This window comes from Argopecten irradians, chromosome 6 (genome assembly GCF_041381155.1).
Source record: "Argopecten irradians isolate NY chromosome 6, Ai_NY, whole genome shotgun sequence".
Lineage (NCBI taxonomy): Eukaryota > Metazoa > Mollusca > Bivalvia > Pectinida > Pectinidae > Argopecten > Argopecten irradians.
Window position 1 is genome coordinate 47,836,864 of NC_091139.1, and position 144,179 is coordinate 47,981,042.

Below are 144,179 nucleotides of genomic sequence, written 5' to 3' on the forward strand. Positions count from 1 at the left end.
GCGAGATGACTTCTAAGGAAAAGGCCGATGAAGCTGTAGATGTCAGGTATGGCTTAAGTTTAGATTCTGGGCGTTCCAGAAAATTAAGTGAGAAAGGCATACAGTACAGCATGGAACAGCTAGAGAAGAAATATAAGTCCCTATGTAGATCACAGAGATATTTGTCAGAAATTGCCTCAGAAGATGATGAGCCTTTGGAAACAGTGCGAAAGAAGTATTTTGTGTGGATGGAGGATTATGAGAAATATTTGGAACTTTATGATATTCTGCTACCTCAAATATCTTCAGAAGAGCACGATGAGTTTGTTCGAAGGTTCGATGAGAATTATAGTTCAGCAAATCAGTTCAAATCATATATGGAAAGCTATATCTCGAAACGAAGTATACAAACTTTGACTGAGAACACTGTTAGTATAGCCCAGGAATTGAGGGATGCTCATGAGAATGTTGGTGAAACTAATATTCAGAAAATCAAATTAGAAACCGATGATAATGAATCATTAGTGAGCAGTGCAAGTTCGTATGCATCAGTGAAACGAATTAAAGAACAACAACGTAGAGTTGAGCTTGAAACAAGGAAGTCAGCCTTAGCGAAAAGGCGTGAAATTGAGTTAGCAAAGGTGTCGCTAAAACTAAAGGAAGAAGAGTTTGAATTAGATACAGATATCGCTGTTTCGCAAGCGAGAAGTGAAGTACTGGACAAGTTTGATTCTAACGAAAACCTTGATATTTCAATCAATAAGAATCTAGAGAATGAACAGCCAAGATTTACCTCCCCCAAGCCGAGACCACTTCCTGTACGCTTTGATGATGAAACAGTTTGTGTATCACCACCGCCAATGCCTAGTGATAGAACTAGACCATTTACAACCTACCCTACAGAAACGACATTTAGAAATATATCCCCTGATGAGAATATTAATTCATCAAACTCAAACACTGTAATACAATCCGTTGTTCAACATTTAAGGAAACCTGTAGCTGAGGTAAGGAAATTCGGTGGAAATCCTCTTGAGTACCGTAGATTCCTTCACCAATTTAACGCAAAGGTTGTTGTCAACACCATGGATGATGATGAGAGAATGAATTACTTGGAACAACTCACCACGGATGAAGCACATAGGGTTGTATCTGGATTTGGACACCTTAGAGGCGAGAGAGCGTATAAGGCAGCGATGTGTGAACTAGAGGAGCGGTATGGAGATGAAGAAGTAATAGCTACAGCTTTTATTGGAAAGGCATTGAATTGGCCTCATGTACGCGCGGGAGATGCTAAAGCCCTTGATGAGTTTGCTCTATTCCTGGTCGAGTGTCAGAATGCAGTTGAGTCTATCAACATCCTCGAATATTCCGAGAACATCAAAAGACTGATGTTGAAGCTTCCCTTCCACCTACACGACCTAAGAAGATGAACGATCCAGCATTTGGAAGTTTAGCTGTAGGAACTCAGGCAAAGGGCCAATCCAAACAGTCATCAGAAAAGAAGAAGTCTAGTCAAATAGCTAATGCTACTAGTACTACTGAAGTGTCTACAACGAAGTCAGAGTCAGAATCTCAGAATAAATGCTCATACTGCAATATGAAGTCTCATTCACTTGATAAATGCAGAAAAATCATAGCCAAGGACATGAAGGAACGGTATGATCACATTAAGGAAAATGGTCTGTGCTTCGGCTGCTTGAGGAAAGGTCACATATCAAAGACGTGTAAGAACCGATCAACTTGTAATGTGTGCGGTAAGAGACACCCTTCTATTCTGCATAATGATTCGATGAAAGCCACCAGTGACAACAACAGATCACAGGATTCTGATAAAGCAAATTCTAGAGACATAGAAATCCCAAGTGTTAGTACTGGTTACACTTTTGCAGTGGACGATCAATCAGCTGGTGATGTATCGAGTGCTATGGCGATTATTCCTGTGAGAATTAAACTGAAGAGTAAACCACACAGTGTTGAGACATATGCATTCCTGGACACAGGAAGTAGTGCTTCATTTTGTACTGAGAAAGTTATGAGACAACTTGGAGCCAGTGGAAAAAGGACACAGCTTACACTGAGTACTATGGGAAAGCCATTTCAGATGAAAACATACGCCATCAACGGTATGCAGGTAAGCGATATGAACATGGATAATATCATTGACTTACCAAAGGTTTTCACTAAAGAATCAATGCCTGTAAATAACAGTCATATTCCTACGAAGGAGGAAATATCGAAGTGGGAGCACCTAGCCCAGATTTCGCTTGACCGACCCCATGTGGAGATAGGCCTGATGCTGGGTAGTAATGTTCCGGATGCTTACACCCCTACACAAGTTATTGCTGGACCAAGTGGATCGCCGCATGCTACTAAAACCAAACTTGGATGGGTGATCTGGAATGTTATACGAAACAACGATTCGGTGGAGGTGAACAGATTACACATAGAGAATGAGACAACAGAGAGTTTAGAGGACATCGCGAAGAAATCAATCAACATGGATTTCCCGGAACGTCTCATTGATGACAAGAGAGAACCCTCGAGAGAGGATAAAGACTTCATGAGACAAGCAGAGCAGTCTATTCATCTAGACAATGGACACTACTATTGTGTATCACTACCCTTCCGTGATAAGAACATTGTTTTGCCTGACAACACATCGATGGCCAGGAAGAGGCTACATGGCATCAGAAACAAATTCATGAAGGATCCAAAGTTCAAGGAGGATTATACCAATTTCATGAAGGTTTTTCTTGAAAAAGGATATGCAGAGCCTGCACCCCATGACGGAGAGAAGGGTAAAGTTTGGTTTATACCTCACCATGGTGTCTACCACAAGCAGAAGAACAAGATCAGAGTGGTGTTTGACTGTTCTGCGCAGTATCAAGGCATTTCCTTGAATAACAACTTGCTACAGGGTCCCGACCTGACCAATAATCTTCTTGGTGTATTATTAAGATTTCGAGAAGAACAAGTGGCTGTAGTTGGAGACATTGAGGCGATGTTTCACCAAGTCAAGGTTCCAGAATATGAGAGAGACTTCCTTCGATTTTATTGGTGGCCAGATGGTAACATAGAAGAGGAGCCTAGAAGCTACAGGATGACAGTCCACTTGTTTGGGGCCACATCCTCTCCCAGCATATGTAACTATGCTCTCCAAAGAACAGTAGAGGACAGCAAAGATACCGTTAACCAAGACGTTCAGGATATTGTCAAGAGAAGCATGTATGTTGATGACTGCCTAACGTCAGCCTGTACAGAAAAGAAAGCGGTAAGCTTAGTTGAGGACATTACAAAGATATGCAAAGCAGGAGGTTTTCGGATAACCAAGTGGTTAAGCAACAACTCAGATGTGATTGACTCCATTCCTGAAGAGGAACGCGCGAAAGTTACAAAGCTATGGAGTCTCGACAGCGAACCACCTATCGAAAGAGCTTTAGGTGTATACTGGTTTGTGGAGAAGGATTCACTCGGATTTCAAATTCATTTGAGGAACATACCAGCCAATAGAAGAGGTATGCTGTCAATTACCAGTTCAGTGTATGATCCCCTTGGAATAGCATCACCCTTCGTGTTGAAGGCCAAGTCCATTCTTCAAAGACTTTGCAAGAACGGAGTAGGATGGGATGAGGAGATATCAGGAGAAGATTTGAAAGATTGGAATGACTGGCTGAACCAGCTTCCAGATCTTGAGCATGTAAGCATTGATCGATGTTACAAGACAGGCAGCCTAGGAAAGGTTACTTCTTGCCAACTTCATGGCTTCGCAGACGCAAGCAACGTAGGATTTGGAATGGTATTCTACTTACGGTTTATAGACAGTGTTGGACAGATTCACTGTTCTTTCGTCTTTGGGAAGGCAAGAGTCGCTCCATTAAAGACCATTACGATACCAAGAATGGAACTCACTGCGGCTGCGTCACTGGTTAAGCTATGTAAACTTGTACAAGACCAACTTACGTACAGCATAGACAAAGTCTCGTATTGGACGGATAGTACTTCAGTCCTGAGGTATATCAACAACAGGAACTTACGGTTTCACACTTTTGTCGCGAACCGAGTTGCAGTCATTCATGAAGCAACAGAAGAGGACCAATGGCATTACGTAAACACTAAACAGAATCCAGCCGATTGCGCCTCACGAGGTATGAGTGTTCAGAAGCTTTCTCAGAACGATACTTGGTTCAGAGGACCAGAATTTCTTTGGAAGCCCGAGTCTGAGTGGCCAGTTATTGATATGAATGCAGACGCAGAAGTAGATGACCCAGAGGTGAAGAAAACTGCATGTGTAGTAGCTAGTGTCCACAGAGAAGTGAACAACGGCATGGAGAAGCTACTGAATCATTATTCAGACTGGTCTAAGTTGAAAAGAGCTGTAGGTTGGATTCTTCTTGCTATGGACAATCTGCGTACCTCTGCGGAAAAAACGAAGAAGATAAAGGACAATGCTGAATTATCAGAAAAGGATCCTACAAGGAGAGAGCAAAAGTTACAAGCAGCCATTGCGATTGAAAGACGGAACAGAGTTCGGAGAGGAGCTAAGAACTTGCGTAATGTTCGTCTTAGCACACAGCTACTAGAGAGGGCAGAAACAGCTTTGATCAGTTACGAGCAACGCAAATTCTTTACAGAGGAGTTTGAGGTTCTTCAGACATCTCATGATGGCTCACAATCACCAAAATTGAAAGGATCATCAGTACTGCGAAAACTTGACCCATTTATAGAAGACGGCTTATTGCGCATAGGCGGAAGACTTCAAAGAGCAGATCTACCATACGACGCTAAACACCCTCTAATTCTTCCTAAGGATTCAATAGTTTCAGGACTACTCATTAGAGATGCTCATAAAGCATGTGGACATCTTGGTAAGAATACAGTGCTTGCATTCCTGAGACAACAGTACTGGATCATCGGTGTTCGGACACGCTTGAAGTCTATATTATCAAAGTGCGTCATTTGCAGAAAGTACAGAGCTCCGCGTTGTCAACAGAAAATGGCTGACTTACCAGAAGAACGTCTGGCATCCGATGAACCTCCTTTTAGCAGAGTTGGCATGGACTTTTTCGGTCCTTTTGAACTGAAACGCGGAAGAAGCATTGTTAAGAGGTATGGGGTGATATTCACCTGCCTTGTTACCCGTGCAGTACATCTGGAGGTAGCAGCATCCCTAGATACAGACTCCTGCATAAATGCCATTCGTAGACTTATTGCGCGTCGCGGGAAGCCTACATTTATTAGATCTGACAATGGAACGAATCTTGTCGGTGCCGAAAGAGAGTTAAAAGAGGAGATTCACAAATGGAACCATGGAAAGATACACCATGACGTGTTACAGCATGGTGTTCACTGGGAATTCAATCCACCTTCAGGTTCCCACTTTGGAGGGATATGGGAAAGACTCATAAGATCAACTAGACAAGTGTTGTATGGCCTCATGAAAGAACAGAACATTAAATTGGATGATGAGGGTCTTGCTACGTTTTACTGTGAGGTTGAAGCAATACTTAACGGGCGACCACTAACCACTTCTTCGGACAGCGTGAATGACCCCAATGTTTTGACCCCGAACCATCTTTTGCTACTTCGTCCAGGAGAATGGTTTCCCCCAGGTGTCTTCGAGAAAACGGACAACTACTGCAGAAGAAGATGGCGCCAAGTCCAATACCTGGCACATGTGTTTTGGAGACGATGGACTGGAGAGTACCTACCGATGTTGCAGAAGCGCCAGAAATGGTTAAAAAGGGAACGTAATATTCGGATTGGTGACTTAGTGTTGATCGCGGATAACTTGCCTAGACATGCATGGAACTTGGGAAGGATCCAGGAAGTCGTGAAAGACAAAAACAATTTTGTGCGCATTGTCAAAGTGAAAACCGCCACAAATGTGTTGACGCGGCCCGTCGCGAAACTTGTTCTCATTCTGGAGTCAGACATTTCCGATTAGATATTGGATCAGTAACTTTGAGTGATTTCGGACATGAATGGATCAGTGTAATTTATCAAACATTTTTGTGTAAAGTTAATTTTACTAAGATTGGAATTATATATGTATACGTTTACTTATTCAAAATAGGCCTATGTGTCATTGAGGTAATCTCGGTATGAGCCTCGATTAGGGGCGGGAATGTAAGGGCCTATTTAAGTAATTCCGGATCCAGGTAGGTTCCGGTACCAACTTTAGTAATTCCGGATTTGTTTTTAATACTAGTGTAATAGGGAGGGTTTTCCACACAAGAGACCCGGAGGGGCGATCCGACTGTAGCTCCCGTTATATGTATAAGTCCCAAATCGTGATCGTATAGTATTTTTAGTATACAACAGAGTCCACAGTCGTCACAAATCCTCTCCGGATCCCGTTTCCTCCACAGGTTACAGGCCTGTATCACAACAGGTTCGATCTCTAGGATGTAGCGGAAGCACAGATACTAATCCAATAACTCAACTAGGTAAATACAGGTACAAATAACTATTTATTATATAGAGACAAGTAATATAGAATTGATAAAGAATATATTTACAATAGTGCCTGATGTAGACAACTTACAGTAAGAGAAATAAGCATACAGTCGTCGTATATGTAGTGAAACCCTAATCATATAGATACAGAACAACAAGACCATGTGTTCCCAAACACAGTCCAACAACACCTAACGGGAGACAACCGACCTACCAAATGTTCCCAACTCTAAGAGACATAACTAACTGCGTAAATAGGTTTCCTATGGATGTCTAAGCCCTAAGCCCCTGACGATCCCTTACTACACTGTGCGAAATAGGTTTCATATGGATGTCTAAGCCCTAAGCCCCTGACAATCCCCTAGAACGACACAAACCCTTGTTAGTCATGTAGCTCTAAGTATAATCCCAAATGGTAGTTCAGAGACCCCGCAAGTGTTGCACTGTTAACAGTGCACGGCGTGGTTCTGTCCCTAACCCATTCTCTCTAGTCAAGACCCAAAGCTTCCTTAGAAGCAGCCCCTTTTATAACGACACATCAACCCAGTACCCCAAAGTGACCACTGATTGGTCAAAGTCCGGACAGAGACCATATTTAGGTGAAACCGTTGCTACAACAACCCACATACACACTAAATATAACTTCCGCTTAAATACAGACAAAGCTCAACTTACTGATAAACACCTCCCACGTGTACCACACGTGTAGTCCGGCCAGCGGTCATCATCGGGGTGATCATGAGGACAACTAGGTTGATGAATGTGACTGCTAAACAGCAAACACACCCTAGATAAGACCTGTTCTCACGGTGTTCCCCTGAATTCGGGTCAAAGATACATAAACAGATCACTGAAGTGAAGACTTAGAAGAGTGCAATAACAAATATACATACTGTAGAAATAAATGCAACAATGATAGAAACCCGTTCTATCACACTCCTCCCCCCTAAGATCAAAGTACAATTTGACAACAAATTTGCTTTGTCTAAAATAACCTTAAATGTTACATGACCCCCTATAGGTAATGTGCATCCCTGCATCGTACATCCATTCTGACCTAGGATTCACCAAGATATTTGGTCAACTTTTACATCCCTGTAACCTTAGACCTGATTAACGACCATTCCACAGGAAACATATGCCCGAAGATATAGCACTACCATACCAATTGGTTCGAAATTAGGATGGTGTCAACTACAAACAACCCAAAGTAACAACAACACAACCTAAACAGAATCACTCTATAACCATGATAGACGTAAGCTCAATTAAAGATAACTATCTATATAAGCTTTAGTATTATTATCCAATAATGACTGAGTATACTACATGTGCATAGTCTTCCAACATCAGTATCCACAAATGTATCATAATAGAGCAGGCAGTACTGACCTCCATCATGTAACCAATGTATGTAAGCACCAATGTACATGTATATAATCACTATAAACTGTATAAGAAACATGAACAACCAACTAAGCTCGAAAATATCAACAAAATCCAGAGCTATGTCAAGTTTGGCTCTCTCATGACCCTAAATTTAACCAAAGTTCTTAAAAACCTACCAGTAGTATCAATACTTGGTTTACTAAACAAACACCTGCAAAGTAAGTGATATAAAATGTATAGCTGAAAATTGTGGCACTGTAAGATCCAATAGAAATAGATGTACAAAATCACATTATCACTTTAAGCTTCGCAATGTCTTTTCTGTTTCGAGGTTAATCCATTATCAAAAAAGAATAAATACAGTCAAAGTTCACTTTTAGTACAGTTCAATAACATTGGATATTGTTAATTTCACATGTGGTCCAACATCAACTCGGCTTTTGGTTCCTCTTCTCCTTCACGGAGGTACGTAACGTCTCCGTGTCGTCAGTACAGCTGACATCGTTTGATGATTTCCATAACGTCTGTTGAAATATGTGCGTTTCACAGAATACTCGTGCAGGTCCATTGTGTCTAGACATTGAAGTATGTGGTGAGGTCACTTCAGGACAAACGAGTGTTCATCCTCACAGGAGGGAACTCCAGTACTGGTCAGTTAGATCCGGTCAGGTAATCCGATATCCGTGGTACCCAAACACCAGTTCCTCTAGATCTGACCCTGGCCGATCAGATAAACAGCACTCCCCCTTAGGTGGTCTGACCCCCTTTCTATAGACCCCCTCCCAAGAGATACTATGGGAGTTCAGTTATAATATAATTGATTCACCCCACTAGCCTAACACTAGTTTGGATTATACGCACACAATTAATTAATCTAATTAAGACAAAGTTAAATTCAATACTGGCAACTGTTTGCAGTCGCTCTGATTGTTACACTTGTAGGTACCCCCTTCCCACATGGCATTGTTTACAGCATAACTATTTACAATTTAGTTATCTCGTTCCCTAAACATGTACAGTTTCCGAAACAACCTACAAGTATACACCCTAGTTACGGAGGATACCAAACCTTTGGTTTACTTGCTCTAACTACTTTAGCAGTCTGACAAAAGCCATCCTTTTCTAGTATCATCAATAGTCTTGAACAGACTGGTTTGTGTTTACTAGCAGTATCTTCAGGACAAATGGGGCTTAAGTTAGTTGACCTAATCATTCCAAGTAAAGCTAACAAAATGAACCCTATAGCTACCATGACAACCATAACCTTTACCAAGGTAACACCTTTGTGTGCTAGGCTAGCTTCATTTTCATCCTTGTTTAATACTTGAACATCCCTAGAGTCTTCTACTAACTCATTGTCCCGTTTATCAGTAGCAATGTTCTCAGTATTGCCGACCTGAAGTTCAAACGTTATTTCGTCATCTACCCTTGTAGATTGTTGACCCACTACCCTTGTAATTACAGGCTCTGTTTTATTTTCTCTCTCGTTAGATTCAACCTGCTGTTCTATACTCATAACAGAGAGAATTAGTTTATTACACTCAAAATTTTGTCTGCTTAGCTGTACATCCCCCTTATTTGTCTCTAAAATGGCATTTTCTAATTGAATGGAACTACAATGTGCTGACAAGAAATCCATTCCCAGTATCCCAGACAAATTCTTAACTTTTGAAACTACAAAGTTCTGTATGAACACAGATTGTCCCATTTTAAACACTAAAGGAATACACCCCTTTACCTCGAGTTGGTTCCCGTCGGCTGTGGTGAGATTTGTATCAAATCTCTGTAGCGACTCTACATCTAGCCTCAACTTTATAAACTCGTCAAAGGATAGAACAGAAACCGGGGACCCAGTATCTATCAGCATTCCACATGTTACCTGTTGTACTTGCACCTCTGCATACAGACAACCTATGCCTGAACGTACATTTTGTAACCCTAATGGAACTTGGCCCGATACTTTTCCCTCCCTTTCTAGTTTCCTTTCAGTTTTCTCCCAAATCCCCAACTCTGACTTAGAAATACCTATAGTATTTAATGTATTTGGACAGGCTGACGTCTCGGCCCTGATCCCAGCCCTAGTTAGTTTTTCTAACTGGCTAATTCTATCTTCTAGTTTCTGTAGGTTTTGTAACCTTTTACATTCTCGGACATAATGTCCTTCCTCTTTGCAAAATAAACAAGTACCTTTTTGTACTATATTTTCCCCATAATTCTTAGTGTGGGTTTTAAACTTCTTATCCTTACCCTTCTTACTGGACAATTTCTTATCTAACAAGTTACTTATTTGGTCCATTGTAAGAACTTGTTCTACAGCATTATTGGTTTGTACAGAACATACCGACTCAGACTCTACAGGTTTCTTGGGGGAATTACCTGCTACAGCCTCATATTCTACTGCAGAGGAAATAGCCTCATCCAAAGTGCTAGGATGGCTGAAAGTTACTTTCTTTCGCATTTCAAAATTATGTAGGCCGTTAACAAACTGGTCTACCACCTGACATTCCAGGTAATGGTATGGGATTTCAGGGTAGGCTAGGAGGGCAGTTCTCCTTAAATCATATCCAAAATCAGACGCAGTTTCGTCCTTACCCTGTTTACGCTCCCTAAAAGTAAATCTATGAGCCACACTCCTTTCTTTAGGATTGAACCTTTGGGTGAGGCATTGTTTTATCGACTGATAATCTGACAACTGCACAACAGTAAGGTTACTCAATATTCTCTGGGCTGTTCCCTTTAAACTTATACTTAACTGTTGGGCCTTTTCTATGTCTGTCCACCCGTTCCAGGCAGCTACCTGTTCAAAATGAACGATGTAATCCTGCCAATCACAGCTTTGACCATCGAATGTGTCAGGGTGTCTCTCTTTTCTTCTAACCCTACTAGGAGGTACAAGAGGTACATATGAACTGGTTTCCAGTCCCGATACCTCATTATTACTATCCTGATCATGCAAGAAACCCTTCTCCATGATAACAATAGTTCCTTAAACATATGCCACCCAACAATATCCAGATAAAACTAAAAACAGCGTACATATAACCTTAACACTAGTAGACTGTCTATCACTAGAGGCCTTGAATATTCTAGAGATAAAGCACCTACCACGTCACAAATAAAGTTTAAATCATACTATATTTGTATATAAACGCTTGGTAAATAAATGTTACAAAAACACAAGTTTTGAGAAATTGGATAATGTAATCAGTACTTACACAACTACATCCTGGTCACACGCACCATTCTGTAATAGAATGGTGCTTTCCACATGAGACCCGGAGGGGCGATCCGACTGTAGCTCCCGTTATATGTATAAGTCCCAAATCGTGATCGTATAGTATTTTTAGTATACAACAGAGTCCACAGTCGTCACAAATCCTCTCCGGATCCCGTTTCCTCCACAGGTTACAGGCCTGTATCTCAACAGGTTCGATCTCTAGGATGTAGCGGAAGCACTGACACTAATCCAATAACTCAACTAGGTAAATACAGGTACAAATAACTATTTATTATATAAAGACAAGTAATACAGAATTGATAAAGAATATATTTACAATAGTGTCTGATGTAGACAACTTACAGTAAGAGAAATAAGCATACAGTCGTCGTATATGTAGTGAAACCCTAATCATATAGATACAGAACAACAAGACCATGTGTTCCCAAACACAGTCCAACAACACCTAACGGGAGACAACCGACCTACCAAATGTTCCCAACTCTAAGAGACATAACTAACTGCGTAAATAGGTTTCCTATGGATGTCTAAGCCCTAAGCCCCTGACGATCCCCTACTACACTGTGCGAAATAGGTTTCATATGGATGTCTAAGCCCTAAGCCCCTGACAATCCCCTAGAACGACACAAACCCTTGTTAGTCATGTAGCTCTAAGTATAAACCCAAATGGTAGTTCAGAGACCCCGCAAGTGTTGCACTGTAAACAGTGCACGGCGTGGTTCTGTCCCTAACCCATTCTCTCTAGTCAAGACCCAAAGCTTCCTTAGAAGCAGCCCCTTTTATAACGACACATCAACCCAGTACCCCAAAGTGACCACTGATTGGTCAAAGTCCGGACAGAGACCATATTTAGGTGAAACCGTTGCTACAACAACCCACATACACACTAAATATAACTTCCGCTTAAATACAGACAAAGCTCAACTTACTGATAAACACCTCCCACGTGTACCACACGTGTAGTCCGGCCAGCGGTCATCATCGGGGTGATCATGAGGACAACTAGGTTGATGAATGTGACTGCTAAACAGCAAACACACCCTAGATAAGACCTGTTCTCACGGTGCTCCCCTGAATTCGGGTCAAAGATACATAAACAGATCACTGAAGTGAAGACTTAGAAGAGTGCAATAACAAATATACATACTGTAGAAATAAATGCAACAATGATAGAAACCCGTTCTATCACACTAGTCACGCCACCTATTATGGGATATCGGGAACGCTAGCTAAGCATGGTGCGATTGAGATCAACAGCGGAAACGATACGGTAGGCTAGGAGATCACTGAACATACAATCATAATTTGTCAAGACTTTAATTATATCATATAAGTGCTAATTATTGATTCTGATGTACATTTGGATGTAATTTGCTATTTTTATTGTGATATATTGAGTCATATGTGTGCGCGTTAGTTTGTTTACAATGTGATGCCGCGCTTGTTAGATTCATATGTGTAACTTTGTGTATTACTTGTTAATTACAGTCAATCTGTTCTATTCAACGATGAACTTGAATTGTCGGCGTTATTTGTTGATATCTGAGACGCACAGTGGTTCCCGGAAACAAAACCCCAGTACGTCATTAATTTGTGTATCGTGGTTACCGTAAACAGAACCCTAGTCCGTCATTAATAAGTGTATCGTGGTTCCCGGAAACAAAACCCTAGTACGTCATTAATTAGTGTATCGTGGTTACCTGAAACAGAACCCTAGTACGTCATTAATTAGTGTATCGTGGTTCCTGGAAACAGCACCCTTGTACGTCATTAATTTGTGTATCGTGTTAACCGGAAACAGCACCCTTGTACGTCATTAATTAGTGTATCGTGGTTACCGGAAACAGAACCCTAGTCCGTCATTAATAAGTGTATCGTGGTTCCCGGAAACAAAACCCTAGTACGTCATTAATTTGTGTATCGTGTTAACCGGAAACAGCACCCTAGTCCGTCATTAATTAGTGTATCGTGGTTTCCGGAAACAGAACCCCAGTACGTCATTAATTAAGGCCTCGTGGTTCCCGGAAACAGAACCCTAGTACTGGAATTTTAAACGTTCTAAATGCAGTCACGATTTGATTTAAATTAAAGGCGCAGCTGTCCTGTCCTTAAACATTTTAGTTTTATTTATTTTAATTATTCAGAAGTGTTAATATCAAAAGTCTTGAAAGTGTTAATTATTTGAATATACTAATTAATTAATTTGATTTTATCTTGATCAACATTACGTGGGTGGGTGGGTGTACATTTAGTTGCAAAACATCTCTCATCCTACATTACCATCTTCTGATGGTTTCAATAAATTTAGGCCTCTTAGATCACTTTTGAAACCGCAAAAATACTAGTACGCGCCTTAATATATCAGGGTTCCATCCCTTTCAGACTTCTAATTTTACGCTACACGCGTGCTCACGATATACGATATTGGCCGTTGGCCTTAAGTGATGAAGCTGTCACGACGGTAAGTACGGCGATAGCAAGCTCCATTAAGTGTATGATATCTAACCTCTCTGGCAATCAGTTAAAATATCACTACTCCAAGGAAAGATGGCAGAGTCTGAGGGATCAATACACCAAGGCCATCAAATAACGGTCTTCTACATCCAATAGTCACCACCACAAAGTTTTATTTTTTTAATTTTTGTTAATCATTTCTACCAGTAAAGCTCAAATCCTAATCCATTTGTCACTTTTATAGCATGTTCATAGCATCATAAATCAAAATAAAAGATGTGTACATTTTGTAGCATGGTTAGAAATGAAACAAACATCAGCACTAAATTTTGAGCTAAGATACAAAGTTTATACGGTCGCCTGATAAACAGAATATTTAATCTAAAGGAATAAAACCCCAGAACATATATTAGTACACTGTGTTTTATTGCATAGAAATAAAGTTTCCCCGTGGATAACTGAGGATATATTTCAATCTAAACAGTATTTCTTCCCGTTTACATGAATCAAACTGCAATTCCTACGAGAAGTATGTTGTCGTACTGTAAATACACTTTGTACATATACTCACCTTCGATCTAGAGCATTTTTAATATCTATTTTAACTTATTTATTGCTTTGTCGAAGTTAGGACTTGTTTTATTACATATTGTCATGAAAATGGTAAAAGCTTTGAATGCAATATTTAAAATTGTCTCCAGCAAAAGCAAGTAGTCTACCTCATAACCCGCAATCTTCTGTATATTTACGACTGCTAAACACACGCAAGAATCTCGTTCCATTGAAATACAACAAGATTGCGGAAGAATGCGTTCTGTCGATGTTACTAACCATCCTTTTACTGTATCCCAAAATATAGCCCAGTTTATCTCTCCCTCAAACATTATAGGGTCAACATTTCCTTCTTTTAATTGATCACAGTGTAGGCATTAAACCAAAGTTCATCGTTTATGTACAAATCATTCAGCTTAAACCTTAATGGTGATACACTAAAGAATGATAATCTAAAACAGTAAAACTGACAATGTAAAGACATACACTGTATGTCTCCACCAAAGTAAATTTAAAAAGATGTTCTTCTAACGTGGACAAGGCTTAATCTTAAGAATAAGATAATAAAAACACAGAAAAAGAACATCAGGAAATTTCCTCTGTGGTGGAATAATACACATTAGGCAATTGGCTAGGAGGGTCCAACATCCCCCCCCCAACCTCCGAACCAATATTTTTCATTTAACTCTTATGACCCACTGATCACAAATCAAAATGTAAACATTGTATAACGTAAGTTGGGATGAACTTCCTGTTATGACGTCATCAAGATAACCGCTATCTCGAATTACACTTAAAAAATGAAACCAAAATAGTCATTACATTGACATTTTTCACCCGAAGAAGACAAATGAGGTATCAAAATGACCATAATAGAATAACAAATACATATCAGGACCAAATAATCCAATATATGTAGTGATTTCTACGCAGAAAATGAAAAAAATCGGATTTTAAGCTCAAAAATGGTGAAATTTCAGCAAATTTTTCATATTTGGCTTGACGCAGCAAAAATGTTTCCCAACAGCAAACTATTACTTCTAAACAGTTTTTTAATCACTTATCAATCAGTTTAAATAACAAAAACAAAATATAATGTTTACATTGTATTAGTTCCGGTTACGCCGTCATTAAAATGGTCGCCATCTCGAATTTCACTAAAAGTGAAAACTAGTCACAACATTGACATTTTTTAAATGAAGCAGACAAATGAGGTATAAAAATGACAACAATAGAACAACAAATACACATCAAGACCAAATAATCCAATATATGTAGTGATTTGTACGCAGGAAATGAAAAAATAAGATTTTAAGCTCAAAAATGGTGATTTTTCAGCAAATGTTTCTTCTTTGGCTTGACGCAGCAAAAATGTTTCCTAACAACAACTTATTGTTCGTAATCAGTTATTTGATCTCTTATCAATCAGTAAAAAGAACAACAAAAACAAAAATATATAGAAATGCAAAAGAGAATTATTTTTATACCCTCATTAGGTTTTCAAAACATCAACGGGTGCGTATAATGGGCATATGCTATTTTTCGAACGACACTATGTACAGTTTCCTGGTGTATCATAATTTTCTTAAACAGAACATTGAGTATTTATAAGTAGACAAAATAATGTAATGTTGACAGAATATCTAGGTGGGACAAGTCACATTTCAACATAATCCATTTTCATGTTTTAAATTTTGGTGATTAGCTTCTACTGATAGTGTAACAAATGTAACCTAAGCTAAGCATGTGTTTCTGTTAATATCATTAACAGTTTCCAGAACGTTTGTGTCTTTGAAAATCAGCACATTCATTGTTTATTTCCTATGCATAGCATAAGCAAAATGTCAGATGGTTACTACACTGTCACATGTTTCTTTCATTGGTTCTTAATGATAACACATTATCTTAGACCAGACTTAGACATTATGACAGATAGATGTCTGGTTTAGGCAGACATCTATCTGTCATAATGTCTAAGTCTGGTGTCAGGGCCAGAGTATCTCGGGCTACCCTATAATGAGTCACTTCAATGAAATCCTACTTCCATTATGAGCTAATACAACTGAAGTGTAAAATCTGAGTTTTTACACTTAGAATGCAAAGTTTAAGTAACTGACATTGATAGCTTCATTACAGAATAGCTTAGGTGGACATCGGATTATACTACCAGTCAACAAGAGACATAGGTAGATTGGTAACAGACTATATGATATAATCAAAACCTCTCCACAATTTTACCTCATACAACGATGCTGACCAAAGACATATCTTATCCAATTCAACTAAATACAATGTATAATGTGTATATGCTTGAAAAAGAGTGATTTATGCTATTCATGACCCTATGAAATACCATATTGCTTATAACCAGGGTAAAAATGTATTCTACATGGTTTGTCCAGTTTTGTCGAAATCTTCTTCGATTTTCGTTTTCTTTTTAACAACTTTGATTCACATACCTTTAATTTCACCAAAAACATTTGATGAAGTCTCAAGCTTTGAGTACCTTGAGTACTCTGATTTTACAAGGCTTGTTTCAAGAAAAACATTACTGTAGTAAAGGACTTAGTGAAGTATAATGATACACTTACTTTTTACAGTTTTGATGAATTCATACACATTTATCAGTTTAATACATTTTTTTAGAATATCGTAGTTTATTATCTGCTATCAGAAAATATCTGAATGAAGCGGACTCAGAAAATTGTCAGATAGAATATCCTTTTATTCCTACTAATATCGAATATTTCATGAGGAATGTAAAAGGCTCAAAGGATCTGTACAATATAATGATAAAAAATATTACTCCTACAGGGAGGAGAAAATGGGAAGACTTAGTTCAGTAAAATCGTTTGAAATGGGTTGATATTTATAAAATTTCCTTTGCAGTAACAAGAAATTCTAAGCTCCAGTGGTTCCAATATAGCCAATATAGATTAATACATTATATCTTGACCACAAATTCTTCACTGTTTAAAATAGGATTGTCTGCCTCGCCTCTCTGTCCTCTTTGCAATCTTGGAACAAAGTTTGTAAATACTCTTTGACGCACTGATTATTCCATTTCCACTAGAGAAAAAATCTTTTTTTTTTAGTTTTATTTTACAATATCACAATCAGATTTCATACAAAATAGTAATTCTCATTTTGATTAAGTACTATTTATACAAGTGTAGATGTATCCATAAAAGATTAAATCCATATGTAGCAATCACGGAAATCAAGGAAAACTATAATAACCAAGGTGAACAAGAAGTATTGATGCTTGGGAGGCTGGAAATCATTTTTGTTTATACTCGATAAGGATTATAATTTATATACTAAAGTCTGCTTGAAAAACGTAAAATGTGTTAAAGGGGAAGTAACCCTTTCTAACGCATTTTATGTAGCAGCGTATAAAGTACCCAATCCAAATAGTACAAGCGATGAACTCGGGGTTTCTAGAATGTAAACTCCTATTTATTGGCAAATAAAGTAAGCATGTTGTTTATCGACAAAATAAAGAAAGCATATTGTTTATCGGCAATAATAGTAAGCATGCTGTTAATCGACAATATAAAATCAACCTGCTCCTTATCCGCAGTATAAGGTAAATATTGTTTATCAGCAGTATAAAGTAAGATTGTGTGAAGTTTGGACAAATTTTGTTGGTGTGTTCTCAAGTTATCGACCGGAAACTAATTTTTTTCAAGCAATATATTTTTAGTATCAGTGACAACAGGTAACAATAGTGAATACAGCTAGGGGTTTAAATTGGGGTCAAAAGGTCAACTACAAAGGTCACTGTTAGGTCCTACTAAAAAGAAATGTTTCACAAATTAGGACGATAACTTATGAAAACATCAACAGAATATATTCAACTGAACTTCATACAATGACAGCACAACTAAGCAATAATAACTTGCCATAGATTAGAAAATGTAATTGACGGCAGGGTACGTGTGTTGCTAGCAAAACTTACTGTACGCTTGTTTATATCTAGACTTCTAAAATAGGCTATGGACACTCTGGTGGGTTCAAATTGATATAAACTGTAACGTATTAGCATACCCTCGTGGTCGTTTCTATTGTGTGTTTGAAAGAAAATGTAGACAATATTGAATATATAAATCTTATCAACATTAAGTCGTTAATTGCGACGCCCCTTTTTTACGAAGTCACATTATAGAGGATTTCAGAAAAGATAGCGTGACGTCACAGAAAGTGTACACCGGTTCCTCAAAGATACAGACACAGTATATATATATATATATATATACAGACACAGTATATATATATATATATATATGGCGACTGATAAAAACAATAATAAATATGTACATTCCCGTTACACAATCGATACTTCGACAAAAAAGTGTACACTTCCGTACTTGCAAATTCTAAATTTGAAATAGTTTCTTTTTGTTTCACAGGTTACAGACATTTACCTTAATTTGAATATATATTAGGTACACTACATATAGATTGATAATTACAGATCGTAGTACTGTATATGCCGACCAAGATACATTGCGCACGGCTTCGAGAATCCTAAAATACTTAAAAAGTTTTGTTAAAAATATGATAAAAAGTAACTATAAACTGACTCATTTGTATGTTATAAACTTAATCCCAGAATTTCTGACGATTTTTTTAAGAAAAAGGACAGGTTCGAGGACAGCCCTGTGGAACCCCTGACATTACTGGGACGCTACTAGAGGAGACACCATCGATCACTACTGTTTGAGTGCGGTTGTTCAAGAACGCGGAGATCCAGTTTAAGGTGGAGGACTGGATGCCATAGAAATCCAGGTTGTATAGGAGGCGACGATGTGGCACTTTATCGAACGCCTTTGCAAAACCCAAAATGATGAGATCAGTTTGGATACCTTTGTTGCTGTTGGTAGCAAGATGGTGGATGAAATCAACCAGCTGGGACTCGCATGGTCGCGATTTGCAGAACCCATGCTGTAGATTGTTGAGGATATTGTTCGATTCAAGATGTTTCATGATGTTACTAGTAATGGTATGCTCCATGATCTTACAACATATGCAGGTTAGGGATATAGGTCTATAGTTACCCGGGTTGTACTTTCACCCTTTTTTATAAACTGCTCAATATAGTTCCAGTAGGACTTTCTCAGTTCTCTTTGTATTTTATGTTTTATTTCTTTGTACCTTAATGGACAATGTTGTTTTCTTTTGTATAACTTGTTTTTCTTATTGACGAGTCTTCTTATGGTGTTGGTGACTCAGGGGCGTTTGTGTTTGTATGTATAAGCATCTCGGTTCGGATGTTTTTTTTATCTATGGAAAATGTAAGCTGACTTCATAGTTCCCTCATAGTTTTAAGGATGTTGTTTTGGTCGTTTTTTATTAGCTCGCCTTTTCGAAGAATAGGGGGAGCAAATGTTGTCACCTCCGGCGTCGGCGTCAGCGTTGGCGTCCCATTTCACGTTAAAGTTTTTGAGCAAGTCTCTGTTTCTTCAATAGTTTAAGCTTTAGTCATCATAAATGTTTATGATTTTATTTTCCTAATGTGTATGAATGCTGAAAGTGATAATACAACCAATTTGGGGCCCTTTAGGTTTTTTTTGAGTCTGTTAATTTGTCATATTTCCATGTTAAAGTTTTTGAGCAAGTTTCTATTTTGTCTATTGTTTAAGCTTAAGTCATCATAAATATTTATGATTTTATTTTCCTAATGTGTGTGGATGCTGAACGTGATAATACAACCAATTTGGGGCCCTTAAGGGGGTTTTTGAGTCTGTTAATTTGTCATATTTCCATGTTAAAGTTTTTGAGCAAGTTTCTATTTTGTCTATTGTTTAAGCTTAAATCATCATAAATGTTTATGATTTTATTTTCCTAATGTGTATGGATGCTGAACGTGATAATACAACCAATTTGGGGCCCTTTAGGGGGTTTTTGAGTCTGTTAATTTGTCATATTTCCATGTTAAAGTTTTTGAGCAAGTTTCTATTTTGTCTATTGTTTAAGCTTAAGTCATCATAAATGTTTATGATTTTATTTTCCTAATGTGTGTGGATGCTGAACGTGATAATACAACCAATTTGGGGCCCTTTAGGGGTTTTTTGAGTCTGTTAATTTGTCATATTTCCATGTTAAAGTTTTTGAGCAAGTTTCTATTTTGTCAATTGTTTAAGCATAAGTCGTCATAAATATTTATGATTTTATTTTCCAAATGTGTATGGATGCTGAAGGTGATACATGTAATACAACCAATTTGGGGCCCTTTAGAAGGTTTTAGAGTCTGTTAATTTGTCATATTTCCATGTTTATATAGTAAATACTTGAACATCAACTTTTTCTGAATAGGCGAGCTTTGCTGTTCTCCAACAGCTCTTGTTTGATCCTAACTTGCCTTATTGTATCTAAACATCTTCCTTGGGGCATTTCTAATTCGCCTAAGTCAGATGTCAAGATCTATATATACCATGCCATGGTCTGCATTTCCAATCGGAGGTAAGGTACTGACTTTGTTTACATAAGATGTTGGTGAAGAGCAAGTCGAGGATTTTATCTTGTCTTGTTGTTTTATCTACAACCTGAGTAAGCCCTTGATCTTGTACCAACTAGAGAAGTGTATTATGAAGGCCAGAGTAGGGCTTACCTGGGATAGTGGAGTAGTTTGCCCGTCTATATCACCAAAGTTGAAGTTTCCTCCAGTCATATGATAGAGTTTGAATTTTTTAGTAACATTGATCTTTGTAGTTGACGTTTTGATCCCAAATTAAATTATCTCATATGCTACCATTATTTGACTTTAGATCAAAATCCATCGATTCGTTCTCAAGTTATCATCTGGAAACTAAAGACAGACAGACAGGAACTAACACTATAGTCCCCTCCAGTTTCACCGGCAAGGACTGAAAATTTGTAAAAAGTCATATTCTGCATGGTACATGTATATAATGCGTAAACATGGGTTTTAACGACACTTACAGAAAGCTCAAATGTGCAGCAATATAGCTGATTGCGGCACACTGATCTAAGTGCAGCAAGTTACTGCAGCAATGGAGCAGGTTAGTGTGGCTAGCAGCACCATTCTGGCACTATTGCCGCACTAATACTTTGTTGAAGCTATATTGCTGCAATATTGCGGCTTTTGTGCAAGAAACTTTTCTTTAAAAACCTGTGTGCAGGAATAGTGCCGCAAATTGTACTAGAAGCATCCTACACAGAAAACTTTAGGAAAGTTGCGGCAATATTGCAATATCGGAGGTAATGGAAACTTCTTCCATTGGATTTATGATAAGATACAAGTGGATCATCTAAGATGCAGTCTGATAGTGTCATTGGATTTGATAAGGTTTGTTGGTGAAATTTAAGCAATAAAATTGTTTTTATTGGTCTATAGACATTTTGCAGTCATGTACATGTATATAGCTTTGTTAAATTCATGTTTCCTGGAACAATAAATTTCATTTGATGCTGACAAGGTAATTCTTATCAAGATTAAGACCAATTTCATCACCAAATAAATTAAAATGGTCATTGCATAGTAGGTCCATACATGTACCAAGAATCAAAAGAATGACTCTTATGATTTTTCAAACTTTTCTGTTTATACATTTGTACTTGTTTAAATATAAACCAGGAAGCTAATTTTAACATTTTAACGCTATGGTGCCACAACTATGTGCGGCTTTGTTGCGGCAAATGTGTTTGCTTCTTTGGTGCAGCAAGTGTGTGCGGCAAACTCACTTGCATACATGTACGAAAAGTATGTATTGCCACAATATTGCTGCAACTATGTGCGGCTTTATTGCAGCAAATGTGTGCAGCTTTGGTGCGACAAGTATGTGCAGCAAACTCATTTGCATGCGAAAAGTATGTATTGATGCAATATTGCTGCAACTGTGTGCTAGAGGCCTTATATTTCTGTAAGGGGATATTCTACATATTATACATATAATGGGTATAAATAAACTGTAGAAATTATCTTAACCCTGTGGACGTGACAGAGTGAACAAATAGGTACGTACATTTTCTAGCCTTTACAAACTTGTTACAATAAATATCCACAGATTTCACAAACACAGAACAGAAAATAATCCTCCTTATATTATCAACTCCTTCACCTGCGTTTCACTTTGAAGCCAGTGTGTAATATCGTCTTGACGTATATAGCTAGCAATGCTCCTCCGTGTCTCCACCAACTCAAGCGATTTAAGTGAGTCAGAAGGTAATTTGGGAATACTGGCTTGCTGTTCTATTTCTCATTGTCCTCCGAAAAGTGCCTTCTTACCCTTACAAGGAAGGCGTTTTCATGTTAAGATGTGTCCTAACCTAAATTATAACATGCATCAAAGTAACTGACTACACGTATTCATGTCCTAGTAATCAAAACACAAAAGATATCAAATTGCAACAGAACACGTATGCTTTTATGAAAGCAAAACTAACAAAGCAGGTACAAGTTATAATAACACATTTATTTCCTTCCTTTTTTCTTCCACTTTTTCTTCTTCTCAAGTCTTGGCTTACTTCTGAGAGAAGCTATATGAATCTGATCCATCATTTTCAGTTGACTTTTTCTGTCATCTTTTACGTTTCCGACTGCATCTTTCGTCAAATCTGAAAATAAACAACACAAAAATGCAATTCATACTGTAGATAGAACCTAGGATCAATGATCAGAGTGAAGATTGGATCTTTCCTTCATGCAGTGAGACACTGACTGTAGTTGTCAGAAGACACACTATCCCCTTTTCCCATGCAGACATATTCATTTTTCACTCAAACCATGACATATCTATATGATCGTAAGCACAAAGGCTGATAGTTCTTTGAGATTATACTGTTTTTGTACATACGTGCTGTTTGAGGTATCACCAGTTTTCCAGTCCGTGTTGGGTATTTTCCAGAGAAGTTTTTTGGAATCACAGATGACTTCACCAGAGATTTCAGTTGTGCCTTCAGCTGCTGTAACTGCTGTTTATGTTGTGACTGCTCTCGAGAATCACCAAGATAATTCAGTCTGAAGTCAAAGTTAAGGTTCCATTGTTCTAGAGGAAAACATACCTTCCTAGCTGCTTTAAAAGTATATTGTATTTTTCATATAGTATTTTTTTCACAGTTAATGAAATCTCTTGTATCATACTTTTATTAAGATACAGGGTTTTCATAAATGTATTTTCAGAGTAGGAATAATCTAGATAATATTCATGTGAAATTAAAGGGTAAAAAGTTTTAATACAACATTAAGGTAAAAGGTAAATTAATCAGAAAATTTTAGTTAATGTAAGTCTCAGGTAAAAGATATATAAATCAGAAACCTCTAGTTAATGTAAGATTTAGGTAAAAAGTGAATTAGTCACAGAAATCTAATTATTAAATGTAGATCTGTAGTAAAATATAAATAAGTCACAGAAATATAATTATTAAATGTAAGTCTGTAGTAAAAGGTAAATAAGTCACAGAAATCTAATTATTCTAAAAATGTAAGTCTGTAGAAAAAGGTAGATAAGTCACAGAAATATAATTATTAAATGTAAGTCTGTAGTAAAAGGTAAATAAGTCACAGAAATCTAATTATTTTAAAAATGTAAGTCTGTAGTAAAAGGTAGATAAGTCACAGAAATATAATTATTAAATGTAAGTCTGTAGTAAAAGGTAAATAAGTCACAGAAATATAATTATTTTAAAAATGTAAGTCTGTAGTAAAAGGTAGATAAGTCACAGAAATCTAATTATTAAATGTAAGTCTGTAGAAAAAGGTAGATAAGTCACAGAAATATAATTATTAAATGAAGGTCTGTAGTAAAAGGTAAATAAGTCACAGAAATATAATTATTAAATGTAAGTCTGTAGAAAAAGGTAAATAAGTCACAGAAATATAATTATTAAATGAAGGTCTGTAGTAAAAGGTAAATAAGTCACAGAAATATAATTATTAAATGTAAGTCTGTAGTAAAAGGTAAATAAGTCACAGAAATGTAATTATTAAATGTAGATCTGTAGTAAAAGGTAAATAAGTCACAGAAATATAATTATTAAATGTAAGTCTGTAGTAAAAGGTAAATAAGTCACAGAAATATAATTATTAAATGAAGGTCTGTAGTAAAAGGTAAATAAGTCACAGAAATATAATTATTAAATGAAGGTCTGTAGTAAAAGGTAAATAAGTCACAGAAATATAATTATTAAATGTAAGTCTGTAGTAAAAGGTAAATAAGTCACAGAAATATAATTATTTTAAAAATGTAAGTCTGTAGTAAAGGGTAGATAAGTCACAGAAATATAATTATTAAATGTAAGTCTGTAGTAAAAGGTAAATAAGTCACAGAAATATAATTATTTTAAAAATGTAAGTCTGTAGTAAAAGGTAGATATGTCACAGAAATCTAATTATTAAATGTAAGTCTGTAGAAAAAGGTAGATAAGTCACAGAAATATAATTATTAAATGTAAGTCTGTAGTAAAAGGTAAATAAGTCACAGAAATATAATTATTAAATGTAGATCTGTAGTAAAAGGTAAATAAGTCACAGAAATATAATTATTAAATGTAAGTCTGTAGTAAAAGGTAAATAAGTCACAGAAATATAATTATTTTAAAAATGTAAGTCTGAAGTAAAAGGTAGATAAGTCACAGAAATATAATTATTTTAAAAATGTAAGTCTGAAGTAAAAGGTAGATAAGTCACAGAAATATAATTATTAAATGTAAGTCTGTAGTAAAAGGTAAATAAGTCACAGAAATATAATTATTTTAAAAATGTAAGTCTGTAGTAAAAGGTAGATAAGTCACAGAAATCTAATTATTAAATGTAAGTCTGTAGAAAAAGGTAGATAAGTCACAGAAATATAATTATTAAATGAAGGTCTGTAGTAAAAGGTAGATAAGTCACAGAAATATAATTATTAAATGTAAGTCTGTAGTAAAAGGTAAATAAGTCACAGAAATATAATTATTTTAAAAATGTAAGTCTGTAGTAAAAGGTAAATAAGTCACAGAAATATAATTATTTTAAAAATGTAAGTCTGTAGTAAAAGGTAGATAAGTCACAGAAATCTAATTATTAAATGTAAGTCTGTAGTAAAAGGTAGATAAGTCACAGAAATATAATTATTAAATGTAGATCTGTAGTAAAAGGTAAATAAGTCACAGAAATATAATTATTAAATGAAGGTCTGTAGTAAAAGGTAAATAAGTCACAGAAATCTAATTATTAAATGTAAGTCTGTAGTAAAAGGTAAATAAGTCACAGAAATCTAATTATTAAATGTAGATCTGTAGTAAAAGGTAAATAAGTCACAGAAATCTAATTATTAAATGTAGATCTGTAGTAAAAGGTAAATAAGTCACAGAAATCTAATTATTAAATGTAAGTCTGTAGTAAAAGGTAAATAAGTCACAGACATCTAATTATTTTAAAAATGTAAGTCTGTAGTAAAAGGTAGATAAGTCACAGAAATATAATTATTAAATGAAGGTCTGTAGTAAAAGGTAAATAAGTCACAGAAATATAATTATTAAATGTAAGTCTGTAGTAAAAGGTAGATAAGTCACAGAAATATAATTATTAAATGAAGGTCTGTAGTAAAAGGTAAATAAGTCACAGAAATCTAATTATTTTAAAAATGTAAGTCTGTAGTAAAAGGTAAATAAGTCACAGAAATATAATTATTAAATGTAAGTCTGTAGTAAAAGGTAAATAAGTCACAGAAATCTAATTATTTTAAAAATGTAAGTCTGTAGTAAAAGTTAAAAAGTCACAGACATCTAATTATTAAATGAAGGTATGTAGTAAAAGGTAAATAAGTCACAAAATTCTAAATATTAAATGTAAGTCTGAAGTAAAAGGTGTTTAAATAACAGAAATCTAATTAATTGCATCTCTACTAAATTGCATTTCGATAACAGATCTATTTTATAACTTAAGCAATTTTGTCTACGTGTAATGGGCAGTTATATGTTACTGGTTGTCGTATAGTGTCATATGACATTATGACCTTCAGAATCATTGAATACTAATCATGAGCTAACAACTCTCTTACACTAATACAAGGATACAGGTTTTCATCCAAATCTATGTCCACCTCCTTGGACGCTTTCTCAAACCAGTCGTTTTGTCTTTTCTGTTTGGACACACTGTAACAAATACATATTGAATTAATTTTTTAGACACACTAAAACAAATAAATACATGATGGTTTCATTGGTTTGGACACACTGAAATAAACAAATACGTAGTGAATTCATTTGTTTTGACATACTAAAACAAACAAATACATGGTAGATTCATTTGTTTGGACACACTAAAATACACGGTGGATAAATTTGTTTGGACATACTGAAACAAATATATGGTGGATTCATCTTTTTGGACACACCTAAAAAATTCATGGTAGTTTCATTTGTTTGGACACACTGAAACAAAGAAATACATTGTGGATTCATTTGTTTGGACACACTAAAACAAACAAATACATGGTGGACTCATTTGTTTGGACACACTAAAACAAACAAATACATGGTGGTTTCATTTGTTTGGACACACTAAAACAAACAAATACATGGTGGACTCATTTGTTTGGACACACTAAAACAAACAAATACATGGTGGATTCATTTGTTTGGGTACACTAAAATACACGATGGATTCATTTGTTTTGACATACTGAAACAAACAAAGAAATTCATGGTGGATTCACTTGTTTGGACACACTAAAATACACGATGGATTCATTTGTTTTGACATACTGAAACAAATATTTGGTGGACTCATTTGTTTGGGTACACTAAAACAAATAAATACATGGTGGATTCATTTGTTTGGGTACACTAAAACAAACAAATACATGGTGGATTCATTTGTTTGGACACACTAAAACAAACAAATACATGGTGGATTCATTTGTTTGGACACACTTAAAAAATACATGGTGGATTAATTTGTTTAGACACACTTAAACAAATACATGGTGGACTCATTTGTTTGGACACACTAAAACAAATAAATACATGGTGGATTCATTTGTTTGGACACACTAAAAAAATACATGGTGGATTAATTTGTTTGGACACACTGAAAACAAGAGGCCCAAAGGGCCTTAACGGTCATCTGATTACCTTGGTAATAGTAAAATTAATTATATATGGTGTCACTTTGTCAGGACCATGAAAGGATCATTTTCAATTTCTTTCAACAAATTTTATTTCAAACAAGAGGCCTTAGGGCCTTAACATATAGGAAATTAATTAGATATAGTGTCAAGGTAGCCATCTTCGATTTGGGATCAACCAAAGATGTAACAATACTATGTCGGGACCATGTCAGGATCATTTCATGCAAGTTTCAGCCAAATCGCACCAGTAGAAGAAGTTCAAAATGTGTTTTCAAGATGGTGGCTGTGGCGGCCATCTTGGATTTCAGATCGACCCAAAAAATAAGAACACTTTGTCAGGACCATGTCAGGATCATTTCATGCAAGTTTCAGCCAAATCACACTGGTAGAACTTGAGAAGTTCAAAATGTGTTTTCAAGATGGCCGCTGTGGTGGCCATCTTGGATTACGGATCAACCGAAAAATAACAACACTTTGTCGGGACTATGTCAGGATCATTTCATGCAAGAATCTGCCAAATCGCATTGGTAGAACTTGAGAAGAAGTTCTACATGTGTTTTCAAGATGGCGGCTGTGGCGGCCATCTTGGACTTGGGATTGACCCAAAAAATAGCAACACTTTGTTGGGACCATGTCAGGATTATTTCATGCAGGTTTCAGCCAAATTGCATTGGTAGAACTAGAGAAGAAGTTCAAAATGTATTTTCAAGATGGCAGCTGTGGCGGCCATCTTGGATTTCAGATCGACACAAAAAATAAAAACACTTTGTCAGGACCATGTCAGGATCATTTCATGCAAGTTTCAGCCAAATCACACCGGTAGAACTTGAGAAGAAGTTCAAAATCTGTTTTCAAGATGGCCGCTGTGGTGGCCATCTTGGATTACAGATCAACCGAAAAATAACAACACTTTGTCGGGACTATGTCAGGATCATTTCATGCAAGAATCTGCCAAATCGCATTGGTAGAACTTGAGAAGAAGTTCTACATGTGTTTTCAAGATGGCGGCTGTGGCGGCCATCTTGGACTTGGGATTGACCCAAAAAATAGCAACACTTTGTCGGGACCATGTCAGGATTATTTCATGCAGGTTTCAGCCAAATTGCATTGGTAGAACTAGAGAAGAAGTTCAAAATGTATTTCAAGTGGCAAAATTTCAGATACTTTTTTCAAGATCTTCCAAACCATATGGAAGAAGTTCAAAAGCAGATGTGGCCGCCATCTTGGCAGGACCCATCATGTGGATTTCAGAGTTTCAGCCAACCCTTGAGAAAAATGTGTTTATCAACACTTTGTCAGACAAAAATAACAACATTTGTCGGACTCATGTCAGATCATTTCATGCAAGAATCTGCCAAATCCATTGTTAGAACTTGAGAAGAAGTTCTACATGTGTTTTCAAGATGGCGGCTGTGGCGGCCATCTTGGACTTGGATTGACCCAAAAAATAGCAACACTTTGTCAGACCATGTCAGGATTATTTCATGCAGGTTTCAGCCAAATTGCATTGTAGAACTAGAGAAGAAGTTCAAAATGTATTTTCAAGATGGCAGCTGTGGCGGCCATCTTGGATTTCAGATCAACCCGAAAATTATCAACACTTTCTCAGGACTATGTCAGGATCATTTCATGCAAGAATCTTCCAAATCCTATTAGTAGAACTTGAGAAGAAGTTCAAAACGTATTTTCAAGATGTGGCCGCCATCTTGGATTTTGGATCGACCCGAAAAATAACAACAATTTGTCAGGACCATGTCAGGATCATTTCATGCAAGTTTCAGCCAAATAACACCGGTAGAACTTGAGAAGAAGTTCTACATGTGTTTTTAAAATGGCGGCTGTGGCGGCCATCTTGGACTTCGGATCGACCCGAAAAATAACAACACTTTGTCGGGACCATGTTTCATGCAAGTTTCAGACAAATCGCACCGGTAGAACTTGAGCAGAAGTTCAAAATGTGTTTTCAAGATGGCCGCTGTGGTGGCCATCTTGGAATACGGATCGACCCGAAAAAATAACAACACTTTGTCAGGATCATTTCTTTTAAGTTTTAGCTAAATCGCACTGTTAGAACTTGAGAAGAAGTTCAAAATGTGAAAAGTTAACGCACGGCGGACGAAGACGGACGAAACATGATGACCTAAAAACACAGTAGTGGATTCATTTGTTTGGACATACTAAAATAAACAAATACATTGAGGATTCATTGGTTTGCACAGACCAAATCAAAGATTTCAAGATATCACTCAGACACACAAAATAGTGTGTAACAAGAGGTCAGACATATTTAATAGAATGGATGCATGACAGGCAAAATGTAAATCCTTTGTAAAGGAAATATGGAAAAATACATACATTTTGACATTTCATAATTGTAATTTTAAATATAATAAACTTACCTACTACATAATCACAATGCTGGGTGATAAAAGTGTGTTATAATAACTTGACTATTCTTTGGATGAATAAACTGACATTTATATATAGTTTTTTTTATAAAATATTGAGAACATTCCTTTCATTTTGTTGTAATTAGGATTTCTGTGATAGTAACTTGGGATATATTTACTATGCAACTGGGTTACATTATGGTTGTTACACACAAATAAAAAATGGAACTCGTCTCCAGTACCAGCACTACAGAGTGGACATACTCTATCTTGACGTTGTATCCCAGCCCATCTTCCAGTTTCAACCGGAAATATCATATTTGATGTTCTAAAGTTGCATATTGTTTTCCTGTCTTTTACATTTAGTCACACAAGATAATCTTCAAAGCCAAAATGGTATTTAAATACAGGATATGTCCGTCTTCTTGGTGTGTTATCTAATTGGTTAAACCATGTTTCTATAAATTGGTTGTGCAATTTTTGAGTAATAATTGAATGTAGATATTTAATATTAGGTAAACAGTTTCCCTAATGTATCCAAACAAAACTTAATCCAACACTGTCTAAAATATTTTTAACATATTTCATCAATTTAAACTCAATCATACCAGTTACATGGAGAGTATACATCAATTTGTACATAAAACTAGACAGTTTGCTTTCATTGGATAGAAGAGTACACCAAACAAGAGGCCCATGGGCCTTAACGGTCATCTGAGTACCTTGGCAATAATCATATAGGAAATTAGTTAGATATAGTGTCATGGTTGCCATCTTCGATTGGGGATCAACCAGAGATGTAACAACACTTCGTTGGGACCATGTCAGGAAGTTCAAAATGTGTTTTCAAGATGGCGGCTGTGGCGGCCATCTCGGATTTCGGATCGACCCGAAAAATAAGAACACTTTGTCGGCACCATGTCAGGATCATTTCATGTAAGTTTCAGCTCAATCCCACCGGTCAAACTTGAGAAGAAATTGAAATGTGAAAAGTTCACGGACGGCGCACGGCGCTTGACGATGGACGAAGCATGATGACTATAGATTATCCTGACCCTTTGGGTCAGATGACCTAAAAATTGATCGTGCTTCGTTTGTTTGCACACAATAAAACAAACAAACAAACAAGGTATAGTTATAACTTACTGGCTATATTCATACATTTTAGATACAAGATATATCTCAATGTTATATTCAATGTTCTGTAGGTATTTAAGACACCTCTATAACAGAAAAAGCTAACAAAATTATTTTGGAATATCAATTAAGAGGTATCAATTGTTTCTTATGCTTTTGGACAAAATCAATAAAATTTTACACTTTAAGCAAGTATAGCTTCTTGCTATATGCTATCCTAATGTTTTTAATACTGCCTCATTTTCATTCTAATAAAAATAAACTACCTGTGTTCCAGTTTATCCACTTGTTTCGCGAGATCCACTCGCTGCCTCAGGACTGTGAGAATCTGATGATTTGTTGGAAATACTGGCAATTCTTCACCTGGTATATATAAATAAGTTTAAGGGTTAAACTTCACAATAACTTGTTTACAGGTACAACGTACATCAATACAAAAGATCCCAGAGTGATCTTGGCGCCCATCAAAGAATGTCTGACAATGGAAAGAGGGATCTTTTCTCTGCTTTTCAAACTTTTTCAATCATGCTATTATAAAATTTGAGACAGATCGCTTCAGTACTTTCTGAGAAATAGCAGTAACAAACTTCAACTATCAAGATACAAGATGGCGGCCTGTCGGCCATCTTGGTGTCACCGTTCAGTCCCAAAATGCAATATAACTAAGGCCCTTGGGGAACCTGGATATGAAATTTGAGAAAGATCTCTTTAGTACTTTCTGAAAAATAACAATAATAAACTTCAACTATCAAAATCCAAGATGGCGGCCTGTAGGCCATCTTGTTCACCGATCGGTCCCAAAATGCAATATGCACACAACTGGGGCCCTAGGGTACCTACATATGAAATTTGAGAACGATCCCTTCAGTATTTTCTGAGAGCGATAACAAGAATTGTTAATGGATGGATGGAAGAACAGAATGACGGACAAAGGACCACAGATAAAAAGCGATTTGAATAGCCCACAATCTGATGATTATGGGCTAAATATATCAAATACATGTATATTTATACTACGATCATTGCATAAGAAGGTCTTTCAACCAATAGTTATCATTATTGTTGAATGGAATGGAACAGTAACAAGTCTTTGTAGTAATTAATAAGAAAGTACTAAAGAAAAAAACTTAGGGAGGCAGAATTTTAAAACTGAATGCATATGAGGAAGAAGTGTGTATGCATCAATTATCAATTTCTCTATAACATAAAACTCCATTCTATAGTTCAGTGTTGTCAAACATATATCAAAGATTTAAAATTTCTAAAATGCCTTATATTTACAAATATTTACATAAACATCATATGAAATAACAGTGTATGAGTTGTGTTTGATTAAAAAAATGTCCTGTTTTAAAGCACATGCATTTAACTTTTAATAACAAAGAATTGTTTTGTTATTATATATTTTTTATTTTAACTTCAATAACAAAAAGATAAAATATTGTTTTTAACACAACTTCAATAAGAAATACATACTATACTCTACCAAATCAGCTGCCAGGGTGCTTAAGAAATTGAAGCAAATAAAGAGGCGCTTGATAGAAACAAATTTGGTCTAGCCCTCCATAAAATTATTCTACAAAGTAAGCCATTAATCAATCTGCAAATATATCAGTAAGGAATCCCACACAGTTTTCATATATCAGTCTGCATTTATTTCAGAGTGAGTGAAATTGAAGCTCATAACTTGAGTAACATATAGATTTTTTTTTTTATCAGAAGTTATTATTTCTAGCATAACATCAATAACAATAGATTTTTTGTTTTTACCATAACTTCAATAACAATAGATTTATTATTTTTACCATAACTCCAATAACAATAGATTTATTATTTTTACCATAACTTCAATAACAATAGATTTATTATTTTTACCATAACTCCAATAACAATAGATTTATTATTTTTACCATAACTTCAATAACAATAGATTTATTATTTTTACCATAACTTCAATAACAATAGATTTATTATTTTTACCATAACTCCAATAACAATAGATTTATTATTTTTACCATAACTTCAATAACAATAGATTTATTATTTTTACCATAACTTCAATAACAATAGATTTATTATTTTTACCATAACTTCAATAACAATAGATTATTATTTTTTGACCATAACTCCAATAACAATAGATTTATTATTTTTTGACCGTAACTTCAATAACAATAGATTTATTATTTTTACCATAACTCCAATAACAATAGATTTATTATTTTTACCATAACTCCAATAACAATAGATTTATTATTTTTTGACCATAACTCCAATAACAATAGATTTATTATTTTTTGACCGTAACTTCAATAACAATAGATTTATTATTTTTACCATAACTCCAATAACAATAGATTTCTTGTTTTTACCATAACTCCAATAACAATAGATTTTTTGTTTTTACTATAACTTCAATAACAGTAGATTTATTATTTTTACCATAACTCCAATAACAATAGATTTATTATTTTTTGACCGTAACTTCAATAACAATAGATTTATTATTTTTACCATAACTCCAATAACAATAGATTTATTATTTTTTGACCGTAACTTCAATAACAATAGATTTATTATTTTTACCATAACTCCAATAACAATAGATTTCTTGTTTTTACCATAACTCCAATAACAATAGATTTTTTGTTTTTACTATAACTTCAATAACAGTAGATTTATTATTTTTACCATAACTCCAATAACAATAGATTTATTATTTTTTGACCATAACTTCAATAACAATAGATTATTATTTTTTGACCATATCTCCAATAACAATAGATTTATTATTTTTTGACCATAACTTCAATAACAATAGATTTCTTGTTTTTACCATAACTCCAATAACAATTGAATATTATTTTTACCATAATTTCAACAACAATAAATTTATCATTTTTTGACCATAACTTCAATAACAATAGATTTATTGTTTTTACCACAACTGAAATAACTATAGATCTATTGTTTTTACCACAACTGAAATAAGAATAGATTTATTATTTTACCAGAACTGAAATAACAATAGATTTATTATTTTACCAGAACTGAAATAACAATTAGATTTATTATTTTTACCACGACTAAAATAATTAATAGATTTATGTGTTACCACAATGACAGATTTATTATTGTCTTTGACCTTAACTATTGGTTATCTAATTCTGATTAATGTTGCTCACTACGTCAGGGCAAAATGTTCTACAACAACAACTTTAAAGGTGATAAAAACAGAAGGAATTTTGAAATTTTGTCAAATAAATTCGTAAAACTCATTACAGAACTTTAACAAGAGATCCCAGAGGGATCTTGGCGCCCACCAAAGATTGATCTATATCTGACAAAGGAAAGATGGATCTTTTCTCTACTTTTTAAACTTTTTCAAACATACTACATATAAAATTTGAGACAGATCGCTTCAGTACCTTTTGAGAAATAGCAGTAACAAACTTCAACTATCAAAATCCAAGATGACTCCTTGGCGGCCATCTTGTTGATCAATCGGTCCCAAATCACAATATGCACAACTAGGGCCCTAGGGGAACCTACATGTGAAATTTGAGAAAGATCCATTAAATACTTTCTGAGAAATAGCGATCAAACTTTGAATATAAAAATCTAAGATGGCTGCCTGGCAGCAATTTTGTTGACCAATCAGTCCCAAATCACAATATGCACAACTAGGGCCCTAGGGGAACCTACATATGAATTGCCTGGCGGCCATCTTGTTGACCGATCGGTCCCAAAATGCAATATGCACAACTAGGTCTCTAGGGGAACCTACAAATGAAATTTGAGACAGATCCCTTCAGTACTATCTGAGAAATAGCCATAACAAACTTTAACTATCAAAATCCAAGATGGCGGCCTGGCGGCCATCTTGTTCACCGATTGGTCCAAAAATGCAATATGCACAACTAGGTCCCTAGGGGAACCTACATATGAAATTTGAGACAGATCCCTTCAGTACTATCTGAGAAATAGCCATAACAAACTTTAACTATCAAAATCCAAGATGGCGGCCTGGCGGCCATCTTGTTCACCGATTGGTCCAAAAATGCAATATGCACAACAAGGGCCCTAGGGGAACCTACATATTAAATTTGAGAAAGATCCCTTCAGCACTTTTTGAGAAATAGGGATATCAAACCTTAACTATCAAAATCCAAGATGGCCGCCTGGCGGCCATCTTGTTTTTCCTATCAGCCTCAAAATCTGTATGGCACAAATAGGGACCAAGGGTAACCTCCATGTGAAGTTTGAACAAAATCCCTTCAGTAGTTCTCAAGAAATATGATAACAAACTTCAACTGCCAAAATCAAAGATGGCTGCCTGGCGGCCGTCTTGTTTTTCCGATCAGCCTCAAAATCTGTATGGCAAAACTAGGGACCAAGGGTAACCTTCATGTGAAGTTTGAACAAAATCCCTTCAGTAGTTCTCAAGAAATATCGATAACAAACTTCAACTGCCAAAATCAAAGATGGCTGCCTGGCGGCCATCTTGTTTTTCCGATCAGCCTCAAAATCTGTATGGCACAAATATGGACCAAGGGGACCCTCCATGTGAAGTTTGAACAAAATCCCTGCAGCAGTTTTTAAGAAATAGTGATAACAAGCATTGTTTACCGACAGACGACGGACCACGGGCGCAGGGCAATTTGAATAGCCCACCTCCTGGTGATGGTGGGCTAAAAAATAAATAAACCTAACCCTTTTTGTGCATGGTGTTCTGAAGGATTAAGTTCCAAATAGGAAATAGAGGTGTGTAGTACATACATCATGCGGGATAGGGGCACGTTTGTCGCTGTATGATAGGGTTTTAGAAAGGGTATTCATGAAGGGTGGCGGGGTCTACTTTTATAAATATGCAAATATATGTATGTACATGTAGTATGTAGTGTCATTGTTGTTTGGGTCCATTTTCTTGTAAACTTATATTTCTTCTTGTTGATATAAACTTTAAAGTCTATGTTTAGAATTTCAATTTACAGACAAAAGTCAAGTGCAACCCCCTCGAACCTGAGTTGACACACACGTACATGATGTCAAATGGCTTTAGACTTAAAGAACATAACAATTTTATAGCCCAGAATATGACGATTAGAATGAGTAAACGATCATTTTTATTATATCAGGGTATTTTATAGATTGTATATTATATATACGGATACATTTCCACTTATCAATATAGCAACTACACATAGCGCGACTGTTTTAAATATCTATAATCACCAATACCGCAACATTGCCCCATTTAATTTTCCGGCTCTTGTCACAGCTGTTTGCCAGCTGGTGATATCAGGGGCGATAAGCGATGCGATCGTTCTAGACAAGGGTCATTGTGGACTTCGTTTCAAGCATATTTCATTGAAAATACATAAAATACAACCTGTATTTTTTGTTGGAAACCATAAAGTGCATCACAATAAACAAATATCAACACAAAACAAGAGATCCCAGAGGGATCTTGGCGCCCAACAATGAATGATCTATGTCTGACAATAGAAAGAGGGATCTTTTCTCTGCTTTTAAAACTTTTGCAAACATACTACATATAAAATTTGAGACAGATCGCTTCAGTACTTTCTGAAAAACAGCAGTAACAAACTTCAACTATCAAAATCCATTAGTCAATTCTTGGCGGCCATCTTGTTGATCAATCGGTCCCAAATCGAAATTTATGCACAACTAGGGCCCTAGGGGAACCTATATATGAAATATGAGACAGATTCATTCAATACTTTCTGAGAAATAGCGATAACAATCTTTAACTATCAAAATCCAAGATGGCAGCCTGGCGGCCATTTTGTTGACCGATCGATCCAAAAACGCATTATGCACAACTTGAGCCCTAGGGGAACCTATATATGAAATTTGAGAAAGATCCCTTCAGTACTTTGTGAAAAAATAGCGATAACAAACTTTAACTATCAAAATCCAAGATGGCTGCCTGGCTGCCATCTTGTTGACCGATTGGTCCCAAAATGCAATATGCACAACTAGGGCCCTAGGGGAGCCTACATATGAAATTTGAGACAGATCCCTTCAGCACTTTCTGAGAAATAGCGATAAAAAGAATTGTTAACCGACGGACGGACGGAGGGACGGACGGAAGGACGGACCACGGACCACGGACAAAAAGCGATTTGAATAGCCCACCATCTGATGATGGTGGGCTAAAAAGCATATATAAAATCTGTTTTTATCACCTTTAAAGCTTGACCTTGGCAATTTACCCGGCCATATTTAAAATTGCATGTTGATGATAATGAACCTACTTGCTAATGTAACCTACTTTATATTAATTATCTGACCATGACCTACTTCTATTTAGTGAGCCAATGACCTTGCGGTAGTTCTTGACATCTCCTTGACCTACTAGCATTATACTGAGTCCTTCTTTGGAAGCTCTGGCTGTTCTACCACTGCGATGAATGTAATTCTGAAACAGTTAAAAAAATACAGTTCTTCTACTGGGATGAATGTAATTCTGAAACATATACAAATAAATAGTGGTCTTCTACTGGGATGAATGTAATTCTGAAACAGTTAAAAAATACAGTTCTTCTACTGGGATGAATGTAATTCTGAAACATATACAAATAAATAGTGGTCTTCTACTGGGATGAATGTAATTCTGAAACAGTTAAAAAATACAGTTCTTCTACTGGGATGAATGTAATTCTGAAACAGTTAAAAAATACAGTTCTTCTACTGGGATGAATGTAATTCTGAAACATATACAAATAAATAGTGGTCTTCTACCGAGATGAGTATAGTCCTGCAACATATACAAATAAATAGTGGTCTTCTACTGAGATGAGTATAGTCCTGCAACATATACAAATAAATAGTGGTCTTCTACTGAGATGAGTATAGTCCTGCAACATATACAAATAAATAGTGGTCTTCTACTGAGATGAGTATAGTCCTGAAACATATACAAATAAATCGTGGACCTAGGCTAAACGGTCATCTGACTATTGACACAATACTGCACAGTCACTAAGTATAGGGCAAAACATCTCTGATAAAACAAAACAATCATATAGACTGCAAATGTCAACCTTTTCTTCAACTAACAAATTAGGCATTGTATACTAAAAGTTCTCCAATAGTTGTAAGTTTATGCTATATTTAACAGCTGTGAGCTTGAATGAAGGTCAATGTCATTCATTTGAACACACTGTAGCACTTCATCCAAGCATGATTTGTCAACTTGCATGAAGGTCAAGGTCCATTCATTTGAACACACTGGGCAATCCTTCATCCCAGCATGCTACAGGCCAAATATCAGTATCCCAGTAAACCTATTGATTGATTAATTGAGAAGTTGTTTAAACAAAAAGTTTATACATGGCAGACAGCGTACTACAACAGATGATGCATGAAGACAATAATCACAAGCAAGCAGAAAATCATTACTTGTTGAATAAATAGTAAATGACTAACACTATATGCTGATTTAAAGTGGTCAGATGCTATAGGACATTTGAGACTCTCAGATAAAGATATTTTACCTCAACTGTATGCTGATTAAAGTGGTCAGATGCCATAGGACATTTGAGACTCTCAGATAAAGATATTTTACCTCAACTGTATGCTGATTAAAGTGGTCAGATGCCATAGGACATTTGAGACTCTCAGATAAAGATATTTTACCTCAACTGTATGCTGATTAAAGTGGTCAGATGCTATAGGACATTTGAGACTCTCAGATAAAGATATTTTACCTCAACTGTATGCTGATTAAAGTGGTCAGATGCCATAGGACATTTGAGACTCTCAGATAAAGATATTTTACCTCAACTGTATGCTGATTAAAGTGGTCAGATGCTATAGGACATTTGAGCCTCTCAGATAAAGATATTTTACCTCAACTGTATGCTGATTAAAGTGGTCAGATGCTATAGGACATTTGAGCCTCTCAGATAAAGATATTTTACCTCAACTGTATGCTGATTAAAGTGGTCAGATGCTATAGGACATTTGAGCCTCTCAGATAAAGATATTTTACCTCAACTGTATGCTGATTAAAGTGGTCAGATGCTATAGGACATTTGAGCCTCTCAGATAAAGATATTTTACCTCAACTGTATGCTGATTAAAGTGGTCAGATGCTATAGGACATTTGAGCCTCTCAGATAAAGATATTTTACCTCAACTGTATGCTGATTAAAGTGGTCAGATGCTATAGGACATTTGAGACTCTCAGATAAAGATATTTTACCTCAACTGTATGCTGATTAAAGTGGTCAGATGCTATAGGACATTTGAGACTCTCAGATAAAGATATTTTACCTCAACTGTATGCTGATTAAAGTGGTCAGATGCCATAGGACATTTGAGACTCTCAGATAAAGATATTTTACCTCAACTGTATGCTGATTAAAGTGGTCAGATGCTATAGGACATTTGAGACTCTCAGATAAAGATATTTTACCTCAACTGTATGCTGATTAAAGTGGTCAGATGCCATAGGACATTTGAGACTCTCAGATAAAGATATTTTACCTCAACTGTATGTGGAACCTGGTAATGAACAACATGCTGGACGTTTGGGATGTCTAAACCACGTGCTGCTACATCTGATGCCAATAAAACTCCCCTTGGGTTGGCTGAAAAATTAAACATATTAGTCAAAACACACCATTAAAAACATTTTTCTTACATGACATTGATAACAAGACAAAAACAAAACAATTATTTCTTATCACAATATCATTGCAGTTTGAACAGTAACATCTGATGCAACCAATCATCAACAAAGTGTTGTATTGGTCAAAAAAAGCTTGTTTATTTACCATATATACCCCCGGTATTTAGGCCTTAACTGTCATCAGACTATCGACACAAAAGTAAGGCAATACAATGAACATATTAGCTGTAGCTGTACATTTTTGAAACATTTGATGACTTTAAACTTAAAAGTAGGTAAAGGTCATTTGTTTGAACATACTTGGTAGCCCTTCATCCCAGCATGTCACAGGCCCAATATCAGGTCTCTTTGCCTTTTAGTTTTTTCCAAGAAGTTATTGAAAGATTTTAGCCATTTTGACATGTGCGACCTCCAAACTAAGTAGCCCTTTATCCCAGCATGCTACATGTCTAATAAGAGTACCTATGGACTGTCGGTTCTAGAGAACAAGAGGCCCAGAGGGCCCGTATCGCTCACCTGGTTTGTAATGCCAAGTAATGTTCTGAATACATGATCATAATTTATTTTCTGATTTACATCTAAATTCCCTGTTGTGCCCTACATTTTCTGCTCCAGGGGTCCAGGGGGTTGGAGCCAAAATGTATACAAACTCTGTTCCCATTGCCCTGAGGATGTTTTGGACCAAATTTGGTTACAATCCATGCTGAACTCTATGACTAGTAGCGATTTAAAGGATTTACCACTATTTACTCTACTGGGCCCCGCCCCTCTTGCCCTCATAGGTACCACAGCCAAAATTTATACAAACTCTGTTCCCCTTCCCCAAGGATGTTTCTGGTCAAATTTGGTTACAATCCATGCAGAACTCTATGACTAGAAGCGATTTAAAGGATTTACCTTTATTTCCCTATTGAGCCCCTCCCCCTCCTGCTCCCGGGGGTTCAGAACAGAAATTTATAACAAGAGGCCCATGGGCATTAACGGTCATCTGACTCATGGCACAAAACAACAAAGCCACAGTATAAAGTAGTGGTTAACAATTAAAGTCCCATTATGCTTTCACCAAACTTTGCTAAAATATACATTAACATCCCTTATGAAAGGTTCTTCATTTGGTTTCTTTACAATGAAGATAATTACGCAATAATCAATTAGTAAAGAATTCTTAAAATAGAACGGGTTGATTTGCATAGTTAAAAATACCTCGTGTATACGTATGTGTTCGATACCCGGATATAGTAAACAAAACACGCATGGCCGAGACAGAGGGCAGTTTTGAGGAAACGGTGAGCAATACAATGTTCTATAATTGTTTTAGTATATGATACATATTAGATTCCACAGATTATAAATGTGTCCTGTCAAAGGTTACATATAGTTTATATAAAGCTTAATACAAAATACGTATTAATCGAAAAATAGTGAATGTAAATAGTGAAATGCATACATGGGGCACTATATGGGGTATTTTATCGTACAAATATACAAAACACGTGGCCGTGTCATTTAATTTTGGTGATGATTGGTTGATTTTCTTTCCTCTCGTGTAATAATTTGAGATAAATACAGTATTAATCCAAAACTATATATAGATAAATAAATACCATGATGCTACTAATCTATTCATAATTTGAGAGTAAGGAGAGCACAGTATATCTAAATACTTAGAACATACGTAAAGAGGTGGACTAATAGCTTACTATATACATGTATTATAACTGCTTTCTATTTATTCTTTGGGTATTTTATAACGATATTCGTCTATGAAATATGTGATAGTACATGCATGTACATATAAATGAAAGATCACTGGAATCGACGCTAGTCGAGATACATCAATCTGTATGTTGTATCTATATCTCGATTACGTTTCTTTCGTGTATTTAGAAAAGGATCATTTATATACATCAAGTAGTGATTACCAGGTGCATGAGTCCTAATTATCGTATGGGCATTTTTAAATATAGGCCTACAATTTTATGTACACGGAGCGAATTAAACTAATCAAAGACTCGCATTTATATTAGTACAAACGTCAGTATATATTAGAGTGAACTAAGGGGATATAAATATTGTCAGACTATTGGAGTTTCGTCATTAAAAAGACACAACGTATATTATCTTGACCCTTGATACTACATGGTGGACTATTATTTGCCGTCGGTACGTAATTCTTACATGTACGTAGTAAAAAGGAAAAGGAAATCGAAACTGAAATTTCTCTAATTTCCTGAGTGTGCATTCCATTTTACGCTGAACGTGAATTATGTTTATTAGCATTCAGCCCATTTGTTTTCATAGGAAAAGTTCGATTTGTATAAAATATGTGAGAAAAAATAAGTTCGTGATGCCTGCTAGGACTTTACCAGTCTTATTTAAACGGATATTTTCCCCATTTTCTCTGCTTTTAATCAAGGACTGATCCAGGTTTTCTTTAGCTGTTTTGGTATACTTTTCCACCAGATCTTCTTCACTTGATGAACTGTATAGAAATCATTAACGGACTGTTTTTATACTCCATTTTTTAATTAGTACTATTCAATCAAACCAAACTATTCTACATTTTGTACATGCATTTCTTTTCCTGTCCCGTGCATGCAATGAATTATGAGATAAAATGAATCACATTGGCCTACATATGTGGTTCATGCACTGGTGTTTGGCTCTATAGACATTTTTTTCTCTCTTTATATATTGACACAGTATTACATATACATTTGTACATGTATATATCATATATATAAAGAAAAAAAAAGTCTATAGAGCCAAACACCTGTGATTCATATACATGTATCTTTTATATGTAGCATAAACATATATTATGTATATATGTTTTTGCATGTAGTAATTACAAAGTTCATAACAATGATCTTATGCTACAATGTGGATTGTACTCAGTTAGTAATTCATGATCATGATCATTTGTCATGGATATATCCGATAATGCCGATATCGTCGTTGACCCTACATGTTGTCTCAAACACTGGTCGAAGTTTCATGTACATGCTCGCGATCGGTCTGCGATGGAGTAGAACATGTAGGTTTTCCAGACTTCGTATGTATGTATGTATATCTATATAGCAGGTAACGACATGGCGTGTTTGTGTTTACTTTCATTTGTTTACGAGTTTGGCGAGTCATCCCGTGGGAGGCCTCATCAGGTAACACAAACGTACGTGTGTTCGGTTTCGATGTACACAAACGTGTGTTCGGTTTCCATGTACATTTCAACAAAGCTAGATTAGACCCTATAGGCATCTATAAATCTTTATTACAAAATACATAAGATCAGCAAATACCATTGCAATTATAATTTTGTTAATTGCTTGCTTTCCATTCAAGAACAAACACTTTTTGAATAGTTTTAGCCTAGTTTTATATAGAAACTACATGTAAATACATGCATGTACAACATGTATTTGTAGGTCTACGCGTGGAATGCGTGGGATCGTAACGTGCAGTCGATCGCGATCGAGCAATGCAACTTGACCGCTAAATTGTCGTTGTTTGAAGGAACGTGCACGTGGTGAAGAACGGACCCATGTGTGTTCGCTGACACGTATTTGGCGAGTCTTCAGTGCGTTCGCCATGCACGATGTTGAAGTTTGTTAGGGAAATTCCACTTTTTTTGTGCCTACGCATGCGTACTAGATTGTTTTGGCTCTGGGGCGGAACTACGGATTTCCCCCTCTCCGAAGAGGGGTTTTCTATTGTTTTTAAAAAATATGGAAATGTTGGGCATTTTTTATTAGCAGATATTTTCATAAGGATATATGCTCTACTATTCAGCAAAGTTTGGTACTTTATGACGATATTTTTTCACCCCAAAACATAATGGGGCTTTAATATAAGCAATACAAGGAACTCCTGTGTCGAATATGTAAGTTTCTGATATAGGTAAAGGTCATTTGTTGAGCAAACTTGGTAGCCCTTGATGAAGAAGGAGTCAGATTTTAAACCTGAAAACAGGAAGCTGGCCAGCAGCCATCTTGAATACCAAAGTCTTTACAAAAATGTTTGTATGTTGTTCGCCATCCCTTAAAACTCCTATAGACCAATTTTCATTCAGATCGGAGACCGAAACCTGAAAACAGCGAGTGGGCCAGCGACCATCTTGGAATACAAAAATCTTAACGAAAATGCTTTCATGTTGTTCGTCATCCCTTAAAACCCCTATAGAACAATTTTCATTGCGATCAGAGACCGAAACCTGAAAACAGGAAGTGGACAAGAGGCTATCTTGGAATACCAAAATCTTTATATAAAATATGATTGTCCCAAATAAGGAAGAAGCCACTCAAAGTTAAGGAGGAGAAGGATTTTAAAGCCAAATTTCATCAAATTTCTCCCTTCTGGGCCCCATCCCTCTGTCCCCAGGGGTCAGACCTAACTCGTTTATATAATATATGATTGTCTTTCCCCAATGATGTTTCACATCAAATATGAATGAAATCCACTAAAGAGTTAAGGAGGAGAAGGTTTTTAAAGCTAAAATTAAGAAAATTTGCCCTTTTGGGGCCCTGCCCCTCTACCCCTAGGGGTCGGAGCAGGCTCATCTATATAAAATATGATTGGCCTTTCCCAACAATGTTTCAAAACAAATTTGGTTGCCATCCATCCAAGGATAAAGGAGGAGTAGGATTTTAATGCTTAAATTAAGAAAATTATCCCTTTTGGGTCCCGCTCCTCTGCCCCTAGGGGTCGGACCTATGTCATTTATATAAAATATGATTGTTCTTCCCCAATGATGTTTCACACCAAATATGGATGTAATCCACTCAAGGGTTAAGGAGGAGTAGGCTTTTGTATAATAGTCTTACGCACGACGCACGGCGGATGGCGCACGACGACGGACGTAACACGATGACAATAGGTCATCCAGACCTAAAAACACTGTTCCCCTTCTCATAAGGATGTTTCTGGCCAAATTTGCACAGGGACAGGACCAAAAGAAGTCTATTTCAATAATTCATCACCGAGGCAACACAAACTACAGTTCCTGCTCAATTAAGCAGGGGTCTGGTTCCTGAAAATGCTGAAAAGTTGGTTTCTACACATAATCAAACCTTTTATAACTCAATTGCAATTATTATGGAATGTAACTGAATGTTGTATTTCGGTCTGATAATTATTTGTAGCTGATATTTAAATGTTTATCAACTAAACATGTTGTGAAATCCAACCTCTGTGTCTATGGTATGTGATGCAGGCCAATAACCATGCTTTCGGGGCTCAATAAAACGTGTTAGACTTCTGTTTTATTCTTGAAATGTGATAACTTGGCTGTCAACTGGAGTTTTGGTTTCTGTATAAAGTAGGTAGAACAACATTGATTTGTAATGTTGGCGGTTTCCAACGCACCTCCAATGTTGTAGGTTTTGACACTAATGATTTGTAATGTTGGCGGTTTCCAATGCACCTCCAATGTTGTAGGTTTTGACACTAATGATTTGTAATGTTGGCGGTTTCCAATGCACATCCAATGTTGTAGTTTTGATTGTAAGTTGGTTTTGACACTAATGATTTGTAATGTTGGCGGTTTCCAATGCACCTCCAATGTTGTAGGTTTTGACACTAATGATTTGTAATGTTGGCGGTTTCCAATGCACCTCCAATGTTGTAGGTTTTGACACTAATGATTTGTAATGTTGGCGGTTTCCAATGCACCTGTTTGGCTAATGATTTGTAATGTTGGCGTTTCCAATGCACCTCCAATGTTGTAGGTTTTGACACTAATGATTTGTAATGTTGGCGGTTTCCAACGCACATCCAATGTTGTAGGTTTTGACACTAATGATTTGTAATGTTGGCGGTTTCCAATGCACCTCCAATGTTGTAGGTTTTGACACTAATGATTTGTAATGTTGGCGTTTCCAATGCACCTCCAATGTTGTAGGTTTTGACACTAATGGAATTGTTTTGTTGATAATGGACATTAGGCCTTATGTCACTGAAATCAGCTTGTTTGCTATTTGAGCATATTTTCATTTTCTATCGTTTCTAAGCTTAACATATATATTGTACACATTTGCGTTTGATTATGCCTGCTTGCAATGAGTGATGAACCTTAATTACTGCGTATTCTCACGCCAGTCAGAGGTCAGCGCGTGACCAAGCATCTTCATTGGAAAATGAAATGTTTACTAAGTTTCATTGAGGTGGAGCGAAGTGAAAATGTAAATATATAGGACATAATTGCCTTCTCTCAATGATTTTTCAAACCAAATCTGATAGTTATCCATGAAAGTGTTAATAAGAGTAGGAATTTCAAAACAAAACTTCAGCAACAGTCACCCATTGGGGTCTCGCCACTCTCCTGTGCAGTCCAGAATCATTTAAGTCCGGTCTAGCCCCCAGGGGCAGAGAGACCTCTTTCTGAAATTTTGTTACATAAGATATTATTATCCTTTCCAAATGATACTTCACAATTAATGTGATAGTGATCCGCATTGGGTTTATTGATGGCTTTTAAATGAAATAGTCTTATGCACGGCAGATGGATCAGCGGGGACTGTAACATACATGTATGAAACACGATGGCAATAAGTCATCCTGAGTTTTGATAATGGTGCAAGACCAATACATCCCTCACTATATTTTGCAGACATAATTACTGAAACATGTGCTATACAAACAAGGAGCCGCAAAGTGTGGCATTAACCCATGTGCCCCGCAGTTTGTATAAAAACGCAAATACATCAAGATCAAAGTAACAATTATCCAAGTATAACTTTAATGTATGCGAGTTTTGTAAAACTGTAAAACAGCAGATAACAAAAAGAAACTGTAATTTGGTATTTTTGACTAAGTCTCCATGGTTATGGAAAAAAATTCAAAATGGAAGGTCCGCAATAGCATAAGGTACAACTAGGGCACTTGTCTGATATATACAGAAATTTTCATTGAGCTGTGTTAAATGGTTTTGGAGTTATAGTCAGGAAACCAAAGGAAACAGTAATTTGGTAATTTTGACTAAGTTTCCATGGTAACGGAAAAAAATCCCAAAATGGAAGGTCCGCTATAGCAAAAGGTACAGCTAGGGCACTTGTCTGATGTATACAGAAAGTTTCAAGGAGCTGCGTTGAATAGTTTTTTAGTTATAGCAGGGAAATAAACCTCGGACGGATGGATGGACGGACGGAGCCCAAACCAATATCTCCCACATACGTTTTGCAGGGGACAAAAAAGTATCAGGAAGCTTCTTTATGCAAGACTTACATGTAAATCTTTCAAGGTTTTTGAGTCTCTGTTTCTGATGCATGTCTGCATGAAGTGGGAGAGGGTTGATATTCAGGAGTGTAAATACAGACACAAGGCGCCTGATACAATCTTTACTGTTGGCAAATACAAGTGTACGTCCAGGGTACTCCTTCAGGAAATAGTAGAGGTGTAGGTCCTAAAGACAAAACAATATATAACCAGACATTTATGTTATGTTATACAGATATAAATTATATACAATCAGACCTGTAAGTTAAAACATACACATACAAAATATATATAACCTGATATGTAGGTTATAACATACAGATACAATATATGTATAATCTGACATGTAGGTTATAACATACAGATACAAAATATGTATAACCTGACATGTAGGTTATAACATACAGATACAAAATATGTATAACCTGACATGTAGGTTATAACATATAGATACAAAATATGTTTAACCTGACATGCAGGTTATAACATACAGCTACAAAATATGTTTAACCTGACATGCAGGTTATAACATACAGCTACAAAATATGTTTAACCTGATATGTAGGTTATAACATACAGATACAAAATATGTTTAACCTGACATGTAGGTTATAACATACAGATACAAAATATGTATAACCTGACATGTAGGTTATAACATACAGATACAAAATATGTATAACCTGACATGTAGGTTATAACATACAGATACAATATATATATATAACCTGACATGTAGGTTATAACATACAGATACAATATATGTATAACCTGACATGTAGGTTATAACATACAGATACAATATATGTATAACCTGACATGTAGGTTATAACATACAGATACAAAATATGTATAACCTGACATGTAGGTTATAACATACAGATACAAATATATGTATAACCTGACATGTAGATTATAACATACAGATACAAAATATGTATAACCTGACATGTAGGTTATAACATACAGATACAATATATGTATAACCTGACATGTAGGTTATAACATACAGATACAAAATATGTATAACCTGACATGTAGGTTATAACATACAGATACAAAATATGTATAACCTGACATGTAGGTTATAACATACAGATACAAAATATGTATAACTTGATATGTAGGTTATAACATACAGATACAAAATATGTATAACCTGACATGAAGGTTATAACATACAGATACAAAATATGTATAACCTGATATGTAGGTTATAACATACAGATACAAAATATGTATAACCTGACATGTAGGTTATAACATACAGATACAAAATATGTATAACCTGATATGTAGGTTATAACATACAGATACAAAATATGTATAACCTGACATGAAGGTTATAACATACAGATACAAAATATGTATAACTTGGTATGAAGGTTATAACATACAGATACCATATATGTATAACCTGACATGTAGGTTATAACATACAGATACAAAATATGTATAACCTGACATGTAGGTTATAACATACAGATACAAAATATGTATAACCTGACATGTAGGTTAGAACATACAGATACATAACCTGACATGTAAGTTATAACATACAGAAACAAAATATGTATAACCTGACATGTAAGTTATAACATACAGAAACAAAATATGTATAACCTGATATGTAGGTTATAACATACAGATACAAAATATGTATAACCTGACATGTAGGTTATAACATACAGATACATAACCTGACATGTAGGTTATAACATACAGATACAAAATATGTATAACCTGACATGTAGGTTATAACATACAGATACAAAATATGTATAACCTGACATGTAGGTTATAACATACAGATACAAAATATGTATAACTTGATATGTAGGTTATAACATACAGATACAAAATATGTATAACTTGATATGTAGGTTATAACATACAGATACAAAATATATATAACCTGATATGTAGGTTATAACATACAGATACAATATATGTATAACCTGACATGTAGGTTATAACATACAGATACAAAATATGTATAACCTGACATGTAGGTTATAACATACAGATACAAAATATGTATAACCTGACATGTAGGTTATAACATACAGATACATAACCTGACATGTAGGTTTATAACATACAGATACAAAATATGTATAACCTGACATGTAGGTTATAACATACAGATACAAAATATGTATAACCTGACATGAAGGTTATAACATACAGATACAATATATGTATAACCTGACATGTAGGTTATAAAATACAGATACAATATATATATATAACCTGACATGTAGGTTATAACATACAGATACAATATATGTATAACCTGACATGTAGGTTATAACATACAGATACAAAATATGTATAACCTGACATGTAGGTTATAACATACAGATACAATATATGTATAACCTGACATGTAGGTTATAACATACAGATACAAAATATGTATAACCTGACATGTAGGTTATAACATACAGATACAATATATGTATAACCTGACATGTAGGTTATAACATACAGATACAATATATGTATAACCTGACATGTAGGTTATAAAATACAGATACAATATATATATATAACCTGACATGTAGGTTATAACATACAGATACAATATATGTATAACCTGACATGTAGGTTATAACATACAGATACAATATATATACATAACCTGACATGTAGGTTATAACATACAGATACAATATATATGTATAACCTGACATGTAGGTTATAACATACAGATACAAAATATGTATAACCTGACATGTAGGTTATAACATACAGATACAAAATATGTATAACCTGACATGTAGGTTATAACATACAGATACAATATATATATATAACCTGACATGTAGGTTATAACATACAGATACAATATATGTATAACCTGACATGTAGGTTATAACATACAGATACAAAATATGTATAACTTGATATGTAGGTTATAACATACAGATACAAAAATATGTATAACTTGATATGTAGGTTATAACATACAGATACAAAATATATATAACCTGATATGTAGGTTATAACATACAGATACAAATATATATAACCTGACATGTAGGTTATAACATACAGATACAAAATATGTATAACCTGACATGTAGGTTATAACATACAGATACAAAATATGTATAACTTGATATGTAGGTTATAACATACAGATACAAAATATATATAACCTGATATGTAGGTTATAACATACAGATACAATATATGTATAACCTGACATGTAGGTTATAACATACAGATACAAATATATATAACCTGATATGTAGGTTATAACATACAGATACAATATATGTTTAACCTGACATGAAGGTTATAACATACAGATACAAAATATGTATAACCTGACATGTAGATTATAACATACAGATACAAAATATATATAACCTGATATGTAGGTTATAACATACAGATACAAAATATATATAACCTGATATGTAGGTTATAACATACAGATACAATATATGTTTAACCTCACATGAAGGTTATAACATACAGATACAAAATATGTATAACCTGACATGTAGATTATAACATACAGATACAAAATATATATAACCTGATATGTAGGTTATAACATACAGATACAATATATGTTTAACCTGACATGAAGGTTATAACATACAGATACAATATATGTTTAAACTGACATGTAGGTTATAACATACAGATACAAAATATGTATAATCTGACATGTAGGTTATAACATACAGATACAAAATATGTATAACCTGACATGTAGGTTATAACATACAGATACAAAATATGTTTAAACTGACATGAAGGTTATAACATACAGATACAAAATATGTATAACCTGACATGTAGGTTATAACATACATATACAATATATGTATAACCTGACATGAAGGTTATAACATACACATACAAAATATGTATAACCTGACATGTAGGTTATAACATACAGATACAAAATATATATAACCTGACATGTAGGTTATAACATACAGATACAAAATATGTATAACCTGACATGTAGGTTATAACATACAGATACAAAATATGTATAACCTGACATGTAGGTTATAACATACAGATACAATATATATATATAACCTGACATGTAGGTTATAACATACAGATACAAAATATGTATAACCTGACATGTAGGTTATAACATACAGATACAATATATGTTTAACCTGACATGTAGGTTATAACATACAGATACAAAATATGTATAACCTGACATGTAGGTTATAACATACAGATACAAAATATGTATAACCTGACATGTAGGTTATAACATACAGATACAATATATGTATAACCTGACATGTAGGTTATAACATACAGATACAAAATATGTATAACCTGACATGTAGGTTATAACATACAGATACAACAATATGTATAACCTGACATGTAGGTTATAACATACAGATACAAAATATGTATAACCTGACATGTAGGTTATAATACACAAATAAAATATATAATATATAACCAGACATGAAAGTTATAACATACAGACACAATAAAAAGAGAATACATGGTTAGTATCTTAAATTACAAGGTTTAATTTGGTGCGAGACTTAGGAAAGTCGAGATGACGAGGCTTTGCAAAGTCATCTAGGCTTTTTTTGTCGAGCGTCCGTGTCATTGTACAGTTGATACGAGCCTCTATCAAACTTACCTTTTCGTCCATTGTACAGTTGATACGAGCCTCCATCAAACTTACCTTTCCGTCCATTGTATAGTTTATTCGAGCCTCCATCAAACTTACCTTTTCATCCATTGTACAGTTGATATGGGCCTCTATCAAACTTACCTTTTCGTCCATTGTACAGTTGATACGAGCCTCTATCAAACTTACCTTTTCGTCCATTGTACAGTTGATACGAGCCTCTATCAAACTTACCTTTTCGTCCATTGTTCAGTTTATTCGAGCCTCCATCAAACTTACCTTTTCATCCATTGTACAGTTGATACAAGCCTCCATCAAACTTACCTTTTCGTCCATTGTACAGTTGATACGAGCCTCCATCAAACTTACCTTTTCGTCCATTGTACAGTTGATACGAGCCTCTATCAAACTTACCTGTACGTCCATTGTACAGTTGATACAAGCCTCTATCAAACTTACCTTTTCGTCCATTGTACAGTTCGTCCAAGCCTCCATCAAACTTACCTTTTTGTCCATTGTACAGTTTACACAAGCCTCCATCAAACTTACCTTTTCATCCATTGTACAGTTGATTTCGTCCATTGTACAGTTGATACGATCCTCTATCAAACTTACCTTTTCGTCCATTGTACAGTTTATTCGAGCCTCCATCATACTTACCTTTTCATCCATTGTACAGTTGACACGAGCCTCCATCAAACTTACCTTTTCGTCCATTGTACAGTTTATTCGAGCCTCTTTCAAACTAAATTTTCGTCCATTGGACAGTTTATGCAAGCCTCCATCAAACTTACCTTTTCGTCCATTGTACAGTTGATACGAGCCTCTATCAAACTTACCTTTCCGTCCATTGTTCAATTTATTTGAGCCTCCATCAAACTGACCTTTTCATCCATTGTACAGTTGATATGGGCCTCTATCAAACTTACCTTTTCGTCCATTGTACAGTTGATACGATCCTCCATCAAACTTACCTTTTTGTCCATTGTACAGTTTATTTGAGCCTCCATCAAACTTACCTTTTTGTCCATTGTACAGTTGATACAAGCCTCCATCAAACTTACCTTTTTGTCCATTGTACAGTTGATACAAGCCTCCATCAAACTTACCTTTTTGTCCATTGTACAGTTGATAAGAGCCTCTATCAAACTTAAATTTCCGTCCATTGTTCAATTTATTTGAGCCTAAATCAAACTGAGGTTTTCATCCATTGTACAGTTGATATGGGTCTCTATCAAACTTAAATTTCCGTCCATTGTTCAATTTATTTGAGCCTAAATCAAACTGAGGTTTTCATCCATTGTACAGTTGATATGGGTCTCTATCAAACTTACCTGTACGTCCATTGTACAGTTGATACAAGCCTCCATCAAACTTACCTTTTTGTCCATTGTACAGTTGATACAAGCCTCCATCAAACTTACCTTTTCGTCCATTGTACAGTTGATACAAGCCTCCATCAAACTTACCTTTTTGTCCATTGTACAGTTGATACGAGCCTCTATCAAACTTACCTTTTCGTCCATTGTACAGTTGATACGAGCCTCTATCAAACTTACCTTTTCGTCCATTGTACAGTTGATATGAGCCTCTATCAAACTTACCTTTTCGTCCATTGTTCAGTTTATTCCAGCCTCCATCAAACTTACCTTTTCGTCCATTGTACAGTTGATATGGGCCTCTATCAAACTTACCTTTTCGTCCATTGTACAGTTGATACAAGCCTCCATCAAACTTACCTTTTCGTCCATTGTACAGTTGATACGAGCCTCTATCAAACTTACCTTTTCGTCAATTGTTCAGTTTATTCCAGCCTCTATCAAACTTACTTTTCTTCCATTGTACAGTTGATACAAGCCTCCATCAAACTTACCTTTTCGTCCATTGTACAGTTTATACAAGCCTCCATCAAACTTACCTTTTTGTCCATTGTACAGTTTATACAAGCCTCCATCAAACTTACCTTTTTGTCCATTGTACAGTTTACACAAGCCTCCATCAAACTTACCTTTTTATCCATTGTACAGTTGATACGAGCCTCTATCAAACTTACCTTTTTGTCCATTGTACAGTTGATACAAGCCTCTATCAAACTTACCTTTTCGTCCATTGTATAGTTTATTCGAGCCTCCATCAAACTTATCTTTTTGTCCATTTTACAGTTGATGTGGGTCTCTATCAAACTTACCTGTACGTCCATTGTACAGTTGACAAGAGCCTCTATCAAACTTACCTTTTCGTCCATTGTATAGTTTATTCGAGCCTCCATCAAACTTACCTTTTCGTCCATTGTACAGTTTATACGAGCTTCTGTCAGGGTTTCCACCGTACCAACCTTCCTCGTTAGGTCAATCACTTTTGGACGATCTTTTAGACCAATTTTTTTCATCAATTTTTCTGAAAAGTAAAGTTAAATACCTATAAATCTATTACAAATCATCTGCTAATAAACGTAGCTTACAAATTTTATTTTATTTAAACATTATTGTTCAAAGCATAAAGCATGGACAATTTTTTTTTTGTATTCTCTTTAGGATCCATTATTAGTTAATACTGTCTAGGACTCATAACAGTCATCTGACCACCTTGCAACACCAACTATTCATACTAAGTATACTGACACTGACAATAATCTTTACTCCATGAAAAACCTTTTGGGAATATATCAATTGGATTAAGTCTGAATCATTTCATGCAAATCTCAGCTGAATTTCTATAGTAAAACTGAACAAGATATTTCATTTTCCAGATGGGAGCTGTAGCGATCTGAGCTGGATCTAAAATGGACCAAGAGGGTCAATATTGCTGACATATTTAAACTCAGCTGGAAATACCAATAAATTGTTTTTAAATTACTAAAGCAAGATAGAGCCAACATTGTACTTCTTGTTTAGGTTTTGTAGGTTCCCTGGCTTGAATACCTCTGAGTATGCAGGGTGATTAAGATTGAAAGTTAGCATTCAATTGCAACAATCTCAGGAGAGGTAGTTATCTTTATTTTTTGTTTGCCGGAACATACAGCAACAATCTCTATTGACTTCTTCACGACAAAAACATTAACTGTCACCAATGATAGGTAGGTGTAACAATACAGACAGTTAAACATACAACACAATCTCTGTCACCAATGATAGGTAGGTGTAACAATAGACAGTTAAACATACAACACAATCTCTGTCACCAATGATAGGTAGGTGTAACAATAGACAGTTAAACATACAACACAATCTCTGTCACCAATGATAGGTAGGTGTAACAATAGAGACAGTTAAACATACAACACAATCTCTGTCACCAATGATAGGTAGGTGTAACAATAGAGACAGTTAAACATACAACACAATCTCTGTCACCAATGATAGGTAGGTGTAACATACAGACAGTTAAACAATACAACACAATCTCTGTCACCAATGATAGGTAGGTGTAACAATAGAGACAGTTAAACATACAACACAATCTCTGTCACCAATGATAGGTAGGTGTAACAATAGAGACAGTTAAACATACAACACAATCTCTGTCACCAATGATAGGTAGGTGTAACAATACAGACAGTTAAAACATACAACACAATCTCTGTCACCAATGATAGGTAGGTGTAACAATATAGACAGTTAAACATACAACACAATCTCTGTCATGATAATGATAGAGACAGGTAGGTGTGTAGAGACAGTTAAACATACAACATCTCTGTCACCAATGATAGGTAGGTGTAACAATAGAGACAGTTAAACATACAACACAATCTCTGTCACCAATGATAGGTAGGTGTTAACATACAGACAGTTAAACATACAACACAATCTCTGTCACCAATGATAGGTAGGTGTAACAATAGAGACAGTTAAACATACAACACAATCTCTGTCACCAATGATAGGTAGGTGTAACAATAGAGACAGTGAAACATACAACACAATCTCTGTCACCAATGATAGGTAGGTGTAACAATAGAGACAGTTAAACATACAACACAATCTCTGTCACCAATGATAGGTAGGTGTAACAATAGAGACAGTTAAACATACAACACAATCTCTGTCACATCAATGATAGGTAGGTGTAACAATAGAGACAGTTAAACATACAACACAATCTCTGTCACCAATGATAGGTAGGTGTAACATAGAGACAGTTAAACATACAACACAATCTCTGTCACCAATGATAGGTAGGGTGTAACATAGAGACAGTTAAACATACAACACAATCTCTGTCACCAATGATAGGTAGGTGTAACAATAGACAGTTAAACATACAACACAATCTCTGTCACCAATGATAGGTAGGTGTAACAATAGAGACAGTTAAACATACAACACAATCTCTGTCACCAATGATAGGTAGGTGTAACAATAGAGACAGTTAAAACATACAACACAATCTCTGTCACCAATGATAGGTAGGTGTAACAATAGAGACAGTTAAACATACAACACAATCTCTGTCACCAATGATAGGTAGGTGTAACAATAGAGACAGTTAAACATACAACACAATCTCTGTCACCAATGATAGGTAGGTGTAACAATAGAGACAGTTAAACATACAACACAATCTCTGTCACCAATGATAGGTAGGTGTAACAATAGAGACAGTTAAACATACAACACAATCTCTGTCACCAATGATAGGTAGGTGTAACAATAGACAGTTAAACATACAACACAATCTCTGTCACCAATGATAGGTAGGTGTAACAATAGAGACAGTTAAACATACAACACAATCTCTGTCACCAATGATAGGTAGGTGTAACAATAGAGACAGTTAAACATACAACACAATCTCTGTCACCAATGATAGGTAGGTGTAACAATAGAGACAGTTAAACATACAACACAATCTCTGTCACCAATGATAGGTAGGTGTAACAATAGACAGTTAAACATACAACACAATCTCTGTCACAATGATAGGGTAGGTGTAACAATAGAGACAGTTAAACATACAACACAATCTCTGTCACCAATGATAGGTAGGTGTAACAATAGAGACAGTTAAACATACAACACAATCTCTGTCACCAATGATAGGTAGGTGTAACAATAGAGACAGTTAAACATACAACACAATCTCTGTCACCAATGATAGGTAGGTGTAACAATAGAGACAGTTAAACATACAACACAATCTCTGTCACCAATGATAGGTAGGTGTAACAATAAGACAGTTAACATACAACACAATCTCTGTCACCAATGATAGGTAGGTGTAACAATAGAGACAGTTAAACATACAACACAATCTCTGTCACCAATGATAGGTAGGTGTAACATATAGACAGTTAAACATACAACACAATCTCTGTCACCAATGATAGGTAGGTGTAACAATAGAGACAGTTAAACATACAACACAATCTCTGTCACCAATGATAGGTAGGTGTAACAATACAGACAGTTAAACATACAACACAATCTCTGTCACCAATGATAGGTAGGTGTAACAATAGAGACAGTTAAACATACAACACAATCTCTGTCACCAATGATAGGTAGGTGTAACAATAGAGACAGTTAAACATACAACACAATCTCTGTCACCAATGATAGGTAGGTGTAACAATATAGACAGTTAAACATACAACACAATCTCTGTCCAATGATAGGTAGGTGTAACAATAGAGACAGTTAAACATACAACACAATCTCTGTCACCAATGATAGGTAGGTGTAACAATAGAGACAGTTAAACATACAACACAATCTCTGTCACCAATGATAGGTAGGTGTAACAATAGAGACAGTTAAACATACAACACAATCTCTGTCACCAATGATAGGTAGGTGTAACAATAGAGACAGTTAAACATACAACACAATCTCTGTCACCAATGATAGGTAGGTGTAACAATAGAGACAGTTAAACATACAACACAATCTCTGTCACCAATGATAGGTAGGTGTAACAATAGAGACAGTTAAACATACAACACAATCTCTGTCACCAATGATAGGTAGGTGTAACAATAGAGACAGTTAAACATACAACACAATCTCTGTCACCAATGATAGGTAGGTGTAACAATAGAGACAGTTAAACATACAACACAATCTCTGTCACCAATGATAGGTAGGTGTAACAATAGACAGTTAAACATACAACACAATCTCTGTCACCAATGATAGGTAGGTGTAACAATAGAGACAGTTAAACATACAACACAATCTCTGTCACCAATGATAGGTAGGTGTAACAATAGACAGTTAAACATACAACACAATCTCTGTCACCAATGATAGGTAGGTGTAACAATAGAGACAGTTAAACATACAACACAATCTCTGTCACCAATGATAGGTAGGTGTAACAATAGACAGACAGTTAAACATACAACACAATCTCTGTCACCAATGATAGGTAGGTGTAACAATAGAGACAGTTAAACATACAACACAATCTCTGTCACCAATGATAGGTAGGTGTAACAATAGAGACAGTTAAACATACAACACAATCTCTGTCACCAATGATGGGTAGGTGTAACAATAGAGACAGTTAAACATACAACACAATCTCTGTCACCAATGATAGGTAGGTGTAACAATAGAGACAGTTAAACATACAACACAATCTCTGTCACCAATGATAGGTAGGTGTAACAATAGAGACAGTTAAACATACAACACAATCTCTGTCACCAATGATAGGTAGGTGTAACAATAGAGACAGTTAAACATACAACACAATCTCTGTCACCAATGATAGGTAGGTGTAACAATAGAGACAGTTAAACATACAACACAATCTCTGTCACCAATGATAGGTAGGTGTAACAATAGAGACAGTTAAACATACAACACAATCTCTGTCACCAATGATAGGTAGGTGTAACAATAGAGACAGTTAAACATACAACACAATCTCTGTCACCAATGATAGGTAGGTGTAACAATAGAGACAGTTAAACATACAACACAATCTCTGTCACCAATGATAGGTAGGTGTAAACAATAGACAGTTAAACATACAACACACAATCTCTGTCACCAATGATAGGTAGGTGTAACAATAGAGACAGTTAAACATACAACACAATCTCTGTCACCAATGATAGGTAGGTGTAACAATAGACAGTTAAACATACAACACAATCTCTGTCACCAATGATAGGTAGGTGTAACATACAGACAGTTAAACATACAACACAATCTCTGTCACCAATGATAGGTAGGTGTAACAATAAGACAGTTAAACATACAACACAATCTCTGTCACCAATGATAGGTAGGTGTAACAATAGAGACAGTTAAACATACAACACAATCTCTGTCACCAATGATAGGTAGGTGTAACAATAGAGACAGTTAAACATACAACACAATCTCTGTCACCAATGATAGGTAGGTGTAACAATAGAGACAGTTAAACATACAACACAATCTCTGTCACCAATGATAGGTAGGTGTAACAATAGAGACAGTTAAACATACAACACAATCTCTGTCACCAATGATAGGTAGGTGTAACAATAGAGACAGTTAAACATACAACACAATCTCTGTCACCAATGATAGGTAGGTGTAACAATAGAGACAGTTAAACATACAACACAATCTCTGTCACCAATGATAGGTAGGTGTAACAATATAGACAGTTAAACATACAACACAATCTCTGTCACCAATGATAGGTAGGTGTAACAATAGACAGTTAAACATACAACACAATCTCTGTCACCAATGATAGGTAGGTGTAACATAGACAGTTAAACATACAACACAATCTCTGTCACCAATGATAGGTAGGTGTAACAATAGAGACAGTTAAACATACAACACAATCTCTGTCACCAATGATAGGTAGGTGTAACAATAGACAGTTAAACATACAACACAATCTCTGTCACCAATGATAGGTAGGTGTAACAATAGACAGTTAAACATACAACACAATCTCTGTCACCAATGATAGGTAGGTGTAACAATAGAGACAGTTAAACATACAACACAATCTCTGTCACCAATGATAGGTAGGTGTAACAATAGAGACAGTTAAACATACAACACAATCTCTGTCACCAATGATAGGTAGGTGTAACAATAGAGACAGTTAAACATACAACACAATCTCTGTCACCAATGATAGGTAGTGTTAACAAGAGACAGTTAAACATACAACACAATCTCTGTCACCAATGATAGGTAGGTGTAACAATAGAGACAGTTAAACATACAACACAATCTCTGTCACCAATGATAGGTAGGTGTAACAATAGAGACAGTTAAACATACAACACAATCTCTGTCACCAATGATAGGTAGGTGTAACAATAGAGACAGTTAAACATACAACACAATCTCTGTCACCAATGATAGGTAGGTGTAACAATAGACAGTTAAACATACAACACAATCTCTGTCACCAATGATAGGTAGGTGTAACAATAGAGACAGTTAAACATACAACACAATCTCTGTCACCAATGATAGGTAGGTGTAACAATAGACAGTTAAACATACAACACAATCTCTGTCACCAATGATAGGTAGGTGTAACAATAGAGACAGTTAAACATACAACACAATCTCTGTCACCAATGATAGGTAGGTGTAACAATAGAGACAGTTAAACATACAACACAATCTCTGTCACCAATGATAGGTAGGTGTAACATAAGACAGTTAAACATACAACACAATCTCTGTCACCAGATAGGTAGTGTAACAATAGACAGTTAAACATACAACACAATCTCTGTCACCAATGATAGGTAGGTGTAACAATAGAGACAGTTAAACATACAACACAATCTCTGTCACCAATGATAGGTAGGTGTAACAATAGAGACAGTTAAACATACAACACAATCTCTGTCACCAATGATAGGTAGGTGTAACAATAGAGACAGTTAAACATACAACACAATCTCTGTCACCAATGATAGGTAGGTGTAACAATAGAGACAGTTAAACATACAACACAATCTCTGTCACCAATGATAGGTAGGTGTAACAATAGAGACAGTTAAACATACAACACAATCTCTGTCACCAATGATAGGTAGGTGTAACAATAGAGACAGTTAAACATACAACACAATCTCTGTCACCAATGATAGGTAGGTGTAACATACAGACAGTTAAACATACAACACAATCTCTGTCACCAATGATAGGTAGGTGTAACAATAGACAGTTAAACATACAACACAATCTCTGTCACCAATGATAGGTAGGTGTAACAATAGAGACAGTTAAACATACAACACAATCTCTGTCACCAATGATAGGTAGGTGTAACAATAGAGACAGTTAAACATACAACACAATCTCTGTCACCAATGATAGGTAGGTGTAACAATAGAGACAGTTAAACATACAACACAATCTCTGTCACCAATGATAGGTAGGTGTAACATATAGACAGTTAAACATACAACACAATCTCTGTCACCAATGATAGGTAGGTGTAACAATAGAGACAGTTAAACATACAACACAATCTCTGTCACCAATGATAGGTAGGTGTAACAATAGAGACAGTTAAACATACAACACAATCTCTGTCACCAATGATAGGTAGTGTAGGTGTACAACACAAACAATAGTGAGACAGTTAAACATACAACACAATCTCTGTCACCAATGATAGGTAGGTGTAACAATAGAGACAGTTAAACATACAACACAATCTCTGTCACCAATGATAGGTAGGTGTAACAATAGAGACAGTTAAACATACAACACAATCTCTGTCACCAATGATAGGTAGGTGTAACAATAGAGACAGTTAAACATACAACACAATCTCTGTCACCAATGATAGGTAGGTGTAACAATAGAGACAGTTAAACATACAACACAATCTCTGTCACCAATGATAGGTAGGTGTAACAATAGAGACAGTTAAACATACAACACAATCTCTGTCACCAATGATAGGTAGGTGTAACAATAGAGACAGTTAAACATACAACACAATCTCTGTCACCAATGATAGGTAGGTGTAACAATAGAGACAGTTAAACATACAACACAATCTCTGTCACCAATGATAGGTAGGTGTAACAATAGAGACAGTTAAACATACAACACAATCTCTGTCACCAATGATAGGTAGGTGTAACAATAGAGACAGTTAAACATACAACACAATCTCTGTCACCAATGATAGGTAGGTGTAACAATAGAGACAGTTAAACATACAACACAATCTCTGTCACCAATGATAGGTAGGTGTAACAATAGAGACAGTTAAACATACAACACAATCTCTGTCACCAATGATAGGTAGGGTGTAACAATAGAGACAGTTAAACATACAACACAATCTCTGTCACCAATGATAGGTAGGTGTAACAATAGAGACAGTTAAACATACAACACAATCTCTGTCACCAATGATAGGTAGGTGTAACAATAGAGACAGTTAAACATACAACACAATCTCTGTCACCAATGATAGGTAGGTGTAACAAAGACAGTTAAACATACAACACAATCTCTGTCACCAATGATAGGTAGGTGTAACAATAGAGACAGTTAAACATACAACACAATCTCTGTCACCAATGATAGGTAGGTGTAACAATAGACAGTTAAACATACAACACAATCTCTGTCACCAATGATAGGTAGGTGTAACAATAGAGACAGTTAAACATACAACACAATCTCTGTCACCAATGATAGGTAGGTGTAACAATAGAGACAGTTAAACATACAACACAATCTCTGTCACCAATGATAGGTAGGTGTAACAATAGAGACAGTTAAACATACAACACAATCTCTGTCACCAATGATAGGTAGGTGTAACAATAGACAGTTAAACATACAACACAATCTCTGTCACCAATGATAGGTAGGTGTAACAATACAGACAGTTAAACATACAACACAATCTCTGTCACCAATGATAGGTAGGTGTAACAATAGACAGTTAAACATACAACACAATCTCTGTCACCAATGATAGGTAGGTGTAACAATAGACAGTTAAACATACAACACAATCTCTGTCACCAATGATAGGTAGGTGTAACAATAGAGACAGTTAAACATACAACACAATCTCTGTCACCAATGATAGGTAGGTGTAACAATAGAGACAGTTAAACATACAACACAATCTCTGTCACCAATGATAGGTAGGTGTAACAATAGAGACAGTTAAACATACAACACAATCTCTGTCACCAATGATAGGTAGGTGTAACAATAGAGACAGTTAAACATACAACACAATCTCTGTCACCAATGATAGGTAGGTGTAACAATAGTAGACAGTTAAACATACAACACAATCTCTGTCACCAATGATAGGTAGGTGTAACAATAGAGACAGTTAAACATACAACACAATCTCTGTCACCAATGATAGGTAGGTGTAACAATAGAGACAGTTAAACATACAACACAATCTCTGTCACCAATGATAGGTAGGTGTAACAATAGAGACAGTTAAACATACAACACAATCTCTGTCACCAATGATAGGTAGGTGTAACAATAGAGACAGTTAAACATACAACACAATCTCTGTCACCAATGATAGGTAGGTGTAACAATAGAGACAGTTAAACATACAACACAATCTCTGTCACCAATGATAGGTAGGTGTAACAATAGAGACAGTTAAACATACAACAACACAATCTCTGTCACCAATGATAGGTAGGTGTAACAATAGAGACAGTTAAACATACAACACAATCTCTGTCACCAATGATAGGTAGGTGTAACAATAGGACAGTTAAACATACAACACAATCTCTGTCACCAATGATAGGTAGGTGTAACAATAGAGACAGTTAAACATACAACACAATCTCTGTCACCAATGATAGGTAGGTGTAACATAGAGACAGTTAAACATACAACACAATCTCTGTCACCAATGATAGGTAGGTGTAACAATAGAGACAGTTAAACATACAACACAATCTCTGTCACCAATGATAGGTAGGTGTAACAAGAGACAGTTAAACATACAACACAATCTCTGTCACCAATGATAGGTAGGTGTAACAATAGAGACAGTTAAACATACAACACAATCTCTGTCACCAATGATAGGTAGGTGTAACAATAGAGACAGTTAAACATACAACACAATCTCTGTCACCAATGATAGGTAGGTGTAACATACAGACAGTTAAACATACAACACAATCTCTGTCACCAATGATAGGTAGGTGTAACATACAGACAGTTAAACATACAACACAATCTCTGTCACCAATGATAGGTAGGTGTAACATAGAGACAGTAAACAACAACACAATCTCTGTCACCAATGATAGGTAGGTTAACAATAGACAGTAAACATACAACACAATCTCTGTCACCAATGATAGGTAGGTGTAACAATAGAGACAGTAAACATACAACACAATCTCTGTCACCAATGATAGGTAGGTGTAACAAGAGACAGTTAAACATACAACACAATCTCTGTCACCAATGATAGGTAGGTGTAACAATAGAGACAGTTAAACATACAACACAATCTCTGTCACCAATGATAGGTAGGTGTAACATAGAGACAGTTAAACATACAACACAATCTCTGTCACCAATGATAGGTAGTTGTAACAATAGACAGTTAAACAAACAACACAATCTCTGTCAACAGTGATAGGTAGGTTTTAATTACCTGTTGTACTGACAATAAGCTGAATGTCTTAATTACCTGTTGTACTGACAGTAAACTGAATGTTTTAATTACCTGTTGTACCGACAGTAAGCTGAATGTTTTAATTACCTGTTGTAATTACAGTAAACTGAATGTTTTAATTACCTGTTGTACCGACAGTAAGCTGAATGTTTTAATTACCTGTTGTAATTACAGTAAGCTGAATGTTTTGATTACCTGTGGTACTGACAGTAAGCTGAATATTTTAATTACCTGTTGTACCAACAGTAAGCTGAATGTTTTGATTACCTGTTGTACTGGCAGTAAGCTGAATATTTTAATTGCCTGTTGTACTGACAGTAAGCTGAATATTTTAATTACCTGTTGTACAAGTTCCCAGAGACGGCCAGGTGTAGCCACTACAATTTCTGGACATTTCTTTAGCACTCTCAGTTGTTTGTCCATAGATAGTCCCCCGACAACTGTAACCACCTACAACCAACCACATCACAACTGTAACCACCTACAACCAACCACATCACTACATGTTACAATTAAAACTTAATGGTCTACCAGAACTCTATCTATTGAATTAAGAAAGCTGAAGGAGTCCAAACGTGTCAGAGATTGTAAAGATACTGTCAATTGGCCTTTTGCTTGAAGGACCTTTTTAACAGGTCTTTTGGTCAGATTTCTGATCAGATAAATTGTAAAAACCTCAAACCTGTTTACAAAGACCACCGAAGGGACCTAATGTATTTTACAGCCAAGTGATCTTCAAACACAGTGGTGCAAACTGTGTTGAAATTGACCATTTGGAAGCCTGAAAAGTAGTCTTATTTAGCAGGTAGTTTTCAATGATAGTCTGATGTAGTGGCTTCAGCAGGTTTGGCTGTATCTTTATTTGATCCCACAGGAACCTTGGCATCCACAAAAGTATGATCTTAGGTGTCTGACAATGTTAAGAGGGATATTTTTTTTTTTTTGCTTTTCTCCTTTTCTTCCCTCTCCCTTTCAAAAAGTGAATACACGTACATAAAATATGCTCACATTAATGTCAAATTTAATAAGGTCACCCTCTGCCATATTGTGCTTGGACTTGTTCCAAAATGAATAAGTATGAGGAAGCTAATCCTCTTTAGTACTTTTTGAAACAAGAGGCCCATGGGCCTTAACAGTCACCTGATATTTGATAAAAATTAATTATGTAATTTACTAGCCAACTGATGTCTTCTTCACGAAATAGGAACATACATGTACGTACATCTGCTAAGTCTACATTCAAGGTTTCATTAAGCTTGGTGTATACTTACTCACATTACCGTGTTCATAAGGTTCAATCATTATTGTTGCAAAGGGCAATAACTCCATTAATAAGTTAGAGTCAAATCAAGTTAACTTTCAAAGTTGTTCGAGATATTTCCAATGTTAGTCTATCTGCAAAGTTTTCATTAAGCGTGGATCATATTTACTCAAGTTAACCTGTTCACAAGATTCAATAATTATAATCACAAAGGGCAATAACTCTAAATAATTGTAAGTTACAATTGAATCAAGCTGATTTTCAAACTCGTCCGAGATCTTTCCAATGTTATTCTACATAAAAAGTTTCATTAAGCTCCAGATATTGGAATACAATCTGGCTCTCTTTAAATGATAAAATAATCGATAGAAAAATTAAGGATTTCCAATGGAGAAGTTATCATTTCAGAATTTTAACAACTGAATATAAACTTAAATTAAGCAAAAATCAAATGGTCTATGTAATCTATGTAAGAATGAAGAAGAAACACAATATTACCTTTTTTGTAATTGTTTTTTCAATGAATCAATTTGGAACAAAGAATAATGCTTAATGAAACCTTATTATGTTAGAAATTCTACAATAAATCTGATTGTGTTCAAAATCGTAGCATGTGTAAATTAATCCAGTTGCTCTTAGTGGAAAATATGAAAAAGGTTATAATTATGTAGACATACACTGTGTGTGCCTAAAGTTGCTTTTAATACACAATAATGTATTTATTGTGACATTGATCACAGTATATTTTGTATAAGATTGTCAGGTAATAAGAGAATGTACTGACTTTTTGTATTCAGGCCAAAACTTGCACTGACCTGCATATAAGTTCTTTATTACAAAATATAAGTTGTGAACAGTTTACTGCTTACATGACTCTGCCTAGTTTTATGTACTGTATAATCAGTATTGGTCAGTGTTCAATGATTTTTATTTCATTCCAAGAGCTGCACTGACCTTGATATCTGTGTGTTTAACAACACGAAGAAGGTGGTTCTTCACTTGTACTGCCAGTTCACGTGTAGGCTCCAAGACCAGAGCTAGTGGTGGCTTCTGAGGAACTTTAGGGGCCTTCACTTGCTCAAACTCTGCTAGGATATCGGAGAAATCAGCATTGTCTATGACCTTGACACATCCAATTCCATCATCCTGGAAATAAGGTATGAAGAACAAGTATGTTCAGAACAGTAAACACTATTTTTTATCTCTAATAAACAAAATGTTATATAATAACCATTACTCTATTGACATTGTTTACCAAGATTTAATATCATATTACCTGTTGAATATTTATTGTAAGGCCACACCAAATTAATTTGTAGTTCGTCGTGAGCAGCGCACGTAATTTATCGGGTTCGAGAAAAAAATATAAAAAAATGTGACCGCATGCCAAAAAATATCCGGATTTATTTTCCGTCAGCTGACTTATTTAGTGCTTTACCGGCACTTGTAGACGCTTTAATTACATTGCGGAAAGGGAGACAGTAAAGGTTTTTTCTGATATAGATGAATGAACTGCGAAAAATGGCGGGTAAGGAGAAAAAACTGAGGGAACAATCGTATTTACCAACATTTTTTTTAACTTTTAACGTTTAATTTTTGAATGATGAATGATGAGTGATGAACGTCCATAGTGACCCAGCATCCTTGATGTTATTTGATCGCGATTGCGGCCGAAAATGAAACGTTTGTGGACCTTTTCGTATTGTTGACATTCATCTGTTCACTCTCATAATCTTCACTCTCAGCACTTTTTTTCGATTATGGGTGTCTTGATTGTTAGTGTCGGGAAGGCTAAACAAGTTTGATGTTGAACACGGCTATCGAGGCCGAAAATGATGAAACTTTTGTTGATCTTTTTAGTCGTCTTGTTGACATCAATTTGAGTAAAATCACTAATGCTGCATCGGACATGAGATTAGATGACATTCAAGCGATCAAGATATCCACAAACCAGTCAAGACATGACTCGATTGAAATTTTACAAAATAGAAACAACACAGATATTCATTATTTAACTGTCGGTGATGATATTGAGACTGTTTTGTTTGAAATTTACATGTAACGGTTGCTTCTGAATGTACATACTAGTCTGCATTAAGATTTTTTTATCACTTAATATTGTACCAATCATTTCTTTTGAACATTGTTTTTAATACAGAATCATGAATCGGTAAACATTTTTCATTTCATCCATATCATTTGCTTAAAGCAAGTCGATAATGAAGCTATAGTCAAAACCTGACAACTGAATTTTTCACAATAAGCCATTCTTCTATCATTTGAATCTCATGAATCATAATTTTTATTTATTGCGCAAAAGTAAATGATTTTCCTGGTAAATTGCATTAATTAGATTTTCAATTGAAAGTTTGTGTTCATTCTGACATTTTTGACAATAATACATATATTGAACCTATGTCTTTGATATTCATGGATGAGTGCATGCATTAAATTACTGGATAGTTTGGAAAATCATTGGTATCTTTGATGTAGAAAATGCCTTTATATACATGTAGTTATGTTACACTTTAAAAAATTATGGTAGGTGATGTTACATGTATCTGATGGTGGAAAAGAAATTTACAAAATCTAGTCAACTTTGGTGTAACTTAAATGTACATGTGTGATTGTTCTAATGATATGTTTAACAAAATATGCTTTTTTGTTTTAACTGCATGGTCAGATAGATCTTTTTTGTTTTAATGCTCTTTTTAACTGGTCAGATAAATCATTGTGGTTTTTTTTGGTTTTTTTTTAATCAAAATTTACATTGTTGTTTTAAATATACAGAAGTATCCAGGATGATTGAAAAACACAGTAAACAGGTTTATCAGTGGTTTTTCTTTTTTATAAATATTTGCTTCCATGGTTTGAAAAAAAAAATATCGCTCACTCGACTTTGACCTAAAAATCCTTGATTTCAAATTTTTTTAAAAACAAAAAAAAAATTTGCTCGCTCGCTCCATTTTTTCCTTTCAATTTCCCAAAGAACTACAAATTAATTTGGTGTGGCCTAATGTTTTATTTGACATGTCTGTTAAGATCTTACCTCAGCATATTCTTTTTCTTCACTCCCTAATTCTTCTTCCTCCATTTCGTCACTTTCTTCTGTTTCCTCCTCTTTCACTTCATCATCACTTTCCTCTTCATCATCAGTATAAGATTTATCAAATTCTATTTTCTCACTTTCTTCATCAAAGTCTATTGTTTCATCACCAAGTTCAATATCATTGTCTGTTTCTTTCCTCATTTCTATGTGGAGATTATCCTCTAATTCTCTGTCTGAACCACTATCCTCCTCCTCCTCCTCCTCCTCCTCCTCCTCATCATCATCATCATCATCATCATCATCATCATCATCATCATCATCATCATCATCATCATCATCCTCATCATCATCATCATCATCATCATCAGTATGCTTTTTCTTCCTATTTCTTTCTCCCTGTTTAACTTTCAATATCTTGTCTATCATTGGGATTCCAAATGCAAGTGTCTTGCCACTCCCCTAGACAAGCAACAATAAATCAATATATTGTAGTAATTTATCTTATATGAAACCTTCTCATTACACTTAGCCATGACATTTGTTTGTCTTGCATTTTCTCTTTGAAATTCAATTGCTTGATTTCTTATTAACATATGTTTGAATACTAGCTTAACATAAGTCAATATGTATACATACATGAGCACATTTTACATATTTCATAATATTTACACTTGCTAGGCTTGGTCACTATACGCTAATACTAGCCGATTTTGTTTACCATAACTGCATGGTAACATTGAACTTTGAACTTGCGTAAGGAAATGTTCTGTGCAACGTAAAAGGACTACTTTTTTTAAAAAGTAACACATGGCTTTGTTTACATTTTGACGCAACATTACGTATGTATTGTTGTTTTTCATAGAATTTTGGAAAAATGTAAACAATATATACATGTTTTATATTTATATATGATTCAAACAATTTTTAAATTAACAATTGTATAAAGAAACGGAAAAATATCCCGACCGGGGCGACGTGCTTTCATTTTTGTTAAAAATGATGGATGTCAAATGTAAACATTACCTCTGTGCCTATGTTCGTCCTACGATCGAGTCTTTGGAGTAGACTGGTGTGAGACCCTCTGATAGAGGTCAGCTATAAACATATCCTCTTGTCTTTGTTCTTTGAGTATTTAATCATGTGTATTATAAAACATGCACCGCTAATAATCCAAGTGTTGACAGTTCCGCGTCACCACAAATACATTATATCCATCGAACACAAGTGAATTTGTTTCATCTATCGATGGCGATATGGATCTAAGCGTAGATTATATAATCACATGGCTCCCAAGGATGTAAAACCGTCAAGTCAGACGACAATTCAAACACATTGAGTTACTTGAAAATCGGTGTCCGACAACTTCGGCAAACTCCAGTGTGTAAGCGTGCGTCAGCTTCGCCTCGCTGCACAATACAGTAACGGTCACCGAGTCCACACATATGGCCGTGTACAAATTCTTTATGTTATTACGCTATATATTAACTTTTAGCAAAATTGAATATATATTTAAAGTTCTGATCTGATTAAATAAAATTATCTATGAAATTTACTTTGTTTGTCATGTTTATTTTACACTAAAATATTGAACTTTTTTGTCGTCGCGGATGAATAATTCTACCTTACGTGAAGCGTCATCATTCGCTGTTCAATTGAGTAAGCTCCTCCCACTTTTGACCGACTTTTATTGAATAATTACATCAATTTCAAATGACGATTTTATTGCATAAAATATAAATAAAAAGTCGTGTCAGTGTAAATATAGGGATTGGATTTCGTTTTTATGTTAACCATGCTTTTATGGAGCAATTCCATACAAGCATGGTTAACATAAAAACGAAATCCAATCCCTATATGATGCATCATTAAAGAAAATGTGCTGTAATCATATAATAAAAGCATCATTTTGAATGTCGGCCTGTTACGAGTACTCAAATAAACCTTTAACGAGTTAAGAGTACTATAAAATCTCAAATCTCACTCATTTGTTCTGTTTTACTCACAAAGGATGACACTTCATCTTCTTACGATATGTTCACATCAGCAACATGTTTACAAGCAACATTATGGCAATTTTTATTCCCCTTTACTGTATTTCAAGAACTGATTATATATGGTGTATATTTTCACTAATGATAAGTTGTATACAATGGTTTGGTTTGGTTTTATTAGTTTAACGTCCTATTAACAGCCAGGGTCATGTAATGACGTGCCAGGTTTATTGGTGGAGGAAAGCTGGAGTACCCGGAGAAAAACCACTGACCAGCGGTCAGTACCTGGCAACTGCCCCACGTGGGATTCGAACTCGCGACCCAGAGGTGGAGGGCTTGTGGTGATATGTCGAGACATCTTAACCACTCGGCCACCGCGGCCCCTGTATACAATGACATAAGACGCTGTCCGAATGAAGACTACGCCACTCTTTTGTATTTCCTATTGCGAATGTGCAGAAAAACAACATGTGTGATGGATATGCTCAGTTAAGTCAGCTTGTCCAATGTTAACTACTAAATTACAGATGAATTAATGTTTAAATTGCTTAAAATAACGAAGAATACATCTTTCACAAATATAATGATAACATCAAATTTCCCTTGATCTGCAGATCTCCCAATATGTACAACAACGGTAAATGTATAACTCATGAAGTTGATGTACATTCATATCGTTATGAATAAAAATGTATATAATTATACCGATATTATATGTTGATTACCAGGGTACAGATTGGTTAGTAAGATTTAGGTACTCCGAAACCAAAATTTAAGAGTACCCAATTGATGTGACACCCTATATGTACATCAAACTTAGAGTCTAAGTGGCTCCCACTATATCCAGTCGTCACCCTATATATACATCAAACTTACAGTCTCAGTGGCTCCTACTATATCCAGTCGTCACCCTATATGTACATCAAACTTACAGTCTCAGTGGCTCCCACTATATCCAGTCGTCACCCTATATGTACATCAAACTTAGAGTCTAAGTGGCTCCCACTATATCCAGTCGTCATCCTATATATACATCAAACTTACAGTCTCAGTGGCTCCCACTATATCCAGTCGTCACCCTATATGTACATCAAACTTAGAGTCTAAGTGGCTCCCACTATATCCAGTCGTCACCCTATATGTACATCAAACTTACAGTCTCAGTGGCTCCCACTATATCCAGTCGTCATCCTATATATACATCAAACTTACAGTCTCAGTGGCTCCCACTATATCCAGTCGTCACCCTATATATACATCAAACTTACAGTCTCAGTGGCTCCCACTATATCCAGTCGTCACCCTATATATACATCAAACTTACAGTCTCAGTGGCTCCCACTATATCCAGTCGTCACCCTATATATACATCAAACTTACAGTCTCAGTGGCTCCTACTATATCCAGTCGTCACCCTATATATACATCAAACTTACAGTCTCAGTGGCTCCCACTATATCCAGTCGTCACCCTATATATACATCAAACTTACAGTCTCAGTGGCTCCCACTATATCCAGTCGTCACCCTATATATACATCAAACTTACAGTCTCAGTGGCTCCTACTATATCCAGTCGTCATCCTATATATACATCAAACTTACAGTCTCAGTGGCTCCCACTATATCCAGTCGTCACCCTATATGTACATCAAACTTAGAGTCTAAGTGGCTCCCACTATATCCAGTCGTCATCCTATATATACATCAAACTTACAGTCTCAGTGGCTCCCACTATATCCAGTCGTCACCCTATATGTACATCAAACTTACAGTCTTAGTGGCTCCCACTATATCCAGTCGTCTCCCTATATATACATCAAACTTAGTCTTGGTGGCTCCTACTATATCCAGTCGTCACCCTATATATACATCAAACTTACAGTCTCAGCGGTGCCCACTATATCCAGTCGTCACCCTATATATACATCAAACTTACAGTCTCAGTGGCTCCCACTGTATCCAGTCGTCACCCTATATACCGTATTTTCCCTATTAAGAGCGCCTCCTCTAATAAGGGCGCCCCCACGTATTTTGCTGAAAAAAATCAACTAATTTCATACAATTTTTGTGCCAAATTGTGACGATTTTTCTCTGCAGACGCTAATGAAATACAGTTTTACATCAATCTGATGCCTAACACAGATATCTAATTAGCTTGTATAAACACTAAATTTATTGCACTGAATAACTTGCCAAGTATTTACACATAGAAATAGCAAGAACGCCATGTTCAAAACAAAACGTGTCACTTGAATGTCCCACACACGTGTATGGATGAAGACTAACTGGCAACAACATTTTAGCGATGTCTGTACAGGTTTTATGAATACTTACTGTATATCTATGATAAAGGTTCCTAACTAACAGTAATATTATCATTTCTAAGCATTTTATTGTGTGCTCTTGTCGGTATTCCCCATCTGCCACAAAACGAAAGTAGCGATCGAAAGCACCGTCCGCCATTTTGTGTACGCAAGGTAAACAAACAGGCTAGCATGAAATGCAAAAATTCCGTGAAACAGACATATTTAACCAATGTTTAATACTTCTGGTGCATACATTTCTTCATTGTAATGTAATTTCAATACTTACTTGACTTCAAAACGAAAGTTGGTTATGATAAGTTTCAGAAAAATACGAAACTAAAAGCAAGATGACTATAGTCTGTTTCAGAAAAAAAAAACATCTAAAAATGGTCTCAAATAACCGCGTCCCCCTCAGTCATTTACCCGCGCCCGGCGCCCTCATTAGGGAAAATACGGTATATATCAAACTTAGTCTCAGCGGCACCCACTATATCCAGTCATCACCCTATATATACATCAAACTTACAGTCTCTGTGGTTCCACTATATCCAGTCGTCACCCTATATATACATCAAACTTACAGTCTCAGCGGCACCCACTATATCCAGTCATCACCCTATATATACATCAAACTTACAGTCTCAGCGGCACCCACTATATCCAGTCATCACCCTATATATATACACATCAAACTTACAGTCTCAGTGGCACCCACTATATCCAGTCGTCACCCTATATATACATCAAACTTACAGTCTTAGTGGCTCCCACTATATCCAGTCGTCACCCTATATATACATCAAACTTACAGTCTCAGTGGCTCCCACTATATCCAGTCGTCACCCTATATATATATACACATCAAACTAACAGTCTCAGTGGCACCCACTATATCCAGTCATCACCCTATATATACATCAAACTTACAGTCTTAGTGGCACCCACTATATCCAGTCGTCACCCTATATATACATCAAATTTACAGTCTCAGTGGCTCCCACTATATTCAGTCGTCACCCTATATAAACATCAAACTTACAGTCTCAGCGGCGCCCACTATATCCAGTCGTCACCCTATATGTACATCAAACTTACAGTCTCAGTGGCTCCCACTATATCCAGTCATCACCCTATATATACATCAAACTTACAGTCTCAGTGGCTCCCACTATATCCAGTCATCACCCTATATATATAAATATCAAACTTACAGTCTCAGCAGCTCCCACTATATCCAGTCGGTCCCTTATAGCATGAGGCAGGGCCAGAGTCTGAATAGGGGTCGGAACACTAAAACCATCCTCTTGTAGTGCCAGCAATACAGGGGCTGGTACATACATATCCTTCCAAGCTGTCATATCTGGTAAAAACATAAGATATAAATATAAATCTTTTTCATACAAGATAAAGTGACAAATATATTAAAATAATTATTGTTCTCATTTCCATAAAAAAACAAATATCAGTTGAAATTTGAGACAGATCGCTTTAGTACTTTCTGAGAAATAGCGATAATAATCTTCAATTATCAAAACCCAAGATGGCGGCCTGTTGGCCATCTTGTTGACCGATCAGTTCCCAAATGCAATATGCACTACTAGGGACCTACGGGAACCTGCACATGCAATTTCAGACAGATCCCTCATTTCTTTCTGAGAAATAGCGGTAACAATTAAACTTCAATTATCAAAATCCAAGATGGTGTCCTGTCGACCATCTTGTTCATCGATCAGTCCGAAAATACAATATGCACATCTAGTTAGGGGAACCTGCTCATGAAATTTGAGGTAGATCCCTTCATTACGTTCTGAGATATCGCGGTAACAAACTCCAATTATCAAAATCCAAGATGGCGGCCTGTTGGCCATCTTGTTCACTGATCGGTCCCAAAATACAATATGCACAACTAGAACCCTAGGGGAACCTACATATGAAATTTGAGAATGATTCCTTGAGGACTTTCTGAGAAATAGCAATAAAAAACTTTAACTACCAAAATACAAGATGGCTGCCTGGCGGCCATCTAGTTGACCGATTGGCCCCAAAATCCAATATTTGTAACTAAGACCTCAAATTTGAATAGATGATGGTGGGTTAAAAACAAAATGAAAAATAAATCTGACATTCGCTTTAACTCAAAACTATGGATCTCCAATGACATCATTACATAATCCCTAACCTGCAGCAGCAACATCTTTTATTTCTGTAGTTCTATTTTCGTCACTTTCTTCTGCAGCTGGTATCACAGATTTATTTGACTTCTTTTTCTTCTTTGAACTTAGTCCTTCCTCTAAAACTGTAATATACAGAGACATGTATACAGTTACAACTATGTATTAACTGAGACATGTATCAGTTATAACTATGTATTCACAGAGACATGCATCAGTTATAACTATTTATCCACAAAGAAATAAATTCAGTTATAACTATTTATCCACAGAGAAAGAAATTCAGTTATAGCTATTGATCCACAGGGAAATGAATTCAGTTATAACTATTTATCAACAGAGAAATAAATTCAGTTATAACTATTTATCCACTAACTATTTATCCACAGAGAAATCAATTCAGTTATAACGATTTATCCACAGAGACATAAATTCAGTTATAACTATTTATCAACAGAGAAATAAATTCAGTTATAACTATTTATCCACAGAGAAAGAAATTCAGTTATAGCTATTGATCCACAGGGAAATGAATTCAGTTATAACTATTTATCAACAGAGAAATAAATTCAGTTATAACTATTTATCCACAGAGAAAGAAATTCAGTTATAGCTATTGATCCACAGGGAAATGAATTCAGTTATAACTATTTATCAACAGAGAAATAAATTCAGTTATAACTATTTATCCACTAACTATTTATCCACAGAGAAATCAATTCAGTTATAACGATTTATCCACAGAGACATAAATTCAGTTATAACTATTTATCCACAGACACATAAATTCAGTTATAACTATTTATCCACAGAGACATAAATTCAGTTATAACTATTTATCCACAGAGAAATAAATTCAGTTAGAACTGTCTATTCACAAAGACATGTATACAGTTATAACTGTCTATCCACAGAGACATGAATTACAGTTATAACCGTATGTGTTCACAGAGACATGAATACAGTTATAACTATATATGTATTCACAGAGACATGAATACAGTTATAACTATATGTGTTCACAGAGACGTGAATACAGTTATAACTATATGTGTTCAAAGAGACATGAATACAGTTATAACTAGAGCTGTTATCGTAGAGAAAATGTGCATCGCGATATCGTAAAAAATTGATGATATCGTCACGATAATATCGCGATTTTTGCCGTGTAAAATATAAAAGGAATTTATGGAAATATAAGTCATTGAAATATGTCATGTTTGGGGGACCAATCATGAAAGTACAATATAGAGTGTAATTTGTAAATAAATAAAGTGAAACATTCATCAAAATGAACGTTTATTTGTGATACTTTTAATTAGATGTTTGTTTACAAGTAAATCAGATTCTGTCCGTGTCCGACAGTGCAATGTTTTTGTTTAAGAAAATCAATTTGTCAACATTGTCTTCGGACAAACTAGCCCGTTTGTTTGTTAAGGTGTTCCCTGCGCAGCTAAAGATCCTCTCTGACGGCACGCTTGTTGCTGGAACACACAGATATTGTTTAACATACACAGAAAGATTCGGGTAGATGATTGCCCGATCTTTCCACCATTGTAACGGATCGGAGTTTGTGTCAGGTGGTGATCTAGTGCACTCTGATATGTACCTTTCTATTTCCTGACGAATGATTTGTTCTTGTGTCAGGGATTTACGTTCATGTCCGATAAATAAGATGTCACCCAGAAAATCTTGCAAAGTTGACGTGGTATCCATCTTCGCACGCTTTGGTTCAGGCTCCGATTCGCGGTCAGGCGAGTGATTGACAGTGTCTAGCTGAGGTAGTGGGGGCGTGGCCTCGGCTCCTGATTGGCTATTAGTACTAGTGTTGTCGACTGGTTCAACTTTCACCTTGATGGGACAGGTTTTCTGACACAAATCACGAGTGATCATTTCCATTGTTTCGCCGTCGATAAAAATGTCATGAAATCGCGGATCCAGTAATGTACACGTGTTGATGAATAATTGGACTTCATCTGACTGATACCGAGTATTGAAGTCTTTCAACATTTCATTTTTCATGTTTGCGATGATGTTAGAATCATCCTCACACGGTTGTAAGATAGCCGCGATTTTTTTCAACATCGGAACAATAATTGATGCTGTGGGTTTTTTTCCCGCGGACACATACTTCGCTACGCTGTCGAAGGGTTTCAACAGTTTGATCGCTTGATTGATAATGTTCATTTCTGTAGCTGTGAACACCATGCTCCTATCATCCTGTTTCCCACCGACATACGACACTGCGGAAACAGCAGGTTCTTGTTCCACGAAACGGGAAAGCATGATGAGCGTAGAATTCCATCGAGTTTCCACGTCAATCAGGAGTTTATGCTGGGGGATTCCGAGCTGTTTTTGTTTCTCTCGTAGTTGCTGTGCCGATATATGGCTCCTACAGAAGTGGAAAAATAGTTTTCTGACTTTCGCTGTCAGTTTTGAAATATTTTGAAGTTTAAGTCCCTTTTTCACCACTAGATTTAAACAATGCCCTAAACATCCCATATGAGGCCAGCCTAAGTGCGTTGAAAATGTACTCATCATATTAGCAGCAATGATCAGAAACCGCAAATGGGTCACACAATAAAATTGACGAATCCATTTGTGATAGACACTGCCCGCTGACTTTCGATTGGTAAACACTGCTTTCTGTCCAACACATTAGATAAGGTAGGTTGAAAACAAGCTCCTGTATTTTTCCCTGCAGCTGAATTTTGAGGATATCGAACGGTGTAATGATAACGGTTTAAGTGTCCATTTAAGTTTGTTGTATTGCCGCTATATTTTACAGCTGATTTACACACACGACAAATGGCAGACTTCTTATCCTTGTAACCTCCTTCATTATCCTTTTCAAAACCAAAATACTTCCAAACATCAGAAGTATTCCTTGACCAGAAATTTAAGAGATCATCGGCAGACATCTCTGATTAAAATGACACTTTTTTGACCTGGCTGCAGCAGACAAGCCCCTTAAACTGAAGTGGTATGACCCATATTGTATGCAGTAGCTACAGACAGATACCCGCGGCCGCAGACATTTAAATAGGGAAGACAGGTTTAGGCTAAAGTGGACTAGTCCGACCGACTTTTCACACAAGGTGACACGGTCGCGACCACACTACACAATGTATAACTGTGTTGCTATTTTAGTAAACACTGACTGATTTACCAATATTCGGCGAGATGCTTTCAAACATTGTTTAACTAAATTGTCAACTTGTAATCAGTTTCCTTTCCAATTAACACATGATGGGTTACGGCTGACGACGATATCGTAGATATAAGTTTTTTAACGATATCATCATATCTTCTTTACAATCATGATATATCGCGATGCCGATATATGATAACAGCTCTAGTTATAACTATCTATTCACAGAGACATGCATCAGTTATAACTATTTATCCACAGGGAAATAAATTCAGTTATAACTATTTATTATTCACAGAGACATGCATCAGTTATAACTATTTATCCACAGGAAATAAATTCAGTTATAACTATTTTATCCACAGAGAAATAAATTCAGTTATAACTATTTATCCACAGAGAAATAAATTCAGTTATAACTATACATCCACAGAGACATAAATTCAGTTATAAATATTTATCCAAAGAAATAAATTCAGTTATAACTGTCTATTCACAAAGACATGTATCAGTTATAACTTTTTATCCACAGAGACATGTATACAGTTATAACTGTCTATCCACAGAGACATGTATCAGTTATAACTTTTTATCCACAGAGACATGTATACAGTTATAACTGTCTATCCACAGAGACATGTATCAGTTATAACTTTTTATCCACAGAGACATGTATACAGTTATAACTGTCTATCCACAGAGACATGTATACAGTTATAACTGTCTATCCACAGAGACATGTATACAGTTATAACTGTCTATCCACAGAGACATGTATACAGTTATAACTGTCTATCCACAGAGACATGTATACAGTTATAACTGTCTATCCACAGAGACATGTATACAGTTATAACTGTCTATCCACAGAGACATGTATACAGTTATAACTGTCTATCCACAGAGACATGTATACAGTTAAACTGTCTATCCACAGAGACATGTATACAGTTATAACTGTCTATCCACAGAGACATGTATACAGTTATAACTGTCTATCCACAGAGACATGTATACAGTTATAACTGTCTATCCACAGAGACATGTATACAGTTATAACTGTCTATCCACAGAGACATGTATACATTATAACTGTCTATCCACAGAGACATGTTACGTTATAACTGTCTATCCACAGAGACATGTATACAGTTATAACTGTCTATCCACAGAGACATGTATACAGTTATAACTGTCTATCCACAGAGACATGTATACAGTTATAACTGTCTATCCACAGAGACATGTATCAGTTATAACTGTCTATCCACAGAGACATGTATACAGTTATAACTGTCTATCCACAGAGACTGTATACAGTTATGTCTATCCAGAACAAGACATGTATACAGTTATAACTGTCTATCCACAGAGACATGTATACAGTTATAACTGTCTATCCACAGAGACATGTATACAGTTTATAACTGTCTATCCACAGAGACATGTATACAGTTATAACTGTCTATCCACAGAGACATGTATACAGTTATAACTGTCTATCCACAGAGACATGTATCAGTTATAACTGTTCAGTTATAACTGTCTATCACAGAGACATGTATACAGTTATAACTGTCTATCCACAGAGACATGTATACAGTTATAACTGTCTATCCACAGAGACATGTATACAGTTATAACTGTCTATCCACAGAGACATGTATACAGTTATAACTGTCTATCCACAGAGACATGTATACAGTTATAACTGTCTATCCACAGAGACATGTATACAGTTATAACTGTCTATCCACACAGAGACATGTATACAGTTATAACTGTCTATCCACAGAGACATGTATACAGTTATAACTGTCTATCCACAGAGACATGTATACAGTTATAACTGTCTATCCACAGAGACATGTATACAGTTATAACTGTCTATCCACAGAGACATGTATACAGTTATAACTGTCTATCCACAGAGACATGTATACAGTTATAACTGTCTATCCACAGAGACATGTATACAGTTATAACTGTCTATCCACAGAGACATGTATCAGTTATAACTGTCTATCCACAGAGACATGTATACAGTTATAACTGTCTATCCACAGAGACATGTATACAGTTATAACTGTCTATCCACAGAGACATGTATACAGTTATAACTGTCTATCCACAGAGACATGTATACAGTTATAACTGTCTATCCACAGAGACATGTATACAGTTATAACTGTCTATCCACAGAGACATGTATACAGTTATAACTGTCTATCCACAGAGACATGTATACAGTTATAACTGTCTATCCACAGAGACATGTATCAGTTATAACTGTCTATCCACAGAGACATGTATACAGTTATAACTGTCTATCCACAGAGACATGTATACAGTTATAACTGTCTATCCACAGAGACATGTATACAGTTATAACTGTCTATCCACAGAGACATGTATACAGTTATAACTGTCTATCCACAGAGACATGTATACAGTTATAACTGTCTATCCACAGAGACATGTATACAGTTATAACTGTCTATCCACAGAGACATGTATACAGTTATAACTGTCTATCCACAGAGACATGATTACAGTTATAACTGTCTATCCACAGAGACATGTATACAGTTATAACTGTCTATCCACAGAGACATGTATACAGTTATAACTGTCTATCCACAGAGACATGTATACAGTTATAACTGTCTATCCACAGAGACATGTATCAGTTATAACTTTTTATCCACAGAGACATGTATCAGTTATAACTGTCTATCCACAGAGACATGTATACAGTTATAACTGTCTATCCACAGAGACATGTATACAGTTATAACTGTCTATCCACAGAGACATGTATACAGTTATAACTGTCTATCCACAGAGACATGTATCAGTTATAACTGTCTATCCACAGAGACATGTATACAGTTATAACTGTCTATCCACAGAGACATGTATACAGTTATAACTGTCTATCCACAGAGACATGTATCAGTTATAACTGTCTATCCACAGAGACATGTATACAGTTATAACTGTCTATCCACAGAGACATGTATCAGTTATAACTGTCTATCCACAGAGACATGTATACAGTTATAACTGTCTATCCACAGAGACATGTATACAGTTATAACTGTCTATCCACAGAGACATGTATACAGTTATAACTGTCTATCCACAGAGACATGTATACAGTTATAACTGTCTATCCACAGAGACATGTATACAGTTATAACTGTCTATCCACAGAGACATGTATCAGTTATTATATAAATACTACCTGCATTAGAGGGTGACAGTGCCTAGTGTCACCCCGAGGATATCACTGTCACCCGAGGCAAAGAAACAAAACTAGTTTTCAAGTATTTGCAATATATTGAAACATTTTAACTGATTTTAGCAAAAGTCGAACAGTCGGCAGCAGAATAGCATATCAGTTTCTACTCAGTAGCGCTAACTATCACTGCATTATAAAAAAAAAAAAAACTCACAATAAGCATTTAGTGAAAATTCTTGTTGTCTTGTCTCCTGCATTTGTTAAAATCTTTTTGTAAATCTCAATGAATTTTGGTTTCGTCCCGTCGTCTGTTTACAACATTAGCAACATCACGAAGATGCTTGAAATCGCATGTCTTCCGTACACCTAATCACCGACGGGTTCATAAAACCAACATATAGCGCTTTGACGGTAAGCGAAAAGATGTGAACGGAAAGCCGTCCTTAATATGATATTTTTATTGATAAACAGACTAATTTGGCAAAACTATTACAAAATAGCTCCAGATAAATTTTGAAGCATTGCTTCAAACAAGAGGCCCAGAGGGCCTGTATCGCTCACCTGGTTTGTAATGTCAAATCATGTTCTGAATACAGGTTCATTGTTTCTTTTCTGAAGGAATCTGAATATTTACCTCTTATTTCCCTATTGGGCCCAGCCCCGCCTGACCCCGGGGGGTCAGAGTCAAAATTTATACATGTTCTGTTCCCCTTCCCCCAAGGATATTTGTGGCCAAATTTTGTTGCAATCCATGCAGAACTCTAGGACAAGTAGTGATTTACAGGATTTACCTCTATTTTCCCTATTGGGCCCAGGCCCTCCTGCCCCTGGGGAGTCAGAGCCAAAATTTATAAAAGTTCTGTTCTCCTTCCCTCAAGGATGTTTGTGGCCAAATTTGGTTACAAGCCATGTAGAACTCTAGGACAAGTAGCGATTTATAGGATTTACCTCTATTTCCCCTATTGGGCCCCACCCCTCCTGCCCCCGGAGGGTCAGAGCCAAAATTTATACAAGTTCTGTTCCCCTTCCCCCAAGGATGTTGCTGGCCAAATTTGATTAGAATCCATGTAGAACTCTAGGACTAGTAGCGATTTAAAGGAAATGTTGACGGACGGACGACGGATGGACGGACGACGAACGCCGTGCCTCGGGCCAGGTGAGCTAAAAACAAAGATGGCGTCGAAATAAGAAACGAGTGCGCATCTTTTTCGGGCGGTTAATATTTTGCACTGTCAAAAATACACTATCACCCGTTGCTAGGGGGTTGCTACGAACATGTCTATTGTTTCCTATTGTTCTAATGTTACCCGCCGTGTGATAGTGTAAAATACCAAATATCTCTCGACCAATCAGAATGCAGGATTCTCACTTGAGGTATAATAAAACTATTTATCCACAGAAACATATATCAGTTATAACTATTTATCCACAGAGACATGTCTCAGTTATAACTGTTTATCCACAGAGACATGATTACAGTTATAACTATATGTGTTCACAGACACATTAATACAGTTATAACTATATGTGTTCACAGAGACATGAATACAGTTATAACCATATGTGTTCACAGAGACATGAATACAGTTACAGTGTGTGTTCAATCTACGATTAATTTTCGTGGGTCCTTTTCAATGGTTTTTGTGAAAACAATGGGTCCAACAGTGTTATAGATACCCATTCCCAGAAATTTCATGGGTCCTTTTAAAATTCTGTGAGTCCAGGACTCGGGATGGGCACGTAGATTTATCACTGCAGTTATAACTACACTGTATATTTGTTCACAGAGACATAAATACAGTTATAACTATATGTGTTCACAGAGACATGAATACAGTTATAACTATATGTGTTCACAGAGACATGTATCAGTGATATTTATTCATCTACAGAGACATAATGGGACTTTAATTAGACATATATATATATATATGTGTTGTTGATCCAAAGATCTAATTTGACAATTTCCACAGTGATCATGTCAGCATATCGAACCGACTATCACTTCGTCATTGAAACATCCTTTTTTGGGGATGTGGATGTGGCGCAGTGGTAGAAGGTGCAGATATGTTTGGCTATAGGCGATTGGGTGCCGTAGATCGTGAATTCGAGGCCCGGATAGGGCACGAGTCAATAAATTGTCATGCTTTAATTGTTAAATTGTGTTTCTTTGATATTTAATATTTTATATATATCTACATTGTATATACATACAAAAAATAAAACTCAACAACCTTCCTCTAGTACTTTCGCCATTTCATGATGGCTCTTCAGGAATATAAATGTTTATTTTTCAAAGAACAAATTAACTCTTTGAGTGCCACATGCTTTTCTATAGAGAGTGCCAAGGCCAAATAGACCTCTTTGAAATTTGAACATATATGACGTCACAGTAACACAATCGACTATTGTATGACGTCACGTCATGGGACCGGGAATGTAGCAATTTTCGTTGTTGTTTTTTCTGTTTTTATTGACTTTAAATCAGTAACATTTCCCGACGAAGATTAGTGGAATGTCTGATAATATCATAGTCGTAGAATATAGATAATTTCGTAGTTCAAGGATGATAAAAAAATGATTGCCAATATGTATTTATATGTACTTGGGTTATAAAGTTGTGAGGAAAGACGATCATATACATAACGTAGGATGCATATTTGTCAACCTTACTGACGGTGGTGATTTGTTTCTGTTTTCATTGTAATATTGAATATAAAAATTAGAAGATGAACAAAATATTTTATAAGTTTGACGGAAATGAAACACTACGGAACCAAATCTAAATGCATATATAACAAAATGTGTAGAAATTTTTTTTTTTTTTTTTTTCTTTTTCTTTTTTGAAAAACAAGCATCCACTGCCGATTACACTGTATTTGGCTATCTATATATAGAGTTATGAAATTGGGACTCATAGAGAATGCAATTCTTTGAAATTGTTTGTTTATAAATACTCAAAAATAAACTAAAGATATACGTGTAGATATAAATACCACTGCCATAAAAATGGGATGGGGCAAATTGTCTGTTACGTACTTTTCGTTACGTCTTGCTCTACTATATATGTAAGAGTAGGGGTATTTATGTCATACAGATATTAAGAGTTGCATTCTTACTGGATATATACATATTTCTTAAAAATTGTTTCCAACACAATCTATATATATATACACTCACCACGGTAAACAATTTGTCAGATTGGAATTACAATATACATGTATACAATGAATAGCGTGACATTAAAGTCCCATAATATGTAATTATTTGCCATGAGTCTTCAAATAAAGCACATATTTCGTATGCATAATAGAACAAGAATGCTTTCACGTTGGTCACTTAATTTCAGTAACAAGTTTAGTTGATACCAACATCTGTAACAATGTCTATTTCGCTAAATACACAAGGATCTGAGAATAAGATACAGTTTATATATATAGAGACCCATATCTTCCGGCTAAGATCACTCACAATAAGCTGTTTATGTACATTGTATATTCCCGTCTAGAAAAATTATATAATTAATACACAAATGTTAACCGTCATGTTGTGAATGTTTGGTGTCTCCTGATGATAAAAATATTAGAAAAAACAAAAAAACAAACAAACAATTAAAAAAGTCAATATCAGTGAACGTTAGCTTTTGCATGTTTTTGCATGAATTGACAGTTAATGCAGCGAATTTCGTCAAAAATATTTAGTCCTAACTCAGAATCACATTAATGGATCATTTATATACCAAGAATGAGTGGTAATATTTATAAAAAGTTGTCCTGCTTGAAACATATACCCGAAATGGCACGATTTGTCGCCATTTCTCCACGAAATGTTGAGTCACGCGATCCTCTAATCTGATATCTACACGTTTATATTTGCATTATCTGGTATACCATTTGAATATTATATAATAATGTATATGTATGTCCAATTGATAAGTCAGAAAAATACGATAAACTAACCTGAACTTAAAAAAAAAACATTAAAAAATCTGTACCTATGGCACAAAAAGTCGTACAAATCCATTATATCAGGAAACAGTAGCTACACTCGCATGTCAAATGTGAGTCAAATACTAATATGTATTTTTCCCATATATATTCTAGTATATTATATGTATCTTCGAGTAAAATTTGGTTGAAATCCGTTCATAAATGAGATAGGGAAAACTCAAAGGAAAAAGTAAAAGTGCATACATTTTATAGAGAAAACATAGGCATGCCTTCAGACAATATCATGCTATCCATGACGTCATGTTATCTGTGACGTCATTGGCATTGCTGAACCGTTGAAATCTGGGTGAGGCTCTCTGAGGCCCTTTGGCACTAAAGGGAATACGCCAAGAGCCTCAATTGAGGCCCTGTGGCACTCTAAGGGTTAATGACGTCACAAATAGCGTGACGTCACAAGGTACACACGTTTACATAACAATAATATGAAGTTGCGCCATTTTTATTATGGCCTATTGAGAGTTGGTTTTAATATTTTGATAAGCTGATTCTCTTTGTTTTTCAACAAAATAATTTCTTAAGAATGTAATTGATATAAAGGTATATCATTAAATTGATCCACATATGAAAGAGTCTTATAATATAGTATCTTATGTCCAGTCTTTGTTACTTGTTACCTTGGTTAAAAGATAACACTATTAGAGATAGGGTATAACTCATGTGTATAACAAGAGATCCCAGAGGGATCTTGGCGCCCACCAAAGAATGATCTATATCTGACAAAGGAAAGATGGATCTTTTCTCTACTTTTTAAACTTTTTCAAACATACTACATATAAAATTTGAGACAGATTGCTTCAGTACCTTTTGAGAAATAGCGGTAACAAACTTCAACTATCAAAATCCAAGATGACTCCTTGGCGGCCATCTTGTTGATCTATCGGTCCCAAATCACAATATGCACAACTAGGGCCCTTGGGGAACCTACATGTGAAATTTGAGAAAGATCCATTCAATACTTTCTGAGAAATAGGGGACTCTCCATGTGAAGTTTGAACAAAATCCCTGCAGCAGTTTTTAAGAAATAGTGATAACAAGCATTGTTTACGGACGGACCACGGACGCAGGGCGATTTGAATAGCCCACCATCATCAGATCAAAATGCATTGGCCCAAAAAAAAGAAAACAAGAAAAAAACATTAAATTCATCACCTGCACAATCATGTATATGCTTATTGACATTCAAATTACGTAGAGAATCCGTTTTTGTTTGTTGCTTATGAATTGTCATACATGTTCTAAGTTCATTACTAGTTTGGCCGATGTAAAAATCACCACAACGAGAACAAATTATAGCATATATCACACACGTCGATTTGCAATTCATGTTTGCCTTTACAGTAAAATGCAAGCCATTCTTAAACACAAATGTACTACATTCAATAATAATTGGACTTGCACCGCATCTAGGTGTCTTACATTTCGAGTTTTTGAAACTTCTAATTCATACATCGCCATAAAATATTGTATATAATATTGTTAAGCATTATGTTCTTTGTAATTTAACCTGATGAGGTCGACCACATTTTTTGTTTATGAAACATTGTTGACATTTTCTCTTAGTTTTACAACTCTCGTGTTATTTCGAGATTGTCATGATGATGTTCAGAAGAGTTTGGAATGATTTGGCACCTTTCGAGTCTATTTTTCTTGTGTACACGTTCAAAAGATGTTTTACTTTTATTAAGGGCCTATATCACTCACCTGGTTTATTTATTATCGCAAAAAACTCTAATAATTGGAAATAGCAAAATTGACTCCTTTAACAATGTAAATACCAACTTTCTTCATTATCATAGAATCATATCGGCTTTTAAAAAGTTCTTATCATCAGCTGTAATTCCTCAATCAAAACTTAAGTATACATCCATTTGTAACAATTAGCGTTGAATTTTTTCTAAAGGAAAGAAAAGGTACTAAAGATTTTTATAATATTTTAATACATAACAAAGCTGTGCCTTCTGGTAAAGTTAAGTGGAACAAAGACTTTGATCTTGATGATGCAACTTGGTCTCAAATTTACAAAATTCCATTCCATTTTACTAAGAACACTATGTTACAGTGGCTACAGTTCAGAATAAATCACCACATCTTAACAACAAACACTTTTCTTTTTAAAGCACATCTTTCTGTTTCTCCTTATTGTAATTTATGTAATTCTGGAACTGAAACAATAACTCATATTCTTTTGGAGTGCAAAGAAGTACAAAATCTTTTAAATTGTTTCACAGCTCTACTTGATGTTTTATTCATTCCTTTTGGTTTCAATAAACAAACTTTTATTTTTGGTCTACATTCCTCCAACTCCATTTCCTTCAAAGCTGACAATGAAATTCTGCTAGTTATAAAACAGTATATTTATAGAATGAGATGTCTCCATAAGTCTCTCAGTACTAATGGTCTTGTCAATTCTTTAAAAGATTATTATGATACTCAGAAATATATAGCTTACAGCCAAGGAGAAAGAGCAAAAATTAAATTTGAGAAAGACTGGAAAAAATAGCTAAACTTTAACCTTTTATTTGTACACCTCACCCTGAAATATTCGCAATATGATTATCATAGATGTATACATTTTTTTTTATTATTTATTTATTCATTACTATCATTTTTTTTGTTTTACCGATATAACTTCTTATTTCTTCGATCTTCGCTTACTGTACGTGCCACTCTAAATACCATCTCTCTGTCTACCCCTCCCCTTTATCTATCTTCTTTTTCTCTCTCTCTCTCTCTCTCTCTCTCTTTCTTTCCTTTCTCTTTGTTTTTCTTTTCTGTTGTTTTTCGTCTCTCTGTGTGTATATTTGATAGTATAAGGTGTATGTGTGCGTATGTGAAGAATGAAAGTGTCCTCATTTGTCATGTCAAATGTGTTACAAAATTTGAAAAAATAAAAAATTACAAAACAATTGACTCCTTTAGGCCCACCCCACAGGCTCCTGGGGAGTCAGTCCCAATATCTGTATAATTTTGAATCCCTACACAATAAGGGTGCTACCAATGCATAATAAGTGCTATCCAATGCATGGTTTCAGATCGTGAGAAGAAGTCATTTATATGGAAATAGCTCAATTCATCCTTTTGGTCCCATTCCTCAGACCTCCAGGATTCAGTCCTTCTATTTGTACAATTTTGAATACCAATATCATAAGGATTCTACCAATGAAATATGAAAACAATTGAATTGAATGCTTAGTTTCAGAAAAGAAGTTGCTTATATGGAAATAGTCAAATATACCCCCTTTGGCAATGCCTTAAGTCTTTCTAGGGGTCAGTCCCACCATTTGTAATAGTATTATCATGAATCCCTAACCCAAGGATGCGACCAATGTAATATGCAAGATTAGAAATGCTTATAGTTAGTGCAAGTGTCAGAGAAGAAGTTGTTTATATGAAAACAGCCAAATTGACCCATTTTTACTCAATCTTCGGTCCCCAAAGGTTCAGCCCCACTATTTGTACAATTTTGAGTTACCATTCCATAAGGATGCTACCAGTCAATAATTTTTTAAATTCCAATGAGCGCTTATGAAGAAGAAGTTGATTGTTGATGGACAGACAGACAGACAGACAGACACCGGATGAGATAATAATAACAATAACAGTAATATAAAATCCACAGTGACATACCTTTGGTTTTGTTTTCTTGTTTCTTTCTTTTCCTTGATTTCTTTTTGTTTTTTGTATTCACTGGCTCTTCCTTCAATAAATCCTCTGCTAAATCTGATACATTTGAAAGTTTTTTCACATTTTCTTTCTTTGTCTTCTTCCTTTCCTTCTTTTTTTCAACTACTATTTCCATGTCAGTGGCAAATTCAGATTTATTTCCAGTTTTGATTTTCTTCTTTTTCTTTTTGCTTGAAATGTCTTTTTCACATTTCGCACTTCCCTTTTGAACCTGTTTTCAGGAGGAAAAAGAGAAATAATGCTAACAATATGCATTACTATTTGAAGACTACATTCCTCTGTTAAAATAACAGATTGTTAAATCAGTATCAATGAATATTTCTCCTTAATCCTATAAAAGCTGCATGTGACAGGTATTATCACTATTATGTTTTGCAACATTAACATTTAACCCTATATTTCTCTCAGTCTGATCTATTAGACCACAATGGAAACATACATACATACATGACATATACATATATATATGTACATTTTGTACAAGAGTCACTCTCAGAAAAAAATCCAAATTGCTATCTTCTTTATATATTGTCTTTTTAGAAATATTTTAACAAGGAAAGGCTATGTTTGAGGCTTAAAACTGACTATATGGAGCAAAGAAAGTAAACTTTAATGCACTTAAATCTGAAAATGAGAATTAGGTTGATTCAATTCAAAATAGGTCAACTACAGGAAATAGGCTTGTCACAGGAGAAATAACCCAAATTCATACTTAAATAAAATGTTGTCTTTATATATAAGTGTGATAAAATGTTAAGTTAGTGATTGTTTTGTAGGTAATCATCAAATATTTAAAATTTTAATAGGTTTTGTCCAAAAAAAAATATTTTAATGAATTTTTAACAAAACATTTGCCTGTCCTTTGAAGAAATGTCTGTGGTGCTACCACAATCATTTTGGTTCAAATGATGCATCACTAGGAAGGATAAGTACTATTATCCTAATAATGTATTACCTAAGCATCTATTCCCTATTTATTTGGCACATAATGACTTAAGTCCAAGGGGGGGAAGTTTTTATATTAAATCAAATTAATGACGAGTTTAGCTATCAATGAACATTTAAGTGTCCATGGTGTTACCAAATATTTTGAACCAAGACATGTATTTTCAATAAAACTCTTTTATTTTAAAGGAACTACTAGTTAGTTCAAATTAAAATGTTACAGTTCGTACTATGATAAAAGTCCACAAATCCGGTTTGCTTTGTTTACTTTTTCGCTTATGTGATTTTCAAAAGTTAATTCTGGGTCAATGATTACTCCAATATCTTTTCCTTTTTCTGTGAGTTGTAAATCCTTTCCAAGTAAATGATAGGTTGCTTCTGTTCCATTTCTTTGTTTTGTGTTTCTACCAACTGACATAATACATTTCTCTGGGTGCATCTTCAATAACCATTTTCAATTGGCGCTCCAATTTCCTATGGTATTCAGATCATCTTGTAATATTGATTTGTCTTCAATATTTTCAATTATTCTAAAAATGTTTGTATCATCAGCAAAAAGAAACATATCAGATTTTACAATGTCTGGTAGATCGTTTATGAATATTACAAATAATAATGGTCCCAGGACTGAACCTTTTGGGATACTCGATGTAACCTCTTTCCATTCAGATTTTGTGGAGTTTTTTGTTACTTGTTGTTTTCTCCCTTCTAAAAAACTTGATATCCAGTTGATGATTTGGTCCGAAATCTTATATGATCTTATTTTACTTATCTGAATCTTCTGTGTGGCACTGTATCAAAAGCCTTAATTTTGATAATACATATATATACAATCAATTACATGTCCATTATCCATAGCTGCCATCCATTTATCTAGCACCTCCAATATTACTCCAACAATGTTAGAGGTATAGCACGACGAGACACTTTTGGAACATTACATCGTATCTTAAACCTCTAACTTCCGATAGGCCATTTACCCGATGCTGAGGGTAACATTTTCAAAGTTTGGATTGTGACAATGTAAAACGTTTAAATCATATTTAAATTGTCATCAATGTCAAATACCTACCTCTTTTTCATAATTCAACAAGTATTTTGACAAAATCAGCCGTAAAATTCATCTAAAACAAATATTTACATCTCCTAACGTAAACTTTCATGACCCAGACAAAACTTCATGATGAAAGCGATCCGGCCGGTAAATAGAAAAAACGAATTGCAAAGTCCCCAAAACGCTTGATATGCCTTTACTTTTACTTGCATTCTGCCCGCTTGAATTCACGTTCCGTTTTTTGTAGTAACCAGCCGCCATATTTAAAACTAGGTCAAAATGTTAGGGAAAGGATTCATCATATCTAATCCTCTAAAATACTATTTTATGAGGCCTCAACTTATGGTTTTCCTAGATAAATGGAATAATTAATACCTAAACTGTAAGTACACATCGATGTTATCACTGTTAGAGCTATAGATATTGATATAATTGCATTTTTCCTTCCGCTTTCATCTGACGTCGGAAGCTGCATCAAAGAAATAGGCCTTTGGAAATGAGAGTCGACAGTCAGCAAAATGCTGTCCGATAAAAAAACGGCTGACCAGTCGACTCTCATGTTATGGGAGTACTCCAATATATAGTTGCAGTGAAGTAGATCGACCTGTGGCCTGATTCTTCATCAGGTGGATGCTTATCTGCAGACGACACAACGACGCCATATTGGTTAGCCTCGGTGTTTTGTAGTTTTGTTACTGGGGACTAGTGATAATGGATACTAAATAATTGCAACTATGGAATTTTAAAAAATCGCCTGCAAATGAACAAGTAGGCCTCATCACCGACTTACATGTTTCGTCAAATATGCTTTCATACTGCAAGAGAAAAATGTGACCAGACCTCACCTGTTTGTTTACTTTTGTCCACTATACGTGTTGTCAGATTTGGCTATATAGTCAAATCTAGCTATATATAGCCAGATTTAGCGTGCTATCGGACCTGTTTGGGTAACTGATTACTCAAATGCAGGACTGATACTTAAATGCAGGACCACATAAAACTGTGTAAGGACATCCGATCATACCAGTATACGCCTCCAGAAGCCTTAAGGCTGATATCGGTGTTAAATTGACATAATTGAATTTGCCTACATGTAGGGTTAAGGTTTAAGGTCCCTTCTTGGTTCCCCATACAGCACAAAAAAAGAAAACCGAATAATAAAAAAAATAGAGGGAGTTGAAGCTATATATTTTGCATATGTATACTGTTATTTGTAAAGAATATATTAAACACAGTGGAGTATGTGTTGACTTAATTTAAAACAAGTAATTAGTCGGTAAATACTGCAAATGTTAAACAAAATGATGATTTTTTGTGCAAATCCTCAAGATACACATTAGCGTTAACGGGTTCGGCTCATACATTAGTAGTTTGTAGTCAAGTTTATCTACTTCATGCTATGCGTTAGAAAGAATGGCACAACTTGTGCGTTCCATATTTAACAAAATATTACGACGTATTTTCGAATCCCGGAGATTCGCCATATTGGAACGATGCCGAAATATAAGCAAGTTGTAACATAGGAAATTATACCAAAACAGACATACACATAACTTTGAAATGAAGTATATATTTATTTGAGGTCATTATCGCAATATTAACAAGCGAATTTACCTCATCAGACGCAAGACTTCTTCAACATAATGTAACAAAATCGGTGTGTCGAAAGTTAGCTTTTTAAAGCACCTACCCGGAAGATACCGGAAGCTAGGAAATCAATACGGGTGGGGGCTAAACCATGTAGCCCGCCCCGAGCCCGAGCTTTTGAACCCGAGCCCGAGCTTTGGTTATATTCGTTTTTCTCCTCCAAAATAGCACGTATTAAAACAATTTTTGACACAAAGAATCTTTGAGTTATTTGTTATCGATACATATAATTCACATTTCATAAAATTAATGTGAATTTCATAAATCGACATTTATCAATTTTCTGGGGGCTAAACCATGTAGCCCGCAATGGAGCGTGACATTTTACGATTTTTCCAAATTATTAAAATAATATGCTTTTTTGACAAGAATTGTTTTCATCCAAACAACAAGTAAACCTAGCTGATCATAAAGATATAACTTTCAACATAAATATCCAATTATTTCATAACGAATTCTGCTTTTTTGGTAACCTCATTGACAAGTACCTGTCTCGCCGATCTCATTGTTTACCCGAGCCGAGCCCGAGCTAAGGGCAGACAACTCTCCGATCCCGAGCTTAATAACTGTACATGTAAAATGCACACGTTATTATTACAATAGTGATTAATGTAATTAATATAATAGCAGTTAATATGTTATATTAATATTTGAATTTTAATTAAATGACATTAAGTACAAAACTTAACGAAATACAAATGAAAATTAATTAGATAATTAACTTTATCCGTGTATGAAATAAACATCAGTTATTCATGATGTTGTTTATTTGTAATTTCAATATAATGTTGCTTATTTATTTGTAACAATAATTAGCAGAAGCTGAGTTTACCTGAATTAAGTGATAAAAGATGAACACTATTATCAAAGACTATAATTGTAACCAAATTTGGCCACAAGCATCCTTGGGCGAGGGGGAACAGAACTTGTATAAATTTTAACTCTGGTCCCCGGGGGGCAGGAGGGGCGGGGCCCAATAGGGGAAATAGAGGTAAATCCTTTAAATCGCTACTTGTCCTAGAGTTCTTCATGGATTGTAACCAAATTTGGCTACAAACATCCTTGGGGGAAGGGGAACAGAACTGGTATAAATTTTGGCTCTGATCCCCCGGGCGCAGGAGGGGCGGGGCCCAATAGGGGAAATAGAAGTGAATCCTTTAAATCGCTACTAGTCATAGAGTTCTGCATGGATTGTAACCAAATTTGGCCACAAACATCCTTGGGGGAAGGGGAACAGAACTTGTATAAATTTTGGCTCTGACACCCGGGGGGCAGGAGAGGTGGGGCCCTATAGAGGAAATAGAGGTAAATCCTTTAAATCGCTACTAGTCATAGAGTTCTGCATGGAATGTAACCAAATTTGGCCACAAACATCCTTTTGGAAGGGGAACAGAACTTGTATAAATTTTGGCTCTGGTCACCTGGGGGCAGGACGGGTGGGGCCCAATAGGGGAAATAGAGATAAATCCTATAAATCACTACTTGTCCTAGAGTTTTACTTGGATTATGACCAAATTTGGCCATAAACATCCTTGGGGGAAGGGGAACAGAACTTGTATAAATTTTGGCTCTGATCCCCCGGGCGCAGGAGGGGCGGGGCCCAATAGGGGAAATAGAAGTGAATCCTTTAAATCGCTACTAGTCATAGAGTTCTGCATGGATTGTAACCAAATTTGGCCACAAACATCCTTGGGGGAAGGGGAACAGAACTTGTATAAATTTTGGCTCTGACACCCGGGGGGCAGGAGAGGTGGGGCCCTATAGAGGAAATAGAGGTAAATCCTTTAAATCGCTACTAGTCATAGAGTTCTGCATGGAATGTAACCAAATTTGGCCACAAACATCCTTTTGGAAGGGGAACAGAACTTGTATAAATTTTGGCTCTGGTCACCTGGGGGCAGGACGGGTGGGGCCCAATAGGGGAAATAGAGATAAATCCTATAAATCACTACTTGTCCTAGAGTTTTACTTGGATTATGACCAAATTTGGCCATAAACATCCTTGGGGGAAGGGGAACAGAACTTGTATAAATTTTGGCTCTGACCCCCTAGGGGCAGGAGGGGTTGGGCCCAATAGGGGATTTAGTGGTTAATATTAAAATTCATTCAGAAAAGAAACAATGAACCTGTATGCAGAACATTACTTGGCATTACAAACCAGGTGAGCCATACAGGACCTCTGGGCCTCTTGTTTGATTTTGATATGCATCTGTTTGAGTCCTGAATGTTCCTTTACCAAAAAAAGTCAAATTCTTTTTTAAGCATACATAACTCAAGTGACCTCTAAGGCCATTTTATCTTTTGTTTCCATAAAATTTACTAATAAAACATTTCTTACTGTTCAAAATATACTACATAATTACAAGGAAATAGAGTTTTACATTATATTTATTCTAGCAAATTTTCTTTTAATAATGTCTATGATACAAATGTACTTGCCCCATGGGCCTCCATACATTGTATGGAGAAAGTAGTCCATGGCTGCCATTTTGGATTTCTTGTTCATTTATTTACAAACTTTTACTAGTCTATTTTAGATGTTTATCATTATATTATACCAACCAAAGGCATAGCATGACCTAGAAAATAACTTTTAAAAGATATTTGAGTTCCTTTTCAAACAATATATGACTTCACAAATTCTGAGGATTTGCAGCAAAATTTCAACAATTTTGTGGTACTCATTTCATTTCAGAAGTGTTTTTAAATAAATAGTTTATTCACATGGATAGTCTGTTTCCTACTGAACATTTTGGTATATAGAATGTATGTTATATTTAAGTTTTTTAACTTGTAATTCTAACTAGAAAAACACACTCTGAAAAGGGACCTTCTACCTTAACTTACCCTGTTACCTGCATATTACCAATTACATACCTGTGAGTTGTGTTTTAATTTTGGAGAACATTGCTTCGTTATCAATTCGTAATCCGTCAATTCTTCCATGCAAACAAGACCCGAAAAATCGTGGCCTGTACCTAATCCTTTGTTGATTTCGATTTTCTTCCATTTCGACTTTGGTTTCACGTGTATGGGGGCCGCCATGTTTGATTTTCAAGCAATTTTAAGGGTCACGTGAACGCTTCACATGAACGGCGGTTTATAAATACGGTGAGGCTATAGGCTAAACCATGTAGCCCGCCCCGAGCCCGAGCTTTGGTTATTTTCGTTTTTCTCCTCCAAAATAGCACGTATTAAAACAATTTTTGGCACAATGATTCTTTGAGTTATTTTTATCTATCCATATAATTTATTTTTCATGAAATTAATCAGAATTTCATAAATCGACCTCTATCACTTTTCAAGGGATGTCTGTGGATCTATACTCACTTATAAATCCTTGTAAGCAAGGACGTGTATTAGTCTCACTTAGAAATCCTTGATCTAAGTTGATCTAGTGTAATGACGCCGGCCCTACCGTCAGAACGGCCCTACCGTCAGAACGGCCCTACCGTCAGAACGGCCCTACCGTCAGAACGGCCCTAGTTAAAACGGCCTTATAATGTACATTTAATTGAAGTTTATTTAAAGGATGAATCTAAAAGAAGATAATTTGTTGTTGAAATTGATCAATGTATATATATATATAATGTATAAGATAATGATTACATATGTTCACTGTGTATTACAAGGACGTATATGAGATCTTATAAATCCTCAATTATTATACATAAATATATACAAGTTAATATTTTATACTTATATCAAGTGTATTAATGGGAAACGATATTTAGATTTTATAAAACTTTGTACATGTAGTGAAGATAAATGTTCATAATATATACATACTGTTTTTACATCATTTTAATTTTAAAGTTGTGAACGATTGATTTCATTGTGTTGAAATGCATAGATACGGATAAGTAGACTAATTCAGATTAATTTTCACATTAGATACTTTATACAATGAGGGTGTCTGTCAATAATGTATCAGTTAACTTGATTAATTGCTTACATTGCTGTGCAGCTCTTGCCACGTGCACGTGGAGGCCCCCTCTACAAGTTTTTCCTAACAATGAATTAATTACAAAGAGTCCAGTAAGTCAAATAATAAAAGTTCTAAAAGAAGGATGATGATATAGTCTAGGCCTAAAAGTTTCCACAAGGCTACTACAGGACCACAGGATGAGGGGCGTAGACATCCCAAATCTTCTTCAAGAACTGGGACGTGGTCAGCTCATCATGGTCGTACAATGTACTGGTCCCACATGGCGTGTACGCTACCCTGGATGTTCTCTGATGACGCCAGACATCAGTATGAAGGCCAGTGGTACCTGCTTGCAGGACTCTCCCTTCTGAAGGAATGCATTGACCGAGTATAGCTGTTTGAATGGATCTTTGCTTTAGCGACATGTTCTTGATACAAGGACAATGACATTATGTTCTCCGGTGATATTTTCGCCCAAACCCAATGAACATGAAGCAAGAACATTGTTCTCAGAACACAAATCTCACACCACCTCCAAAGCGGGAGCAAGAAGAACAAACAAGAACAAACATATGCATGGCGGCAAAGTAAAAGCTAGCCTTTCCATTTGACTTTTTTGTTTGTTGCCGTGAAAAGTGCTTCTATTTAAGAATGAAAATACTGATGTAACAGTTAATTGCGAATTTATATTATTGTAAGCAATAATAGGTCGTAAAATATTGCGAAGTTCGATTTTTTACGAATTTCCAATGATCTCTCCATATTGATGTAACGTTACATGTGTACCGTACACGCTACGTGTTTAGAAATGCGAGAAACGCTGGCACGAGTGTCACTTATGTATCAGACATAACAGTATTGACTGGCCAGATTGCATTTTAATCAGTGATATTTATTTCATTGAATCTAAATTATTTTTAAACAATTAACGTTCAATATTAAAAGGTGTGAACTTTTTCATGATTGTTATATAAAAGCAAAGATCTATAAGTCTCATATACGTCCTTGATAAAAGCAGAGATTTAAATATCATTAGTTATCTGCAATGCGGTTTCATCTTAGAAAATCATCTATAAATTGATGAATTGGTAATGTTTCCATGTTTCCTGCTTCAGCCATCGCCATATTCTTAGGTTTTGTTCGCGTTAACGTTGTTTGGGCGAGAATTCATGAGAACACGTTCGGTGCTCGGTTAGGAAAAAAGTTTTCGCCCAAAGACACGTACATGCATGTACAATGTACTTGTCTCGCCGACCCTAAACCCGAGCCGAGTCCGAGCTAAGGGTAGACGTCTCTCCGACCCCGAGCTTTTTAAATAATTGTACATGTAAAATTTATACCTGCCTGATCAGCTAGGTCTACTTGTTGTTTGGATTACAGCAATTCTTATCAAAAAAGCATAATATTTTAATAATTTGGAAAATCGTAAAATGTCACGCTCGAATTAGCCCTAGAAAAGTGATAAAGGACGATTTATAAAATCACATCAATTTCATAAAATATAACTTACACATAAAGATACAACATAACATAAAGAAATGTTGTGTCAAAACTTGTTTTAATAAGTGCTGCCGTTGTGTTGAAAAACGAAAATAACCAAAGCTCGGGCTCGGGGCGGGCTACATGGTTTAGCCCCCACCAATTCAAACGTCTACTTTACCATGATCGTCAAAACCCAAATATAATCTGGATGAAAGCTGGCGCGAAACAAGAAAACGCTTCGAAACTGCTTAAATTGATTGATTGATTCGGTAATAATAATGCTGTTTTTGCATTATTTCAGATATTAATACATTGTTTCATTGATAACATATGTGTAACAGGCGAGGTCTTCACCTGTCTAGTTGTTAAGGTGCATCAGGACACTGAGATCGCCATATTTTGTCAAAATTGAAAGTAAACAAATTTGAATTGCACTGTTCCAAAAGCAATCAAATATTCTCAGTTTCATAAGTGGGACTAAATACACTTGTATAACTTACATGTTTATGTTGTAAAATAGTACTTTATTGGGAGAGGAATATGTTATTTTGAGGTACAATTGACACGTGATTGTAGTCAGGTTGGAGACACTCCCGTATATGCAGGATAGTCCTGCATTTGAGTAATAGTCCCGTATTTGAGGGATAATTTTGTTACGCAAATGCAGTATTCTGTGAAATGAAAAGTGATAAAGTTGATTTAAACATTGTCATCATAAAAGGGCGTCATAATTTTTATATGGCATCATCACTAATACAACTTTACACATGATTACTCAAATGGAAACATATTTCATTATCTAAATGCTAAATGACATATTACCACATGCCCTCCACCTCTGGGTCGCGAGTTCGAATCCTTTGTGGGGCAGTTGCCAGGTACTGACCGCTGGTCGGTGGTTTTTCTCCGGGTACTCCGGCTTTCCTCCACCATCAAACCTGGCACGTCCTTAAATGACCCTGGCTATTAATAGGACGTTAAACTAATCAAACTAAATGCTTGTAAAAGTCACAAACAAATCACCTCTATTGCTTTTACTATGGGGATAAAAATAGAACACAGTCAATCAACCATGACATTTGCACTAAATTTCCCTGATAGCTATACACTGAAGTCTATGGAGAGCACCTAAACTGTCACTTTATTACAAAGTGAGATAATAGAATTCAATGGTTCATACACAAAAACAAAGTTTTCATTTAGTTATATGGCTATTTGAAAATTATGACACCCTTTGTTTATACAAATTTTTAAAGCAACTTTATCCATTTTCATTTCACAGAATCCTGAATTTGAGTAACAAAATTATCCCTCAAATGCAGGACTATCCCGCATATACGGGAGTGTCCCCAACCTGGTAGCTGTAACTTATAAAATTTCTACAGATAAAACTGATCAAAATTCAGATGTGTAATATACCTCTGATTGTGCACTTATGTATCAGGAATTTGAAGTTGTGCCACTGTTGAAATCGGACAAAGGCACAACATCGAATGTACAACATACATGTATTTATTATAAAATTGATGTGTACAATTATGGAAAAGTTTTGTGGAAAGAAATTGTTTGCATTTGGGTTCCAAGACTCTTCAATGTTATCTATTTGAACATTTCCTGTAAAAACTATAATGCAGAGATGAAACACCATATCCTGACATTCATTGAATATACCATTCATTTTGGTATATAATTATGTATATTTTGTTTGTTTTTTCCTGTCTTTTTGAGTATTTAAAACTTTGGGAGCAAAAAGTGTCCTGATGCTCCTTAACCCTGTTTATTTCTTTTAACCCTATTTATTTCTAGCTATTTCTTTTTTCTTCGTCTACAAATATTGTGGATAATTATTAATTTAACACATTTTTAGCCCACCATCATTAGATGGTGGGCTAATCAAATTGCTTTTCGTCCGTCCGTCCGTTAACAATTCTTGTTATCGCTATTTCTCAGAACGTACTGAAGGAATCATTCTCAAATTTCATATGTAGGTTCCCCTATGACCCTAGTTGTGCATATTGCGTTTTGGGACTAATCGGTCAACAAGATGGCCACCAGGCAGCCATCTTGAATTTTGATACTTAAAGTTTGTTATCGCTATTTCTCAGAAAGCACTGAAGGGATCATTCTCAAATTTCATATGTAGGTTCCCCTAGGGCCCAAGTTGTGCATATTGCGTTTTGGGACTGATTGGTAAACAAGATGGCTGCCAGGCAGCCATCTTGGATTTTGATACTTAAAGTTTGTTATCGCTATTTCTCAGAAAGTACTGAAGGGATCATTCTCAAATTTCATATGTAAGTCCCTGTAGGGCCTTAGTTGTGCATATTGCCCCAATCGGTCAACAAGATGGCCACCTTGCAGCCGCCTTGGATTTTGATAGTTAAAGCTTGTTATCGCTATTTTTCAAAAAGTGCTGGAGGGATCTCTCTCAAATTTCATATATAGGCTCCCCTTGGGCCCTAGTTGTGCATATTGCATTTTATAACTGATAGGTCAACAAGATGGCTGCACGGCCACCATCTTGGATTTCCTTGTTGAAGTTTGTTACCACTATTTCTTAGAAAGTACTATAGCGATCTGTCTCAAATTTTATATGTATTGTGTTTGAAAAAGTTTGAAAAGCAGGGAAAAGATCCTTCTTTCCATTGTCAGACATAGATCATTCTGTGGTGGGCGCCAAGATCCCTCTGGGATCTCTTGTTATTCTTAATATATTTTGTTATACAGGGATTTTAAGAAATGGCCCATTGGGTGGCCATTTTGAAATTTTGTCTTTTTTCGCTTTGAGTATAGCCACAGTTTTACCATTTTTTACTTTAATTGTTTTTATTTTTAAAAATCATCACTGCGCCAGCATTTCTGGGTATCTCGTAGCATCATCCACCTGCTGTGTGACCCAACTGTCCCAGCGAGCGAGCTAGTACATCAGCGACAACCCCATCACTTAATAGCTTGTTGTATTTTGTCCGTAAAATTTAATTTATTTCATATAGACTAGTGGGTATATAATGTAAAACATGTTTATGATGAACGTGCTTAAAACGAAATCATGGTTATAAGGTAGTAATTTTCATTCCCTGTCAAGGTTGCTATAAGATGCCTGTAATATATGTGTATAACAAACTATGTTCATAATAAAGTGATTTTGTTGGTCCCTAGAGTTTTTTTTTTTAGAGAGTTTTACTGTTATGTATGTGCTGTTTATCATACAAATAACATATAATTGACATGCAATTTGTATACATCACACTTCAATGGCTATAGAGAGTTTTACTTTCTTTCTCAATCATATAGAATTTTCACCAGCATGTACATGTACAGGAAGTTTTCAGAAGCAGTTCACCAGCACGTAATGTCTTACAGATATATTTCTAGTTATGTCTTGTTCTTCAAACACCAATGAAGTGATGATCATTAATTATGTATCGTGTTTATACGTACAGGCAAAGAGTCAACTACCATAGGATATTTTAAAGGAACATAAAGATGGCAATGCGAGACAGTCATCGTCTATTTCTGCAGTCCTTCATGTCCCGGGGATTACTTGATGCCAAGGAAGTCAGACTTCTCTTCAAAACAGTTTGCCTTAAATTCAATGGTACGTATACAGTGACCTTCATTTCAATGATACTGATAAAGTGACCTTCAATTCTGATAAAGTGACATTCAATTTAATGGTTCTGATAAAATGACCTTCAGTTTAATGCTACTGATAAAGTGACCTTCAATTCAATGGTACTAATAAAGTGACCTTCAATTTAATGGTACTGATAAAGTGACCTTCAATTTAATGGTACTGATAAAGTGACCTTCAATTTAAAGATGCTCCACCGCTGACAAATGGTATTTTTTTACTATAAAAAACAGGAGCAGACGATTTAGTATTTTTCTTCAGTTATAAAAGTTACTTACTTTACACCAATCGCACCATTGAAAAGTTTGAGCTTCTAATTTTACTTCAAGTTAAGAATATGAAAAATAATTAATTGCATCCCGAAAAAATTCCGTGACACTATATCCTATATGGAATGAAGAACTGATTGCGCATGCATCAAAGGCGAAACAAATTATTTTGTATTATTTTTTGTGTTAATTTTTGTGATTAATATCATTTATGCTCTGTCGGCGGTGGAGAATCTTTAATGGTACTGATAAAGTGACCTTCAATTAAATGGTACTGTTAAAGTGACCTTCAATTTAATGGTTCTGATAAAGTGACCTTCAATTTAATGGTTCTGATAAAGTGACCTTCAGTTTAACGGTACTGATAAAGTGGCCTTCAATTCAATGGTTCTGATAAAGTGACCTTCAATTAAATGGTACTGATAAAGTGACCTTCAATTTAATGATACTAATAAAGTGAACTTCAATTTAATGGTACTAATAAAGAGACCTTCGATTCAATTGTTCTGATAAAGTGACCTTCAATTCAATGGTTCTGATAAAGTGACCTTCAATTTTATGGTACTGATAAAGTGACCTTCAATTTAATGGTTCTGATAAAATGACCTTCAGTTCAATGGTACTGATTATATAAAGTGGCCTTCAATTTAATGGTACTGATAAAGTGACCTTCAATTTAATGGTTCTGATAAAATAACCTTCAATTCAATGGTACTGATTATATAAAGTGGCCTTCAATTTAATGGTACTGATAAAGTGACCTTCAATTTAATGGTTCTGATAAAATGACCTTCAGTTCAATGGTACTGATTATATAAAGTGGCCTTCAATTTAATGATTCTGATAATATGACCTTCAAGTAAATGGTTCTGATAAAATGACCTTCAATTAAATGGTTCTGATAAAATGACCTTCAATTTAATGGTACTGATAAAGTGGTCTTCAATTCAATGGTTCTGATAAAATGACCTTCAGTTCAATGGTACTGATAAAGTGACCTTCAATTAAATGGTTCTGATAAAATGACCTTCAGTTCAATGGTACTGATTATATAAAGTGGCCTTCAATTCAATGGTTCTGATAAAATGACCTTCAATTTAATGGTTCTGATAAAGTGACCTTCAATTTAATGGTTCTGATAAAGTGACCTTCAGTTTAACGGTACTGATAAAGTGGCCTTCAATTCAATGGTTCTGATAAAGTGACCTTCAATTAAATGGTACTGATAAAGTGACCTTCAATTTAATGATACTAATAAAGTGAACTTCAATTTAATGGTACTAATAAAGAGACCTTCGATTCAATTGTTCTGATAAAGTGACCTTCAATTCAATGGTTCTGATAAAGTGACCTTCAATTTTATGGTACTGATAAAGTGACCTTCAATTTAATGGTTCTGATAAAATGACCTTCAGTTCAATGGTACTGATTATATAAAGTGGCCTTCAATTTAATGGTACTGATAAAGTGACCTTCAATTTAATGGTTCTGATAAAATAACCTTCAATTCAATGGTACTGATTATATAAAGTGGCCTTCAATTTAATGGTACTGATAAAGTGACCTTCAATTTAATGGTTCTGATAAAATGACCTTCAGTTCAATGGTACTGATTATATAAAGTGGCCTTCAATTTAATGATTCTGATAATATGACCTTCAAGTAAATGGTTCTGATAAAATGACCTTCAATTAAATGGTTCTGATAAAATGACCTTCAATTTAATGGTACTGATAAAGTGGTCTTCAATTCAATGGTTCTGATAAAATGACCTTCAGTTCAATGGTACTGATAAAGTGACCTTCAATTAAATGGTTCTGATAAAATGACCTTCAGTTCAATGGTACTGATTATATAAAGTGGCCTTCAATTCAATGGTTCTGATAAAATGACCTTCAATTTAATGGTACTGATAAAATGACCTTCAATTAAATGGTTCTGATAAAATGACCTTCAATTAAATGGTTCTGATAAAATGACCTTCAATTTAATGGTTCTGATAAAATGACCTTCAGTTCAATGGTACTGATTATATAAAATGACCTTCAATTTAATGGTTCTGATAAAGTGACCTTCAATTAAATGGTTCTGATAAAATGACCTTCAATTAAATGGTTCTGATAAAATGACCTTCAATTTAATGGTTCTGATAAAATGACCTTCAGTTCAATGGTACTGATAAAGTGACCTTCAATTCAATGATACTGATAAAGTGACCTTCAATATAATGATACTGGTAAAGTGACCGTCAGTTCAATGATACTGATAATATAAAAATGACCTTCAATTCAATGGTTCTGATAAAGTGATGTTCAATTAAATGGTTATGATAAAATGACCTTCAGTTCAATGGTACTGATAAAGTGACCTTCAATTAATGGTACTGATGATATAAAAATGACCTTCAATTCAATGGTTCTGATAAAGTGACCTTCAATTCAATGGTTCTGATAAAGTGACATTCAATTTAATGGTACTGATAAAGTGACTTTCAATTCAATGGTTCTGATAGAGTAGTCTTCAATTTAATGGTTCTGATAAGGTGGCCTTCCATTTGTTAGTAAGTTAATTTGATAAGTGGCCTTAAATGCATTGGTACTGATAAAGTAGATTATGAAAATTGAAATTTGTTACTTCTTAGAAAGAACTGAAGGGATATTTCACAAAGTTTATATGCAGTTTGTAGTTGAAGTTTAAAAAGAAAAGAAAAGATGCCATCTTTCCATTCTTGGACATAAACAATTTTTTGTGGGCTACATGATCTCTCTGGGACCTCTTATCTTCCCATACAATTGATTAATTTCAAGATAAAAGAAAATAGATATTGTAAGGCAATGCTGCATGTTTGTAAACATGTCACTGATTTGCATGCTTGTCTTTCTGTGTTTACAGAACCTACTGCTGACAGAGAAGAAGACAGAAAATTACAACTGCTTGATTTTGTTCGCACAATTAACATGAAAATTCGTCCTTTTCACATGGAAATAAAGAAAGGAGTGAGTGAAGGTGAAGGAGCCAGTTATTACTGCTTGGTTTGTATTTCTAATTTATAAGTAGTTATTAGAGACACTGACAGGTGTTGTAAAACTGTTAATCAAATCTAAGTAGATATTAGAGGCATTGACAGCAGTGTTTTTTTTTGGTCGAATCTACAGCCGAACTTCGGCTGTTTCCCCTAGCCAAAAAATGCCTTATTTTCCCAATTTTGAAATCAAATTTCCCAATAAAAACTGATCAAATTCAGTGACTTTTGTGTTGATAATTTGTAACAGATTTTCATTCCTAAAATGTGGAAATATAGTCTTCATTACTTAAACAAATAATTTGGGATTAGAAACAATTTTTATTTCACAAAATGAAAACAAAATCGAAATGAGCATAAACTAGGTCGCAAGGTGCACCTTCAGTTCAGAGACGTTTTACAGACATTCAAGCTGATAAAAACAATAGTTAACTGCTTTTAAGTTATACAACAATGTTTCCAGAGTTAACTTACATTTTTAGTCGTCTAATTATTATTTTTTTCGACATAATCAGGGAGTTTTTCTGTGTAAAACAATCTCTGTTCAAGGTAGGAAGTAGCACTTGGGATCTAATAATGGAGCCGGAATCCGGTTTCCGGAATTCAGGAATTTAGAAAAAATGTAAAAGTGAAACGAAAAAAAAAAGTTTTAAAAATGCAAATAGTGCTGAAAATTAATTGTTTTATTTTTTTTCTAATTATAGAAGGAAAATATCTTGTGAAATAGCATCAGAAATATTTATTAGATAATTCTAAAGTTTTTGATTTTCAATTTTCTAGTAAGTACAGTACTGCGATAAAAATATGGTATATTTTGGGGGCAATGGAATTTAATTTTGGGCAATTGCAAGGTAACAATTGGGCTCTACTTGCCCAGGGCCAGTAGTTTTGAAAATTTTTTACACCCCTGAAATTTTTCCCAATTTCTTCCAAATTCCGAGTTATTTTCCCAATTGAAAAGGCATGGGCTGTTGAAAATAGTGAGTGAAAAAAACACTGGACAGGTGTTGTAAAACTGTTAATCAAATTTTAGTAGTTATAAGAGACACTGACAGGTGTTGTAAAACTGTTAATCAAATCTAAGTAGTTATTAGAGACACTGACAGGTGTTGTAAAACTGTTAATCAAATCTAAGTAGTTATTAGAGACACTGACAGGTGTTGTAAAACTGTTAATCAAATCTAAGTAGTTATTAGAGACACTGACAGGTGTTGTAAAACTGTTACAGCCGTGCTACCCCTACTGAGAACGATGCATGTATATAAACCCCTACCGCTCTACCGCTGACTTGTATCGATGTATTGAATGAGTGTACTGTAGCCGTGTTATTTATAGACTCGAGTACTATCGCCAAATCCACAGGTAAATTGGTACTGGATGCTACGCTGGGGCCTCTCCTCCAGCTTAACGAAACTGAATGGCTAGTTAGCTTAACCGATCTAAATATCATCAACAATGCGTCTGTATCTACTTAAAAACAAAACAAATATTCTTCAAATTGCATCAACATTCACTTGACTAGTATTTCTTTATTTCAAATATTTTAACAAATCTTCCTATTTCTAGTAAAATTGTATATGAAACTCCTTATAGATCTAGCGATGCTCATTACATGGGGAACCACTATACCATGTCCCGGCTGCAGAGCCATGTGCAAAAAGTCAAAACACATGTGGGATTTATAAGATATGTCCTAAACTGTCCTATATTTAGGATTTTCAATAAGTGGTTTGTAATATTATTACAGCAAAACTAACAAGCTAAAAGGTTAGTGGCATTTTTAACCGTATGGTTTTATATAATTAGCCATCAGCTTGCATCTGGTTACCAACAAAATGTAGTGAGTTCACTCACAATGTGCATGTTTATTGCAAGCCAATGTATCTGCTATCCGATTGCTCTTTAAAGTTTGTTAATGATCTCAAACACACTAATAACTTATTGTGGCAATTTTAAGTAACTAGATTATAATATTTTCAAATAGTTCTGATAACTATTAATGTGTTATATCTCCAGACATTGACATGTACGGAGTACGGCGGACTGCCGATGTTTTTGACATGTTCTGCAAGATATATTTCATTGTTTCAGTTACGGCAGTGGCCATGACACAATGCAATTATAATATGATATTTCTTCTAAATACAACACTTCTTTGTGCAAGTTGTCAAGCATTTATTGTGAATGTTTTGCAATGAAATTACCACCTTTATAACATTGAATTTGTGGTTCCCCGGACATCGTTTTCCCCCAAATTTTTAAATGCGGAAAATATCAGCATTTGCAGCCCTAAGAGAAAATACATGTGCAAAGTACACTGGTGTGTAAGTTATGCAAATTTTTTTTACGGTATTTGTAACAATTACGATTGTGTTTGGTACAGCTAATATAGCCAGAGCGCCCGCGATTTACCTGTGGATTGGCGACAGTACTCGAGTCTATAAATAACTACATTGTAGCTACACTCATCATTCAATACATTGATACAAGTCAGCGGTAGAGCGGTAGGGGTTTATATACACGCATCGTTCTCAGTTGGGGTAGCACGGCTGTAATCAAATCTAAGTAGTTATTAGAGACACTGACATGTGTTGTAAAACTGTTAATCAAATAATACAGGATTATCTTTTAAAAATATTTGCTGGGGTTCAGTGAACCCTGATTTTAAAGACTATCCTAATTTATTTTGTGTTTTAATTTGAAAAGTTTTGAAAGTAAGCAGGTCAAGTAAGTATCTCGTGTAAGGCATGATTGGCTTACTTACAAGACCTGCTTTCGTCCAAACCTTTCAAATTATGCCTTACAGGATATATGACTTCGAAAATAAGACACCCTTGAAAATAGCCTTTCTTGAAAGTTATCCTGGGATTTCCTACTAAAAAAAGCGACACCTTATTTTTGAGATTGAAGGATGTCTCTGATTTCATATGTATACAAATTAAATAACTAAACCAAAGTGCAAATGTGAACTGATAGCTGGGAATGACTCTGTCTTTCATATCGAATACAGGCTTATCTGGGCTGCTAGTTCATGGCCATGAATCAAAGCTTGCAATGTTGATACACACATATATATTAGAAATGGATGGCATTTTTAGCCCATCATCAGATGGTGGGCTGTCCGAATTGCATTTCATCTATGGTTCGTCATCCATCCTTCTGTCCATTAACAATTAATGTTACTACTATTTATCAAAGGTACTGAAGGGTCTGTTCTGTGACAAACTTCATGTGCAGGTTCCCCTAGGGCTCCAGTTGTGCATATTGCATTTTGGGACGGGTCGGTGAACAAGATGGCCGATAGGACGCCGTCTTGGATTTTGATATTTGAAGTTTGTTACCTCTATTTTTCAGAAAGTAATGAAGGTATTTTTCTCAAGTTTCATATATGTAGGTTTCTCTTGAGCTCTAGTTGTGCATATTGCATTTTGGGACTGATCAGTTTACAAGATGACCAACAGTTCACCATCTTAGATTTTGAGAGATGAAGTTTTTTATGGCCATTTCTCAGAAAGTACTGGAGGGATTCGCCTTGAATTTTAGGTTTTAGATCTTAGAGCCTAGTTTTGCATATTGCAGTTTGAGACCGATCGGTCTTCAAGATGGCTGACAGGCCGCCGTCTTGGATTTTGTTAATTGAAGTTTGCTACTACTAGACAAATATAAATTTATTTGAAAATTTCTTACCAGTTGATTTTAAAATGTTATTTTGTAGGTCTGTACCAATGAAAGTGCCATTACCAGATTAGCCTCGGACTACACTCAGACTGAGCTGGAATTCTTCAAAAAACTGGTAGGTTTTGATTAATACATATTGTTTACCAGTTTAAACCACCCGATATTTATCCCAAGGAAAACACCTTATGTCAGATAAAATTGTTCATGTGTGTGTGACTCATGAACTTCCTAATCACTGCCTGCACACAATTAAGAGAAAAAAAATGGCTATTGTCTGTAGAGCTATTATACAAATATTGACCTGTTTTCAAGTGGATACGTTAGTTTATCAACTCCAGGAAATTATATGTCACCCAGGATCGAGGGTTGATCAACACAGTATCCAACCTGAAAACAGGTTGATATCTGTTTTATGTATCTATATACTGTAAGCCGTTTGACTTTGAGTTTGTCATGATGCGGTGTCAGGCGTCAGTCAACAAAAATCCCTACTAGCCATAAATGGCAGAATAGATTTTGACCAAGCTTCCATGAGTGAAGAGGAACACATTTTGTAAAAACAGTGGGTCTGGTCACCTAGGAGCCAGAGGGGTTGGGCCCAATTGGGGAAATATAGCAAATTCTTTAAAATGCTTCTTCTGTAGGAACGAAGGAATTTTTAGGTCACCTGACCAGAAGGGTCTGATGACCTATAGTCTTCATGTTTCGTCCGTCGTCATCCGCTGTCCACCTCAGTAAACTTTTCACATTTTCAACTTCTCAAGTTATACCATTGCGATTTGGCTGAAACTTGCCTGAAATTATCCCCCAGAGATGGTCCCATTAAAGTGTTGTTATTTTTTCAGTTCTATCGGTGAAATTTGGCTGAAACTTACGTGAAATGATCTCGATGGTCTGCAATTTGGCTGAAACTTGCCTGAAATGATCCTGACATAGTCCCAAAAGGAGTTGTAATTTTTCGGATCAATCTCAAAAACCAGGATAGCCTCCACAACTGCCATATTGAAAACACATTTTGAACTTCTTCTCAAGTTCTAGTGATGCAATTTGGTTGAAATTTGCCGGAAATGATTCCAATATGGTCCCAACAAATTTTGTTATTTTCGGATCAATCTGAAATCCAAGATAGCAGCCACAGTTGCCATCTTGAAAACATTTTTAACATCTTCTCAAGATCTATCAGTGTAGTTTGGCTGAAATGTGCCTGAAACGATCATGACCTGATCTCGTCAATGTATTGATATATCTCCTGTTCATCCCTAATCGAAGATGGCTACCATGACACCATATCTAATTAATTTCCTATACAACTGTTTCCAAAGAAGTCAGATGACCATTAAAGACCTTGGGCCTAGATCTTGTTTTCTAATTTGTAATGATAAACCATGGGACGATATATCACAGTATAAACTACATGGTTTGGTTCACAGTAAATCCTTTAAATCACTACTAGTCATAGAGTTCTGCATGGATTGTAACAAAATTTGGCCAGAAACTTCATTGGGGGATGGGGACTAGAGTTTGTATTGGCTCTGAACCCCTGGGGGCAGGAGGGGCGGGGCTCAATAGGGGAAATACAGGTAAATCCTTAAAATCGCTATTAGTTGTAGACTTCTGCATGGATTTTAACCAAAATATTGGCAGGGTCACATTGATAGCAGTAAACCTGCATTTAAGCGCTTGAATACAACATGCACTCTCTGTCAGTATACCTCCTATATATACCAACACTCGCACCCTCAGTACTAAGGGTATACTATCACTGATGTTATATCCACCATTTGAAATGTCCTAGGAAAACTGAAGGTAACAGAAGACACAAGTAATTTGGTTTTTGATAAACATCAAAAGAATTGAATAACAGTGCACTGTGGTTGACTGTGTGGCTTTGAATTTTGTATTGCTGCTTTTATAATCTTCAAAGGAAGTCTTTGCAGGCCTACGATTGGTTAATTTTTAGCCCATCATCATGTTGGGTCTGGTTTTCTCCTTGAATGCCTCCAGTTTTATTATGATATATACTAGGGGTGGATAAAACGTCAGTGATAGTGACCCCTGGAATATTGAGGAAGCAACACTGGTAACTAGGTGCCCTTCAAAAAATGTTCTCCAGTTTCCTTAGAAACAAAGGTCGATACATTTGGCATCTGCAAACTAGTTTGTATTCAAGGTCTGTTTTGTAGGTTTACTAACGATCATTCTTCCTTAAATTTTTTTGTAGACAATCTGAAAGTAATCTGTTGTTAATAGAATTAAGAATGTCTTACACTACATTTGACCTGTAGGTTGATCTGATTGTTGAAAATGAAGGAGAGATTGGATCTACAGCTGCTGTTAATATTGTGGACAAATTAGATAAAACTATGAAAAAGATGACAAAACAAGATGCTCAGATCCTACTACAGAAACTAGGCGCTACCAAATGGATACTTATACACAAGGTAAACCTTGATTCTCTTTTTAATTTGCTAATACTATTACCGCGGGTACTAACATTTCACACTCCGCAGTTTTTCCTTTCATCACTCTTTGACAGGAACCAGTTTGCAAAACTTTTATGCAACCTGGAATTGCATTTTATGATATGTTTAGAAAACAATACTGGTAAAAACTTAAAATTTGCTGTATTATTGAAATACTTAGGTTAGCGAGGAAAATACTCCCTATCTACAAGGTGCCTTTGGAGCAAGAGACTAGATGACGGGAACCTTGTAATATGTGTATCAAACTGTGTATTATCTTGGTAGTGAATGTCCATGACTAGTTATATATGCCTAGTCAACCAATAAGTGATGTCAACCTAGGAGTAATAATGGTCTGACTAGTTGGTATATTCCTAGAGGTCAACCTAGTAATGGTGTGACTAGTTGTATATCCTAGAGGTCAGATAATGTGTAACTAGTAATGGTGTGACTAGTTGTATATCCTAGAGGTCAACCTAGTAATGGTGTGACTAGTTGCTATATCCTAGAGGTCAACCTAGTAATGGTGTGACTAGTTGTATATCCTAGAGGTCAACCTAGTAATGGTGTGACTAGTTGTATATCCTAGAGGTCAACCTAGTAATGGTGTGACTAGTTGTATATCCTAGAGGTCAACCTAGTAATGGTGTGACTAGTTGTTTCAACTAGAGGTCAACCTAGTAATGGTGTGACTAGTTGTATATCCTAGAGGTCAACCTAGTAATGGTGTGACTAGTTGTATATCTAGAGGTCAACCTAGTAATGGTGTGACTAGTTGTATATCCTAGAGGTCAACCTAGTAATGGTGTGACTAGTTGTATATCCTAGAGGTCAACCTAGTAATGGTGTGACTAGTTGTTTCAACTAGAGGTCAACCTAGTAATGGTGTGACTAGTTGTATATCCTAGAGGTCAACCTAGTAATGGTGTGACTAGTTGTTGTGATAGTTATATCCTAGAGGTCCACCTAGTAATGGTGTGACTAGTTGTATATCCTAGAGGTCAACCTAGTAATGGTGTGACTAGTTGTATATCCTAGAGGTCAACCTAGTAATGGTGTGACTAGTTGTTTCAACTAGAGGTCAACCTAGTAATGTGTGACTAGTTGTATATGTACCTAGTATGTGACTGTTGTTACTAGAGGTCAACCTAGTAATGGTGTGACTAGTTGTATATCCTAGAGGTCAACCTAGTAATGGTGTGACTAGTTGTTTAGGTTATCCTAGAGGTCAACCTAGTAATGGTGTGACTAGTTGTATATCCTAGAGGTCAACCTAGTAATGGTGTGACTAGTTGTTTCAACTAGAGGTCAACCTAGTAATGGTGTGACTAGTTGTATATCCTAGAGGTCAACCTAGTAATGGTGTGACTAGTTGTTTCAACTAGAGGTCAACCTAGTAATGGTGTGACTAGTTGTATATCCTAGAGGTCAACCTAGTAATGGTGTGACTAGTTGTTTATCCTAGAGGTCAACCTAGTAATGGTGTGACTAGTTGTATATCCTAGAGGTCAACCTAGTAATGGTGTGACTAGTTGTATTCAACTAGAGGTCAACCTAGTAATGGTGTGACTAGTTGTATATCCTAGAGGTCAACCTAGTAATGGTGTGACTAGTTGTATATCCTAGAGGTCAACCTAGTAATGGTGTGACTAGTTGTATATCCTAGAGGTCAACCTAGTAATGGTGTGACTAGTTGTTTCAACTAGAGGTCAACCTAGTAATGGTGTGACTAGTTGTATATCCTAGAGGTCAACCTAGTAATGGTGTGACTAGTTGTATATCCTAGAGGTCAACCTAGTAATGGTGTGACTAGTTGTTTCAACTAGAGGTCAACCTAGTAATGGTGTGACTAGTTGTATATCCTAGAGGTCAACCTAGTAATGGTGTGACTAGTTGTATATCCTAGAGGTCAACCTAGTAATTTGGTGACTAGTTGTTTATATCTAGAGGTCAACCTAGTAATGGTTGTGACTAGTTGTATATCCTAGAGGTCAACCTAGTAATGGTGTGACTAGTTGTATATCCTAGAGGTCAACCTAGTAATGGTGTGACTAGTTGTATATCCTAGAGGTCAACCTAGTAATGGTGTGACTAGTTGTATATCCTAGAGGTCAACCTAGTAATTTTGTGACTAGTTGTTTCAGCTAGAGGTCCACCTAGTAATGGTGTGACTAGTTGTTTCAACTAGAGGTCAACCTAGTAATGGTGTGACTAGTTGTTTCAACTAGAGGTCAACCTAGTAATGGTGTGACTAGTTGTATATCCTAGAGGTCAACCTAGTAATGGTGTGACTAGTTGTATATCCTAGAGGTCAACCTAGTAATGGTGTGACTAGTTGTATATCCTAGAGGTCAACCTAGTAATGGTGTGACTAGTTGTATATCCTAGAGGTCAACCTAGTAATGGTGTGACTAGTTGTATATCCTAGAGGTCAACCTAGTAATGGTGTGACTAGTTGTATATCCTAGAGGTCAACCTAGTAATGGTGTGACTAGTTGTATATCCTAGAGGTCAACCTAGTAATGGTGTGACTAGTTGTATATCCTAGAGGTCAACCTAGTAATGGTGTGACTAGTTGTATATCCTAGAGGTCAACCTAGTAATGGTGTGACTAGTTGTTTCAACTAGAGGTCAACCTAGTAATGGTGTGACTAGTTGTATATCCTAGAGGTCAACCTAGTAATGGTGTGACTAGTTGTATATCCTAGAGGTCAACCTAGTAATGGTGTGACTAGTTGTATATCCTAGAGGTCAACTTAGTAATGGTGTGACTAGTTGTATATCCTAGAGGTCAACCTAGTAATGGTGTGACTAGTTGTATATCCTAGAGGTCAACCTAGTAATGGTGTGACTAGTTGTATATCCTAGAGGTCAACCTAGTAATGTTGTGACTAGTTGTATATCCTAGAGGTCAACCTAGTAATGGTGTGACTAGTTGTATATCCTAGAGGTCAACCTAGTAATGGTGTGACTAGTTGTATATCCTAGAGGTCAACCTAGTAATGGTGTGACTAGTTGTATATCCTAGAGGTCAACCTAGTAATGTTGTGACTAGTTGTATATCCTAGAGGTCAACCTAGTAATGGTGTGACTAGTTGTATATCCTAGAGGTCAACCTAGTAATGGTGTGACTAGTTGTATATCCTAGAGGTCAACCTAGTAATGGTGTGACTAGTTGTTTCAACTAGAGGTCAACCTAGTAATGGTGTGACTAGTTGTATATCCTAGAGGTCAACCTAGTAATGGTGTGACTAGTTGTTTCAACTAGAGGTCAACCTAGTAATGGTGTGACTAGTTGTATATCCTAGAGGTCAACCTAGTAATGGTGTGACTAGTTGTATATCCTAGAGGTCAACCTAGTAATGGTGTGACTAGTTGTATATCCTAGAGGTCAACCTAGTAATGGTGTGACTAGTTGTATATCCTAGAGGTCAACCTAGTAATGGTGTGACTAGTTGTATATCCTAGAGGTCAACCTAGTAATGGTGTGACTAGTTGTATATCCTAGAGGTCAACCTAGTAATGGTGTGACTAGTTGTATATCCTAGAGGTCAACCTAGTAATGGTGTGACTAGTTGTATATCCTAGAGGTCAACCTAGTAATGGTGTGACTAGTTGTATATCCTAGAGGTCAACCTAGTAATGGTGTGACTAGTTGTATATCCTAGAGGTCAACCTAGTAATGGTGTGACTAGTTGTATATCCTAGAGGTCAACCTAGTAATGGTGTGACTAGTTGTTTCAACTAGAGGTCAACCTAGTAATGGTGTGACTAGTTGTTTCAACTAGAGGTCAACCTAGTAATGGTGTGACTAGTTGTATATCCTAGAGGTCAACCTAGTAATGTTGTGACTAGTTGTTTCAACTAGAGGTCAACCTAGTAATGTGTGACTAGTTGTATATCCTAGAGGTCAACCTAGTAATGGTGTGACTAGTTGTATATCCTAGAGGTCAACCTAGTAATGTGTGACTAGTTGTTATAACTAGAAGGTCAACCTAGTAATGGTGTGACTAGTTGTATATCCTAGAGGTCAACCTAGTAATGGTGTGACTAGTTGTATATCCTAGAGGTCAACCTAGTAATGGTGTGACTAGTTGTATATCCTAGAGGTCAACCTAGTAATGTGTGACTAGTTGTATATCCTAGAGGTCAACCTAGTAATGGTGTGACTAGTTGTATATCCTAGAGGTCAACCTAGTAATGGTGTGACTAGTTGTTTCAACTAGAGGTCAACCTAGTAATGGTGTGACTAGTTGTTTCAACTAGAGGTCAACCTAGTAATGGTGTGACTAGTTGTATATCCTAGAGGTCAACCTAGTAATGGTGTGACTACTAGTTGTATATCCTAGAGGTCAACCTAGTAATGGTGTGACTAGTTGTATATCCTAGAGGTCAACCTAGTAATGGTGTGACTAGTTGTATATCCTAGAGGTCAACCTAGTAATGGTGTGACTAGTTGTATATCCTAGAGGTCAACCTAGTAATGGTGTGACTAGTTGTTTCAACTAGAGGTCAACCTAGTAATGTTGTGACTAGTTGTATATCCTAGAGGTCAACCTAGTAATGGTGTGACTAGTTGTATATCCTAGAGGTCAACCTAGTAATGGTGTGACTAGTTGTATATCCTAGAGGTCAACCTAGTAATGTTGTGACTAGTTGTATATCCTAGAGGTCAACCTAGTAATGGTGTGACTAGTTGTATATCCTAGAGGTCAACCTAGTAACAATGTGACTAGTTGTATATCCTAGAGGTCAACCTAGTAATGGTGTGACTAGTTGTATATCCTAGAGGTCAACCTAGTAATGGTGTGACTAGTTGTATATCCTAGAGGTCAACCTAGTAATGTTGTGACTAGTTGTTTCAACTAGAGGTCAACCTAGTAATGGTGTGACTAGTTGTATATCCTAGAGGTCAACCTAGTAATGGTGTGACTAGTTGTATATCCTAGAGGTCAACCTAGTAATGTTGTGACTAGTTGTATATCCTAGAGGTCAACCTAGTAATGGTGTGACTAGTTGTATATCCTAGAGGTCAACCTAGTAATGGTGTGACTAGTTGTATATCCTAGAGGTCAACCTAGTAATGTTGTGACTAGTTGTATATCCTAGAGGTCAACCTAGTAATGGTGTGACTAGTTGTATATCCTAGAGGTCAACCTAGTAATGGTGTGACTAGTTGTTTCAACTAGAGGTATATCCTAGAGGTACTAGTTGTATATCCTAGAGGTCAACCTAGTAATGGTGTGACTAGTTGTATATCCTAGAGGTCAACCTAGTAATGGTGTGACTAGTTGTATATCCTAGAGGTCAACCTAGTAATGTTGTGACTAGTTGTATATCCTAGAGGTCAACCTAGTAATGGTGTGACTAGTTGTATATCCTAGAGGTCAACCTAGTAATGGTGTGACTAGTTGTATATCCTAGAGGTCTAGTTGTATATCCTAGAGGTCAACCTAGTAATGGTGTGACTAGTTGTATATCCTAGAGGTCAACCTAGTAATGGTGTGACTAGTTGTATATCCTAGAGGTCAACCTAGTAATGGTGTGACTAGTTGTATATCCTAGAGGTCAACCTAGTAATGTTGTGACTAGTTGTATATCCTAGAGGTCAACCTAGTAATGGTGTGACTAGTTGTATATCCTAGAGGTCAACCTAGTAATGGTGTGACTAGTTGTATATCCTAGAGGTCAACCTAGTAATGGTGTGACTAGTTGTATATCCTAGAGGTCAACCTAGTAATGGTGTGACTAGTTGTATATCCTAGAGGTCAACCTAGTAATGGTGTGACTAGTTGTATATCCTAGAGGTCAACCTAGTAATGTTGTGACTAGTTGTATATCCTAGAGGTCAACCTAGTAATGGTGTGACTAGTTGTATATCCTAGAGGTCAACCTAGTAATGGTGTGACTAGTTAATTCAACCTAGTAATGGTGTGACTAGTTGTATACCCTAGAGGTCAATCTAGTAGTGGTGTGACTAGTTGTTTCAGCTAGAGGTCCACCTAGTAATGGTGTGACTAGTTGTTTCAACTAGAGGTCAACCTAGTAATGGTGTGACTAGTTGTATATCCTAGAGGTCAACCTAGTAATGGTGTGACTAGTTGTTTCAATTAGAGGTCCAACCTAGTAATGGTGTGACTAGTTGTATATCCTAGAGGTCAACCTAGTAATGGTGTGACTAGTTGTATATCCTAGAGGTCAACCTAGTAATGTTGTGACTAGTTGTATAATCCTAGAGGTCAACCTAGTAATGGTGTGACTAGTTGTATATCCTAGAGGTCAACCTAGTAATGGTGTGACTAGTTGTATAACTAGAGGTCACCTAGTAATGGTGTGACTAGTTGTATATCCTAGAGGTCAACCTAGTAATGTTGTGACTAGTTGTATATCCTAGAGGTCAACCTAGTAATGGTGTGACTAGTTGTATATCCTAGAGGTCAACCTAGTAATGGTGTGACTAGTTGTATATCCTAGAGGTCAACCTAGTAATGGTGTGACTAGTTGTATATCCTAGAGGTCAACCTAGTAATGGTGTGACTAGTTGTATATCCTAGAGGTCAACCTAGTAATGGTGTGACTAGTTGTATCATCCTAGAGGTCAACCTAGTAATGGTGTGACTAGTTGTATATCCTGGGGACGTGGGTCAACGTGTCTTACATGTTGTTCAAGATGATAGCTACATTACGACCCTCAAAAGAAGAAGGGGGGGGACGTGTCTTACATGTTGTTCAAGATGATAGCTACATTATGACCCTCAAAAGAAGTTGGGGGGACGTGTCTTACATGTTGTTCAGATGATAGCTACATTACGACCCTCAAAAGAAGTGGGGGGGGGGACGTGTCTTACAGTTGTTGTTCAAGATGATAGCTACATTACGACCCTCAAAAGAAGTGGGGGGACGTGTCTTACATGTTGTTCCAGATGATAGCTACATTACGACCCTCAAAAGAAGTGGGGGGACGTGTCTTACATGTTGTTCAAGATGATAGCTACATTACGACCCTCAAAAGAAGTGGGGGAACGTGTCTTACATGTTGTTCAAGATGATAGCTACATTACGACCCTCAAAAGAAGTGGGGGGGGGGACGTGTCTTACATGTTGTTCAAGATGATAGCTACATTATGACCCTCAAAAGAAGTGGGGGGACGTGTCTTACATGTTGTTCCAGATGATAGCTACATTACGACCCTCAAAAGAAGTGGGGGGGGGGGACGTGTCTTACATGTTGTTCAAGATGATAGCTACATTACGACCCTCAAAAGAAGTGGGGGGACGTGTCTTACATGTTGTTCCAGATGATAGCTACATTACGACCCTCAAAAGAAGTGGGGGGACGTTTTCAGATGATAACTTTATTCAGATGTTGGTTTTCAGATGATAACTTTACTCAGATATTGGTTTTCAGATGATAACTTTATTCAGATGTTAGTTTTCAGATGATAACTTTATTCAGATGTTGGTTTTCATATGATAACTTTATTCAGATGTTAGTTTTCAGATGATAACTTTTCCATGTTTGTTGACATAGATGTAACTATACATTGGAATGGTCCATGTTTGTTGACACAGATGTAACTATACATTGGAATGGTCCATGTTTGTTGACACAGATGTAACTATACATTGGAATGGTCCATGTTTGTTGACACAGATGTAACTATACATTGGAATGGTCCATGTTTGTTGACACAGATGTAACTATACATTGGAATGGTCCATGTTTGTTGACACAGATGTAACTATACATTGGAATGGTCCATGTTTGTTGACACAGATGTAACTATACATTGGAATGGTCCATGTTTGTTGACACAGTTATAACTATACATTGGAATGGTCCATGTTTGTTGACACAGATGTAACTATACATTGGAATGGTCCATGTTTGTTGACACAGTTATAACTATACATTGGAATGGTCCATGTTTGTTGACACAGATGTAACTATACATTGGAATGGTCCATGTTTGTTGACACAGATGTAACTATACATTGGAATGGTCCATGTTTGTTGACACAGATGTAACTATACATTGGAATGGTCCATGTTTGTTGACACAGATGTAACTATACATTGGAATGGTCCATGTTTGTTGACACAGATGTAACTATACATTGGAATGGTCCATGTTTGTTGACACAGATGTAACTAAAAGTTGCAATGATCCACTGTTAAAAGAGTTTGTTTATTGACACAGGTCCAGTAGCTGATATACAGAACAGCCAAATACCTTCCACATCTTCATCATCAGATGCTATTAGTCGTAAAAGGAAAGGACGACCTTGACCCCTTCCACATCGTCATCATCAGATGCTATTAGTCGTAAAAGGAAAGGACGACCTTGACCCAAGCTGACCTTTGGTTGACAAAAGGATAATAGTCAAATTATATTATTCTGTATAAAAGTGTATGTTGACTGAAACTTAAATTATCATTTAATTATCATTAAAATGTTTCGTAAAAGTTTCCTTTATCTGTTGATGTTTTTACTTCGATATATTATTAGCTCTTCTGTAGCAATGAAGCTTTATTGGGTGAAAGAAACCAATTTTGTATAGATGTTGGGTCTGGTCCCTCAGGGGCCTGAGGGATGGGGTCCAATAGGGAAAATATATTTTTAGCCCACCATCATCAGATGGTGGGCTATTCAAATCGCCCTGCGTCCGTGGTCCGGCGTCCGTCGTCCGTCCGTAAACAATGCTTGTTATCACTATTTCTTAAAAACTACTGCAAGGATTTTGTTCAAACTTCACATAGAGGGTCCCCTTGGTCCATATTTGTGCCATACAGATTTTGTGGCTGATCGAAAAAACAAGATGGCCGCCAGGCAGCCATCTTTGATTTTGGCAGTTAAGTTTGTTATCAATATTTCTTGAGAACTACCGAAGGGATTTTTTTCAAACTTCACATGGAGGTTACCCTTGGTCTCTAGTTGTGCCATACAGATTTTGAGGCTGATCGGAAAAAACAAGATGGCCAGGCGGCCATCTTGGATTTTGATAGTTAATGTTTGATATCCCTATTTCTCAAAAAGTGCTGAAGGGATCTTTCTCAAATTTAATATGTAGGTTCCCCTAGGGCCCTAGTTGTGCATATTGCATTTTTGGACCAATCGGTGAACAAGATGGCCACCAGGCCGCCATCTTGGATTTTGATAGTTAAAGTTTGTTATCGCTATTTCTCAGATAGTACTGAAGGGATCTGTCTCAAATTTCATATGTAGGTTCCCCTAGGGACCTTGTTGTGCATATTGCATTTTGGGACCGATCGGTCAACAAGATGGCCGCCAGGCAGCCATCTTTGATTTTGTTATTCAAAGTTTGTTATCGCTATTTCTCAGAAAGTACTGAAGGGATCTGTCTCAAAATTCATATGTAGGTTCCCCTAGGGCCCTAGTTGTGCATATTGTGATTTGGGACCGATCGGTCAACAAGATTGCTGCCAGGCAGCCATCTTGGATTTTGATATTCAAAGTTTGTTATCGCTATTTCTCAGAAAGTATTGAATGGATCTTTCTCAAATTTTACATGTAGGTTCCCCTAGGGCCCTAGTTGTGCATATTGTGATTTGGGACCGATTGATTAACAAGATGGCCGCCAAGGAGTCATCTTGGATTTTGATCGTTGAAGTTTATTACCGCTATTTCTGAAAAGGTACTGAAGCGATCCGTCTCAAATGTTATATGTAGTATGTTTGAAAAAGTTTAAAAAGTAGAGAAAAGATCAATCTTTCCTTTGTCAGACATAGATCATTCTTTGGTGGGCACCAAGATCCCTCTGGGATCTCTTGTTTCCATAATTGTTTATTTTCTGCATATTAATTAAACAAAAATGAAACAAACAATCCCACATTATTTATTAGCTCACTTTCCTAGTGATGTTATACCATGGTGCAGCGACTGGCGTCAAATTTTCCATTTAAACAAGTTCATCTTAATAACCAATAGGCCTAGGGACCTGATATTAGGCATGTGACATGCTTGGATGAAGGACTACCAAGTTTGTTCAAATGAATAACCTTTTTTATCCCCCGTGAAACGCGTTTGTGGGGGATATTTAATTGGGCTCCGTCTGTCCATTCGAGATTCTTTTTGGGCTATAACTCAAATAGAGATTGAACATTGTTTTGATTTGCGTTAAAGATGGTATGAATGCAATGGGATACAGACATATTCTACATGTAGCACTCATTCCACCTTTAACGCAATCAAAACACTGTTCAATCTATATTTTTACATAAATAAATTGGTTTTTTTTTTTTCAATTTGATCATATATCAATGTCCATTTCGAATAAAATTGAGATAAATTGGGCTGAACGACTACCGGTATGTGTCATTGTCAGGGTAGGAGAGGGAGCCGCTGTATTTGATTTTCAACCGAGAAAAGTTACTGTGATATAGCCTATTTATTGTATGATCGTTGAGCTGTTTGTCATGTTTGTATCGGTGTGCAAACCAGATAGAGACTAAATTCATCATAATCATGACTTTTATGTTATTGTAAGGTGGATAGACAAGTGTTTGCATGTGTAGGCCTGTTTTGAATGCAAAGACTGAGGATAAAGCTGATGATACTGTTTCGGTTAGGCTACCTGTAATGTTTTTAGCCCACCATCATCAGATGGTGGGATATTCAAATCACTTTTCGTCTGTGGTCCGTCGTCAGTCCTTCCGTCCGTCCGTCCGTCCGTCCTTCCGTCTGTTAACATTTCTTGTTACCGCTATTTCTCGGAAAGGGCTGAAGGGATCTTTCTCAAATTTCATATGTAGGTTCCCCTAGGGCCCTAGTTGTGCATATTGCATTTTAGGACCGATCGGTTAACAAGATGGCCGCCAGGCCGCCATCTTAGATTTTGATAGTTAAAGTTTGTTACCGCTATTTCTCAGAAAGTACTGAAGGGATCTCTCTCAAATTTCACATGTAGGTTCCCCTAGGGCCTAGTTGTGCATATTACATTTTAGGACCGATCTGTTAACAAGATGGCCGCCAGGCCGCCATCTTGGATTTTGATAGTTAAAGTTTGTTACCGCTATTTCTCAGAAAGTACTGAAGGGATCTCTCTCAAATTTCACATGTAGGTTCCCCTAGGGCCCTAGTTGTGCATATTGCATTTTGGGACCGATCGGTCAATAAGATGGCCGACTGGCGGCCATCTTGGATTTTGGTAGTTAAAGTTTGTTACCGCTATTTCTCAAAATGTACTGAAGGGATCTTTCTCAAATTTCATATGTAGGTTCCCCTAGGACCCTAATTGTGCATATTGCAATTTGGGACCGATCGGTCAACAAAATGGCCGACAGGCGGCCATCTTGGATTTTGATAGGTCAAGTTTGTTACCGCTATTTCTCAGAAAGTAGTGAAGGGATCTTTCTCAAATTTCATATGTAGGTTCCCCTAGGACCCTAGTTGTGCATATTGCATTTTGGGACCGATCGGTCAACAAGATGGCCGACAGGCGGCCATCTTGGATTTTGGTAGGTGAAGTTTGTTACCGCCATTTCTCAGAAAGTACTGAAGGGATCTTTCTCAAATTTCATATGTAGGTTCCCCTAGGACCCTAGTTGTGCATATTGCATTTTGGGACCGATCGGTCAACAAGATGGCCGACAGGCGACCATCTTGGATTTTGGTAGTTAAAGTTTGTTACCGCTATTTCTCAGAAAGTACTGAAGGGATTCTTCTCAAATTTTATATGTAGGTCCCCCTAGGGCCCTAGTTGTGCATATTGCATTTTGTAACTGATAGGTCAACAAGATGGCGGCACGGCCGCCATCTTGGATTTCATTGTTGAAGTTTGTTACCACTATTTCATAGAAAGTACTATAGCGATCTGTCTCAAATTTTATATGTAGTGTGTTTGAAAAAGTTTGAAAAGCAGGGGAAAGATCCCTCTTTCCATTGTCAGACATCGATCATTCTTTGGTGGGCGCCAAGATCCCTCTGGTTAGGTCATCTGACCGAAGGTCAGGATGACCTATTGTCATCGTGTTTCGTCCGTCGTTGTCCGCCATGTATTGTGCGTAAAACTATTTATACAAAAGCCTACTCCTCCTAAACTCTTTAGTGAATTACATCCATATTTGGTGTTAAACATCCTTGGGGAAGGGCAATCATATTTTATATAAATGAGATAGGTCCGACCCCTAGGGACTGAGGAATGGGGCCCCAAAAGGGGAAATTTTCTTAATATTAGTTTTAAAATCCTACTCCTCCTTCATCCTTGGATTGATTTCATCCATATTTGGTGTGAAACATCTTGGGGAAGGACAATCATATTTTATATAAATGAGCCAGGTCTGACCCCTAGGGACTGAGGAATGGGGCCCCAAAAGGGCAAATTTTCTTAGTTATAGCTTTAAAATCCTACTCCTCCTTCATCCTTGAATGGATTACATCTATATTTATTGTAAAACATCATTAGGGAAGGACAATCATATTTTATATAAATGAGCCTGGTCCGACCCATAGGGGCTGAGGGTTGGCGCCCCAAATGGGCAAATTTTTAGCTCACCTGGTCTGAAGGGCTGGTGAGCTTATGTCATGGCACGGAGTCCGGCGTCCGTTGGCGTCTGTCGTCCGTCTGTCCTTCAACATTTCCTTTAAATCGCTACTTATCATAGAGTTCTGCATGGATTGTAACTAAATTTGGCCACAAACATCCTTGGGGGAAGGGGAATTTTGGCTCTGACCCACTAGGGGCAGGAGGGGTGGGGCCCAATAGGGGAAATAGAGGTAAATCCTATAAATTGCTACTTGTCCTAGAGTTCTGCATGGATTGTAACCAAATTTGGCCACAAACATCCTTCGGGGATTGGGAACAGAACTTGTATAAATTTTGGCTCTGACCCCCCGGGGCAGGAGGGGTGGGGCCGATTGGGGAAATAGAGGTAAATTCTTTAAATCGCTACTTGTCCTAGAGTTCTGCATGGATTGTAACCAAATTTGGCCACAAACATCCTTGGGGGAGGGGGAACAGAACTTGTATAAATTTTGGCTCTGGTCCACGGGGGGCAGGAGGGGGCGGGGCCCAATAGGGGAAATAGAGGTAAATCCTTTAAATCGCTGCTAGTCATAGAGTTCTACATGAATTGTAACCAAATTTGGCCACAAACATCCTTTGGGGAAGGGGAACAGAACTTGTATAAATTTTGGCTCTGACCCCCAGGGGGCAGGAGGGGCGGGCCCAATAGGGGAAATAGAGGTAAATCCTTTAAATCGCTACTTGTCCTAGAGTTCTGCATGGATTGTAACCAAATTTGGCCACAATCATCCTTGGGGGAGGGGGAACAGATCTTGTATAAATTTTGGCTCTGGTCCCCCGGGGGCAGGAAGGGCGGGGCCCAATAGGGGAAATAGAGGTAAATCCTTTAAATCGCTACTTGTCATAGAGTTCTGCATGGATTGTAACCAAAATTAGCCACAAACTTCCTTGCAGGAAGGGGAACAGAACTTGTATAAATTTTGGCTCTAGTCCCCAGGGGGCAGGAAGGGCGGGGCCCAATAGAGGAAATAGAGGTAAATCCTTTAAATTGCTACTTGTCATAGAGTTCTGCATGGATTGTAACCAAAATTAGCCACAAACTTCCTTGGAGGAAGGGGAATCGAACTTGTATAAATTTTGGCTCTGGTCCCCCGGGGGCAATAGGGGCGGGGCCCAATAAGGGAAATAGAGGTAAATCCTTTAAATTGCTACTTGTCATAGAGTTCTGAATGGAATGCAACCAAATTTAAACCACAAACATCCTTGGGGGAAGGGGAACAGATCTTGTATAAATTTTGGCTCTGGTCCCCCGGGGGCAGGAAGGGCGGGGCCCAAAAGGGGAAATAGAGGTAATTCCTTTGAATCGCTACTTGTCCTAGAGTTCTGCATGGATTGTAACCAAATTTGGCCACAATCATTCTTTGGGGAGGGGGAACAGAATTTGTATAAATTTTGGCTCTGAACCCCCGGGGGCAGGAGGGGCGGGGCCCAATAGGGGAAATAGAGGTAAATCCTTTAAATCGCTACTTGTCCTAGAATTTTGCTTGGATTGTGACCAAATTTGGCCATAAACATCCTTGGGGGAAGGGGAACAGAACTTGTATAAATTTTGGCTTTGACCCCCTGGAGGCAAGAGGGTTGGGGCCCAATAGGGGATTTAGAGGTTATTATTAAAATTCCTTCAGAAAAGAAACAATGAACCTGTATTCAGATCATTACTTGGCATAACAAACCAGGTGAGCGATACAGGCCCTCTGGGCCTCTTGTCTTAATTTTAGCTTTAAAATCCTACTCCTCCTTCATCCTTGGATGAATTTCATCTATATTTGGTGTGAAACATCATTGGGGAAGGACAATCATATTTTATATAAATCAGCCTGGTCCGACCCCTAGGGGCTGAGGGGTGGGGCCCCAAATGGGGAAATTTTCTTAATTTTAGCTTTAAAATTCTACTCCTCCTTCATCCTTGGATGTATTTCATCTATATTTGGTGTAAAACATCATTGGGGAAGGACAATCATATTTCATATAAATTAGCCTGGTCCAACCCCTAGGGGCTGAGGTGTTGGGCCCCAAAAGGGCAAATTTTCTTAATTTTAGCTTGCCCACTTCCCGTTTTCTGGTTTCGGTCTCTGATCTCAATGAAAAGTGGTCTATAGTAATTTTAATTGATGCTGAACAACATGCAAACATTTTCGTAAAGATTTTGGTATTCCAAGATGGCCGCTGGCCCACTTCCTGTTTTCAGGTTTCAGTCTCCGATCTCAATGAAAAGTGGTCTATAGGGGTTTTAATTGATGCCGAACAACATGCAAACATTTTCGTAAAGATTTTGGTATTCCAAGATGGCCGCTGGCCCACTTTCTGTTTTTAGGTTTCAGTCTCCGATCTCAATGAAAGTTGGTCTATAGGGGTTTTAATTTATTCAGAAGGGGGAACTTTAGGTGAGGACAATCATATTTTATAAAAGGAGGAGTGAGTGCGCATGCGCTACAGAATGGACGTCTTCCAATCCTGAGTCCAACCTTTTTCTTCATTGTCACCTTTCCTGGCCATTTCAAGACTATTCATCTATTAACCTTGCTCCATCTGTGTGTCATTTCATATTGTGCCTCAGGGTCGCACTGAGGACGAAGACGATAACATACATATGTGTATAACATTGTCCATTGTGATTGTCTTCACCGGTCCGTAGGCCCCTCACAGTATACTGGTAAGTGGCACATCAGCATGTATTTTATTTGGATAATGCAAGTAGTCATTCTGACTACGATTTTCCAAAACACACAACCTTGCATCAAAACCCCTTTACATGTAAATCATCCCGAACCCTACATCTTCTTGGACAATATGGTGCATGTTACAAAGATTCATGGTGAAACAGACTCTTCTGTCGTATACGAACATTATAAGTTACCTCTGTTTCTGTTCAATCAATGTCCTATTAATGTGCAAATTACCCAATCGATCAACTTGCACATGCTATATAAAATTTTACAACCAAAACGTATCCAAACAAAAATGACATCATGTAAACTACTCCATTTCTTAGTTCTCATGATACTACTGCAGGCCAACGATATCCAAGTTAATATAGTTTGCGAGTCCTGCGATCAGTGGTTCCACACAGATTGTCAAAACATCAATAGTGATACATATCAGGACCTAAATAACAGCATGGTCAGCTGGTATTGCCTCATATGTAACCAACCAAATTACAGCTTAGTAGTATATGACCTCCACACCATCAGTACATCAAATCGCTTTGACACGCTAGAAAATATTCCATCTGGTTCCAACAAAAATGACAACAGCTATGTTATACCAACCAGGCCCTTAAACACATCAACACCTATACGAAGGTCCAAAAGCTGTACCACAAAGACCGAAAACTCAAAACCCCTCAGAATCCTAAATCCACCATGATTTCACAACAAAAAGGGTGGTGGTGTTCTCCTAGCAATTAAATCGGACTATCTTAGCACAGAAGTCACTGATCTTACGCCTACTAATGGCTTAACAGAATTAGTATGGGCTAAAATGCAGACCACCGGTATGAAAACCCTATACCTGGCAGCCTTCTACAACCCTAAAACATCAGACGAAAGTAGTCTAAATGGACTGGATAAAGCGATCAGAAAAGTTTCATCATTGAACAATGCCCAAATTGTCATAGGTGGGGACTTCAACTACCCAGGGTGGGACTGGAAAAATAAGGTCCTGAAGCCCCATACAAATCATCCGATGCTGCACTACGCCTTTAGCAATCTCCTAGATGACGCAGGGCTCACGCAAATTATAGACCAACCCACTAGATAACAAACGTACCAAACCAGGTCATAAGATCTGAGGTAATGCCTGGTATCTCTGATCATGATAGTGTGTTTGTTGAGTTCAGCTTTTGCCCACAGAAAGCTAAGCTAATCCCACGCAGTTTCCCACTCTACAAACATGCTAAGTGGGATACCATCAGAAAAGGATTAGAAACCCTTCATGCCACTATTAGTACCACCACCTATGGGACGTCTTTAAATCCACACTCAATGTCCTAGTAATGGAACATATACTCCATATCACCACCTAACCCAAACATAACAACCCATGGGTTGATAATGAGATAAAGCATATACTCAGGAAGAGAGACCGCCTGTACAAAAAAGTTAAAAAAAAATGGTGATTCAAACCTACGTGAACATTATAAAAAGCTGAAACATGACATACAGAGAAAGCTCCGACAGTCATACTGGCAATATGTAGAGGGTATCCTGATACCACATGAAAATGATAACACATACAGTGCTTCTAAAAGGTTTTGGTCTTACATTAAAAACAAAAAACAGATAACATCGGCATATCCTCCCTGAAATCTGAGGGCAAATTATTAACTGATCCCATAGCTAAAGCTGAAGCACTTAACCTCCAATTTCAGTCGGTCTTCAGTACTGGAGCCAAATTTTCAGCGGTAGAATTTTCAAAAAAATGTAATATAACTACACCACACTTTCCTATCATGCCCGAAATCCTGATTACACCTGAAGGAATATTGAAACTTTTAAATAATCTAAACCCCAGTAAAGCCGCTGGCCCTGACGAACTCAAACCAAGGATCCTTAAGCACTTGGCACCAGAAATTGCCTCTATACTCTCAATTATCTTCAACCAATCTCTCCTCTCTGGATCTGTTCCTACTGACTGGAGGCTAGCGCATGTCGCCCCAATCTATAAAAAAGGCAATAAGATCAACCCTGAAAACTATAGACCTATATCACCTACCTGTATATGTAGTAAGCTGTTAGAGCACATCGTGGTTAGTAATATCATGAACCATTCAGATACTCGCAACATCCTGTATCAACTACAGCACGGTTTCCGCAGGTCACTATCATGCGAAACCCAATAAATAGAATTCATTGATGATGTTACTAAACATGTAGACCAAGGCAAACAGACTGATGTACTTATAATGGATTTCTCCAAGGCTTTTGATAAGATGAGTCATTCTCTCCTATGTCACAAGCTGAGGTACTATGGAATCAATGACAGGGTTAACACCTGGATTGAGAATTTCTTACATAATAGAAAGCAGGCTGTTATAGTAGAAGGTGAAAGATCTGGTTACGTAGATGTCAAGTCTGGAGTCCCTCAAGGCTCAGTCTTAGGTCATTCCCTCTTCTTCTTTTACAGCAATGACATACCAACTGGCCTTAATTCCACCGTACGCCTTTTTGCAGATGACACCATTGCATACCTGACAATAAAATCCACACATGATGCGAAATGCCTACAAGAAGACCTTAATAAACTTGCCGAATGGGAGAAGTCTTGGGAAATGTCATTCCACCCAGACAAATGCAACATCCTATCAATAACAAATAACAAACAGGCCATTCATCACAAATACATCCTACACCAGAAAGAATTACAACATGTAGACAAAGCCAAATACCTAGGCATTACAATTCAATCAAACCTGAAATGGGAATCCCATATACCCAACATCTGTGGAAAAGCCAACTCCACCCTGGGCTTTCTCCGTAGAAACCTCAAGATCGGTTCTACCTCTATTAAAGAACAGGCCTATAAGACCCTTGTTAGACCATCACTAGAGTACGCCTGCTCAGTATGGGACCCTTATAATAAATCTGACATCAGTAAAATTGAAATGGTACAAAGAAGAGCAGCAAGATTTGTCACCAACAAACAAAGAAACCCCTCCAGTGTTGGTGACATGATTCAACATCTAAACAGGCGCTCTCTAGAACACCGTAGGAAAGACATGCGACTAACCATGCTTCATAAAATAACACATAATAAAATAAACATCAGAAAAGACTTACTCGCTCCTCCAGTACAAGACATGCACATCCGTACACATATCAGACTCATGCAGAACACAAACACGTAAATATTCATTTTTTCCTAGAACCATAACAGACTGGAATTCCTTGTTACCACAAATTCTCTCAAACCCTTCAACTACAACATTCAAATCAGCAATCCTTTCTGCCTATTAAACTTTTTTTTTCACTCACTCCAATTTGACATAAACTTCAGCTTGATGAAGGTGGTCAACATAATATAGATAATAAAGGACCGAGCTAAGACCCATTGGGATAGCACGGCGGAGGTCCAAAACGGGAGCTTTGCTGAAATTTGGCTTTAAAATCTGACTCCTCCTTATATTAATCCTTGAATTGGGTTACAACCATATATGGATGAAGGGCTACCAAGTTTGTTCAACAAATGACATTTACATATTTCAGAAACTTACATATTCAACTAAGGAGTTCCTTGTATTGTTTATATTAATTGTTAACCAATACTTTATACTGTGACTTTGTTTTATGCCATGAGTCAGATGACCGTTAAGGCCCATGGGCCTCTTGTTTTTAGTGCAAGCGTACTCGCACTGTTATTTTCCTGTTCGGGTTTAGAGTCTGTGTACATCCGCTATGCGCATGCAACAGAGGAAGTTAGTCAGTGTCTTATAGCGTTTAATAGATTTCGGCATGATTAGTGACATCAAACTTTCAAAAACATATTAAGATATACTTGTCAGCGATAATCTACTAAAAATTAACAAGTGACATTATACAGTGCTAAACGCATTTGTTTTGTGTAAACGATATTTTAAGCAGCTGATCGACTTTGGAAACTTCCGGAACAATACCATACAATTCAGGTTTATATAGTCAATAAAAGAAAGTGACGAAAGGGATAACTTTTAGTACCGGCAACATATTTAACTTATTTCACATCATCCTAGATCCTAGGTGTACGTTGCTCTATTGCTTACTAAGCCCTGTGACCATAAACCACATTTGCTGCAGTTCTAATTAATATTTATAAAATTACACAGCTTTGCGTAAGAGAAACAGAATAAAAAAACACATTATATTAGTCTGAGTGTCTGAGCTCTAGATCTGATGTACCCCAGAAAGGCGTTCAAGCATGACACAGGTAAGTCAGGCAACGTGAAGTTAGCACCGTATTCGGGATTCGGGATTCAAATAACGAATCCAGTGCCAGCACCTTATTCGGGATTCAAAAATGAACAAATAAATAACAATTTCGAGACATAAAAAACAGACCGAGACATGATTTCACAACTACAAAAAAATTTAGAACCTCGATAAATTGTTTTGAATTTGAATAACGAATCCGGTGCCAGCACCGTATTCGGGATTCCAATAACGAATCCGGTGCCAGCACCGTATTCGGGATTCAGTGAAGTGTATATAGACATCATTTAAATACTTGAAAGCCGTAATACACCTCCTTACTACGTATTTCGTAATATTTGAATCCCAAATCCGATGCCAGCTCGGGATTCGGGATTTCAATAACGAATCCGGTGCCAGCACCATATTCGGGATTCAGTAAAGTGTATATAGACATCATTTAAATACTTGAAAGCCGTAATACACCTCCTTACTACGTATTTCGTTATTCAGTTTGAATCCCAAATCCGGTGCCAGCACCGTATTCGGGATTCGGGATTCGGGATTTCAATAAGGAATCCGGTGACAGAAACTTATTCGTTATTTAGTAAAACGTATACAGACATCATTTAAACACTTGAAAGTCGTAAAACATCTCCTTAGATCGTATTTCGTTTTTCAGTTTGAATAGCAAATCCGGTGCCAGCACCGTATTCGGGATTAAGTAAAACGTATATAGGCATCATTGAAACACTTTAAAGCCGTAAAACAACTCCTTAGATCGTTTTTCGTTATTCAGTTTGAATAACGAAACCGGTGCCAGCGCCGGATTCAGGATTCAGGATTCGGGATTCCAATTAGGAATCCGATGCCAAAAACATACTCGTTATTTAGTAAAACCTATATAGACATCATTTAAACACTTGAAGGACGTAAAACACCTCCTTAGATCGTATTTCGTTATTCAGTTTGAATAACGAATACGGTGCCAGCACTGTATTCGGGATTCCAATAACGAATCCGGTGTCAGCACCGTATTCGGGATTCGGGATTTGTGATTCGGGATTCGAATATCGAATCCGGTGCCAGCACCGTATTCGGGATTCATTAAAGCGTTTATAGACATTATTTGAATACCTGAAAGCCGTAAAACACCTCCTAACATCGGATTTATATATCAGATTGAGTAACGAATCCGGTGCCAGCACCGTATTCGGGATTCCAATAACGAATTCGGAATTTCAATAAGGAATCAGAAACTTATCCGTCATTTAGTAAAACGTATATAGACATCATTTAAACACTTGAACGCCGTAAAACATCTCCTAACATCGTATTTATATAGTCAGATTGAATATATTGGATCGTATTTCCTTATTCACTTTGATTAGCAAATCCGGTGCCAGCACCGCATTCGGGATTCGGGATTCGGGATTCCAATTAGGAATCCGGTGCCAAAAACATACTCGTTATTTAGTAAAACCTATATAGATATCATTTAAACACTTGAAAGACGTAAAACACCTCCTTAGATCGTATTTCGTTATTCAGTTTGAATAACGAATACGGTGCCAGCACTGTATTCAGGATTCATTAAAGCGTTTATAGACATTATTTGAATACCTGAAAGCCGTAAAACACCTCCTAACATCGGATTTATATATCAGATTGAGTAACGAATCCGGTGCCAGCACCGTATTCGGGATTCCAATAACGAATTCGGAATTTCAATAAGGAATCAGAAACTTATCCGTCATTTAGTAAAACGTATATAGACATCATTTAAACACTTGAACGCCGTAAAACATCTCCTAACATCGTATTTATATAGTCAGATTGAATATATTGGATCGTATTTCCTTATTCACTTTGATTAGCAAATCCGGTGCCAGCACCGCATTCGGGATTCGGGATTCCAATTAGGAATCCGGTGCCAAAAACATACTCGTTATTTAGTAAAACCTATATAGATATCATTTAAACACTTGAAAGACGTAAAGCACCTCCTTAGATCGTATTTCGTTATTCAGTTTGAATAACGAATACGGTGCCAGCACTGTATTCAGGATTCATTAAAGCGTTTATAGACATTATTTGAATACCTGAAAGCCGTAAAACACCTCCTAACATCGGATTTATATATCAGATTGAGTAACGAATCCGGTGCCAGCACCGTATTCGGGATTCCAATAACGAATTCGGAATTTCAATAAGGAATCAGAAACTTATCCGTCATTTAGTAAAACGTATATAGACATCATTTAAACACTTGAACGCCGTAAAACATCTCCTAACATCGTATTTATATAGTCAGATTGAATATATTGGATCGTATTTCCTTATTCAGTTTGATTAGCAAATCCAGTGCCAGCACCGTATTCGGGATTCGGGATTCCAATAACGAATCTGGTGCCAGCACCGCATTCGGGATTCGGGATTCCAATAAGGAATCCGGTGCCAGAAATTTATTTGTCATTTAGTAAAACGAATATAGACATCATTTAAACACTTGAAAGCAGTAAAACACCTCCTTAGATCGTATTTCTATATTCAGTTTGAATAACGAATCAGGTGCCAGCACCGTAGTCAGGATTAGGAATTCCAATAAGGAATCAGAACTTATTCGTCATTAACTAAAACGTATATGGGCATCATCTAAACACTTGAAAGCGTAAAACATATCCTAACATCGTATTTATATATTCAGATTGAATATATTGGATCGTATTTCGTTATTCAGTTTGATTAGCAAATCCGGTGCCAGAACCCTATTCGGGATTCCAATAAGGAATCCGGTGCCAGAAACTTATTTGTCGTTTAGTAAAACGTATATAGACATCACTTAAACACTTAAAAGCAGTAAAACACCCCCTTAGATCGTATTTCGTTATTCAGTTTGAATAACGAATCCGGTGCCAGCACCGTATTCGGGATTCCAATAAGGAATTTGGTGACAGAAACTTATTCGTTATTTAGTAAAACGTATACAGACATCATTTACAGACACCATATCGGATGCGCGTCCTAGCACTTACTGCCGTTCAGTACGACATATTTCTTGTCTTGCTATCCCGAGCACGCCTCAGGTGTCATTTCTCGCCAATATCTTGTTGGCTAAGCGTTTTTCTGTTTTTAAAAAAAACCGCTCAATCGATGAACCTTGCCGTTCCTGTTTGTTGACTTCATCTTCTCTTGGTCCACTCTTTTTGGGAGGACTCTTTCTTCTATTCAGAAGGGTTTGAAGGATGAATTGGTCGCTTCTGTCCTTCTTTGAAGAGAATGCAGACCATGAAGGCCAGTTCCTCACAGGTAACAGCGCGACCCAAGAAGAAGGCTAAAATTTCAGTTCCCCAGTCTGCTATGTGGAAGCCTTACTTCAAGGTCAACAATTGGAATAATCCAAGCCCTCTTGGAGATATGAAGAATCCACCTCCCTGGTCATTCTAGACAAAGGTTTGTTATGGAGGACTACGCACCTCCAGTCTCAAATACAGGTCCTTTTTCGCAAGATTAGGCCTCGGGATAGGAAAGGATTCTCCAATTTGGGAGGGTTTCGATCTTCCTCCTCCCGATCTGCCTGTAGGAGGTCGTCTGTCTGCCTTCCTTCCGGAGTGGAGGTAAATCCTTTGTCAGTAGTTAATAAGGGGTTAGGCATTCCCCTCTTGCGGAATCCTTCTTGCTGACAAAGCCTATCTTCTTTCCATCTCCGGGGATCCGGAAAATGCACTTTTAGAGACTAAAGAGCGCGGTCGAGGAGGTACCTATGGAGGACTGCACAAACAGCTGCTTCTATTCAAAAATGTTTCTGGCCCACAAAAAGTCCGGAGCCTGGCGTTCACACAAATATCTATGTGCCTTTACAATGGGGACAACCTACGTCACCGGAAGTGATATCGGGCACACAAAAACAATGAAAAAACGCCCGCTTCAAGATGAAAATCGGCTGAAATTATGACATAAAAGCAATGCATCTTCTAAACCTATCGTGCGTCAAAGACAGTGTATTGTTAGAGACTCTGTGAAATTATTAGATATCGTCAAACTAGCTCAGATTATGCAAACACCTCGACACAATAGTTTTCGATAGCAGGGATATCGGTCACATTTTATTCACTAAAACGTTATAAATTGCAAATAAATAAATTTTGCTGCCACAAAACTGTCCCGTTTACTTATATGTAATATATGACTGTTGGAAGAAAATATTTCATTTATTATATCTGCTAGTGGAGAATCATATACGGTGCTTAATTAGAAATTATGAAAGTGATATCGGTCACACTTAGAACTTTAGGGGTATCGGTCACATCTTAAGTTACGAAAACTGTGGATAAGACGCCAAAATACTTTTATTAAATTTATCTGATCTTGAAAGACGACTTTTTAACCCCATATCAGTAAATGGTTAACGAGCTATTGAAATCGCCTTTCGTCTATTGCTTGTCATCCGTCCGTCTTTTTTTCCCACAGCGTGGCTATTGGTCACATTTTGTTCACCTAAATATGTCAAGTGTAATTTTTTTGAACTTTACTGTTATTTACTGATATAAAATACCTTATATCTGAAGTAGTAGCTATCATTTTATCCGCTACAAAAGTGACATACCTGTATAACCTAGTTGGTGTTTTGTTGTTTTTAAAAAGGATGTCGTTCACAGGGTAACGGTCACATCCAAAGATTTTGAAATGGTTTGTCGCTTCGTAAAGATTGCTGAAATATTGCAGCGTTGTTTTCCCAAACTAATCATTCAGGTAAAGAGGAAATACTACCGAGATACATGATACATCATTAACTATTATCGTAACTTTTTTTTTGCTGAATACTTTGGTTATTCGTACACTGTATATTGTTTCGTTTTTGTCTATACATGTATTTGTACACACAGTTGGTTCTTGCATTGTCTTTGCGTGGAATGTTTGCTGAAGTAAAGTAGAACTGAGGCAACCCTTACCAAGTAGACAAATTACATCTCCGTGGAGTACCATTGTATTATTTTGAAGTACGTTTCTGTGTTAAAATAATTATAATTTAAAAACTTCGTAGTGACAATATACAAGAAACTACATAAAACTTAAAGATGTAAAGGCATCCGATGTAAACAAAAGGAAAAGCACACTGATCTATAAGCTACAGAAATACGTGAATATGATAGACAGGATCACTGAGGGGTTTTAGCTGATAGCGTTTGTACAGTTCTACATGTCAGTTCACTAATAATTTCTCGACAGATTTAACAAACAATAACGATTGAAAAGGTACTTAGAATATATCTTAACAACAATAGCACAAATGATCATATGCAAACAAATTATAAAAGCAAATCAGTTGTTAACAAGAGGGCCAAGAGATATCGTGACGTTTACCATTGGATTTACAAATCGGTCAATTTAACATGTTGGTCCAAAAGGTACTTAGAATATATCTTAACAACAATATCACAAATGATCATATGCAAACAAATTATAAAAGAAAATCAGTTGATAACAAGAGGGCCAAGAGATATCGTGACGAGATGGTTAGGGACCGCATTGCCTTTGGAGTTAAAAATCCCAAGGTACGTGAAAAACTGATAAATATTGGATCAGATTTGACCCTAGCCAAGGCACTTGACACAGCTAGAAATTATGAACTCAGTCATGCTCAAGCCAGAGATATGTCCAAGATTGATTTGGAAGAAGTAAACATGGTTGCGAAATCTAAATTTAAGAAGAAATCTGCTGTGAGCGTGAAACCGAAAAAAACTATCACTGACAATGATGATGAATGTGGTAGATGTAGATATAGCAAGAAACACAAAGTCTGTCCAGCAATTGGCCAAACCTGCAAGAAATGCAAATTAAATGATCACTTCGCTAAAAAATGTGGTTCAAAGAAGAAAAAAATCAACATGATTAATGTTCAGAAGTCAGAAGACAGCTCAGAAGATGAATTATATGTAGGCTCGATCAAGCGCGACCACACAGAAGTCACCGAATGGACTCAGACGATAAACGTGGAGGATGGTGAAATAAACTTTCAATTAGATACTGGGGCAGCATGCAATGTCCTAAGTTATCAGAACGTGAAAGATTTGAACAAGTTGTCCGACCTCAAGTCTACCAGTGTTCCGTTACGTTCCTACTCAGGACACAAGATGATACCAAAAGGGGTAGTAACTCTTGATTGTAAGTACAAAGGTACCCAGTACAACACAGTTTTCCAGGTTGTGGACAGTACAAACATAAAGCCAATTCTCGGAGCAAAGGCCTGTGAGAAAATGGGTTTAGTGGCTAGAATGTATCGCATAGAACAAACCTACAAGAACATTCCGGACGACATAGTCAAGGACTATGGATCTCTTTTCAAAGGTATCGGATGTATGCCAGGAGTACATACTATCAAGACGGACCCTGGTGTAAAACCAGTTATACACCCTCCAAGGAAGATACCGTTAGCCCTAAAGGCAAAGGTGAAAGCGGAACTAGACTTATTTTGTAATCTTATCTGTCTCAAAAATGAGCATTAATAAATACAATCCTATGCTAAAAATGATTATCAAAATATCTATATCTAACAAAATATTTGATAATTGTATGTCTACATGGTAACGAACTTCAAGTTGTCGACTACCGCGTTTTTCCATCGGTGCATTATGCACAATTAGAGTAAAGAGAGAGATACATGTAGTACTTATAAAATTCTAGAAAGATTCATCAAGTATTAAGCTCACATGTTGAATTTGAACCATAGCATACAAATCCATCTATTAGAATCAAGAAAGATGACTTTCTAAACATGAAATTTAAAAAAGATCCTTAATACTCTCTGGCAAATACATGTAGCGGTATCGAAATAAATCGGATTGATTCCGAAATATGTTATACATAACTGGATCTACATATGAAACCCCCCAGTACTTCAGAGAATGACGAGCAATGGGGGGAGGCTATTTTTATAGCTTGCCAACCATTTGCTGATGGTGGGTTAAAAAGATCAATTCAATAAAAGTATTTTGACGGGTTATCCATTAGAGTTGTATGAATGCGTAAATAACGACTACATGTACAATGCTGTAATATTCAGTTTTCGTAACTTTGGATGTGACCGTTAACCTTAAAGTTCTAAGAGTGACCGATATCACTTTCATAACTTCAAATTAAGCACGATATGTTTAGAAGATGCATTGCTTTTATGTCATAATTTCAGCCGATTTTCATCTTGAAGCGGGCGTTTTTTCATTGTTTTTGTGTGCCCGATATCACTTCCGGTGACGTAGGTTGTCCCCATTGCTTTACCAGGCACGTTGATTCACCTAACTTCAAAATGGAGACTCCACCGGTCATCATAGCTTCAGTGTGGGCCACTTCATCAAGAGTACTTCCAGATTCTCATCAAGAGGTCGGCACAACAAGCCGTCGTGCCATACGCACTTATGCTGAGAAATTATGTACTTATGCTTTCAGATACTTGTATAGTGGATCTAGATCATGTAACATTATTTTATGCTAACTTAGAATCCAAGCAAGTCAATTAAACTCTTGTATTTGTTGCAGCTCTGTTGAAGATGTTTGTCACCTCTTTCTATTTTACCCTAGATCAAAACTGAAAGATGACCTTTAATTGACTTTCTGTCTCTCCTACAAGTAGATATCTAACTAAATCTGAAATTGAATCGTAAACTAAATGTTTATGTATATTAACTTGCTAACAAGGTGAAGTAATCACCTTAGTTATGATCTATATTCTGCAATGTGTGCATGTATCCAGAAATACAGAAATACATTGAATCAACAGGTAGATCTTAAAGCCTTTAGTAACTTTTAAGTACTAGTAAAATGAATATATATTTTAATTCAACTGCATATTTACTAATCTATTCCTACTTTCTCCTTTGCTGTATCATATAGTATGATGGGGCTTGGCCTAGAGACTGGCGAAATCATGAATGTTAAGTGCAAACGAATATTCGTTTCTTTTCCTTTATGGATTGAATGTAAAAATGAATATACCTGTATTTATAAATAATTATATACTCCATCAGTGTTGCTCATGATCTGTATATTTGTGGTTGGGTAGACACTCAGTGGTAAAACACCATGGTCATTTTAGTGCTGCCTGCAGGTTACAATGAATGTCGGAGTGAGAGTGAAATCGAGGGATCAAGTTAAGAGTCAAAATCCAGTTTAACTAAAATCAAATTAAGCGAATATTGAACACTGACCAATTAATACCGTAATCATTTAGTGTTTAATATAACAATAATAATAAGTTATGCATGTTATTCATCGCTATAGGTAATTCCTTCTATAGTATATGTACATCATTATCTATTAATGTGTTTTTCAGTAACATGCACGATTTGTATCAATTCTAAAAAAATAATTAAATGTCATTTTATAGAGTCAATCCAGTGCAAAAGCATGCATCTACATACAGGCATACAATCATGTGGAGAAGGCGTATATAGGTTTTGCCTGCTGCCCGATCCAAATTAAATCTTTTGATTTAATAAAATATTTTGAAACATGGAAGGAGTATATTTCGACGATTCTCTCATGCTCCACCTAGTGTGAGTAGAACACCCATCTTGTTCTGAATCAGAAGTCCGAGGTCTGCTCTTCTCAGGACTTTGTCTTCCTGGGAAACCATTTTCACACGATTCAGAGAATTGCCTTTCCACTGTTGGAGAAGTTCGAGAAGGCCAAAGATTTTAGTGGTCTTGTTGCTCATCGGCTGGTCCTATGTCCAGATTCGTTGGTTTCTCGGTTTCTGAGTTACCTCAACGCTCTGGCAGATGTGGTCGCTCTGGGGAGACATTACATCAGACTTTTCCAGATGTTCCTCCTCACGAACTCGGTCACTATAATCAGGAAATGAGAGGCTTGGTTTCCTCTCAACAACCAGTCGGTGAAAGTGATTGCTCGGTGTATGAATATGAAGGACAATGTTTTCCGAGGGGAGTTGTCAGTTATTCAAGCCAGCTCCCACCATGACCTTGTTCACGAATGCGTGTATGATAGGTTAAGGAGCTTACCTCGATGGCCATTGTCAAGCATTGGATGTACCACCATGGCTCATTCAGACACCTGATAGCAATTTATCTCTACATGAGAGGACAAAGTCCAATGCATTACTCGAAGAACGGAAATCCTCCTTTTTGATATGCATTAGGGCTTTCCCTGATCATGTTCAGATCTACACTGACGGCTCAAAAGATGGTGATAGTGTTGCAGTAGCATGCTGTACATCTATTCACTGTTTCTCTATCCGACTCCCGGATGTTGCCTCCATTTTCTCTGCGGAAGCACATGCTGACGGTCTGGCGCTTGATCATATCGAAGAACACCGCACGAATCTGTTTCGATCAGTTTTTTATGTCTCGAAATTACTATTTATTTGTTCATTTTTGAATCCCGAATAAAGTGCTGGCACCGGATTCGTTATTCGAATCCCGAATTCCGAATCCCGAATACGGTGCTGGCACCGGATTCGTTATTCAAACTCAAAACAATTTATCGCGGTTTTAATTTTTTTGTGGTTGTGAAATCATGTTTCGATCTGTTTTTAGCTCACCTGGCCCGAAGGGCCGGTGAGCTTATGTCATGGCGCGGCGTCCGTCGTCCGTCGTCCGTCGTCCGTCCGTCCGTCAACATTTCCTTTAAATCGCTACTTGTCATAAAGTACTGCATGGATTTTAACAAAATTTGGTCAGAAACTTCCTTAGGGGAAGGGGATCAGATTTTGCATAAATGGTGACCCTGACCCCCCTGGGGCAGGAGGGGCGGGGCCCAATAGGGGAAATAGAGGTAAATCCTATAAATCGCTACTTGTCCTAGAGTTCTGCATAGATTATAACCAATTTTGGTAAGAAACTTCCTTAGGGGAAGGGGATCAGATTTTGCATAAATGGTGACCCTGACCCCCCTGGGGCAGGAGGGGCGGGGCCCCAATAGGGAAATAGAGGTAAATCCTATAAATCGCTACTTGTCCTAGAGTTCTGCATAGATTATAACCAAATTTGGTCAGAAACTTCCTTAGGGGAAGGGGATCAGATTTTGCATAAATGGTGATCCTGACCCCCGGGGGCAGGAGGGGCGGGGCCCAATAGGGGAAATAGAGGTAAATCCTATAAATCGCTACTTTTCCTAGAGTTCTGCATGGATTATAACCAAATTTGGCCACAAACATCTTTGGGAGAAGGGGAACAGAATTTGTATAAATTTTGGCTCTGTACCCCGGGGGCAGGAGGGGCGGGGCCCAATAGAGGAATTAGAGGTAAATCCTATAAATCGCTACTTGTCCTAGAGTTCTGCATGGATTGTAACCAAATTTGGCCACAAACATCCTTGGGGGAAGGGGAACAGAACTTGTATTAATTTTGGCTCTGACTCCCTGGGGGCAGGAGGGGTGGGGCCCAATAGGGAAATTTGATGTTAATATTCAAATTCCTTCAGAAAAGAAACAATGAACCTGTATTCAGAACATTACTTTGCATTACAAACCAGGTTATTCGAATCCCGAATACGGTGCTGGCACCGGATTCGTTATTCAAACTGAATAACGAAATACGATCTTAGGAGTTGTTTTACGTCTTTCAAGTATTCAAATGATGTATATATACGTTTTACGGAATCCCGAATAAGGTGCTGGCACCGGATTCGTTATTGGAATCCCGAATTCCGAATCTCGAATACGCTGCTGGCACCGGATTCGTTATTCAAACTGAATAACGAAATGCGTAGTAAGGAGGTGTTTTACGGCTTTCAAGTATTTAAATGATGTCTATATACGTTTAACTGTATCCCGATTACGGTGCTGGCACCGAATTCGTTATTGGAATCCCGAATCCCGAATCCCGAAGACGGTGCTGGCACCGGATTCGTTATTCAAACTGAATAACGAAATATGATATAGGAAGTTGTTTTACGACTTTCAAGTATTTAAATGATGTCTATATACGTTTTACTGTATCACGAATACGGTGCTGGCACCGAATTCGTTATTGGAATCCCGAATCCCGAATCCCAAATTCGGTGCTGGCACCGGATTCGTTATTTAAACTAAATATAGAAATACGATTTTTTACGGCTTTCAGGTATTTTAATGATGTCTATATACGTTTTACTGAATCCCGAATAAGGTGCTGGCACCAGATTCGTTTTCGAATCCCGAATCCCGAATACGGTGCTGGCACCGGATTCGTTATTCATACTTAATAAAGAAATACGATCTAAGGAGGTATTTTACGGCTTTCAAGTGTTTAAATGATGTCTATATACGTTTTACTAAATACCGAGTAAGTTTCTGGTACCGGATTCCTAATTGGAATCCCGAATACCAAATCCCAAATACGGTGATGGCACCAGATTCGTTATTTAAACTGAATAACGGTGGCAACGGATTCGTTATTCGAATCCCGAATCCCGAATCCCGAATACGGTGCTGGCACCGGATTCGTTATTCAAACTCAAAACAATTTATCGAGGTTTTAAATTTTTTGTGGTTGTGAAATCATGTTTCGATCTGTTTTTTATGTCTTAAAATTGTTATTTATTTGTTCATTTTTGAATCCCGAAGAAGGTGCTGGCACCGGATTCGTTATTCGAATCCCGAATTCCGAATACGGTGCTAACTTCACGTTGCCGGTAAGTCACCACGTGCACAGAGACTGGACCATGTTCTAGCGGACGACTATTTTGAACAGCGAACCAATTGTATTGTATTAATATCAATATGATGATATACACACTTTTATGTAACAAAGAACTTCAAAGTAATTTCACATTTAAAGTTCTGATGAAGTAAAGGAAAGTATTTATTACAATGCACCTAGGGCGTAAACCATTTCTTTGCAATAGTTGCAATAAGGATAATGAGCGAAAGTGCTATGTACACCTGCTGCATAGGATGATTTCATACCGGAAATTAAGGTTAGGAAGTATTTAGCGAATACTTAATGTCTAATAGACATATTTCTAGTTTTCTTCTGGAAACCTGTACATGATCTGTTAACCTTTTGTTCACTTAGAGACTCCCAGAATTGTTCTCCGACAATCACATGTTCTGTACACACATACTGATGTAACTATGGAATTCCCCGAACATTCCGGAGAAGAGCCCCGACCAGCAATTCATTTTCTTTTATTACAATTCCTGAACACATATTCTGATTTGATGTCAAAAACATATTAAATTGGATATAATAACAACTCTTTATTAGGATTATCAAAATATGTATTCATACGTCATTGCGATTACGCTAATGCAACTCCCCTCCCGTTGACTATATAGGGACATAAGTAAATGTAAACCGTTCAACGTAGCTCCTTGACCTTCATTCAAGGTCACAGGGGTCAAATAGGCTGAAATATCTTGTTCACGACTCCATGTTGGATCTTAGTAGAACGCCCGTGACGTCATTTATTCAATACGTCATACAGTACTGTGTATCACGTGACAGATTACTCTATAGCTAAAAGGAAGCTAACTAGTTAAGCTAACCTTAGCATGAATATACAACATCCTTCCCTTTAGAGAAAATTAGATTAATTAGTAAATATTACTAACTGATATGTGTTTGATGGCAATATAAATCATTTACAATATTTTGTTTTTAACAGTCTTTGAATATTAAAAGCTGAAAAAGAGGTTTCAGAGTCTTTTGTTATTGAACATTTTTTTTTTTTTTTTTTTTACACACATATCACTGATTAACAGCAACCGTCTCTTTTGGAACCACCTGAAAAGAAGGTTTTAAATGTCTGTACGTACTTTCCTATAGATCCATATAGAAAATAACAAGAACTAATATAACTATCACATTCAGTCATTATTATTATATATGAAGCCTGAAAAAGAGGTTTGTGAGTCTCTATTTAAGCACTTAATCCTGGAATGACTAGAATGAATTTACTTGAATTTTGAACACATAATTGAACATTTTTTTTTTTTACACAGTTCAGTTTCCTTCACAATATCGCTGCGGTACTTTTACTACTCGTCCACTCCTGGTCACTTTCATGGGCTTGACACTTTCACCAGGGGGCGTATACGTAGGAGACAATGGCGAGGGCATTGTCCTGACATCAGTATTACCAAGCGTTGGAGACAATGGCGAGGGCATTGTCCTGACATCAGTATTACCATGCGATAAAGACAATGGCGAGGGCATTGTCCTGACATCAGTATTACCATGCGTTGGAGACAATGGCGAGGGCATTGGCCTGACATCAGTGGTCAAACCTACAGCACGAGTAGGTCTCAGGAACCTTCGGTTTCGACGATACCGCTTTCCATTAGAGTTCTGTACAACATAAGAACGAGGTGTGTCATGTTTGTATAATACAGTTCCAGCTTCCCACATATTTGACTTAGCAGGATGTCTGATTGACACACGATCACCGTTGTAGAGTGGTTTGAGTGGTGTGGCTTTTGCGTGCTTATCAAAGTTCCTCTGTTGTTTTTCCTGACGGGTTTTAAGATTGGAATATGTAGCAGCGTCCAAGGTAGATGCTAAAAGTGGAGCTGTTGTAGGTAACTTTGACTTCAGCCGTCGACCGAGGAACATTTGTGCTGGTGACAAGCCCACACCTTCAATGTTGGTGTTACGATAATCTAACAATGCCAAATATGGGTCTTTGGCTTTCAGTAGGAGGCGTTTTACAGTTTGTATCATACGCTCAGATTGTCCATTAGCTTGAGCATAATATGGACTGGTTGTAGTATGTTTGAATCCATATTGGTGTGAAAATTCTCTGAATTCCCCACAGTTGAACTGAGGGCCATTGTCAGATATCACCTCATCAGGAATTCCATATTTAGCCATTACGCTTTTCACATGGCTTATCACGCACTTTGAAGTAAGTGTCTCTAGTTTCGAAATTTCTGGCCATTTAGAAAAATAGTCAACTGAGAGGATGTAGTGCTCACCTTTGAACTCAAACAGGTCCATCCCGATCCTTGACCATG

General features: G+C 36.4%; 4 protein-coding genes across 4 annotated transcripts; 3 read left to right on the forward strand and 1 right to left on the reverse strand.

The window, feature by feature from the left end:
* Positions 1-1,408: 1,408 nt before the first annotated feature.
* LOC138326574 (uncharacterized) lies at positions 1,409-5,926 on the forward strand. Its single transcript, XM_069272673.1, has one exon. The coding sequence runs from the start codon at positions 1,409-1,411 to the stop codon at positions 5,924-5,926; it is 4,518 nt and encodes a 1,505-aa protein (XP_069128774.1).
* Positions 5,927-22,490: 16,564 nt separating this feature from the next.
* LOC138326575 (ATP-dependent RNA helicase DDX24-like) lies at positions 22,491-95,409 on the reverse strand. Its single transcript, XM_069272674.1, has 17 exons — positions 95,207-95,409; positions 89,897-90,082; positions 88,627-88,894; positions 74,603-74,719; positions 73,635-73,783; positions 68,125-68,583; positions 66,030-66,221; positions 64,010-64,264; positions 53,784-53,835; positions 53,463-53,581; positions 46,555-46,732; positions 39,192-39,295; positions 37,002-37,119; positions 30,941-31,037; positions 26,093-26,170; positions 22,891-23,054; positions 22,491-22,651 (listed from the first exon to the last, which is right to left on the reverse strand). The coding sequence occupies exons 1-17, from the start codon at positions 95,372-95,374 to the stop codon at positions 22,509-22,511; spliced, it is 2,847 nt and encodes a 948-aa protein (XP_069128775.1). The 5' UTR covers positions 95,375-95,409; the 3' UTR covers positions 22,491-22,508.
* A 2,459-nt stretch (positions 95,410-97,868) lies between these two features.
* LOC138326576 (non-structural maintenance of chromosomes element 1 homolog) lies at positions 97,869-119,274 on the forward strand. The gene is made up of 7 exons (XM_069272675.1): positions 97,869-98,008; positions 101,183-101,337; positions 104,535-104,674; positions 108,380-108,457; positions 110,628-110,985; positions 111,945-111,955; positions 118,987-119,274. Exons 2-7 carry the CDS (start codon positions 101,226-101,228, stop codon positions 119,092-119,094), a joined length of 807 nt encoding a protein of 268 aa, XP_069128776.1. The 5' UTR covers positions 97,869-98,008; positions 101,183-101,225; the 3' UTR covers positions 119,095-119,274.
* Positions 119,275-135,744: 16,470 nt separating this feature from the next.
* LOC138326577 (uncharacterized) lies at positions 135,745-136,737 on the forward strand. Its single transcript, XM_069272676.1, has one exon. It carries the CDS (start codon positions 135,745-135,747, stop codon positions 136,735-136,737), a length of 993 nt encoding a protein of 330 aa, XP_069128777.1.
* Positions 136,738-144,179: the final 7,442 nt, after the last annotated feature.

Excerpts from the sequence above, each read along its gene's own strand:
- LOC138326574 (XM_069272673.1), top strand. The coding sequence starts at position 1,409 with ATGAACGATCCAGCATTTGGAAGTTTAGCTGTAGGAACTCAGGCAAAG.
- LOC138326575 (XM_069272674.1), bottom strand. The coding sequence starts at position 95,374 with ATGGCGGCCCCCATACACGTGAAACCAAAGTCGAAATGGAAGAAAATC. Across the intron at positions 66,222-68,124 it reads AAGAAAAAGAATATGCTGAG|GATGATGGAATTGGATGTGT; the intron begins GTAAGATCTTAA and ends CCTTATTTCCAG. Across the intron at positions 53,582-53,783 it reads CAGTATACTTAGTATGAATA|AAAAATTGATGAAAAAAATT; the intron begins GTTGGTGTTGCA and ends TTTACTTTTCAG.
- LOC138326576 (XM_069272675.1), top strand. The coding sequence starts at position 101,226 with ATGGCAATGCGAGACAGTCATCGTCTATTTCTGCAGTCCTTCATGTCC. Across the intron at positions 101,338-104,534 it reads AGTTTGCCTTAAATTCAATG|AACCTACTGCTGACAGAGAA; the intron begins GTACGTATACAG and ends CTGTGTTTACAG. Across the intron at positions 108,458-110,627 it reads TGGAATTCTTCAAAAAACTG|GTTGATCTGATTGTTGAAAA; the intron begins GTAGGTTTTGAT and ends TTTGACCTGTAG.
- LOC138326577 (XM_069272676.1), top strand. The coding sequence starts at position 135,745 with ATGGTTAGGGACCGCATTGCCTTTGGAGTTAAAAATCCCAAGGTACGT.